The sequence below is a fragment of the Brachyhypopomus gauderio genome, chromosome 4, assembly GCF_052324685.1.
Source record: "Brachyhypopomus gauderio isolate BG-103 chromosome 4, BGAUD_0.2, whole genome shotgun sequence".
Classification (NCBI taxonomy): domain Eukaryota; kingdom Metazoa; phylum Chordata; class Actinopteri; order Gymnotiformes; family Hypopomidae; genus Brachyhypopomus; species Brachyhypopomus gauderio.
Window position 1 is genome coordinate 29,851,989 of NC_135214.1, and position 121,896 is coordinate 29,973,884.

The window sequence follows — 121,896 nt, forward strand, 5'->3', positions numbered from 1 at the left end:
CCATGCACACACCTTGGTGTCCTCTCTAGCCTCTGTGCCTTGAGCTTTTGGTTCATCTGGCCATCTCCCACCACATCTCTGCTGTGCACCAGCCTGCACAACGACAAAGTTTTACTGTAAGGTCGTGACGTGAATCCCAGACCCAAAGGGTGGAGGATTCCAGTATTTAACAACGGCTTTAATGTATAGCGCTATTGATTAAACTCAGGGTCAAATGTACTCAACAGGACTTTCTGCCATTAAACTCAATCAAGGTCAAGAATGCTTACCACATTTTATAGCTTGAATTCTCCAGCTGTCACCCCCCAACAGATCGTTTTACCCTTGCTGAAAGCTGTAAATGCCATTTGCCCAGTTCTGGCAATGTATCTTTCAAAATTCACAAGGAGATCCCTTTTTCTTCTCTTTTCTAATGGCCTTGAGTTCTACAGATGTACCATGTCATTAAAGAGAGCAGACAGCTGCCTTGTGTACTGAATGTTTCTGGACCTCGGTTATCCTCTGGGCATCTCCATTGGAGAAATCAGCCCATTATATGGCCTTCTGGACAGCCTCACAAATTCCGACAGCCACCACTCGCTTTGTCAGGTGCTTATTACCTACTCTTCCTGTAGCCTTGACACCAGCTTCCAAACAGGTGTCTCAACCCCGAACCCCATGTTATATGGCTGCAGCATTTTCATTATCCCAACCTGAGATAGAAAAGGCAGGAACAGAATGGGCTGTCCAACCTAGGCTCCCTGTTGTACTTCTGAAGAAAGCGTTCTGCACTAAATGGACAGATTTCCCCCCTTTTGTCTGATTTTTACAGAAACGGCCACTAAAACTGATGACCGATTACAAGAGATTGTGCACAGACTTGTAAGTGTAGAAAGTGGCCTGAAAATGGATCCAGGTTAAAAGCAGAAGTCCTGGATGTGCTGCTACTTATACGATTTGACATAGTTACAATGAGCAGCTGGCAAGCATGAAAGCTTTTGATGAGGTTTTTGATTAATTGATTTCGTGGGCCCTAATTGAAAGCACAGGGGTGCATCACAAAGTTGCCTTTTAAGTTCATTTGTCTTCTCTCTTTGAAGAGAAAGATAAATGAGAAGGATCTGAGCCTGCAGATTGCATTTCAGGCTGGGAAAATGGCATCCTCTCATCTCAGTCCGCCGTCTCTGACACAGGAGAGCTCTCCGCCATGGTCGGGGTGCCAGGTATTTCTGACAGGTCGAGACAGAGATAAAGATCCTGAATGACATCACAGAGAAGAGCTAAATCGTACCTAGGCAGGACAGGGTATATATTAAAGACCAGCTAGAAGACCTGCCGTGACCAGGCCGTAAATAATGCCTGGGACCCAATCTCTTATTGTGCCATTTCACTGCACTGTAAAGAGGATGTGTGAAAGCCACAACTGCTCATACCCTTAAGGTGTTTTCCACAGTGAAACTATGCCACCGAAATTTACATGCCTTTGATAACCTTGATGTTGTTTGATCAAGTCAAACAGACCTTTCGTTTTTCTGTGAGGTGAATTTTCATCTTAGATGGTGTATATTTCATTATGGGCTTCTGAAATCACACTTGTCAGAAATTATACTTTTGTCAGCAAAATTCGTTAACTTTGATGAGATTGTATTCACACTGGTTGAAATGGGGCACTGCACTCACGTCCCATGTGCAGACGACCCCAAAGGCCTTCGTGAAGTTCACCAGGGCTCCATGTGTTCCTGCCTCAGCAGGAACTGGGCCCACGCTGTTTGACTTTTGAAAGAGGGTGCGTCCCCTGCCCCTCTCTCTGCATCTCCCCTGGGATTACGGAGGCTAAGGGCTGATCTTTACAGCCCGTCGACTAAACCAACAGAATCTGCCTGTACATCAGACGCACGCGCCCAGACAAGATCGCTCACCAGAGAACATCAGTCACCCGGGAGATTACAAGCTTCTGCGGCCACAGCGCATTAAGACGAATACTTTTTACAGACTACATGAGTTAGTCTGGCACCATGGCAATGAATTACAGGGGGAGTGAGCCAAACCTACCTAAGTTCAAGATTCATTCTACTGTCTTAATAAACTTCTGCTGTGGTAAGAAAAAGCATTATGAATAAATGTCGATTTTTTTATATTTCAATGATGAAATTTAACTTAAAATCTAGGAAGACATATTCATATGGAAAGAGTTTTTTTCCTGTGATTTACATAATGTTGGGTGTATTTGCATGTCTATTGAAATTTTATTTTGGTACTTAATAGGCTACTTACCATCTCTATTTAAATATATAGCCTACCATAAAAACAGTTCACATGTTTTACACTTTTGAATCTCCCATTTTCTGCTCTCCTCTCCTTTCTCTAGCAGTATTATGTCCTGATTAGTATATTTTGGACATTGCTCTGTGTTTAACTGTGCGAGAATCTCTGGATCTCTTACACAGCGTGTATCGTGTGACACTATTAGGAGAGGCAGAGTGCTCGGACTCTGCTCAGATGCGGGTGATTGGTAATACAAGGCCAGCCGAGCTATACTGTGAAGACAAAGATACCTCACCCTGCTCCAGAGGCTTAACAACTGGACCCCCCTTCCTTTGATGACCTTGCGGGGACGACAATACCAAAAGAGGGAGACAAATTTCTCCATGCTCCACCAAACTCTTAGTGGAAATGGCCTTGGTGGAGCGCATGTCTGTGAAGAAGAGCTCCGCGCCCTGGATTCAGCCATCAGTATACAGGTTTGGGAAACTGAAATCCCCAATATTCCCATATTCTTGTTTTTCTTTTGTTATTTGTCATTGCCTGCACAGTTCTGCAGACATATCCAGCTCCGAAAATGAATGCTGGGTGATGGAGCGTCCCAGTCACAAACGCCGCGCCCCACCCAAGTGACGTCCCGTTCTCCTCTCCACCTTGATGTTGTCAGACATGCGGGCTTCGCAAGAATGAAAGCACGTCTTCCAAAGAAGAGCAGATAAAAGGGCTCCGGTTTCAATTTCGGCGCGGGGGAGCCTCGTGCCGCGAGGCTCGACAGCTCTCCAATTCCTCCTGACAGCCCAGGACTTTCGTCAGCTTTCATGTCACGATGGTGGAGTCAAACAGCTTTGGGGAAGAGACGGGTGATAATAGGAAAGAAAGGAGAGAGAGCCTCAAGTCTCGTTCCTAATGAGGGTTCGAATTTAATTACCACAGGCTGGAGTGTCATCGTCTGGCGAGGTGACGTCTAGGTGCTGAAGTGTAACTGGGCAGTCAAATGTATTCATTACATTATGAAACATGCTCATGTCTTTGATATTTATCTTTTCATTGCCAGATTGCCCAACTACATCATAAACAGAATCCCAGTGTTAGTTAATTTAATGCGTGAGCATGTGCACACATACACATACACAAACACACACACACACACACACACACATGCACAAACACGGGAATTTGTAAGTGCATAGCCAATGGATTGACATTACCATTACAGGCACAGACATGTAGTGCTTAATTCTGGTCCAGAGGTTTCCAATGGGCTCAAATGTGGCGGAATGCTGTTCCTGTTTATGGGAGTTTAAATTAGACTGCCATGTCAAGCAAAGATCATGATACTGGTAGCTCCCCAATAAAGAATCTGACATGCATGAAAACACACATTCATGCACAAGCACGCACAGCATAATCCCATACACACACGGTGGACGCGCACCCAACAAAACATATATATGCACACACGGCATGATAGAGGGGAGGGATGGAGAGATTAGGATAAAGAGAGAGAGAAGATGAATGGCTGGATAATTAGCCTCATCTCCCAGGACCTGACAGAAATATGCAGTCTAGATGGATGAGGCCCATAGAAAAGAACAGCCTTGTCCATCCCCCTCTCCACTTCTCACGTTCGCCCATCCCCCATCTTTTCGACAAGCCACGATTCAAACAGGATGAGAGGCTATATGAACAGAGAGAGAGGGAGAGAGAGAGAGAGTTTTCCCATTGGGTTCACTATCAAAACCCATTCTCTCACTTCTAAATTCCCTCATTCTGAATGCTGAGGGTGATGAAAAACTTACATTTGGAAAACCAGGAAACTGCAAAGTGAGCAAACAAATGTTAAAATAATGACCAATTTTCCAAAGTGCTATTTAGGAATGCAGTGTGTACCTTTCTTCTTTCTTTCTGCCTCTCTCTATCTCTGTCTGTCATGTGTTCTTTGATGTTGAAATGACTGCCCTACTTGTGGACAAGGCAGTTTTCAACAATTCTCTTTAACCAATGCTTTTAATGAATTTTTGAACAGGTCCAGGCTGAGGTGAAGCAATTGAATTAATTATATAATCGAAGCTAAGAGTCTTTGATAGAGTATAGAAATAGACTATATTACTTTTACACTTTCACTGCAATATCATCATTTTGTCCTTTTGAGAGCGTGACAGCTCGATACAGCCCAGACACCAGTATGGCCGCAGGTTTGACGTCGCTAACAGTCCTGCATTTGAAGAAAAAACAAACATTCTTGAAGGAAATGCCAAGCCCACTGCTAGTCCACTGCTGTGAAAGTTTATGCAGTCAGGTTTTGATTTATCAGGCAATTCTCTAAGGGCCTATTTGAATGTCAACCACCGAAACATTATCTAAGTGTATTCAGCTAAACCACAGCCTCACGGCTGATAAAGGCTGCCCTCTCTGAGGCCTTGCCAGGAGCCTCCTTCTGGGAAACAGGAACCGTTACAGGTGGGTCTCACTCACCATGTGTCATCGCCTTTTCCTGTTTCTCATCTGATATGGGAATTTTTTTCTTTTCTGTCCAGCAGTCATGAGCTGGAGTGAACATTACAGCGCTGGACTACCGTCGATCCCATAGTAAATACAATTAAACTAGCAAAAAAAATTAGGTGCTTAGTATTAAAGACACGTTTGTTCCAACTTTTCCTGGAAGTTAATTTAGCTAAGACAAATGCTAAAATAGCAATGATAGCTTGTACAATGAGGGATGTATGCAATTCATTCTGCCTCAGTCAGTTTGCAAAAGAATCTTGACAGCTTGACTAAAAGTGAATGCAAGCATAGATCATGGTGGTTCTGCCAAACCCTGGAGAGATCCACTCCTAGATGGCCTGGTGTTTTTGTATGTCCTTGGCCAAAACAAAGTAATGATGCAATGCAAAAAATAGCAGGAAGACTTCTGCAGATTACATCTGAAATGCCTAAGTGTACACTTGAAACCAACATAGGGGAAAAAAACCCCATCAGCTCAGTAATAGTCTTAAAAAGAACCCAAATTGCAAAATCTTTAAGAAATGTGAGAAGGAAAATACATCAGAAATGTTCTGGACCTTCGTCGTGTCTTTTACAACATGGATTCAGTCCACTAAAAGAGAAACCAACCAGGCATGTTGATAAAAACATTAACATAAATCATTAACTAGAAAATGACATATGCATGCTGAATCGCATCCTTATGGAGGAAGTGGGCGGGTGTGGCATGTTCCGTATCCGTGCTTGTGCATGCGTGTGTACCCATGCGTCACATCACAATGTGTGCTCGGAGGATATCCGATAGTGGCCGTGCCCAGCGGTGAGTCACCAGGCTACATCTCTACTAACATACACTGGTCTTCCTGCCTTTTTCCAGCAAGCCGAAAAAGAAAACCATTGCTGTGGACACTGGGCTGTAGCTACTGTCAAACTGCTGCTGAGAGACCACGAGTGCTAGTAACACTAGTGTGTTCACTAACAGGCTTAGTTGTAGGTGTCTAAATGTTTTTAAGTGCAGTGCAGGAATGAACTGCAGGAATTAACTCTTAATACATAAGATAAAAGTAACAAATCCAGGGATTAAATTAAGACATCACAGGAGAGAAAAATACTGTAAAAACATCCAGCTTGTTACAACAGATTATCTGCCTTCTTGTACAATACAGCTATGCCACTATGGTGGTCTGGGGAACCAAAGATGAGCTGGCTGCCTCCTCCTTGTCTTCCTGGCCGCAGGGTCTGAAAACAGCAGAGTGGTGTCATGTCTGAAAAGGCCTCTCCATAGACTACTGCAAAAGCATTGCCATTGTGCGCACCCACTCACCCTAACCGCAGTCTCCTTCAGCCACAAACCATGTACTCCTTTGAGGGTAAACTAAGCCAATGTAATGGTGGTCACAGTGGGTGGAAGACTCCCTCTGTGCGTTTGTGGCATTCGTGGCCAGCTGAATGGTCTTCCTAGAGTGAACGGGCCTGTGATTGACTGGCTGAAGGGCGAAGAGTCTGAGGATGGGCTGGGACGCCGGGTGACCTTCACACAAAGGCCCGAGCAGAGACACGAGGGTTGTTTTGAGTACAGGCAGTCCACCGATACCATCCCCCCCTTCACACTAGAAGGGATTGTGAAAATGCTGTGATGTGAACGCCACCTTTAATCCCTCCCCTGCTCACCCTGTCTGCTTGACCTGGACCGCAGGGGGGCCGAACTCCTGGAAATCCCAGGAATCTTTGGGTGCGCTTTTTTCTCATGCTCCTTCACGGAACCGAGAAGCACAAAAAGAGTTTATTCTCACCTGCAAGTGGGCTGAGGGACACCTTGCTCTCTGCCACTCACTCATCCGCTCAAGGGCTCGGTCATCGGCTGCTCCTCCTGCATTGTGATAAAGAAAAAAATCCCCTGAATGATGCTTTTAGAAAAGTGCTGCTTAAATGAGGCTTTGAGCATGTCTGAAAGGTACAATGGCATCGTTATGCCCCCTGTTGTACAATGACACCATATACAATCACACAGCATGCATTCATTTATCAGTTAACCATCATGTCTCTTCTTCTAATATTCCCCCAGGGAAGGAATTATATAGAGGTCACACCCCTCACTCTCCAGACCAAAATATCCTTGACTTGATCTATAATGGCTTATATAGCCTTTTAAAACATACACAAGAAACCACTAAAAAATAAACAAGGTCGAGACGTTCGATTTAGTATAATCTGGTTTATTGTACACTGTAAGACAATGCATGTTGATACTTTTATAAGCAGATCTTGCCCCTCTTAATGGGCAAGTTTTCCCATTTGGCTAATTTATTCTAAACTTTCATTGGTGTTCCCAGCTGAAATAGTGCTGTGGCTCCCAGAGCTGTATAATTCCCCAAGGAAATTAAGAAGACTGAGAGATTTCTAAAACAAAAAACAAAACAAACGTAACCAAGGTTCATAACACAAAGATAACCACTTGTTTTCCTGAGTATGTTTGAGCTTCGGGAAGCAAGTCTTTTCTAATTTCTATTTATGGTGATTCCATTTCAATATCAGCGCCAAGAAAACAGGACATCTGGATGCAGAACAACTCTACATAATCAGTGACAGATACACGCAAAACAGCAAGTGTATCGAATGAAACAGTTTGAAGCCTCGTTAGGAACCAACGATATGATAAAACAAACAAAACCTAAATTGTTCACAAACAAGAGGGCAATAGTAAGTTCTCTGGCAGACCATAAAGACCGCAGCATACTGAAGAATGCTCTCCATCGTGAAGAAATATTGATAAACAGATTGAGACCAAACAGGCAATATATATATATAATTTATATATATATATATAATATATATATATATATATATGTTGCCTGTTTGGTCTCAATCTGTATATATACTCAATCTGTATATTGGTCTCAATCTGTGTATATCTGACATATATATGTCTTTGCTGCTACAAAGCGAAGCGTACATCAGCTCGATCTCACGATGTTTCATTTTAATATGCTACTCAGCTGCGGCAGAAAGACTGGGTTGCAGTTTACTAAAGAGTAACTTCAAAAGACTACAGTTCTGGAATGAAAAGCCCGTCTCGGGATCCAAGACTTATAACATCACATCTGTGGAAGATGATGATGTGTGTCTGAAGTGTCGTAACTGCTCACATTCAACCAAACGCCTCATGACTCAGTGGGTCACCTTGCAACACAACAAGAGCCTGCTGAAACATGTTGTTACATATGCCCAGTAACGCCATGCTCTGGACCAAGACACCTGATCAGTTCCCCAGTTAGTCCTCTTACCAATTGCATGGTATTTATATTTAAATTGCTATATAAACATCACTCTGTTACAGGATTCTGACAGCTCACCCACTTTGATGACACCTTATGTCAAAAAGTAATAATTAAAAATTTCTCTCCAGCCCAAAAATGTAATGAATGTTAGAAACCTGACAATTTTTTGTTATTATTAAAATCTAGATTTTGAGTCATTTAGGATATATTCAGTAATTTTACGATAAACATCAATTAATAGGGCAAGTCTATTAACTGGAATCGATTCATGATTTCATTCAGGCACTTTCAGACTGCAATCGTCTCTGTTTCTCTGTCTCGTTACGCTGGCATGGACGTGGTTAACTCCTACACGGTTGGTTGGTTTTAACAGGGAGGTAACAGGAGTCACAGCGGTGCCTGTCCGAAGACTGAGGTACAGCAACGGCACCACCGACACCTGCAAGGATTTCACTGGATTCACACAGAGACGAGCGTTTGTCTCCGTGGCACTTACGGACTTGTTACAGTGCTTCAGAAATATGGAAACGTGATAGTTTTTGACAACTACGTCATTCGCAAGGCGGCAGTTTGATGAAAATTACTTTTACTGTGACGAGTGGAAACTTTGGTAACTCACAGTAAGCGCGAAAAAAACTAATTGAAGGTCAGCGTCAAATGGACATAAAGACATCGTCATTGATAGATTGTAAATGTTTTGTTTGCGGAGAAAATCTCTGTAATTTACGGATTGCTTTGAACAACGCCACGGAATGTGGCATCTAACGTACCCATCTACATCGGAGTTACCTGTAATAGGCTAGAGGTGAGTTATTTCTGTTAACTTGACAAGTTCAGAATCAGTAAAAAATTTTGGATGCCCGAAATTATATGATTGTATGCACTACATAAATGTTCTTTTTAGAATGCGCTATACTGAATTTAGAGAAGAAGCGCTCTATCTCTGTTGATTCTGAATGTGGTGACTGCGTAAGCTATTATTCGGGGTGCCAGGTGACTGCATTTTAAACCCACCGTGAACAGTGCTAACGTTCTTACTCTGCGTTATAAATTTCAACTTATTTACAGTCCCTGTCTTATTCAAAGACACTTGTATAAAGCCAAAGTATTGTCAGTGCGTAAAAAGCGCAGAGAGAGCGCCTCCGAAGCCAGCGTTTATAGAGATGACATAAACCTTTTGTTGTCCACCACAAAGGAGTCAGGAGTTCGTTCTACTTGCTGAATTCTAAGCTCTGAATTTTGGAAAGGCATTTAGGCCACTAGATAAAATCATTTACACTTTGAATCAACAACGTTGGATGTTATGTATAATGTAAAATTGAATGCATAAAGTGTTTGTTTTTCCTTTTTTCTTAATTTGCGTATGCTCATAGATCTTGGATGTTGGTTATAATTATTCCAAATATTCAAAATCTGATGAGGATAAATGTCTTTAACATTTGCATTCAGCGTGAGTTATTATGTACTTGAACTTGTAGAATGACCCTACATCCTCTAGCAGTTTTTTAACGTCCAAGACACATCTGAACCTAAAAGAGAAGTGAGGACATTTAGTGCATTTTATATATATTGCAAAGTAGTTCACAAGGTGCTTCAGAGATTCTAGAAAAGTACTTTGCACCACCTCAAAAAAGTGCAATACTCTTTTCTGTGCAGTATTATTGTGGACCCAGAACATGACTGATATTAGACAATCATTTATCTTAAGGTTGTTTTACATAGCACCATTCAAATGAATCATTCATAGTCCAAAGTCAAACAGCTTTTTAGTATGCAGAATTAAGAAAACAACAGCATAAAGCAAAAATATAAAAGGCGAAAGGCAGTTAAAAAAAAAACAAAAGGCACTAGTTATCTGTTGCACGCTTGCTAGATAATCATTCTAACACACCCTTTAAGCTGCACGTGGAGAGGAAACAGAAGTAGCCTGGTGATCAGGTCATCTAACCCATGGTAAGCTGGACAGAAGGGTAAATTGTTGAATGAGTAAATGACTGGACAGCGTAGATATTAAATAAGAGATGAACACAAAATATCTACATGTTGAACATGCACAATGTACTTCTGCATTTAGGGTCAAAGCTGATATTCCCTCAGCATCAGGATGGATGTCTTTTTTACTGTAAAAGGTTATCATGTACATGTCGAGATGATAATGACAGGTGATGAAAAGTGAATCATATTTTTGCATTAGTATAGTATATTTCCACCACCACATTTGCAGTAATCATAAAACCAGCCTTCAAGAATAGAAATTCATAGTTAGTGAAGAGTGATTCTGCCTCATCAATTATTGATACTGCTAAAGTCAAGCTTGAAGAATAAAGTGGGGTAAAAAATCAATACAGAGGCATTTTGCCCTCAGGGCATTTCACTGTCTGGTTAAGCTTACCAGTCCATGTCAGGGTATCGCTGACAAGCTTTGTGAAATATTTATCTTGACAATCAAGGGCAGCCTAAGCTAGACACTGTATGTCAAGATTTTTGTGTGATGTTAGTTAAGTTTGTAAGTTTAAGATTTCACGTTTCCTGTTGGTACTCTCCAGTAAATATGGACTGTTCCATCATGCTGTCTTTTCCTTTTTAGCAATTCATCTTAAGTGGTATTTTTAATATTTAAACCATATCTAATGTTGTCAACAGATGCTTCAGAATTAGCATTTGAGCATGTCTTGACTGACCTTGAATTCACAGCAGTACACAAATTGATTAAAACACAAACCCGTACATATGCTAAACCTACTTCTCTACCCACTGTTAGAAGAATTCCAAATATGCGTGTATTATATTTTATATTATTGTGAATATATATATATATATATATATATATATATATATATAATTTTTATATCTTAACATACAGTTACAGATTAAGTAACAACTGAAGTAACAATTTGTTGGCATACACAGTTCATCAATCTTCATATTGCCCATTCATTGCTGGTGAGTTTCTGACCACAGGACCACTGCTGACCGGAAATCATTTGGGTGGTGCACCAGTGTTAACACAGCAATGACACAGACATTGTGGTAGCTTGGTTGGGGGTGTTGAGCTGGTACAAGTTTATCAGACAGAGCAGTGTTGCTGGGGTTTTTACACGTCCCACCACTGCTGCTGGGTTCAGAGTGGCTCTGCTTCTCAGAAACACCAAGCCAACACTGAACGTTAATTCCTGGTGTATATGGTGGCTTTGGTCAAAGTTTATACAAGTAATTTTTTAGAAGCAAAAATACAATGGATTTTAATTGATTTTGACAGTTAAATAATTCAGTTTTATAAGCAGCATTTAAAGAAGGCTCATAAACATTCATCAGTTGTTCCTTTTTATCTGTAACATTCTTTACAGACATGATAAGGAATATTTATAGCTATGAAAACATGTTCACAAACTGTTCCAAGTTCACCTCAGAGACCACTTCATCATTTGGAGGTCCACTCTTAGCCTTTCTGATATCAACATCACATGCCTTCATTATCCAAAACACCTCCTTCTCATATATTTTTGACTCATTATGTAAAACTCTTGCTTTTTAAACTTTGCTTGACTTTTGCCGTCATCCTTTATCAGAGTCATGGCATGTTTGCTACTTTAGCTCTCTGCTGGAAATGAAATTTTCAAACGAATGTACCGCCAGTAGATATTTTAAGCTTTTCGTTTTGGGCAGGACCTTTAATGCTTTAATTCCACTTTCAGCCTGCTCCAAATTCACAGTGAGCTGGAGCTGGATGGATTTTCTTGCTCTGATATTCATTTAGATACTTGCCTGGGTTTTATTCATCATCACTTCACCCGTACTCCTGGCATCCTTTTTGTCATCAATGGCTCCACTTTCAGGCAGTTGCCAGGCCTGCCCTAGACACACACACACACACACACACACACACACACATTCACTCACACACAAGCACATGCACACACATATATACAGGCTTACTCATACGTAAACTCGTCGCTCCATACAAATCCACCAAGCCTCCCGAGACGGTTGTCATGACAGCTTCTGCTGCACTGGTGGGGGTCAGCTGGGGGCCGGGCTGGACTCCAGGGGTCAAGAGGAGGAGGAGAGGGGGCCACAAGTGATAATTTAGTGATATCGCTATGGAGATGGCAAGGTGCCACTTTTCTAATAAGTCTCGTCTCCCTGCAATTTCTCATCTCATCTGTCACCTTCAAGGGAATGAGTTTGGCTCCGCCCCCTGTTTTCACTCTATCACTAGAATCAGGCTGATTGTTCAGTCACCATTTTGCTTTGTCTTTTGATATTGCTCACCACGTGCTGCTTTTCATTCAGCCCCATTTCACATTAACTATTAATATGCAGATGTTTTGATATCAAACCCTGCAGTAGTTTTGTGGCCACTGATGTTTGAAGTGGTGGATTAATTGTAGCTTTTGACGTGGCCATTAAGAAAAGGAGGTCCATATAAGGGTAGCGAAGGCAATGCTAGGTTCCTCTTAGGAGTTCCTCAAGGGAAGGACAAAGTTCTCCTTGTGTTGATGGGTAGTTCCTTCACTACTAATCTCGATTACGTCAGTGAAATCCATCACCATAGCTGGTTACATACAGTGGTTTATAAATAACAAAGTCTTTATAAATACTCAAATGACAAGGCTTCGCTATGTTGTGTTTATCTCTGAAACCACAAAAACAGAATCACCTGACAGGACGCTAGAATGTTAACCTCATTCACCCTTACACGCCCCTCCTAATTCTGGTCCCACTTTTACAGGGAAAGGCACAATACAGGGACATCAATGACAGTGTGCAAGGGTGGCTAATCCCTGCAGCTGTCAGACCAGGGGGGTTTAAGCCTCCATTCAGAAGATTCTTGGGCCTTTGCCAAGCAAAGACCTACTGTAGTCTCTTTCAATGCCCATGGAAACCAGCAAGTCCACTCTTTTGACTCGGAGTGTTGAGAATGGGAAGAAAAATGAAGCCATCACACCAGGAAGTCAAATGAAAGCGAATATTAAAGGCACCCTATGTCTTCTGCAACAACCAGTCAAAGCTCGCCGAAGACTTGGACTAGTCAGTGCCAATCTTCCGATTGTTTTAAGTGAATGTTTATCAGATCTATTAACCCCATATTATAACACAGCTGAGATTTATGAGTTATGTACCCAGAAATCCCAATTTTTACTAGTTTTCGCAAAGGCAGAATGGAAATGACTGAAACCCAAAGGACCCGTGTTGTTCTTCCCGACGTTGGCGTCCATTGGCTGCAAGGAACAGACTCGTACTTATCGTGGCTCCTTTCATAATTCACTGCACTTAATCCTGGAAAATCCCAGCGCAAAATATGACATAAAAACTACGCTGCATCATAAAGTGCACTGATGTTCGGAAAACAGCTGCCAGCTATGAATAGTCTAACCTGTTGTCAGGGGGGTGGGTAATTGCAGAGGAACCCAGTGTTTATCGTGTAAATGAAAAGAGCAAGGCCCATCAAAACAGGTGCTGGAATGCGATGGAAGGCGTGTGAGCGGCTCTCCCTCCCCTGTGTAAAGTTCTCCTAATGCTCTTCAGTTCAGTTTGGAGCATTACAACACAACAGTGCCACTTTGAGGCATCATGCTCTTCTGGGGGGGGGGGGATTATAATCAGAGACAGACCAGACTGGAGGTGTGTGTGATATGAGGGAAATGTGGGATGGAGCACATTGGTGCCACATGACGCAAGCACTCCAGTTTTGCCGTGCTGGGAGGTGTGACCTGTCCCCTTGAAGACCAACGGACCTGCATTATTGGGTGGCCACTGTCATATTACCTGGCTGCAGTTCAAATTTGATTGAGTCTCTTGTAGTTGACAGACACAAGATAGTATATTGGGACCATATTGGTTTTGTTTGCATGATTGAAAAATTAGAGTGACTGAGAGGAGTGGGCTTCAATACATATCACACAAGAAACTTTGCACTTTGTAGCATTTGGAAGCAAATCCAAGTCTTTAAGGAGCAGAAATCTATCAAGAACTACACAGTTCATAAGGCTGTACCACTGTAAGAAGCCAACTGCAATCTTGGAGAAGTGCCACACTTTCTTCATCAGTTACATGCATGTAACAGTAGGGAGTGTACAAAATAATATTATAACAACATTTCAAACTTATTTTAGATGAACTGTTGAGAAGAGACTAGTAAAAGCAATCTTTTTGCAAGCTGTTATGAAAAAGAGGCCATTAGAGGCTGTTATTTTTAGCAGACTTCCAAGTGTAATGTCATCACAAAACAATGGATGTGTAATCAACTACATACATTTGATTTAACAGATGGAGACTTAAACCTAGCATGAAAAAGGATCATATCTGCATGTCCAAAACAAGAAAAGAAAGTGAAATTTGAAAGAGCCTCTGGGCCTTTTTGACTTTGTGCTGACAGATGGCTATAAGCCTGACATTCAGCTGACACACAATTCTTAGCATTAGTCATGTTCATTTTAGTCGCCATGTTTGTTTACAAATAGTTGGGATACTGGGAATTTACAACAGGTCCACAACAGATAAAATATGACAAGCATGACTATTCCTGTTAAACAAGAAGAGATTTTTTTCAAAATTTTCAAGGTTTAAACATTCGCCTCACTGAAACATGTTTAATACTAGTAAGAAGGTAAAGAGGAACATCGCATGTCTCATTTCGAGAGCTATCAACGAGGTTAAACTATTCATGATGATATATGATGAGAAGTAACAATTTATTTCAGGTATGGGTTGAAAATTAGGAAGCTTGTCTTTTAAGAGAGGTCTCATGTTCTCTTCAGCTTTGTGGGAGCTGTTTTCCAAATCAGGAACAACATATGATCCAGAGGTACTCTGAGGTAATGAGTGCTAACATTACGATAGACATTACTTAAGCTAACCTTGTCATATGGCGCGGTGAAAGCGCTAAGTGCTTCCACTACCTTGTCTACCAGAGGGGTGTAAGTGGCAGTCTTCAGGCTTGTACCCCCCTCTTTGACCCTTTCTTGCGTCGGTTGCTCAATTTTGCTGCGCTGAAAGGCAGTAGAAGTCAGTGCAGTCCATAATTTCTTATCGTTCTTTTCCACAACTACAATTTTGTGGTTCAAATCTGTTCCAGTGGAAAAGTGGAAGGGACGTAAAGAAGGTGGGAGTACCTAGTGCTCTCTCTCTCTCTCTCTCCCTGTCTCATCCCCCTCTCTCTCTCTTTCTCTCCCTCTCTTTCTCTTTCTCTCCCTCTCTTTCCCTCACATCCCCTTCTCTCACACACTCTCCCTCTCTCTTTATCCCTCTCTTACTCTCCCCCCCCTCTCTCTCTCTCCTGACTACAGAAAATTTTGAAAGCTGGATTTAGGAGGGATGTTCAAAGTTACAGATTCTAATCAAGAGCTGTCACTGCTGGAACGGCTGAACTGTCACCATTTACTGTGTATTGTATGATGTATGCAAGTGGATGTAATATTTTTTAAGACGAGCTGAACCCCCCTCATTTCCCCTAAGGCCAGAGCTGTAGATTGTAATGTCAGAATAGAAAATGGCATGCCAGTAACATCCTGTACACCTTAGATTTCTCCTCATGGACTGTTGCAGGTCCCCAGAGAGCAGGTGGCCTAGAAAGGCAGAACTAACTGCCCACTTACCAGCCACCAGGAGGGAGCTAACAGCCAGAGGACCTGTTCATCATACTCTCTCCTCAAGCCTGCAGTTTAATGGAAAGTCTTACACTCTAAGGTTTTTTTATGGCGAGTGAGTTAGAAAGGCAACTTTGAACAGTGACACAGAAATGTAAGCAATGCGCACGGCAAATCTGCAGATTCGGGAGGACAACGAGTGTGTGAGCTTTTTGTTTAAGAATTTTCCATTGGTTTCATTGTCTATGGGATGATTGTTGGAATTACTGTTTTTTGGTTTTGTGAATAATGCGTGGGTTAAAAAAATACTTTAGCAACTTAAAGGAAAATTCCAGTGTGTGCAACATTAATAGGGTTTTTGTTTTGTTGATTGGGCTGTGTGTGTGTGTGTGTGTGTGTGTGTGTGTGTGTGTGTGTGTGTGTGTGTGTGCGTGTGCGTGTGTGTGTTTCACACAGCCTGAGTTTCAGATTTGATCTTGTATAATCACAAACATAAGTTCAATTCATTCTTGCCCTTAGGGAACTGCAGAAACTGAATTTTTAATGTATTTTCCAGCTTTGCAAGCAGTCATTATTTACCTCAGTAGCTGGTATTCTGACCAAGTTAGCCTCACATACCTGTTTTTTTTTTCACCTGAAATGGTGGAGTAGTAATTAAGAGGTCCACAATGTGGACTTGAGCAATCTACAAATTATTTGCGTGCTGCACTTCCAGGAAATAATGATTTAAAAAATTGTGAGTCTGCATGCCACAACCTGAAGTATAAAAGTGCATCACTACCCAGAGCATTTCAATGAGGACAGACGATAAACAGTCAAGTAATAAGATGACATGTGTTCTGTTCATTATCGGCTCTTAACCTAATGTGGAAATAATAGCACAACTTACTGGCTGCAGTAACACTATATTTGATTTTAAGAAAGCAATGTTACTGCATCATGCTGTCCTTGCCCTGCTGATGAATTAAGTCTGGATATTCATGTGTGTTTTAAGGATATGGTCTACAGACTACCTCAGGACTGCCCTGACAATACTGTACTAACTTGATGACTATGTCATGGTTTGGTCTGTGCCAATAGTAAGAAAGTAGGCATTTTAAGTTTTTAATTAGAAATAAGCATTATGTACACTTTGATGTTTGGGGCAAATACCTAAAGGCTTGTTTTCTTACTATGGCTATCTCCAAGGATCTGCACTTACACATGGTTTGCCACTGGAGGTTTTGTAACTGCTTTAAAGCAATTCATCCAGAGTTTGCATTACTGAGACAGGTGGTTCTCATCTTAGTGACTGATTCTTGTGATAAAGGAACTAGGGTAACATTAAATGAGCTTTCTTTTAAAAAACGAGGACATGAAAAATGCTACTTGGCACTCTGTCATTGCTAGCTCTGTTCTTGGGTTCCAGTTGAGAGAACCTTTAGAGCGTTCTTTTGTCTGTGGCCTATTGAAGAGATCTCCTTGCATTCCTTATTGCAACACAGGTTTGCAGTAAATGACACACCCCTCAACTCCCCCAGCCCATTAAAGAACACCCCCCCCCCCCCATGCCCCAACCCTCAGACCCCCATCAGCTTTTTGGTGGCAAACAAGACATCTTTCTGAACTGACCCAGAAATACAGCCATCACCTCCGCAAACATGCTGTGTTTGTTCGCCACGGATGGGTGACTTGCATGTCCCTTTTCCAATTAGCGGTGCTTGGCAGAGGCCTGGGAGGGGAGATGAAGGGTCCAGGTCAGCAGGAAGTTTCTGCCTCTGCTCCAGAACACACCTGCCAACGCAGATGTGTTAGATATATAAGCCATTGGCCAAACAAACATTAGCCATTTTGATGTAGGTGACTATTGTGTTTTCATGTTTTAAAAAAATTAATGGATGTGTTCATTTTCAATCTCCTGTCTCTCTCTCTCTCACTCTCTCTCTTTCTTTGTCTGTCTATCCCTCTTTCTTTGTCTCTCTCCCTAGTCTCCTACTGTCTCTCTCTTTCTCTGTCTGTCAATGCAGGCTTTGTACAGCTGCTTAGAGTTACTTTGAGTGATTTAAATACTTTGAGTTAAGTTTGAGTTAGGTTTGTATTGGGGTTGAGTCAGGTTTTGGATTTTTTGCATGTTCTGTTTGGTTCTTCACCAAATTGTCCAAACAAAGGACCCTCCACCCCCACCCTTAAGGTGTCCTTGTGAAATAACTTGTGTCAAACATGTCTCCTGTATGTATCATTTTCTCTGTGTTTGCAGGTGTGGCTTCATTACACACACAAATATAATGACACACTCACCTATAATAAGTGTGCAGACATGTGCAGACTTTTAAAGATAGGTATTCAGTACGCAACCCAGCCCATACCTACCATTTCCAGTACAGGCAGCTAAGCATGGAGGACAGCTTTAAGTTTAGCCCACTGTTTTTATATTCGGCCGTAACCACAGTCACAGGAACCATATGGTATAAAGGGGTGTGGTACATAGGTCAAATAAAGGTACCACAGTATAGGAAGATCAAATCTGTATTCTGTACTCTGTCTATATTCTGTCACTCTGCTTTTGAATGACTGAATTTGGAAGTCATTGACAGCTGTTAACTGTATCTCATATTATTCTCTTTTAAGTTTTCATATGCTGATATGATAATAAGGTGTTTGGTGTAGACATGTAGAAAATATATGTACATATATAGAAGCGAGACTGTGTAAATGTTATTCTCCTGACGGTTAGCAAGATCAGAAGCACTATCATTGTGAGAGTAAGCTGATGACTTCTTATTTGTGCCAGATCGTAATCTTCAAAGCCCCCTTGAAACCAGCCGTTGCCTCCAGTACCTTTCAGATGCAACAGACAGTGAAGTATGCGGTTCCACAACTACACTATCTCACGCTCTAACTGTGTTGGGAGCATCTTCATCCCAACCTTAGAAATTAGGCTGTTTCCAAATAAACATATGGGTCTGCTCATTACAATTAAAGCCCCTGGTCACTGTGTCATCAACCTTCAGCACTGGTCACTGTGCTCTGTGGCTTTTGAGACTGGTGGCTTTACTGTGGCTTTACAGCCCGCGGCCTAGTACATGCTTGAAGTCTCTCGGTCTCCGTCCATGGCAAGCGGGGCTTTGTCCCACATTGTCAGTGCTGTATCCTGCAGAATAACCGTGGACGCTGCAGCACGTCACACCGTGTCCGTGGCGCACCGACAGTCGGGGGGCGACGCGTGTAAGATTTCAAGCGGGAGAGTGACGGGGACTTGCCTCCAGCCGGCAAGTTCTGGCAGCCGTGTTTAAGAAACTCTTGCTCTCTGAGTGCATACTTCGCTAATCTCCTTTAGTAGAGTGTCACTCTCTGAGAAAGGTCAGCTGCCTTCTTCCACTAAATCAGGCTTTATGTTAGTGCTCGTGCTGTGAACGCGGGCCCAAGGGTTGTGTTTGCTGAAGATTTAAACGAGAAAAAGAACAGCGCAGGGAAGATAAAGGAAGAGTAAACGGGACATGGAGCAAATGGCGGTAGCAGAGCGAGCCATGGTTCGGTAGCTGTTTTCAAAAGCCACATGCACTTTAGTGCTAAGCCCGTCTTCTCCCGCAGAGGGTCTCGTGCACCCTGTGCGCTGGAGGAGATAAATGTTGTTTTGTTTTGAGGAGAAACTCTCCAGCCCTCTGTGACATCCTGCGAGGACTTCAGCGTTTCAAGTGACAAAGAGCGAATGAGCTACTTTTAAGGCCATGCTTCCCTTTTGTTTTATGTTCACAGGCCTTTGCCAATCGCAGGAGGGAGAGTCCCACTTCAGAGGATCGCTGACCCATGCTTGGCCTGCGCTTTAGGTCCGTGCCTTTCGGAGGGTGTGTACGCCTCCCCGGCAAATCTCTAAGGACTGTACGCTTTACGAAACCCCTGTTGTTTTATGGTACCCGTTGATTTGTGGGAGCTCGTTCAAGTTAATTCTAGCAAACTGTTGCTTAATGTCCTTCTCATGAACTTTTAGGACCTCATTTTAGCTCCTGAACTTTCCTTGCAGGTCTCAGAAGGTTAACCGTGCTGTCATTGCCATGGAGACGACCCACGCCCTCCTCCCCTTTCTCCTCCTCTTCCTGAGTTTGTGTGTCTGCAGTTGTCATGGCAACCTCCGCCCGACCCCCAGAGTGTATCTATCTTACAAAGGTGAGCTGGTTTATATTTAACATTCTGTAAAGACAGAACAATTTCTCCTCCATTTCTCATTATTATTCTCACTTTAAATGCATCCACTCAACATAATTTTCCATTTGCGAAAAACAAACAAAATATGTGGGCTTGGCTTTGTAATGTAATGAAGCTGTCTCTTCAGAAGCTCAGACTCAATGTTATAGCAGTTACATAAAAAATCAGTTACACTGATTTGAACAAGAAAGGCAAGAGTCAGATTTCCTGGGTCGAATTTGCATTAATACAGTGAGCATTAAAATTTCAGTGAACGGCGTAGCAGTGGTACTGACACTTAAGAACACTCCTCTCCCCTGTTCTCAGCTGCAGTATGGGAGCTTCACCCTGTCTGTATTCGATACACAGTGCCATCTCTCTCCCTCGCCCCAACACTCTGCCAGAGAGTAGCACCAGCACGGCTCATCACCCAATTAATGCTCTAGAGAAGTCACTACCCATCATCCCCTGGCACACTGACATGTCACTGTTGGCCACAAAGAGCGTCATGCGGAGAGCAGGGTGTTTGATGTTACAAACTCAAACCTCTCATGACGCCATTAATGTTTACTCCACAGTGTACGTTTGTACACAGAGGTTTAAAATAATTCAGCATTTTTGTTGCTGAAAAGAACTGATTTATTCAGTGAAATGGCATGTGGTGTAGCTAAATGCAGACGCATTTTTTAAAAACTGCTTCTAGCCCTAAGCATGTGATGCAGGATTGGCAGCCAGCAGGTCAAATTCTGACATAAATATGCTCTTGGTTCTTAGAAACATATACACACACACATGCGTACTTGTGAATGCACACACACACACACACACATGCAAAAATACTCAGCTCTGTGGGTGTTTCTGTACTTCTCTGCTTTTTTTGTGTGTCTATTACAAAGACACACAAACCTGGCCAGACACACACTTACACACATACATACACACACATCCATGCACATACACGCTCGCTGTCCCTGCAGGGGATTTTAGTACGGGACCTGCTGGCTGTGTGCCAGGGCCCGACATGGCATTCTGCTCCCAGGATGCTGGCCTTTTAGCACAACGCCAGCCCAGGGGGTAGCAGAGCAGAGGCAGAGAGAGGAGGAGGGGGTTGGAGGAGGAGAAGTTAATGAGGGTGGTTTCTGCTGGTGAGAGGCAGTGTGAAGACATGAAATTCTGGAAAATAGAATATAGGACAGGGCTGAAGGAGAGAGAATAAATTGTATGGGTAGAGAAAGGGTCAGAGGTATGAGCCGATGGAGAGAGAGAGAGAGACAGAGACAGACAGACAGAGAGAGAAAGCCAGAGAGGGAGGGACAGGGAAAAGAAAAAAAAGATTAATATGGAAGAGAGGATAGTGGCAGGGAGCTGAAACAGAACTGATGAGCAGCCCAAAGGCAAGAGAGATAAAGGAGGTGGAGAGAAGGACAGCGAAGGTGTGTGTGTGTGTGTGTGTGGGGGGGGGGGGCTGCACAATTATATGTGTATAAAATATCCAGAAAGAGAGAAGACGGTGAAAGACGGAGAGTGTGTGAGTGTGTGTGCATGCTCTGTGCGCATGGGCGAGTTGAGTTATTGTGTGCGTAGGTGACAGTGGAACAGATCCCTGTTCGGGGAAAGGGGATAAGGCTATGCCTCTGCCAGGGTATTATTAGCCTGCATGGTTGCCATGTTTACCCCAGACACAGCACGGGGAAGCCCCCCAAGCATGCAGGGGCCCGGCGCCAGCAACCTGCTTCAATATGCCAGCCAGCCACGGGGCCTGCACAGGGCTTCAGCTGGTGTCACCCAGCCGCGGGCCCTCCCGAGCTCCAGCGCCAAGCCACACTGAAGAGCAGCTCCACTCGGACGGAGCTGGCAGCTTCTGTTGCCTCTAAATAAGTTCTGCGCCCCAACACGCGTGCCCCAGTCCTCAGCCCTAATGTTACACCCTCCTAAATCTCCCTGCCCTAAACACCTCTGCACTTGTAGCAGGTGTGCATGCGTGTGCGTGCGTCTGTGTCTGCGTGTACGCTAGTGACGCCAGGCACAGACATTTGTGCAGAAAAAAAAACAAAAAAACAAAAAACATTGTGGCTGATTATAAACATAACCTTTCCTTTTATAAATGAATGCTCTTAGTAGATATATGCCTATGTCCTCATACTAACAGACCTCAGTTAACCTTTAAGGTGACAGGGCGTAGTATATCTGGCCTGTTGCCCCAATTCTGGCTCTTTTCCCAGAATGCTTGACACTTCCATACACACTGACGCCTGACTGGAGATATGGGAAACTTCTTTGGAAACAATAAAGACATAAATATATGCAATAACCAGGAAAACGGACAGGATTTAATGCCAGAACTTCAGAAATAGCCTTATGGGAAGTCATGTTTCCTGTGATGAGTGTTCTGGTGTCAGAACCCAGGGGCTTCATGTGACTCTGGTTTAGCGGTCTGGACGGAAAAGTGGAGCTTGTGATGAAGCTAAATGATAGTCTTACAACTTAGGGGGCACTATTGAGCTGATTTAAACAGACACTGAAACTGCTGAAACTCCAGATCTCTTTTGTACAGCAAAAAGAAAAAAGTTGAGAAGACACAGCAGTAAAACTAAACCAAGACCACATATTTGTTTTACATCTGACCATAAGCGTCTCCCAATTTTATGTATTTATCATGCTTAATGAAATGCACTTGCACTGAGGTAATGGTGAAATTTACATCTTGCCTGATGCTGAAGTATTTACTGTAGATATTGTTACCAGTTATTAGCACTGACAGGTTGTTTCCATAATTGGGATCTTTAATGTGTGGAGCAGGAGAGATGGCAACAGTTGTGGTAGGTCAGTATATTTGGTCTGTTTTACATTCCTTCCCAAGAGAAAACTTGGAAGAATTCCACACTTCACCGCAGCCTTCATGTGAAACAGTCTCTGGGAAGAAGTTGCCTTTTAAAATTGACCCAGGACCAATAATCATGATACCAAGGCTTAGTCTTAGCCATTCAAACCCAAATGGCAAAACTGATCTCTAGTCAGTTTTGTAAATGCAAAGTTCTGCAGAAAACACAGCCATGCAAGGACTTCCATGGTATTTGAGGCCCTGTGTGAGTGGGTTCTGGTCTTTAGCCAACTCTGGCTAAGAGCCACTAATTCAGCCCAAAGTGCTTATGTTTGAAAATATGACTGCTTAGTATCACAAGGCTAATAGCACTGCACAAAGCCAGGCTCAGTTCTTATTGGGGCCAGTCACTTCTGAGCAATGTGTAGTCAAAGCCACCTACCACTTTTCAAGAATGTGCCTGAATCATCTTTCTCTGCTCAGCCTCTACCCTAACAAACCTGCAGCAATGATGCAAGATCAGAAGGATTGCTAATGGCTACCTTTCCTAACAGAGGTGGGCAGGTACTGGCTTAAGAAGGAAAAGAGCTGTAAGTGTAGACTGTCAGCTGGAGTTTAGACTAGCCTCAGCCTGGCAGTGCCCAAAGCAAATATACAGACATGGAAGGTTTTCTACACTCTTTAAACAGTCTGAATCTGCCTTCTGACCTTCTTGAACTGCTGACAAACCAACGACTGTGTTTGCCCCTTCCTGGTAGTGCAAACTGACCTGCTGCCTAATAGTTGCTTTGTAAAAATACAATGTCTAAATGAAAGATTTACAGACTATGTATAAGATAAGTGTGATGTGTATGTATAAGATATAATGTTGATCTTCAAGAAGCATAATCTGCTTAGTGATAGGCCTGCTTTTCATTAGGAACAATGATAAAAAGAAAGCAATAAATCCATGTCTCCACCATCATAGTCTGAAATATTTAGCTTCCTCTATCTCCCTGTTCCATTATGCTCTCTTATATATACTCATCAGAAGGGCTTTAAATAAGGTAAAATGTTCCCTGCACGCTGTTCATCTTATCTTCCATTATTAAAACGACATTTGTTCATGCCAAAGGGTCTTGCGATGGATAAACCACTAAAACTACATGCTCTGGGCTCAAGTGCCCTCTCCAGATGGAATTCTGGGGGCTTAATGAGCTATTAAACTTGGCAAGAACTCATAAACTCAGAGCAAAGATGTGTGGGAAGAGTGTGGACAGTGCTATCCTTTGCACTATTGTTGCTCAACCAGGGATGTTACTAGGATTTCATCTTTGGGTGGGCGTTTGGATTATCTGGATTTGTTATTTTTTGGCATTATTTGTGGGCAGTATAAATAGGCTATAATCACAGCATACAACATGTGTGTATGTGTGTGCATAAATTTATGTAGATGTTAAGTAAACAATGCTGAAAAATATTGCTCAAAGCATGAATTTCTAGGGGAAGATAGGAAACAATTCCAACAAATTCTGAAATGAATAGCAAAATCAGTTATAGCCTAGCGCAGACTTGCTAGCTTGCAAGAAAAATATGACCGCCCTGCAAGCTAGTAATGCACAACTTTCAAAACAGCAAACTCAACTGTGAAATAGTACAAGGCAACTAATAACTTGGAAGAAGCAGAGAGCAGAATGAGCAAGAATCTGAGGTTTTTATTGGATTGCTGCGAGCAGGTAGCTTTACACAGGTACTGCAGTTCACTGTACTGTCTGATGCACATGTGTACAGAAACATCCTGACTCATGGCTGGGTGTTGATCAGAGGCATGGCTCAGGTGATGATGTGAAGGGGGAATGCTGACTTAGCACCCACACCTTCAAAATGGCCAATAGGAAAGCATTTCTGATGACCAATCACAAAACTACAGACAACTACAAATACCGTATAGAAAAAATAGCCATAATGGTGAGTTTTCATTGGATGGGCTGATGACATGATGTTGTTCACAACTGTATTTCTTGTGTTGTCCATCTCATCATGTGGTGGTGTTTGTCCAAATTAAAAGATGTTTATGGCAATATAAAGCAATAAGACAAACCATGAATGTCATGAAGAGGGCAGTCATGGCCTGGTGGTTAAGGAACTGGTCTTGTGACCGGAGGGTCGTGGGTTCGATCCTCAGACCTGAGGCCATGAATGAGGTGCCCCTGAGCAAGGCCCTTAACCCTCAATTGCTCACTTGTATAAAAAATGAGATAAAAATGTAAGTCGCTCTGGATAAGGGCGTCTGCCAAATGCCATAAATGTAAATGTAAATGTAAAATGAAAAGTTATGAATTAAATCCACACTGTGAAAGTATGAATGTGCTATAAAAAGTTGTTTTTTCCATAAAACAGAGACATTTCACATTAAAATAAACTACAAGAAAACAAGTTTTGTGAAAGGACTTTTGGAGTGGTATCTTCATCTATGAGCCCATGGAAAATTCCCTCCACCTGGCTCCAGAGATGACTCAGATGAATCACCTCTAACTGGTTATTTCAGTTCCAGGTCAAAGACACTTCCTATGTGCAGAACCCAAATAGGATGTAGCCGTCGGTGGTACATATACGCTCCAAAGTTACAGGTAGTCAGCTTTATTATTTTGGTTTTAACCCTAATTACTGCTCCATTTAATAGTTTTTTTTTAGTATGAGCTGTGCTTCTCCCTGTGTTGAGGTGTGAGTTGTTTTCTTCGTCAGAGAGGCCTTGCTGTGTGAGGTCAGCCTGAACAGAGGATCTGGGAGGCAATGAGGGGAAAAAGTGACCGCTTTTGTTCTCCACAGAAGAATCCTATTACACCAGCTTTTGGCTGTGGCACTGACCCTGGCACAAGATGGTGACTCATAGTCACCAAACACAAGGCCAGTTGGCACATATTTCCTGAATCCAGTCTACAAATGGGGCTGCCTGCTCTGTTTCTACTCAATAAATGTTTGCTGCTAGATCTGTAATATATAATTAACAGCAACACTTTCTTTGCCTTGTCTATAGACAGGTAAACAGAGCCTGTTCCAGATTTTTTCTGACCAGTCCAGATTATTTCAGAACCTGGATTTCATCAGGCCCTGTTTTACTCCATATTGTTTCATCACATATGACTAGTTTTATTCCAACTCCGTCAATTGGATGGAAAGTTCCTTGCTGGCTGATGAACGGTCACGTCAGCAGAAAAGAGTATAACTTCTCTGTCATCTCTTCCCATGTGGTCACATGAGTCTTGAGCTAAGACACACACCCCCACATGTCCCACCAGTGCTGTAAATGACCAAACCAGACTCCCTTGGACTGAACGTAAATTCAGCATTTTGAGGACTGGGTGTCACAAATTTAGCGTTAATGTGATGACATTTTACGCGTTAATGTGATGACATTCTAAGGTGTTGTGTTAAGGTCACTGGGGTCATGGTTTAATGCAGTGGGGGGGTGGGGGGGGGGGGGGGGGGTGGGGGGGCGAAAGTAATTTGTTAAATTCATTAAAGGGCCGAGTCTAGCCCTGGTTCACACTGTTCCGCAGACATTTTAAACATCCAGAGCTTATGAAAACCGAACAGACATTAAAACGACAGGCTTAAAAAGGTTAATTTCTTCCAATTGCTTGCGCCCCATCTGCAATACCCATGCGCCCCACTAGTGGGGCGCGCCCCACACTTTGAGAAACGCTGGCTTAATGGGTGGCGTCACAAGTTGTAGTTGTGCAGACTATCTGACTACCTTTCCAGATCATTCAAAGGTTGGTGTACCTAGCTGTTGAGCATTTCAGAGGAACGATTAAAGGAATCAAATACATTCGTGTTATTGAGTAGTAACACGTATAGTAAATATGAAGATAATTGAAGTGGGATATGCATGTGTAATAGAAATAATTACTAGATCTGCAGAATTATCTGTTAAACTAGGATAAAATGCCTTGATTGTCAGCCTTCAGCAATGTCTTTGAAGTCATAAAAGCCATTAGCAGTTTGGCACAAACACCAGTCAGTCTACCAGAAGAGACATGTCCCACGTCCATCCCACGTCCATCCCACTTCTTCTGCAGCCCCGGTCAGGGCACGCTGGGTGCGTACGGATCCAGGCAGTCTGGCCGCCCTTTGCGGGCAGCCTGGCGCGTCCTCCTGCGGAGGCCTGACCTCGTGCCCCTCCCTTGCCCAAAGGTAGTGGATTTAGTGGTTAAAGCCTGTTGGACAGGGATGAGAGAAGAGCTGAGAATAGCAGCGCAGCCCTAGAACCCGGCGAGCGTCCTGGAATCCCAGGCTGACTCGGTGAGATTCTGAACATGGCTGGAGGATCACCCATACAGCTGCCAGAGGGCCACTGGGAGACACACACACACTCACACACACACACACACATGAAACACACCTCGCCACGTAGTTAGGGCACCAAGAAGAACACCAAACATACACCATATCAGCATCACCCCGTCATTTCAGACATTCACACACACACACACGCACACACACACACACACACACACACACACACGAGAGAGGTTTTAATAGCACTTACACTGTCTACTTCTACATGTTAATTTCTTCAAGGCCTGATATTAGTTATTTAATAGCCTGTTATTTAACAGAGTGTAATTTTATAAGGGCTATCTTTATTATAAAGTAATAAATAGAATATTACACACCCATTTGTAATCCCCTACATTATATAATTTAAAATAGGTAATAATTATTGGGTATTTTTAATTAGATTAATTATAGTATTAAAAACATAAACCTGAAACCTGCTCAGGAACAGAGGCACCTTATTTGAAAATTACCTTCTTTCCACTTCTATTAAGGTTATTTCTGTTTACTCAATCTTTGGCTGTAAGTTGAGGCTGGTTAGCACTTAGCTCTTCTCTGGGATGGGATTGTAGTGGTATGAGTCTAACAGTAAGTCATTTATAGGTTTGGTCTTTGTTACCCTGGACCTCCCTGTCATATGCTAAACCACTTGTTCTTTCAGAGGGCAATGATGTCAGCACATCCCCATAACCTCAGATTTATATCTAAAGTCAACCTGTTTCTACCCACCCCCAACACACACACCTTTCTTTCTCTCTCCCACTGTTGTTCACTCTCCATTCACATGATATCTATGACATGCGGTGTCCACCTGCCTTTTGTGATGTCGAGCTATGCGAATGCGCGTGGCAATGCGGTGAACCTTTGCTGTAAAGCGCCTCGCTGTGATTGACAGCATCGCTGAGGTGGACACGCCAGTGCTAAAACCCCCATGGGGGGGGGGCAGGGGAGGGTGGAGGGGGAGGGCGGGGTTGTCAGCGAGGGGCGTTCAGCACGCGGCCGGCCGGAGTGCGCAGACAGCTGAACCCATCTTTCATCTCCCCACCTGCTCCAATCCCCTGCAGAAGCACTGTGAGACGCACAGGCGCACCCGCACAATAGCTGGGAGATTACCGCCACCTGCTGTATGACGGAGTCAGAAACACGCACGGCCTGTGCATGTAAGATTAGGGCCTTTAATCTCAGACTAAACATGGTGGATGAAAAACAGGTTCTGCCGTTCTGCTGTTGAGTCTCACGCCAGGCGCACACACAGCCCCCAGATTATCATTCTCGTACTGATCTGCTATATGAATCTATGAATCTACATGACCCTGACGTGGCCCCCACTCTCGGTGTGCTGCACTGATGTCTAATGGTTTCTCAGTGAAACATCAACCAAACTTGATAATAGAAACATTACTGTAGTGGATGGACAACAAAGGATGACATCAAATAAAGTTCATTCAAAGTTTCCCCACTGACCCTGATGTTATGAGGTCATTCGGGTTATGGAGGCTAATGTCTCCTGTTCCACCGTCCCCACACAGAGCTGCTGGAGACGAGGACCAGCCGGCCGTTCAGCTTTTCGTTCAACACCAGCGACTACCGCATCCTCCACATGGACCAGGACCAGGGCCGCCTGTACCTGGGTAGCCGGGAGTACCTGGTCTCCCTGGACATGCAGAACATCAACAAGGAGCCGCTCATTGTAAGTCACACGATGGATTTTGCCCAACCGCGCGTTAACTTCTCAGTGGGTTGGTTAATGGCAGCTGCATTGTGTCTCCATAAATATAAGGACAAGCACTTATTTAACTCAATGTTTGATCGTAGATCCACTGGCCTGCGACTGCCCAGAGGAAAGGAGAGTGCAAAATGGCAGGAAAGGGAGGACAGGTGAGTTTCATTAGTCCCAGGTGAGTTTCATTAGTCCCAGGCCCTGCTTAGCTGCCCGTGTTCGTGAATGAGTAATGAAATCTCCATGTCTGTTGATGTGGATCGGATAACATCTCTGTGTGTGTTTGAGGGATGTAGGGAGTCCTCACGCATCTTCTCTCTCCCGCCGCAGGGAGAGTGCGCCAACTTCGTGAGACTGATCGAGCCGTGGAACAGGACCCATCTGTACACGTGTGGCACGGGAGCCTACAAACCCATCTGCACGTTCATCAACAGAGGCTGGAGGGCTGAGGTAGACCCCGACTCACACACACACACACACACACACACACACACACACACACGCATGCATACACACATACAACTACGTAAGAACACACCTGTGCTGAAAGGTACAGCAACCTTCAATTCTCCTTATACTTATGCTGCTTACTGCAGTCATATTCAATGCCTGTGTGTGTGTGTGTGTGTGTGTGTGTGTGTGTGTGTGTGTGTGTGTGTGTGTTCAGGAATATGTCTTCCGACTGGTCCCTGGCTATGTGGACTCAGGAAAGGGAAAGTGTCCATATGACCCGCAGCAGGAGAACGCAGCTGCTCTAATCAGTGTGTACTCACTCCTTCACTTGTACTCTTTGGAGCTCTGAGCTCCTACATCTGAATCATGCACCACCAACCCTGAATCTTCTGCCTCTCCACACCCTCCTCCTCCTCAACTAGGTGGCAACCTGTATGCTGGGGTGCACGTGGACTTCATGGGTACAGACCCAGCCATCTTCAGGACCCTGGGAGACAGGCCTGCTGTTCGAACAGAGCAGTACGACTCTCGATGGCTGAATGGTACGACTTCAACCCAAACACGGACGGCATATGCTGCATCGAGAGACGCGGGCGTTAAAGCGGAGTAGCGTGTTGGGTTTGCAATGCTGATGAAGCTGAATTCTAACCTGTTGTCTGTCTCTGCTGGTTTCTGTCTGTCCCACGTAGAGCCTGTGTTCATAAAAATTCAGAAAATTCCAGACAGCGCAGAAAAAAATGATGACAAGCTGTATTTCTTCTTTCGGGAGAAGAGTTTGGACGCAGCGGGGGGCAGCACCCCGAGTGTGCTAGCCAGAGTGGGCAGAGTGTGTCTGGTGAGAACTCAGACTCCACAGAAAAGACTGCTGGGACATTAATTAATGTATAACCCTAACCTAATATCATTAATTAATGTATAACCCTAACCTAATATCATTACTTAATGTATAACCCTAACCTAATATCATTACTTAATGTATAACCCTAACCTAATATCCATAACCTGATATGTAATCTTCATCTCCTGCACTTTTTAGTCTTGGGGTATGGGGTAAGGTTACGAGGAAACAAAGTCAAAGTCAAATTTATTTATATAGCGCTTTTCACAACACATGTTATCACAAAGCAGCTTTACAGGATTTACATGGTTAACAATACTATGGGTCCATATCCCTAATGAGCAAGCCAAAGGCGACAGTGGCGAGGAAAAACAAGAATAACTAGGATGAGGTTAAAAGTTCATTTAAGGTTTTCTCATTATTAAGGACTGAAAGACAGTACATACATTGTACCCCAGATCTTATATCAACATTTATGAATGTTTATATAAACATTCCAGCCTACAGTCCAGTACAGTTGCATTGCCTGTTCTTATTTACACAGTCTTTATTAAACATCCATAGGGCATTTATAAACAAGTATATATATCATATTATGATGTGAATATGTTTTAAAAAGATCAAGTAGTGCTCTCCATCTATACAGTATGTTAATCTACAGACATTTGTGTTATTTGAACATTCGAAAGAATTAAATGAGTAAAGTTTGTTTTTTTAATGGTAAATGACATTGGGTATGTGATGTGTGCTATAGACGTCTTAAACACGTTGTTGTTCGTTGTTGTTCTTGTTCTGTAAGACACGGCCCTTTCTTATCTGTGTTTCTTCTTCCTTAGAATGATGATGGGGGTCAAAGGTCACTAGTAAATAAATGGACAACTTTCTTGAAGGCTCGTCTGGTATGCTCTGTAATCGGTGCCGAGGGAGTTGAGACATATTTTGATGAACTAAGTGAGACACTATTTTTCTCTTCCTTTCATCACTATGTTCTCTCTTTCTGGTTCCATCCTCAGTGAAGTACTGACAGTGACTGACTGACTAATATGTTGATGTTTAGGGGATGTATTTATCCAGCGCACCCACGACGAACGCAACCCCGTGGTGTACGCCGTGTTCTCCACTGCTGGGTACGGTCCCTCAGGTTCATAAACTCTCCCTCTGGCTTCACACTGTTGAATGAGTAAACCCTTTTAAGTGGTGTTGAGTTTCACTGCGTTGTGTGGTGCGGCACAGTTAGATGACTGTGTTCCCTCTGAGAATGTCCGAATGTTCCTGTGTGTTTCATTCTCCCTTCATCTAGCTCTGTGTTCAAAGCTTCGGCAGTGTGTGTGTACTCTATGGCTGACATCAGGAATGTCTTCAATGGTCCTTTCTCTCACAAACACGGACACAACTACCAGTGGACTCCTTACACTGGCAAGATCCCGTACCCTCGCCCCGGGACGGTGAGTACTAGCAGTGCAGTCTGATTTCTACCATTGGACACTGTGCAAAGGAAATTACCTCAGTGGAAGCTGATAATATTTTTATCACATTGAACAGCAGCGGTGTAACGAGTGTCGATTGCTGTGTTTTGGTGGATTAATGGCATGGCGTTGTCTCCGTTTTCTCTCTGGACACTCTCAGTGCCCTGGAGGGACATTCACTCCAGGTCTCCACACCACCAAAGCCTTTTCTGATGAAGCTGTCAACTTTGTGCGTGCGCACCCTCTCATGTACCATCCGATATATCCGACCCACAAGCGCCCCCTGGTGGTCCGAACAGGTGTGGACTACCGCTTCACCACCATCGCTGTGGACATGGTGGATGCTGTAGATGGGAGATACGAGGTGCTCTTTCTGGGGACAGGTAATATATTTCTGCCCTTTAAATACAGTTTACAATGAACTTGTTTTGCTTGATTACTTACATATTTCCTTAATTGTGGGATTATTTTTCAAAGGATAAAGAAATGATTTTTATAATGAAAGAATAAATAATCATTACATTAATTAATAATATTAATGAATTTAATTAATTAATGTAAGGATTAAGGTCTGGCTGCAGTGCTGCAGTGCTCTGTTATATGTGGTTATGTTCATGGTTCATCATGATTAAACCGACGTGCTCTTTCTTAGACCGAGGAACAGTCCAAAAGGTGATCGTCTTGCCAAAGGACATGAGCACCACAGAAGAGCTTATTCTCGAGGAGGTGGAGGTTTTCAGGGTAATGCTGCCAGCTACTGCCTCCCACATAGGAATACAAGGGCTTCTTGTTCAGTGGCAGTGCTGCGATGTTGCGTGTGCCATCGCAAAGGTTGTGCCTCGCAATTTGACTGTCTGTCGTGGTTGTTTTTTTTTAGATGCCGGCGCCAGTTAAAAGTCTGAAAATGTCCTCCAAAAGGGTAAAAGCCTTTTTCAGTCAACATCCATATCCGTCAATATATAAACCAACTCAAATGCATGGAACATAAATATATAGCGCCCATTAAATTACTACATTTAACCTTTACTGAACAGTTCCTGTGCGGATGTGGTAATTTCTGTCTGACATGACCGGCTCCTTCTTCTCCACTCTGGGTTTACAGCAACAGCTGTATGTGTCCTCGGAACGGGGCCTTACCCAGGTGTCCCTGCACCGCTGCGGGGTGTACGGCAAGGCGTGCTCAGACTGCTGCCTGGCCCGAGACCCCTACTGCGCTTGGGACGGAGAGAGCTGCTCCGCCTTCACACCCGCTACCAAGAGGTCAGCACACCACCCTTTTACCTGCACATGGTGTTAGCAGTGACTAATACAGTACATCAGAAAAGATACCTCGACAGGCTTTTCCTTTATAAAAAGGAAATACTTTTTAACAGTAGGTTTTTAAGAGTCTTCTGTCTCTGTATCTGGGTAACATTTCAGGAGGAGCAGGAGACAGGATATCAAACACGGCGATCCGCTACGCCAATGCCGGGGTTTCAATTCTAAAGGTGAGTGTATGTGTGCGTGTGTGTGTGTGTGTGTGTGTGTGTGTGTGTGTGTGTGTTTGTCCAGAACTTCTGTCTGGTCACAAAACTCATGCATGTCGCGGTAACGGGCAGCGCGGTAACGGCAGCTGTGTGTCTCCCTCCCACAGTGGAGAAGCGGCTGCGAGAGACGGTGCAGTTCGGGGTGGAGGGAAGCAGCACGTTTCTGGAGTGCCAACCCCGGTCTCCCCAGGCAACTGTTAAATGGCTCTTTCAGAAGGATGGCAAGCGCAAAGTGGTAAGATGGCCGCCCTCAAATTCCTCAAACTGATCAGCACTTCTGCTCGCAATAAGGTCTTCATTCTTTAGCCTGTTCCTACAGTAAATGACGTGATGTATATGTAATCCCAATACAGCTCAGTCGGGATAAAGACATCCTAAAGACGGGACACGGCGTCCTACTGAAGTCTCTCGTCGAATCAGACGCCGGTGTCTACCACTGCCTGGCCACGGAGAACAACTTCAAGCACACGGTGGCGCGGGTGGCGTTGCGTATCCTGGACCGCGAGATTGTGGAGGCGTTGACTGCACCGGACGGCCCCTCTGACTCGGCCAATCATCAACAGCACGCCCACAAGCACCACCCACCTCCTCCGCCGCCCCCACCCCAGACCCCGCACGCAGCCACCCAGTTTCCCCCTCAGCCGGAAGTGCGTCTGATCAACCAGTACTGCCAATCCTACTGGCAGCAGCAACAGAGCCCTGCACAGCCACATAAACCCAAACGCACCAACCGCAGACACACAGAGGAACCCCAGGAACCCCAGGGGATGCGTACGCAGTGACCACCTTCCACAAAAACGTTCTGTACACTGCGTGACCAGGACAGGTAACGCCACTGATGTCTGGAGCGAAATCAAGTGTTCATACCCTGTGTCCATTTGTTATGTCAAAGCAGACAGATTCGAATCTCAAGATGAATTTTGATTTTCACATGGCATATTGAGCAAAGTCAATGAGGACACGGTGCTTTAATGGTGCTCTTCAGTTCAGTGGTATTTTGGCTTCTATTAGAGCTGTATTACCCATGTCACAAGTTTCCCGAATCACAACTGTAATATTTTTTTCTGAATGCTTCTTCAAACCTTAGGAAAACTGGTTTGTACCATATTACATATTATAACATGCACAAATTAATTTTTAAATGCTTTTTTTGCACTTCAGCTAAATGATCACCAGTCACACTTCAGCCAAGTGACCGCCGCACTGCCACTACTACTGCAGGTTCACAACAGTCAGTATTTCACAAACATTGTCCTCATAAAACTGGCACTTGACGTCGCTAGCATTTAAAGCTCGCTGCGATGGTTCAAATGCTTGATGATCCTCAGCCTGCGTAGCACAGCAGTGGAAAGATTGCTGTGGAGAATTTCTACATGATTCCACTCTGATCCGCGGCACTCTGTCGCCTGCATATCTTCAAACAGAAGCCTTTTCCCCTTCGAGGTTATAATTATGACATGATACATTCTGACATGATTTTGACCAACCTTTTATGGTACCAAGACCAAGGGTAATTTAATAATCAGGATAACAGTAAAGGCTTCTAGTATTTGTGATTTTTGAAAGTTTTTAAATATATGGTAAAGCTCCATTCTTGGTAAACATCTTCCTTTTTGTTCGTATTAATATTTTGAGAGGATTCTTGAGCTAGTCTGCATCAGACAAAGTACAGTAGCAAATATTTTAAAGTCTGGAACTCAAGTGTCATAACAATGAATATAGTGCACATTGTAATGCCCAATGTTCACAAAATCTTCTGCCGCACGTTGATCATTATCACCAAGTGATTTTTAAGTAGCTACTAAATGATTAAAGCGAATTTGGAATAGGAGGTAGTTGTAGGCTTGTTCAGATGATGTTATTTCTTTTCTGAACAAAAAGGCACATTTCTGCCAAAATAACAAAAATAATGGACCAAAATCCGCCACTCTCCTGTGTACCAGGGATTCACAGTTGAAAGAAAAATGTAAATATTGTAGTGCAGATTGAGATTAGCACTCTCTTCCTTTATATTAATAAAACAATCAAAGAGATATTTGGCTTATCTAAAAAACAGCGAGAACAAGTCAAGATGACATTACATGCCCATGTGTACAGAAGTGAATTAGATAGTGGTAGGCAACATTACATGCCCATGTGTACAGAAGTGAATTAGATAGTGGTAGGCAACATTACATGCCCATGTGTACAGAAGTGAATTAGATAGTGGTAGGCAACATTCTGTACTGAGAAAAGAGGAGAGGATTTTTGTCTCATCACAAACATCACTCACTTGGAGAGGACAGGTGCTGGATGTTTTAGTGCAGTTTCCCTTCTATTTTTGCTTCCCTTCTATCTCAGATTTCAAGAAACACCCAGCTGAACACAAAAGTAGTTCTTTTTGCATATGAGCAGTAGACATTTTCTATGGTTAACTGTGGTTATGTTTTGCTTGTGTATAAAGACCGTCTCTGTGCTGTGTATGATTATTACGGATGTACATAGAAACAGTAGGTGTTTACGTGGTCTCATCTGTCTTTAGTCAGGGTTCAGTTCTATCCTAAAATTCTATTCCTTTCTCTCTATCACTTCCTCTCTCCTTGATCCTATCTATCTATCTATCTATCTATCTATCTATCTATCTATCTATCTATCTATCTATCTATCTCTCTCTCTTTCTGTCAGTCTGTCTCTGTAAATCTCTCTCTCACTCTTGTTCTGCCTTTCTGTTTTGCTTTACCACATGTCGTATTTATTTTAAGAATGTATATACTCATGTGAGTTGTGACTTATGCTCCTTTTGAGGAGGAGGGGGACAGAATGTCAGTTATTATTGTATGTATTCACTAACAGGACCAGATTATAGAGACACATAGCATATGGAGAGATGCTTTTATAAAATGATGCCAGTTTCTGGGAATTTCTGAACATAACTAATGTTACCATGCAGGAAGCATGTTTATTCTTGGCAATAAGATGAGGAAGATGTGAGGAATAAATGCAGATAAAAAACAACATCCTAGAAGTGACAATTGGCTTAAAGCAGTGAAATTACAGTGGACATACCACCTATTTTATAAAAAAATCTATGGACATCAGCAATATTCATGCAGTGAAAAGATTGAGGACTGTAGTTCTATATAAGCTATGTTTCTGAAGAGCACATTTGTGAGAATGTCCTGCCAATAATTATAAAAACAGTCTCAAGAGAATATTTGAGGTTGGGGCCTAAATGCCCATCCTTAGAGACCAAGCTGTGGCACAAAAACACAGAAAGGAAAGGAACTGCACTGTTTTCAGGCCATAGAAGGTAGCCACCAGGAACAGAAGTACGAACCCTAATGTTTCCCAGTGCATTGAAATGTTGGCTAAAGGAGAATGTGTTCTTTCGTATCGTTGCTATAGTGTTTCTCAAACTAAACAGAAAAATGGCTGCATCTTACACTATTTCTTCTATGTATTCACAGTATTTGTGTTAGTGTAAATGAATGTGGTTGTTTGTAATTAATATAATTTTATGATGATATTGTGAGGTTGGGGAGTCTCAGATGTTTTGTAATCATAACAATAAACTGCTGTATTTGTTCTTATTTAACTTATTGTTATTGACCTTTAAAGCATTTATACGACTCTTATAAAATCTTAGAAACTGAGCACTGAAAAGAATCCGTACAATTTATTTTTCCCCACTTCAGGAGGATAAAGCCATTTGTACATTACATTGTTGTATTATTGTGTAAACCTTTGCAATACCATCTCAACCCTGTAGAGGGAGTGTGGCTCCTTTGCCTTGTCACACCCAATCCACATGTTTTGGTTCCATTTCCAGATATGTGTAAAGTTGGGGTTGGTGTCATTACTGTGTGTTTGCCAAGATCACATAAGGAACATGTTAAGTAGAGGAGGTGGGCCTTTCAGAAAGGAAATGCTTACACATGAAGGGCTAAACCACTTCATGTTTTACCCATAGGTGCTTGGCTGAGATCTCATCTTTTACACCCTCAGTGACTGGGCTCATGTACAAAAATTGACCAAGGACAGCAAAATGCTGAACTTTGCTTTATTAAATGTTTTTAAATACACCTAAAAGTAGATTATGCATTTCTTGTAAGACTCTTCACAACCTGTTCCATTAAAGCCTTGCAAAAATAATAATTACATACAATCCTAGATTTGATCTACTGCATTCTTTGTTTTAATTACCCATAATGTGCCCACCTTGCCACGCACTGTTCCTAAACTAAAGAGTCTGTGTTTATTTGTGTGTGTGTGTGTGCTGAACATGAACATTGCGATTATTCGTCCCACTCATCATCGTCGTCATCATCGCCCCCATCAACTTCTTCATCTTCTAAGGAAAGAGCCATTGACACACAACACTCATGGGATTAGTATTCTGGGGGAAATCCATCATCTATGAGCTCCGAGAGCAACATCTGCACCCATGCAGTCTTCCATTTAAAACCTTACCTGAGGAGTGAATGACTTTGCTTCTTTTCTGCATCACCATTATCAGAGCTCCCACGATGCCCTCTCCACCCTGGTCCTGTGGTGCAGACTGAGGATCGGTACTTTCTGTGACCTGAGAACATCCAACAGCATCAAACAACATTCGTACCTGTTAAAGCCTGAACTCAATAAAACATGGTATATTTTTATATCAGGGCGGATAGAGGAAAAAGATTGTTTTCCTTTAAAAGCCACTTAAAAAAAAAGAATTGGTCCTATATATGTCTATATTAGCTTCAGTGATAATAGGAGACACTGTCAGTTATAGTGTCCTGACTAACTATATTAATGAACACTCTGTCGTCCACAAAATATTGATTAATAATTTGCTTAATGATAATATTGTGGACGCGTGCTCATGTGTGACAGAAAGAGAGAGAGAGAGAGCTGTCGTGTTTAATAATGGCGCTTAATCTTACAGTCTTTAGTTTGGTTCCCAGTCGTATCTGGTCCAGTAAAGCTCCTCTTCCTCCTGCTGAAGGCGCAGGTGAAGAAGGACTGACAGGGGCTGAAGAAGGGCTCCTATTGCTCATAGCTGGGGGAGGTGGGGGAGGAGGAGGAGGGGGTGGGGGTGTTGGGGTACATGCTGGTTGGGGAGGTGGAGGGCCAACCCTTGTGGTAGGAGGAGGTGGTGGGAGTGCACCACGTTGCGGAGTTCTCTGGTTACGGCATGGCGGAGTTGGTGGGGGTTGGCCAGGGATAGGTGGGAGACCCCTGTCCCCTCGAGAAGGAGGAGGAACAGGGGCCCCTGGGACTGGAGGCAGACTCCGAGAGGGAGGACTCATGGCGTCTGTGTGGACAGCAGAATCATCAATGTTGTGAACGACAAGTTCAAAACTCAGTTAACGTGAAATAAAGGTAACAGTATCAAACAATGATGATCACATCTGGTTGAGGGGAAAAGGTATAATGGGTACATCAGCATTTTATATAGGGTAAATTGTAATGGATGTAAAAGATTTGAAGCCTTTATAATGGTTTTTAATGATTCCTATAGTCTCTAAGTCTCACCCTGTCTTCTCATCTCCTCTTTAACAGCATCCAGCCCCCCCGACTGCTCAATGAAGTCATAGATAAGTTTGGAAGTCTCTTTGTCTGTCAACTGGTCTTCACTGATACCGGCACATGAGAACAGCTTCTTCAGGTCTGGGTCTAAATTGGTGGTCTACAACATAGGAGAATACCATTTGTTTTTTTACAAACATTGCGTGTGTGTGTGTGTGGGGGTGTGTGTGTGCGTGTGTGTGTGTGTGTGTCAGCCAAATTGAAATGCTTTTACATCTTACATCAAAGCCACTGTTAGGATCCCACCCGACGTGTGTGACATGCCTGACGGTCAAAGAAATGTCAAAGTGAGATGGGTGCAGATAACGAGCATGCCAGCCACTAGTCTTGCTGTGAAGACAGCCTGCTTACTTGAACCCGCTGGGAGCCCCAATGTCAGCCTTCGTGAGCCGCGGCCCCTTCTTCTTGCCCTTCTTGTCTTTCTTCCCCTTGCCCATCAAGGACGGAGAGGGCAGGGGGACCGTGGGAGGGCGGGTAGCGTGAAGGCAGGATGTCTGGGTTCTGGATGTCCACGGTAGCCATGTTACTGGGCTGCACCACTGGACCTGGGTCGGACCAGAGACAAATATCCATGCTAAACAACCAGCGTCACCGAAGCCACAATTTTTGTTGTGGCAAAATCAACAACATCCAAGGTGAGTTCAGGGTGAGTCTAGGGTGAGTTCAGGGTGAGTTCAGGATGAGTTCAGGGTGAGTTCAGGGTGAGTGCAAACATACAAGAACATTTACTAAACGATGGAATGCTCAGTACCCAAATTACTGCGAAACAAGGCCTGGACCACACAAAAATGATACACTATCAAGGCATCCAGCAGTAGGAGATTCATACGAAACATGCGTCAGCCCAGGTGGCAAAGTTTTTACAGTGCTTTGACAAAGGAAGCATCTGTGACAGTTGCAGGGTACTTTATGCCCGTAATGTGTGCTAACTTAGTACTCACCATTTGATGGCGGGGGTGGAGGTGGCAGTGCCCGTTTTTCTGACAGTGGAAAAAAATGGTTAGTTTATCCAGCACAAGAAATGACATTGAAAGGTGCAGAACATCCCTAGCACATGCGTACCTTCACCTGGAGCATGGTGCCTCTTTTCTAATGGAACAGAAACACAGATGGATACTGGTGAGGGGGCTGGTGAGAGTGTGGGATGCAGAGGAGTGTTTGGCTGTGATGTGTGATAGTGTTGGGGAGTCACCATTGCGGTTTACTCTTTGGCTAATCTTTTCCTCGATCGCGTTTCTGAAGGACTCTGATTCCTGCTCGTCCGCAAAGTTCAGACCCACTTGGCAATCCTGAAACATACAGACTATGTCAATTGAGAATAAAACTCGAAATATTTTACTATCAACATCTGTATTTTTATTGTTCAAGAACAATATTCATCTATTAAGCTATTTACCTGTTACTACAGTGTGATGGTCACATATCAATTTTACTTGTGCTTGTGACATAAAAGCTTATGCACTGCAGAATCAGCAGTTCTACTGAATGCTTGAGGGTATCATATATATGAGCCATTGTTTTTTAATGAGCTGAGAGTTTTAACCACAATAACCATGAGCTTTAACCACTGTCAGTATGTAGGTACCAGCTGATCCTTGACCTCATTATACAGTGATGGGAGAATTATATACTCACATCAGCAGAGAAAGTGTGGAAATAATGCCTTGGGCTGGAGAATATCATCTGATTATACAACTCCTGTTCCCAGATTATTTTTCCCTCCTAAAATGTATCAAATCCACACACATACACTTACTGCACATACAAACATATGCATGCCCTCATAGGACGAATAGTATTCACAGCAAAATAGGCGGCGATGTGGAGGAAATCATAGAAGAGTGTTTGTAGGAGAGACCTTGATATCAAAGAGGCGTATGAAGTATGAGCGGCGGGGATTGTCCTTCACGAAACACACCACTCCTGTGTGCTGGAGACTCCAGTGTGCCGGACTGTGGGGCAGAGCCATGTAGAGCTGCACCACAGAGGTAGCCAGACTCTGTGGTCTCACACACACACACACACACACACACACAAATGAACACATATGTATATAAACGCAAGGAGACAGAGAGACACTTTGAGGAAAACGTCATTTAAATTTTTTTATTTTCATTTTGAAGTCCTGAAGAGAAAGATGCATGTGCATGTAAATATCCTCTCTACCACAACAGGAAGTTGCCTGTAACATACTTCCTGTAGATGTACCTTTTATGGTACATGTATGCCGCTTTTAACACACTCAACAAGTCTCAACATTTCTTGAAGATGATCTTGTCAAAGCATGTATATGTCAAAGCATGTAATGATCCGTGCAACTACCCATCATGTTTATCTTTTTTTTCCAGAATTACACATTGAACACATTAAAAAGATATACTCGTGTAGATATGTGAAAATTGTCAGATTATGTTCTCAAATTAAAATAAATATAAAATGCAGCCAATCAAATCTGCAAGGTCTTTGCATCAGGTAAACAATGGAGATTAAAATGAAGCCATGACATCAATCAATGACACTAGGGGCTGGAGTGATAACTATCAGCAGTAACAAGCTCCATCTCTCTGCCTTTGACAAAACATCACTCTTGAAAACCAACACGCCATTGTCCCGCTACCAGCTTCTCAACTTGTTCGTATAAGTTATAGCTGCAGTTCACATATAACACCTCCCTCCCTCCCCCAGTCAGATTGAGTTGACAGTAAGACCGCCATTCTTACCACACATCTCCGGCCTAAGAGCTCCACAACACGTTCATTCTCGTGGATGCTGAGGAGAGAGCTGGGCACGTTGTCCTGCCCCTTTGACTTTCCCTTGCTCATCTCTCCTCGCTGGGGGTGGAGACGATTCGCAGACCCTTGGACCGAGTGTCCTTGGGCCCCAACTTTACACTTTGGTTTGCTGTGCTTAGATCCGTTAAAGATGGGAGAGAGGTTGAGGGAACTGGGACTTCCGTGTTCTCTGGTATGATGTCAGTGTGTTAGCCTAAGAGAACAGGAAGAGCAACCACAGAGCATATCTGTTCAGCGAGGGCCTAGGATAGGCCATGGTCTGACTCTAACGAGGAAGTAGTCACTTTGGTTTAAGCCTGTTTGCTGAGTGGGGAGTTTGTTTGGGTTTCATGTAAATCTCCTGTGGTGTTTTTCATAAACGCCGCAATGTCATAATTCACAGGCAGAGCTTTTGAAAAGATTTGCATATGCAGCCAAAGCAAGTTTGATATAAAAGATAAGCCAACTCTTGATATAAAAGATAAGCCAACTCACTGACTGAATCTTCTTGTAATATTCTGACTTTTCCATTTATTGCAAGGATCAATATTTTGCGAGGATTTGTTTTCAGTCTCCTTCTGATTGTCTTTGACAGATGGTGAGAAATCTCTTTTTGTGCTATTGTCTTGAACACCACCAAATGGGCAAATCTATTTACATATTTAAGTATATTTTGATTACCAAGCATGCCAATTGCAAAGGCAGCCTTTTGTGCATAAAATATAACATGTGTGTGTTTGTTTTGCAGTGGATACCATCTCATTAGCCCATTGTCTTATTTGGATTCTTTTTGGTTTTGATGTTGAAAGGATTTACATTACATTTATAATTCTACATTTAAAGAATATTTTGTTTAAATGTATTTAAATCTGGAGCCTGTCCATGGTTGTACTTTTAAGGGGTTTTCTTCACAGCTCTGGGACTGCCCAAAGGGGAATTCATCCCATGCAGTTATTAGCTACAAACTAAATAGAACAATTACCAGCTCAGTTCATGTATGGACCTCTGCTATGTGAATTCAGCTTATTTTAGAAATGCATGGACATGCACCAATGAGTTTTCAGACAATAAAAAAATCTTGAAATAGTAATGTGCTATTATATAGGATGCTTACGTTCCCACTAAAACCATTGTAAAGGTTAACAGAAAACCAATGGTTGACCAGGGAGCAATTTCTACGAACCTGGCCACAAATTACATTTTACACTTTCACTTCACTATATCCCACTGCAGTCATGCTATCTGTCTGAATCATCAGGAAATCTAAGCTAACGTATTCTCTGATTTGGAGAAGTGTCCAAGTGAATGGAAAGGTGGACAAAAGTCAAATGTTTGACAGTGAGGATTGCTGCTCTGTTTCAGAAAGTCTGAAAACCTTTATCAGCTACAAATTTAGTTTTACAGTTTTTCTCAGTCGATTTGGTTCATTTTTCAGATCAGAATTGAAATTATCAAAACTGTTCATTTAATCTCCACATCTCCTTGTCACTTGTGTACATCATAATTGCATTTCTCATTGTGTTTAACATTTTGCAAATGGACATGGACAATTGTCTGTTGTTTTTTGCATTATCAATTGCTTATGTCATGTTTATCAAAATATGTTGTACGGATTGTCTGTTGAATTGTCTTACCCCCCAAAACATTTAGTCTTTAGGTCATTGCCTAGGTTATTACATGCAAAAGTGCTGAACATGTCATAATCTCTAAGGAGTCATTTTACATTTAATTATTAATTTAGTTTTTTTGTTACATTTTAGTAATTTATCCTAATTTGATTAAATATTTTTCAGGTGAACATTCAGTTACAGTAACAAAGAGAATTTGTGAAGGTTTAGATCAACCAATGGTCTCAAACATAGGTCAGATGTGCGTCTCATGAACCTTTACTGTAATTGGCAAACATTTATAGACACTAAACACTGCAGTATCATAAAGTCTCATAATGGAAAGACGAGGCCATGTATAGGGTGAATAGCCAAGAAGAGGAGTAAGACTGTGGTGTAGAGGGGTAAGACTGTGGTGTAGAGGGGTAAGACTGTGTGGTGTAGAGGAGTAAGACTGTGTGGTGTAGAGGGGTAAGACTATGTGGTGTAGAGGAGTAAGACTATGTGGTGTAGAGGGGTAAGACTGTGGGATAAGGCTGAGGGGACAAAACAGTGAAATAAGGGCAACAATTCTGGACCATGTAAATGTACATGTAAATCATGCTCTTACAATGGCTGAAGCTGGTCACTGGGTGCAGCCGAATATTGGAAGAACAACCGTATCTTCAATCATTACAGTAAACATTTCATAGAGAAAACATAGATGTACTGTAATTCAGAAATGTGCTTCCTGCTGTAATGCTGCACATTGACATAAATTCTGACGTTACTGTATTACTGTACATTTTTTGTTTTGCATTTTTATAACATATAGGGCATCAAGACTAGCTCATAGGGGGGGCAGATGTTCCATTTTCACAATTCAGCAAGAGGAGGCTGTATGTGCTCAGGTTGTTTTGAATGTGTAGAGTAAGTTTCTAATTTTACAGTTTTCCCAGTCAGTTGTCGGTCTTTTCTGAATATCAATCAGATTTGTTTTTGTCAACAAATTGCAGTGTGAACAATACAGTCAAACAATATTGATGTACAAATTTGATTCCAGTCCAATTTCTTGCTATCAGTCTCCCACATACAGTCATGTGTAACTTTGTGTTCTGTGTAAGTTTGTATTTTGTGTGTAGCATGTTTCATTTGATATACCACAGAATGAGCAGTATTCTTGAAATCAAAAGCTTAGCTAGTTTCCATCAGAATATACTGTCTGCACTGACTGTGACTTATAGTTGCACTGAATTTAAGCTAAGATAGGATATTTCATCTGCTAATGCATTCATGGTTTCCTGATAAACAGGAAATAACACATACAGCTGGGCCCCAACCTACCAGATATGGCGCTTTATCTGTGCTTATGCTGTTTCTTCTGAAAATGGTCCTTCAGCGTAAATACTATTACTTCATGTGAACCAGCCTTGTAGGAACACCATTAAATACAAAATGTGGAGAACGACGGCTGGCGTTTCATGTGACCTCTGCCACCATCGAATCTTGGATATCCCTAACAGCTACGAGGTCCTACAAACTCAAGTTTGACACAGATCACAGAGGAAGCAGAACAAAGTGAATCGCAACAAAACATGTGTCGCACCTTCACCTAGCAAAACCTGCACATCAGACACCCTCTCTACACTCTCTCTACAGCAAGACTACTGAAAATTTCAACTCCTGCAATTACATGGTTGATACCAGCAAATGCTAGATGCTCTCGGTATTCCGAGGAAAACAAAGACAGACATACCACACATTAATACTTACAATTAATTTTTATTGAGAACGGCAAGCACCAAATCAGGAGCCAGTTCAGTAAACCAAAATAAAGCTGGAGTTGCTTCATCAAGTATCTTTGGTGTCACTGGATGTCACAATAAAGTTGCAAGTGTCTCTTCATGAAACATTGGCACTTTTTTTAAACTGACTTAAAATGAGTAGAGCTGAGAAGAGAAATTATACCAAGATTACTACACATAATAATTAGCAATATTTAAGCATAGCAGGATTGCCAGGGGAAAGCAAATAATTGTCATGGGTCCTTTTGGGGGTTAGAAGGAGGAAAAAAAGAGAGCAAAGTTAGAGTGCACAAATTTGAACACTTGTTTCACAAGTTAAAGAGAATCGCTCAGGCGTGGTTTCTGGGCTGAGCGAGTGTAATCCACGAGGCATTTAGGCATTTGGCACAAAAAAAAAAGAAAAACACAAAAAAAAAAAAAAAACAACAGAACTGGTATAGTCTGCACGTTTAAGATAAACTCCACCAATCATCAAGTGCTGAGGTACTGACATATAAAGATAACATGACCACGCCAGAGATGCCTCGCGTGCATCAGCAACGCTGTTAGATGAAGAAGAAAGGCCGCCTCGGCTTGGAGCGATTCATAGAAATAACTTCAATTGCGCATCAGTGGGGTGGACTACAGGAGCACTAATGCAGATATAGTTTACACGGCTTATAACAGAGAGTAAAAGATTGCTTAGGGGGCTTATTTGGCAAATAGTGAAAAGGGGAGACTAAATAAGAGTTATTTTACAGCCTTTAAGAAGAGCAGTCAGGCCATGTTTGTGTTTGTACCATCTTCTTAATGCTGATTTTTGTTAGTGAGGATATTCATTAAACAAGCTTTCAGATTTGTCTTAGTTGATTCATCATAATAATGGCAAAGATTAGTCACTGGACCGCTCCTGCTCCTGAAATTGTATGCTACAATGAACCATTTCCTTCACAGTTTTCTGTAGACCATGAGGAAAAGCAATTGACTGCCATTCCTTTTGTTTTTAAAACCTGGACTGCTTTATATTCCCATAAGAACAATATAAGAAGGAAAGAAACATTATTTTTGTTTTCTATTCTTTCTTCTTTCTGTTTTCCTAAAGCATTTTCTTAGATATTGATTCAGGTTTTATCTGTGGCTCAGAAATGTCAGCATGAATACACTGGGGAAGTGATGGATGATGCATAAACATACATTACTGAGCTTTAGTCATTCACTGTACATCAGTTACAACTGAATCAGATGGATTGGTGATAGTGAGATCCTTCTGGAAAGCATGGTTATAAATAAACACCTTAAAACATAACAAATGAACTTCTTTTGAGAGAGTCATCCTGAAATTCACTTGTGAAGTATCAGTTCAACACTGAATTCCATTACTACAACAAGTTGTACTTTCTCGTACCTCTGACTTGTTATGCAAATGAAATGTAATCTTAAATACACAGACAAGCAAAAAAGGTGTGTTGAAATGTCTAAAACTAATTCTTTGGTTTAGAATTTGTCCAGTAAGTTTAAAACCCAAAATCAGGGGTTTCAGAACAGTTGTTTCAGTACTGAATCATAAGAGAGGTTTTTTGATAGTATTTTGCACCCTGAAAAAAAAATCTGTAAAATGTATAGCCAAAGCTCAGAACGCAGCAATACTTTAAAAGGCACAAGATTTGCCAGTGTTATTGTCTGGTGTACATGGCACTCTGAATGCTATCGAAGGAGTTATTCTCAAACATTAGCAGCTTTAACAGCCTGTAATTGATGCAAACAGAGATAATTAGAAATCTCTGATTGTAGCTTTAAGTTTGATCATATATATTCATATATATATATATATATATATATATATATATATATATATATATATATATATATATATATATATATATATATATATATATATTCTTTGGTTTTGCTTTGGTTGCGTTTTTTTTTTTCCCTTGCATGGTTTTGATACTCAAATCTTGCACTTTGTGACTTACTTCAAAGACTTCATTCAAGTCCTAAGCCATTATCAAACCAATTTTTAGACCATTTAGTAATGGGTCCTCATTACATTGTAGTGTATTAGATCTGACTGAAACAAAAGAAACTGCGGTGCTTTTCTATGCCACCGTGTCTTTAACTTTGAGCCAAAACTGGACAGGATCAACAAAAGTTGTGTAATTTTTGTAAAGCAGGAGAACACAGAACATGTTTTTTTCCATTTTTTCCAGAAGGGCTAAAATTTATCTATCCACTTTCTTTTCTAAATAATCTCCTTTTCTTACAGCTGTTGTTCAACCTGTTGTTCTTACAGCTGTTGTGGATTTGTACAATCTGTATCTATTTTCCAACAGAAACATAACTGCCATTTGTCTACTAGGATTGTCAAAGCAAGTGACTGCATGCAGGGTCTTCATCTGAAGTAGCTGCCACAGAGATATGTGACATCATCATATTCTGCAAGATCCTCCACCACAGAACGTTTCTGTTTTAATTTTAACGGTGGGATGGGCAGGTTCTACCCACTCTCACTGGGGTAAGAGACTAGAGATAAGATGGGTCCAGCCTATCAGGGTTGTTTTTTACTTTGGCGGTTCTCTCCAATTCCAATCCAGGTTTGTCAGGAGAGGACAGCTGGATGGCGTTCTGCTGAGCAGGCATGTTGGACCCTGGTGTGTTCGTGGCTGGGAAATCAATGTCCCCCTCCACTGCGACTTTCGCCATTGATCCAGTCCAGGGCTATGAAGGTTAAGCTCATGGACATAAAGATGAAACCCAGTGCAGTGAAGCAGGCAGCCTGGAAAGAGATCAAGAAGGAATATGAACACGAGGTTTGTCATCGAGTTCCATTCAGACAAAAAATTCATTCATTCATTCATTCATTCAAGCAATGGTTCGATGCACACCTGGATCTTTGGTCTTGAGAATGTTGGTTCCTGCTCTTTTGGAACAATGCGGATGTAGAAAAGTCCTGGGAGAATGAAGATCAGGCTTGGTGCTGAGGTGGCCCCTGAAGACACAGATCACAAGATAAAAAAAAACACATTTACAATTCAGTACATAACCAAAGACCTTTTCACACAAGCGTATTAATAGGCTCATCCAAATGTTCCTCGGCTTATCGCATTCACTTTTACTTAAGGTCTACCTATAGGACTTACCAATGATGCCAAAGATGTCCCGGATGTTAGGCACAAAGATCACAAGAAGGTTGACAAAAATCAAGAGGCACACGGCGATGGAGATGTGCCGACACCAGTGGAAAGGCTTTTCAGGGAACAGCAGTTGAGTCAGGGCCCGACGAATCTGAATGAAAGGAACACTAGTCATGTTCACACCATCCATCATGTTCTGGGAGTTGTTCATTCATCTTATTTTAAGAGTGGAATGAATATGTTAGTATAATATGTTAGTATAATATTTTAGTATGTATGTATAAGCGGTTCTTGCAGGAGAGCCAGAATTTAATTTTTTTGGCTCATTTGGATGGCAGGGTTAGTACAGAATTTGGACTAACAATATAGGCAGTTCACAACATTTTTAGCAACCGCTGAACCAGATCCCGTCATGAGTGTCTACAGACGTATATTATTATGCTCTATTAATACCAAAAACAAACAAGCAACATTTCCACCTATGACAAGTCCAACAGGAAGGGTTCTGTTACCGGGAAGAGCACGACGGGCACTGTCAACGTGACAGCGACCAGCACGGCCAGTCTCACACACAGGATCAGGATGTCAAGTGAGTCCACCTTACTGTAGGTGTGCAGCAGCTCTGCTTCTGTACTTGCTGTGTGCATGAAACAGAGAGAAAAGGCTCACTTTAAATGTCCTTAAGTGAACCGAAAACAAGAAGTGGGTAATGGGACTGTTTTGAGGCCTATGACGTAAGAGTTTGTTGACTAAAGCGAGTGAGGTTTATGCGAATAATTCACACAGTGACACTTAATACAGATGATGTTATTGTATGTATCAGGCAGCACTGGCTTACCATAGAAGGTGAGGTATCCAAAGATGGCCGTGAGCAGGTACATTACAAACATGCCCAGGATGGACACGTTGGCAATGGCCTGCATGCGACGCTTAGTCGGGCTTTTAAGAGACAAGTACAGTATTGAATACAGTTTCCAGACTGCCAAAATTTCCATAAGTAACAGATAAGCACCCACGTAATATGCAGTGTGAGTGCAGCACAAGTACTTCCCTAGAATTACTTAACATGCACCTTTGATACTACTTGTAATTTCAATGCAATTGAAATTGTAATTCCTATATGCAGTGTAATTGCAAATGCATTCTGCATTTGTGTAATTGCAAATGAACATACTTGCGGAGCTCAGTGTAGATAGGCAGCACCTCAGGGTGGCACACAAACGCAAAGGCCAGGATGGGTACTGTGTAGGCCGTCTGCAAGCCAATTCAAGCACAACTAAAATTAGGCCGAATAATCCCGAGGTGTCATTCATCCCAAAGCACGATGCGCACGGAGGCTTCCTGGACGGCTTCCATACTGTCACTAAATAATCAGGCCACCACTTGCTTGGAAACATGATGCCCCGAGCGTTTGCTAAGCTGGGTATTTTCTATAAATACTGTAAGTAGCCTTCAACCAAACCCAGATGAGTCATACTTATGTAGAGAAAATTGTTCTTTTGCTGACCTGCTGGTTGATTGTGATGTATTGAGCCTCACATTGTCCATCTATAGAAGTGTTGGTTGCTGTGTAATTGCTGAAGCCCTCCAGGGGGCAGGGGATGTTGAACTTCTTGTAGATGACCTAGAGAAGAGAGATGGTGAGGGGGTGAGAGGGCAGATTTCATAAGCCATAACATCTTAACATAGACTTGATCTGCTTGATCTAAACACTTGATTCTTCTAATCCAATATTCTGAATTACTGTTTTCTTTAATGCTCATAACTGTGCCATTTCTACATACAGAATTACATTATTGCAAGACCATACAAGGCTGAAATTTAGTTCAGTCCCATAACATACAATGTTCCCACATCTTCAAGCAGATCACTTTCATTCTATAATAAGGAACTGTTTTATGTTGACCTATGCAGCTCAAAATTGAAATGGCAGATATCTTAATCCTTTCTCTTATCCTTTTTTTAATGCATTAGTCATTGAAAATAAATCATTGCAAACCTCAGAATCTTTGCACTTAGTTTTTCTCAGTCGATTTGGTTCATTTCTCAGATCAGAATTGAAATTCTCAAAACTGTTCATTCAATCTCCACATCTTCTTGTCACTTGTGCACATCATAATTGCATTTCTCATTGTGTTTCACATTTTGCAAATGCTTTTGTACATTTTGCAAATGGACATGGACAATTGTCTGTTGCTTTTGACATTATCAGTTGCTTATGTCATGTTTATCAAAATGTGTTGTACGGATTGTCTGTTGAATTCATCACCTAGGTCATTATATGCAAAAGTGCTGAACATGTTGTCATAATCTCTAAGGCATCGTTTTACATTTATTTATTTAGTTTACTTTTTTTGTTACATTTTGGTAATTTATCCTAATTTGATTAAATTGTTTGCTGCAAGTGAACATTGAGTTACAGTAAGAAAGGGAATTGGTGAAGGTTTAGATCAACCACTGGTCTCAACCATAGGTCAGAGCTGCGTCTCATGAACCTTTACAGTAATTGGCAAACATTTATAGACGAGGGCAACAATTGTGGACCATGTTTTACATGTAAATCTTAGTCTCCAAATGGCTGAAGCTGGTCGCTGGGTGCAGCTGAATATTGGAAGAACAACTGTGTCTTCAGTCGTTCAAATATTTCATAGAGAAAACATGTATGTCATTCAGAAATGTGCTCTCTGCTGTAATGCTGTATGTTGACATTAATTCTGACATGTTACTGTATTTCATTTTTTGTTTTGCATTTTTGCAATCTTGTACCATATAGGATATCAAGAGTAGCTCATAGGGGGGCAGAGGTTCCATTTTCACACAGCAAGAGGAGGCTGTATGTCAGGGGTGCTCACAGTTTTCAGCTTGCGAGCTACTTATAAGATGACCAAGTCAGAAAGATCTACCGGGGTGGCGGCGAACGTAATTTGTTGAGCGGGGGGGGGGGGGGGGGGGGGGGGGGCGAACGTAATTTGTTGAGCGGGGGGGGGGGGGGGGGGGGGGGTGGCGATCGTAATTTGTTGAGTGGATTGCAGATTGGCTACCGCGAATGTCAATCAAAATACAACCGTCAGAGCAGATGTGCGATTCATCTACTACTATTTTATGTGACGCGATCTACGCACATTCCTTCGCGATCGACCGACACTTCCTTCGCGATCGACCGGTCGATCGCGATCGACGTAATGAGCACCCCTGCTGTATGTGCTCAGGTTGTTTTGAATGTGTAGAGTAAGTTTCTAATTTTACAGTTTTTACAGTCAATTGTCTGTCTTTTCTGAATTTCAATGACATTTGTTTTTGTCAACAAATTGCAGTGTGAACAATATTGCTGTACAAATTTGATTCCAGTCCAATTTCTTTCTATCAGTCTCCCACATACAGTCATGTGTAACTTTGTGTTCCATGTAACTTTGTATGTGTGTAACATATATTTGATATACCACAGAATGTGCAGCGTTCTTGACATCAAAAGTCTGCACTTGACTGTGACAAAGTTGCACTGACAACATGACTAAGCATTTTGACTGCCTTGTTCATAGGCAATGGCACACAGACTAGATACTCTGATGACACTGACAAACTGACTGACCTAAATATTTGCTTTTGGGGCAAAAACAAAGAATTTTGAGTGAAGTATCTGCTTTTGCAGGTATTTCATTGAGTTTTGCTGTTTGCACTAACTGTTTTGAGAAATGCACTTGTGATCCCAATGTAAATCATGATGTGAGAAATGAACTAAATTGACTGAGAAAAACTGTAAAAACAATAATAAAATGAATGATCATCATGATTCCCTGAGAGATATTTCTCATGTTACTCACCGAGATGAGGAAGAAAACCATGCATGTCAGAGAAAAACCGCTAGTATATCCCAGATATCCTATAAGCACACGTCATGACTCAACATTAATTGTGGTCCAACAATATGCTTTTCATGAACAAGAAAGAATATATAGATATTTGTGTTCAGGTGAAAGACCTGTGGCGTGATCTTATGCCTTGATTAAGAGCTTCTTGTGTAATTCTATTGCTTTGTCATCATATCTGAGCTTTCCTGAAAAATGATCAAGCATCTAGAAGGTGTGGCCAGGACAATAATAGGCTACTGTTGTATTTTTCTAGTATGCGCCCAGCATCTTTATAATAGACACATCATCACAGAATTTAAAAATATCATATTCATTTGTGATTGTTTATTTTCTACAGTACTCTACATTACATTACTCTACATTACGCTGTTAGTCTACATTACGTTACTCTACTGTACATTTCTCTATATTACTCCAGGTTATGTATGTTTTGCCACCTAGGGACTAGCTTCATCACAGATAATATTACTAATTACACAAAAGATCGTTCAGACCCTAAGAACACTGCACACATAAAACACACATGTACACAAAACCATAACCTCTTTAAAGCATGAATTTCTGAAATATCTTTTTTGGATTGTGTTATTTTTAGATTATAATTTATAACATTATAGAGAACATAAAACAATATAGTAAAAAAAACAAAAACTTACCAAGCTGCCTCATTAAGGCTAGTGGCAGAATAATACAGATGGATACAATGATGATCAGATAGTTGCCATTCAGAAACCACTGCCTAAAAATAGAAATATGTCAAATTATGCCCATGCAGTTAAGGGCTCAGTTTTGGAACTTTAAAAAAGACCTGGTAACAGGTCCTGTTGTTAACAGTGCACCCAACAAATGACAAACACAAATGCACCCAGCATTATGTGTGTCATCGGAGTCTGTCTGCTCTTTTACATTTGCTTCATTTTGGAGTGATTTAAATTATGTTTTTCTAGAGTATGAGCAACATTTCCTCTCTTGCTTGACTTACCCAGTGCTGTGATGAAGGCCCAGAAAGGCCTGAATGACCAAAGGTAACTCGTATTTTACAATAAAGAGGTAGCTGGACATTGCTGAGAGAGAGAGAGAGAGAGCGAGAGAGAGAGAGAGAGAGATAGATAGATAGATAGATAGATAGATAGATAGATAGATAGATAGATAGATAGATAGATAGATAGATAGATAGATAGATAGATAGATAGATTATTCAGATAGGCCTACTACAAATACATAAATCAATCTAAATGCCATCATGTATTGTGTAATTTAACCTACACAATAAACAATTGTCAGTGGTGTTCTAATGTTTAGGAGATGAATATCACAGAAAGCAGAGGTTCCATTGCCAAGGAAAGGATATTATGTAAGATGACTATGCAAACTTCTCATGTGAGAACCAGTGAGTGCCAATGTCAGTTCTGCAGATGTGTCCAGTAGGAGTTCTGCTTCCAGAGAAGTAGCCCGAATGAAGGTATGGCAGCTAATCTAACAAGGAATGTGTCTGACATAGCGTCATCACAACAATATGTGCAGTACTGTACAACATTTAACCTATAACAGACACATAACATATTAGTCAGGCATCTGCAAAAATATCAAATCTGGCTCAGCAACTCACCTCCGATGTTGTGCATCGTTATGACAAGAGCAGCCATTATTTTTCCGGTGTGTCCCAGTGCTCGCTTGCCGAGCTGCTCGTAAGCACGGATACCTGCGCGTAGAAACAACTCTTAACAACTCGCGGGCACGAGGCCCTTTCTGAGCTAGGGATGTCCCGATCCAGCTTTTTGAACTTCCGATCCGATACCGATACCGGCCGTGCTGTATTTTTTTAAAGTGGCAGTTTGACACGCTTCACAAATGTTTCTGCCAGTGTTAGTTGTGTAGGACCTTTCTTTTTGTCTTTGGTTTTCTTTAGAAACGCTTCATGTTGTTTATGGTGGTATTTCGCTAAATGCTTGATTAGACTGGTTGTATTAAAAGTTCTTACAGCTTTACCACCACACTTGACTTTACTGTGGCATATGTTACACTCTACCTCTCCGTCTTTGTCGTCCTTTAAGGTAAAATAATCCCACACAACTGACATTTTTACCAATAACTTCAAATATGGCCGTCTTAATTGTTAGGAGATGCCACGGAGCTAAATTGGGGAGATGCTATGCTAGTGTGCTGAAGGTGTGCTGGAAAATGAGGGTGTTTTACTCTCACTGGCGATAACACAGCAAAAACTGGAATGGATTATCTAAATGGGTGCGCTGGAAAACCCGAATCGGACTTTAAAAAAAAAACTGGATCGGGAGTCTGGATCGGCATTTTCTCGTGCCTGCCGATCCGATACCGATACGCATTTTTTGCAAATATCGGCGGCCAATCCGATCCAAATATCGGATCGGGACAAGCCTAGAGGGTATGTCTGCACGTTGATGCCAGGGTCTTGCCTTACCAACAACCCCCGCACTCCTCAGCAGGAGGTGTATGGAATAAGATGAAAGAACAGCGATGCACGTCAACAAGATCCTGTAAAACAAACCCCACAAAGAAAAAAGCTTACTGAGGTGGAGGGAAAGCTAACATCTGTCATATTAGCTGTGATGTCAGTTTAGCAAGTTTGAGGTATCTGGAAACACTTGTAAGCTAAAAATTTTCATTATAATTCTTTTATAACAGGGCTTCAAAAAATTCTCACTGGTCATCTGATCTTCATACTTCGCAGTCTTTCCCAGTTTATTTAACAACTCACGTCTGATGTGAAAGACTATGCATTGTAACTGCAATGAGTAATTCCATGTACTGTAATGCATGTTTGTTGATTAAAAATAATGTGCACACTATAAACTCTGACTGAAAACCTGCACAGCAGCAACTATAAGCCTAAACTGAATGTGTAGTAACAAATGAAACTTTCTTGAATAAACATCTTACATTTTATAGCATATGCCACAACATATGTCAGAGAGTACAGTTTGAATATAACTCATACAGTATATATGAATACTGCTTCCTGGAACTGTTTAAGGAAAGTGTAGGGCGCTATGTGTGTGAGCAAGCACTTCGACCAGCCCTCTGAAAATCAAAATAATCAGAGACATTATGCTGTAGTATTTTGTGATCTTGTGTTAAACAAGAATGAACTGGAGATGCAGTGTGAATTACTCACGGGAAAAGAATGATGCCAGTGTTGGACAAGGCGTAGGACAATCCCAGGATTCCACTACCCATGATAGCATTGCTAAGGTTAAACACAGACATTCCAAACGAGGTCTTCCCTTCGAACTACAAGATATGCACAAATAACCTCAGGAATAATGGAAGCATACAGTATTAAATGAAAATATGATGGGATTCGAAAATGTACAGCGTTGCACTTACATCTGTAAACTGAGATAGTTTCTTCCCATTGCTTTTATGTGGTAAAAATTCCTCTTGCTCTGGCAATGATCTGAATATTTCCAAAAATAAAGAATAAAGTAAATTATTAGCATCAACTGGTCATCAAGTCATTTAATTAGGTCACCTATTTGACTGTCTGGTTGCTAGCCTACTCACAAACCCATTCTGAGAATTCTGCAATCACCATGGACTACAATGACTGTCTTTTTCATCCAACCTCCTACCAATGTCCTACCAATTCAAGTCACAACAAGAGTGAGTCTTGAGTGTTTGTCTCCTATGAACCTATGAATGTTTTTGGCATTAAAACATGCCCTTGCATTAATTTCCCTGAGTCTTGAGTCATCACATTATAGATTGGCAACTCACTGAGTGTAATTATCCTTTCTGAGTGGATATTTCTTTGCCTCATCCTTTCTCCCATATTTAGACTTCTTCTTCTTCTAATTTTGAATTAAATTCAAGACAAATATTTGTTCATTTGATATAAATGTACGTGTAAAAAATCTAAAAATGGATTTGAAAAATATAAAAATGTAAAAAAAAAGAATGCATAAATCTAAAGCTAACAGAGCATTGTGTGTAATCTTTGTACTGATGTAAATTGAGTTTGTGGTCTAATGGAACCTATGGTGTAGGATGTTGTCCATTTATAATAAAATGTAATTGTACTTCCATTGCAAAAAATAGATTAATTTTATTATGTTTATTATTTGTCTTGTATAATCTGATGTTTAAATGTTTCAGAAACAAATTTTATGACTGACAGAACTTACAACACTTTATTAATACAACACGTATTGTATAATTATAATAACATTTTTGTACAGTTAGTGAAATGTGGTAATGTGAAGAGACTCTGGTAGGTGTGACTACCTGAAGTGTGACTAACACATTCCAAGACCTGAGCTATATGTGAAAAAACCTTCCCTGTTTCTAATGACCATTCACACATCCAAGTTAAACAAAGAGAACTCATACCCATCTTCCATATGCTGAAAGTCATTGTGGTGTCCATTTGAAAGTTTTTGAATTTCCATCTTTTGTCCTTCTTTGGTTCTTTCCTTTGTTCTTTTATCCAATGAAAGAAAAGTTGTGTCGATTATGGTTTCAAAAGGCTCTCTGAAGGAGAAAACACAGTATAACATAGCTCATTACTTATTTTTTAGATGCCTGGTCAATAGTGCATTTTAAAGGGATGCTATGTGTAATGAACTGAGTGTTCCAAGAATTTGTTAAGCATAACATTACGATACCAACTGAAGATATTCAGTTTTTTTTTTACTTTTTCGGAATTTGAGGGTAAATTAACCCTGAGATGTTGAGGTGGAGTCAGTTGGGCAGAAAATGTGAGCAGAAGTCTATGTCTTTATTCTTACTCTCTACAATGAGAGACACCATGTAATGCCATTATAAATACAGAAAGCTCCAGCCGAACTCAATAACAACACTCCACAGGCTACATGTGCAATAAAAAATGTGGGACTTTAGGGCTCCTTCACAACAATATAAAAATCTAATAACATGTAATCTATTTGTCCAGAGACAAAATAAGTTTGACAGCAACCCTTCAGGTGTTACCACACCTTTGGAAACGAACGTTGGTAAATGGCTGGATTACAAACGTTTTCCTCTAAGGCTCTGGTAGTAGGCCTATGCTTGTTCATGTAGTTGCTATGACTTAGTCCTGAGGGAAGAACACTAACCTCAATCTAATGGAGCTGCTAAATGTCAAATTGCTATGGTTAGCAGGTACCATCTTTGTATGAGAACTACATTAGTACAATTTTTTAAGTACCGATTAAGACTTTTGTAAAAGACCATGGAAATGTACACTGGTCACGCCTGAGTTATCATGTTATTTATTAACTCGATGGCCCCAAAACGAATGCCTACAGCTGTTCCTGTGTGAGAAGACAAGCCAAAAATGGCTCCGTTGTGTATGTGATTTATTTTTTATGTCCTCAAAAGTTTGAAAAAGGTGTCAACAAGATTCCCTCACCCAGCATCCATTCATAAAACAAACAAATCGCCCCCTCTAAAGTTATTTTCTGACCGAAAATACAAACAAGTATCAGATCTTGTGGTGGTTAAGAAATCGAGAAAAGCTGTGGGAAAACTCAACACAGCACATCACGGTTTGATATGAAATTCACACTCACGCAGTCCAGCATTTTTTCCGGGTACTCGAGTTGGATACGTGGCTCGCGAGCCCGGAGAGGCTGGAGCCCAGCCAACACTGCCTGCCAGCTGCAACTCCCACACCACTCTCTCATCTCAGCCTTGCAGAATGACGTCCAGTACGTTTGATAAATTTGCTTTAGTGGCATACTGTCAACACAAGGCCCTTCACATGCATGTCTTTCCATACACACAAATAAATGTGAGTGTGTGTGCTCCACGTACTACCGAAGCATTGTCGAAAATGCAGCGACAACAGCAAAATGTGAAAGTCTTCGGCTTTTTATAAATGAGCATATTAAGGAAAAAAGAATTATAATGTTATTTAGCAACAAGGGTGTTACAAATAACGAACATTCCTCATGGGTTCTAAGTCTAGCAAGTTTTATTAATCTAAAAATATCACAGGATTACACTTCACATAAGGAAGGTATCAGTTTCAGCTATTTAAAAAAGAAAAAAAAAAGATTTGTGACTTACACTTAATAAAATGTGTGCTATGGTATCAGTAAACACATTTGAAAAGTAATATTGCAGTGCAATGCAGCTGTTCTGGGAACTATGAACTTCATATTTCATCCTAGCTGAATAACTGGGACAGGGATGTCTTTAGCACGCAACTGTAATGGTAGGTAAATGTTAAATAGTACAATGTAGGATTCCTACTGTATTCTATAATGTCATATATTATACACGTTTACAAGAATATTATCACTTTAAACACTTTGGTGTACTCAAACTCTGTTTTAGTATATCCTGTTGACTTATCAGAATAAACAATGAAAGCAAAATGAAAGCATTATATATGCTATCAAATTGTGCTCAAAATAATACATATGTGAATCTGATCTTCTGACAAAAATGCATTCTGCATTACTTAAAATGTAAGTCATTGCACAGTGTCATTGTGTGGGCTACGTACTCCAACATACTGGTTAATCTGTAAAATCATCTTAATGTTTGCATCTGACATCAACAGACACTAGAATCCATTCTAGGTGGCGCTCTGCCAGCCCCATAATTATCTTCTGTTCCCGGTTGTTTTGAGGAGCTTTAGTTTCAGCCTTCTCTTCAGTATGTGAAACTCACACTCATTCCAGTGTGTTTGGTCCTGAGAAAGTCTAGAATTGCTTTAGTATGTATATTTAAGGTCATTATCCTGCTGTAAAGTGAGGTGCCATCCACAGAGTACTGAGGCATTTGTTTGGATCTGAACAGTTTAGATTTTTCTATACACTTGGAATTTTATGATGTGCTATTGCCTTGCTTATCATTAATAATTGATAAAATTGATAATTTCCTAGTTCATCTTTAATAAAGACAGCAATAAATTGAGACAACCGTAATGACAGCCATACAGCCCTTTGGCACCATATTTCAAACATGTAGTCCTTCATGTTGATAATAATAATAATAAATTTTATTTAAAAGCGCCTTTCAAGTGACCCAAGGACACTGTACAATAGATAATAATAAAATAAAAAAGGTAAGTGCACATACAACTTAAAATGACCATAGGGACAGATACATAGTATCATCCATAAGCTAGTTTAAAAAGATTAGTTTTCTCATTTATACTGAGGATCAACAGTAAAACAGCAGTAAAATGCAAGAATCACATTTTGATTCAATTCCAGACACATTTTAGCTCCCTCTCTGTTTAAGGAACTAATGATACAACAAATACAACAAATGATCAAGAAACAACTGAGAAGCCACTTGTCCAATTACTACCCTCAAAAGTGACGTGTAAACGGCTCATGTATGTACCATAAACCACTCCAACTCAAGAAACATATCATAAATCTTTGTTTATGCTAGCCACAAACTGCTGCTCTTCCATTCACCAAGAATTCATCCCAAGAGGTGTGAAGTGAAAGGAAATTTTTATGATGCAACACCATTCTTGTTCTCTTGCCACACCTCCCAGTGACAAACGGATTTAAGTCAAGAAACCAGTCTATACCTGCAATCACCCGAAGGCATATTACTAGAATCATATTCACAGCATGGATGATTATTTAAAATTTTGTAAATGGCAATTAGCAGGGCCAACTGACAAGCCAAACAGTTGGACACACCGTGTGCTATTTGCTTAACCTTCTTAGCACCCAGTTGAAACATTTAGTGAGACAGAAGCAGCACTGAAAGGTTAGAATAGAGGGGGAGGGGACGGGAGGGGGATGGGAGGGGACGGGGGAGGGGCAGTAATGTCCCTTAACTTTATACTTCCACAGGGATAAAATTCCTCACTGTTGGGTCGAGCACTAACTGTACCACTATTGTATTTACAGCACAGGATCCAAACGAGAATGAAGCAGAAAGCTTATGTTGAGCTTGATAGATAAGCAGACATTATGGTTCTCTACACACAGAGCTTTTCAGGGGAGGAGCTGGTCTCACAAACGGTACTGCTATCACTCGGCGCACTCAACACCAACCCGCTGCTCAAGTTGAACAACTATGTGAGCTCTCCACCCATTTTGCCAACACTCCTCATGATTACACTAGCTGACTTGGATACACACAAACACAAAAAGCAAGCTCTACTAAAATGGTTAAACAGCCCAAACTAGAGACATTTTACCTTGAGAATTGCTTCTACAGCAGAGTGAACAGTGGACTTGGCATGCCTGTGCTTGTGTTTCTCCATTACTCACAGGACAGTACAGTTTCTCCCTTGGCTAAAACACTGGGCCCCTGACGTGGCTATGAGCACATGCCTCAGCTAACCGACAAACATACCCTCTACAATTTGTACTTGAGCATGTTACCATAAAACCAAAATGAATGGCTAGCTGTGCATCAGTTAAAAGAAATTGAAATTGCCTTTTGGTTTTAACCGTATTCACATGTAGGATCACATGACTGAACAACTGTAGTTCTGATACTAGCATCTGAGGCATTGTTGCACACTACACAATACCTTATCTGTCCTCATATTGGTTGTTCAGCCTCTGAGCTTCCATGTTCATAACAGAGGAGGTTCAATATGACCAGGACATCCGCACTGACTAGCATAGGAAGCCACTTGGTGCAAATCAATTGTGTAGGTAACAATTTCGCTGTGGCCATTCCACTAGGAGTTCCAGGAAAAACAAACCACCTGCATTCTATTGGGTATCCTCTGATACCCAAGTGAATGTCACATGTTTTATTATATCAAATGCAGTGCTGTAGTTCATTTACCACAATTCTTAAAACGATGTGATAATGACCCAATTAAAAACCAAACAAGAGATTGTAAATATTATGCAATTAAGTCACTATTTCATGCAAGTACTAGCCAATATTTCCACCTATGCATGATTTACTACTGCAACATGAGGCTACTGCCCACATGAACCCTACACATGAACCCTACACATGAACATTTCCTGCATGTGACCGTACCACGCTACTCATTGTAGATAAATTTACACTCTAAACAAACACTAATTAAGATACTGGTACCACAGTAATGCCATAGTGCAAAATGTAGTTTTTTCTGCCACAAAAGCTTTACAACATCTCATGGTTATTGTTTTATTTGTTTGCTTGTTTTGTTTTTGTTTTGGCTGTTATCTTGTAGTAATGTGAGATGATCCAACTATGCACAAATGGATGTCAATAAACCAACGAGGTTATCACGTTCATCCATTTACTCTTGCGATGAATGAGAAGAGGGAAATGCCAAAGAAAGGGACTAGCTGTGTGTACAGGCATAAGTGTACGTTATGTAACCGATTTTGAGCCTTTTAATAGTTTCTTTTGGAAACACAAGACATTGCTTTTACTTGGCACTGTCCTAATTTAGTTTGAGCAGACAGTCTGGACAAACAGTAAAAAAGCACAGCCAGACTATTTTCTTATTTAAGGGCTAAAAATATGCTTGTGTAAAATAATGTTTAGAACTCAAGAAAACTCAAACAAAACTAATGTGATGTTATTAAATATATACTCAAAAGTTATTTTTGTTAAAAGTGTATCTGTTTGCTTACATTAAAATATTGAATATACAAAACAACTTCAGGACAGGAAGCATGAATTTTGTCAGACATTTTTGAAGAGTTAGACTACCAGTAACCACCAGAGAATGCCTGAAGGTCCAGAGAAGGAGATGGAAAAGAAAAGAAGAAAAGAGTGTGGTAGCATTCTTTAGCTTTCTTTTCACTTGCATAAAAGTTCCTATTATTCAAGCCAACATAAACAAATGCCTTTCAGAACCTAGGATGCCACGCATAAAAGAAAACAAAAATACAATAGAAAGGTAGTGGAAGCTAGAGAAATTATCTTTATCCCATATGAATATTTTTAATACTTTTTTATTTATATGTATATAGTACTTTAGTAAATATATAAAAGTCAAAATGATGCTGATTAATTCAACTCCAATTAAATTAAACCAATTAAATCCACTCTCTCTGAAAGGGACTTCTGAAAATGTTGTCTACCCCACCCCCAAAAAGCATAATTTTCATTCTTTTAAAAAGCTCCCCTCAGTCAGATATCTGGAGCAAATAGCCATACTACTTGCTTAATTCCCCTTAATATACAAACTCATTTACACAGATTACAATGTAAATATAGATTGGTGATTATAAATATCATCTTAAACACAAGGATGAACAATAATATTTCAAGTAAGCAAACTTCTGTCAAGAACAGTAGTTGGTTTAATGACCCATGTGCCTTAGTAAAAATTGGAGCTCTAAAAACAAAGGAAGCTCTCACCTTTTAAAGCTGCAATTGAGGCTTTCTCAGAGGCAGAAGAGATAAAGCATTCTCTGAGAAGTTTTCTTGCTTGAGATGTTAAGATGTTGCTTTTTTTAGTTGGTTTTTTGTGTGTGTTGTTGTTTTATCCCAACTGAGAAAAGACCTAAAGTAGAGCCAGGGGAGAGAGGACACTGTGAAGGGATCCAGTGAAGGGAGCAAGAGAGCAGGGGGGGAAGCACATGTGTTGAGGAAAAAGACTGAAAGGGAGGGCTGTTCACAACGGCTGTCTCAAGTTTCTTGTGATGTCACACATACTAGTGAAGTCACTCCCAGACCAAGCTAAAACAGGACAGAGTGTCTTTTTGTCTTAGCCAAGTTAAAATGATGATTATGGTTACGGACTTTCTTTTTGTTTAATGGTTAACATAGCTCATTTGAAAGATCTTGATTTCTGTGATTTATTATTGCAAGCTGATGTATGAATGCATGGATATGTTGTCACATAAAGATGAAACTCTTTGGATTTGTTTGGCTGGAGGAGGCATAAGTTCAAGGGAAACATTTTCTATACGTCGTTAACGGTCTATTGCTGGTCTTTGAGGGAGTCTTACAGACAATCTGCAACTTTAATATATAAACAATGTTACCTTTGTGTGATTCTGTTTACTTCCTGAAAATGAGGCCAGTTTGCCATGAGGTAAAACAAATAAACAGAAACACAAACAATCCAACGAACAATGTTAAGCATTAAAATAGTCAGCTGATATCCCCTCAGGTTTTAAGACAATGTGTGAGAGTAATGATCATCTGAGAATGGAATCTCGGCTGCTTGTCAGTGCTGGATTTCCTATCGTGTCCCTAATGTACTAAGTAAATTATAGTGCCACGTGGAGGAAACCTGTAACAATTCAGAAAAAGAACACCATGATATACAGACTTTTAAACATTAAAATACAGACTGTCACAGTGACCAAGATTCCACTTTGGTACAGGGGGTGATGAAATGTGAACTGTTTCATAAGGATACTTTATTTAGAATAAAATATACCTTATATTTTGGTGTAACTTGGTTAATGTTTGAGCTTTGGTTCAACTTTCCTTTGAATAAACCATAATTCCTAAATTTCCAGATAATTATAAATAAATGATACTTTAACTTCTTACTCTTAACTATATATAGGCCTACTTTACATTGCATTGTTTTGCACTTAAGCCAAAAAATAAAAACACATTTAAAAGGAAGTTTTTGAGGATTCCCTGGATAAACAATAGAAATATTAGAAATTAGAAATATTATTATATTATTATATATTTAATATAATATATATATATTATTATATAGTATTATATTAGAATAATAGAAATGTATGCATTAATATGAACATGAACATATTTCAAATGTTCATAATAATAGCTGTTAAGTGAGGGTTAAATTGTTTTTAATGCACAAATTCTTTCACGGTATGACAAATATTAACTTGTAGCTATACTGCCTTCCACAAACTTTTAACAGACAATACATAGTGCTTGATTCGTTGTCAGAGAGCAGATAATATCACTCCCACAGAAAACCTGTCAGCTGACCATTTAAATATAATTTACAAATTTACATTTACACAATTTACATAACTGACAAAGCTATAAAGATTTAGGACAAATCTATAAAGGCACAGATAAAGCGAAATACTACGTAGACATCGAAGTTTATTAAACTTTCTCTGTTCTATTACGTTCTGCTTTATTACCTTTTAATTATCCTAAACGTTTGCGTTCTTGCCTAACTGTAAGCTTTTGCGCTACAAAATCGGACGTTAAAAAAAAAATCCGTGCGCACGTGTTAAACGTCATTCTTAGTCATAGGACTTGAATACAAGGTGCTTGTGGGAAACACAGTTTTCTTGGCGGGTTTTTAAATAATGACTACAGCTACTGCGGTATCACAAAACTATATATCCCATCGTGCGTTGCGGTGGACACTCCTAGCACATGACTTCCTTTTCACTTTTACTAGAATATTTAGACTAGACGCAAAAGGCTTGCATTTTTGTAGTGTCATATGGTCTAACAGTGTAGCAAAGAGCCTTGCGCGTCGCTGGGAGCACTATTTCGATATCCACATGGAAATTCGTTGATCGAATTTGTAGTTCGCTTTCGCCAGTTGTTTACCTTGACGTCTTAGTTAGCAACCCCACACTACCTTAGAATATAGGCAATGCTAATGCCTGCTCAGCTATAGCTGTGTGCAAATAGCCATATGATATTCATTTGGTTGCCCGTGATCTGGGCTCTTGAAACGTTAGGTTTTGTCTTTAAATATAATCTCTTTCAGAAATGGAAGAAGTTGATAGGATTTTAATCCATTCTCTAAGACAAACTGGCACGTAAGTTGCAAAGGGTTTAACTTCACGCTTTTTTATGTTTTCCAAATTCCTCTGACACGAGTGATCAGCAAGTTGCATCCGTTTAAGTGTCATACGATTTAGTTGTTTTGGTTTCGGTTTTCTTTATTGTTTCATACAAGGAACTATATATATATACATGTTTTTGTTGTGGATTAATTGCATGCATAGTGGAGTAAACCAAAAAACTTTCAGCCTACTTACTGTGTGTGTCAGTGTGTATTTTTGCATCCACCTATTATTGCCTCTGTGTGTGTGTGTGTGTATGTGTATGAGTATATATAATTTCAGGTGTTTCTTGTTAATCCAGTGTATTATATCCCCTATTGCTCACAGAGACATAGATGATGATGTGCAGAGTATCAAGCAGTTCTCCAGTGAGTTGATCGTGGAGGCAGTTGTGCGATGCCTGCGTGTGATCGAGCCAGCGCTGGGTAGCGGTCTCTCCCCCTCACTGCCTCCGGGCATGTCCGCTCGCTTCAGGTTGGGAATGAGCCTGGCACAAGCCTGCCAGGTGAGAGATGGGAACATAGGCTCCATTGTGTGCTGCTTGGATTCATAGGTTGCAGTTACATTGCTTCAATGTAGCATGTCATGGCTCAAACACTGCACAGAGGTCTTTAGTTTTAAGTATGTAAGGTTTGTGCAGAATTCCCAAGTTCCTGAATTTATCTAAATCTGGCTTGTACTGTGTTTAATGCACAAGTCCACTGATGGACTTGTGCATCATTCCTTTTTAGTCTAATGAAAAGGAAAAGGCAAGCAAAAAACATATAAAATTTCAAAATGTTGAACCAGGAAATTTCTGAAATGCATGTAGAATGTCAAATACAGAGGGTTTGTATTTTTCAACCACACAAGGTGCTTGCATGTACATATTGTAGTTGTTGAAGCCTTTGGCCTTGCTCATAAGCAGCACATGAGGGGAAAAAGCTATGGTGCCTGTGAGACACAGTGGAAAAATGCATCTCCTCTGTGCAAGCACTGGTCAAGTTCTCCACTAAATGTTGCAGTTCTTTAATATTGCATAAGCCTAAAGGACATGATTCAGTCTGCATTTACATCAAGTGTAAATGAGCTTCTTAAGTGTTAAGTTCAGCTTTCACTTTAATGTAAAATGTTTTTTCAGCACATAAATCAAGGGCAACAGGCACAGACTAGATTTCTCTCTCTTGATACACTCTCTCTTTCAGTATTGTGGGTTGACCAGAATGTGCTGCTCTCATCATGCAGTGGCTTGAAACATTTCTTTACTCTTTTAAACAATGTAAAAGAGTTTCAGTACACACATCTTTGAAAATGTGTTTTCCTATATGATATCATAATAATTCAATTATTTCAACTGGTTTTAAAACATCATACTCCTAATATGCTCTGTGTAGGACTTGGGGTATAAAGGAGAGATTGGCTACCAGACATTTCTGTACAGTAACGAGCCTGAGATCCGCTCGCTCCTCATGTTCCTCGTGGAGAAGCTGCCTAGAGAGAGTGCTGAGGCCTCCGACCAGCCAGCAGGTATTCCATACTAACAGCGTCCCAAAGGAAGGTTCTGTTTGTTCTGTAGAATGGGCTGATGGGTTTCCCTTTGAACCCATGGAGGACTCCACATTCAGCTGCAGTTTAGGCAGAATAGTGATGATGGTATGCAGCTTTGACATAAATAGACTTTTTGATACTTTTTTCTATATGAAATGTATTGTTTTTCTTTTTGGAAAATGGCCAAAACTAACTCCTTTCATGACTGAAATAACATTCTTGTGTAACTGTGGCTTTGATGGGGGTTTTTTTTGTTCATTGTTTTTGAGTCAGACGACATTGTTTTGAGTCACACCAAAAGGGAAGATTTCATTTTTAGCCAGCCTGGTTTATTTGTGCTTTTCAAAGCTATAGCTTCGTAGCTATAAAAGTCAAAGTCACTGTGGGCTGCCTGATGTTTCCTGATTACAGGAGCATTTCATACATGTTACTTCTTGATATTAGGAAGTCTGGCATGTCTGGAATGGCTAAAAAGAAACTTCCAGGTTTACAGTGAGCTTTGTGCTTTCTCATGGCCTTTGCTTCCTGACCCATTTCTCCCCTCCCAGGGAAGTCTGCTCTCCTTCAGAAAGCCATCGCAGCCCAGATTAAAGCCCAGCTGACCTTGTCCTGGTTGCCCCCGTCCTGCAGACTGCCTCTCCATCGTAAAACACAGGTACGACCCCGATGTGCACACTCAGGGGAGGGCTGCACTGGCAGCTTTGAAAAAATCCACTGCAGTTGTTTAAGCAAGTTTAAGATAAAGCGCTCCCTTCATGATTTTTTAAAATATATACCATTTGTGTATATTGATGGTAGTCATATTCTAACACCTGTCCTTTTAATCACAATTGTATTTTTAATTTTCATTTTTTGTTTATGTGTATATTCATTCAGTTAGCCATAGTATTAATGTATGTTTGTCTCCAGGGTCCAGGTCCATGTCATGGTTTCCATGCCCAGCCGCTGAGTCTGCCATACTCTCTGAAGGCGTCCACCAAGAAACAGACTAAGGGTAGGTGTAACTGCACGTGATACGCATGCTCTTGCTGTCCTGCTTGAGGCCTTCAAAGAAAAAGGCAGCTCAGTAACGCCATTCTAAATTCCTCTCAGAGGTGAAGGAGTACTGGAGGGAGTATCTGCTGCCTGTGACGTCCCAGCCTTCCCAGCATGCCTCAGTGGCTGCCTCGCTATTGGAAAACCATATGTCTGAACTCAGCGCAGCTCAAGAGTGGGAGAGCGAGTGGAACAGTCAAGGCCTTCTGTCCAGACTCACTCCTGAGGTTGGCTTCGTCCCTAACCTGCCCCACCAGGGCAGGAGATTAACAGCTGCGAGTTACTCATTCTCATGATGACACCTCCCAAGACACTCGTCGTAAATTTTAATTGGTTTAGCCACAAGTTTCCCATCATGCAGTTTTTGCTATTGTGAATCTTTTGTTGGAACAATCTCAGGTTTAACCCTTTTCTTCCTTCCCAATCACAGTTAGTTTTAAAGACAGAGACAGAAACGTGTTAAGTGAGATACACAGTCATGTCCATCATGCTAATGTGACATTCGGCATGTAGGTTTGCCTTGGCTGGCCTGCTGCTTCTCTGTGCTGACATTTCACACCTCACCTTAGTATTCACTGCATGTTAAGTCTACACGCTGGCCAGTTGACTGAACTGTAGAAGCTATTCCTGTGCCCCAAAGTCAACAAGCACTAGCTGACATTTTTGTCTTTAGCCTGTATGTCAACAGTGTGTGGGGGGATATATCGAGGAGTGTAGGATTAAACAACCAACGTCCCAAGCTGCTAGGAATCCATCTGTGGTGACGGAAAACACTGCAGAGCTTAAGGAAATGTTGCTAATTTTAAAATGAAAGTTCTGAAGGACAAATCCACATCTCTGCAACAGGAGTACCGCTCTAGGAAAAGAGTGCGACTGCAGAAACGGATCGAGGAGCAGCTGAGGGCAGCTGCCCAGCCCCGGCCTGACACACACTGCGCTACTCGCTCGACCTCTGACCTCGCTGACTTGCTGAACTCCTTTGCTGGGACCACCACGGGGGGAGACGTCCTGACCAAAGGCACTCGTTTCACCCACTCTGAGAAATTCACCTTTACGCAGGTATGCACCGACACGGACCATGCTGGTGTGCTAAAAGATTTACGGCAGTCCCTGGAGTCAGCTCTCTTCCTCCTACGGTTACAGGCAGTAAAAATTGACTTGAGGTGTTCCTGTGGTTTTGAGACACAGCTTAAAGACATTTTCCAAGGTTGCTGCTTTTTCTCAGTGGTACACCAGCACACTCGAAACATCTTTACTTTCCAGGAGCCTGAGAAAGCCGCCCAACAGATGGCAGCAACGTCAAACATACTTCCCAGCACTCACCAATCGGAGGAGGACCTGAAGGCCAAACAGGAGGCGGAGATCTCCGCCCTCCAGCAACAGCTGCAGCAGCTGTCGGTTCACATGGAGGAGGTGGGCGGAGACATCAGGCAGCTTACAGTGTCCATTCATCAGGTAATGGCTGTAAAGGCAGTGGCGTGCCACCGTAATGCTGTGTTCTAGACCACATGCATTCCTCAGCTGTGTCGTGCAGTCCTTCAGCATTGGCAGGCTTTGGTTTTGTAACCTTAGTTGTGTTTTCCGATCTTCTAATCCTTAATAAACAATAGTCAATATATTAACATATTATATTAACATCTTGAAAATGGAATGTGGTTTTAGGGAAGTCGGTGTAACAAATTGCCACTGACCCTAGTCTGTTGGGCAAGAGACATCTTTTAAATCAAGGGAAATGTCAAATGCATTCAGAGTACGGAGCATTTGAAATGAACAGCGAAATCCTGATGCTACAATGGCACGTTGCTGCCAAAGCAAAGGGTGTGTGAAAGCACGTGAAACGAGTAAAACAAGACAAGCAAGGGGGGTACTGCAGTTCTCAGGAGGGGGAACTGCACGTACAATGACCACATGTGCACCAAAAGCTAGAAATAAGCTAACGAGATCAATGGTGAAATTTGGGCCAGGAAAAAATAGCTAAAAGTGCAAACTGGTTGTATGGATGTAATGTGGGAAAAGTAATGTGGGAGAGGCCTTTGTAATGTATGCAGCACTATTGTATACTGTACAGTGTTGATCACTGAGATGAAGTTAAAGCAGAAAGGAATCATTGTGTTTACTGAGTCATGTGGGAAGAAAGCATTTTTTGAGTTTTTTGATGTTTCAGTGGGAAGAGGGGACAACAGGGCGTGAGAGTTATCCATGATTATGGCCTCTGCCCTCATCTAACATTAAGTGTCATAAATGTGTTGCAGTTGAGAGATGTCTACCATATTTTTTGAGGCAGTCCAGGCAGGGTTTTTTGTTTTGTTTTGTTTTTTTGTTTGATTTTTGTAGGAATTTGACATCCTGGGATTGTCACAATACCTCTAGATGACACATTGTCGGTGGTGCATTGTTAAAAGTTTACTGCAGTTATGCTCACATTGAAGCTCATTGGTGTCCTCATGAACAGTCGTCATCGTGCTTTTTTCGAGAATGCTGCTGGAGTGTAGGAATGAAGAGGAGCAGTCTAATCTAAAGCTTCTGACGTTTTAGAGATGAAGGTTATTGATGGTGATGGCTGTCATTTCCTGAAGTGTACCATTGAGCTTCTCAATCTTTGTATCACTAAGGGCAAGAATGTTGTTCGCTTGGTTTTCAACGGTGAACCTTGATCTCAGTTTGCAAGGAGAGTGTCTGTTTTGATCTAGTAACCTCAGACGGAGAATCACTGAAAGAGGAAGCAACTTGAATTTCCTGTATTTTTTCTGTTTGGATCAGAAACAGTTGACCGTTCCATCCAGAGGGCTCAACTGATTGTCTTACTATCTGTATGTCACAGACTGAAAGACCCTGACACCAATATGTGGTTATACAACATGTTCATTTTGTGTGCACATGCATGCGTTCTGCTAGGTATCAGATGAGCTGAAACAAAGAGAGTTGAGCAATTCAGAGAAGGAGGACACAGTCAGGGTGAAGAAACAGACTATTGACCTTCTACCTGATGCAGAGAACAACCTGGTCAAACTACAGGTATGGGAGCCATGTTCATAGTGCACAGGCTCAAACAAGCTTGTCTGTGTGCTTTGCTACATTCTCAGTGGGTCTGTTTCAGAACCTGGTGGAAACCAGCGCTAAACGAATTGTTCACTTGGCCTCGCAATGGGAGAAACACAGGGCACCACTTATTGATGAACACCGCCGCCTCAAAGAGCTATGTAGTAATAGAGAGGTACGACCACTGTGTTATACTTTGGAGTTCTTTTATGGCGCATTGACGGCAGCGTTTAATAGTGACATGTAAAATTCATGTTTGTCATTGCTTAAAACAAAAATGTTCTCAAGATGTGTGTATATGGATTGGTTTGTGCATGGGTGTATGAGTATGAAATAAAAAGCTGTTGCTGAATTCTTTCACTAGATGGAGTCCTCCAGGAAGTTATGTGAAATCAAAGACCTCCACGATAAAATCCGGCAATCTGCCGAGGAGGCGAAAAAAAAGGAGAGCCTGTATAAACAGCTGGTAGGGAAAAGGAGGCTTAGTTTACATTTTTCATTGGTTCCAGTCATTGAGGAGAAGCACATTGTTGTGTGGGCACTCTGGCATGGGACCTGCCTGCCATGAGTGTTTGTGTTGAATGCCCTTAAACCTTCTTGGCCCTGTTCTCCTGGTGCAGATAACTGAGTACGATACTTTGCCTAAAGATGTGTCCCGTTCCGCCTACACCATGAGGATCCTTGAGATCGTCAGCAACATTAAGAAACAGAAAGAGGAAATTACAAAGGTGCATTTCCTAACCACCTAAAGCTGGTGTGATTTGATCAACTTAATACCTCAGTGTGGTGCATCACCGTATTTGGTTTAGCTACACAAACTTTGCTTGTCTGTGGCAGATCTTGTCAGATACTAAGGAGCTGCAGAAGGAGATCAATGGACTTACAGGAAAGCTTGATAGGACATTTGCTGTAACAGATGAACTGGTTTTTAAGGTAATTTGCCAGTAAAGTGTACCTGAATCCATTAAAGTGGAGAAATTAAGTAAATCAAATGTTTATTCTGCATCTTTGTTTTTGTCTACATTTTTTGTGCCATGCAGGACGCTAAGAAAGATGAGTCTGTTCGTAAATCTTATAAGTACCTGGCTGCCTTACATGAGGTAAAGGCACACAGTGGTAGTTTGTCCCCTCACCTGCTCACAAACAGAACATGTCTATAAATCAGCAACCACTAAATTTTGTCCTTGCATGACATGGAGGATTTTGGTATTTGACTGTAATCCTGTCATAATACTGAGGTGGAGTTTCGCAGAAGCTGTGTTTAACAAAACCAAACCATTGTCTAGTAATGATATGAGGACACAGATCTTAAGAGCTGGTTTCTATGGCTTCCTCACAGTTTGATCAATCTTCTCTCTTCTCAGAACTGCACCCAGCTTATTCAGACCATTGAGGATACGGGCAGCATCATGAGGGAGATCAGAGATTTAGAGGAACAGGTGTGAACTTCACTTGTATAACAGCAAGTGTGCTTGTTTCATGTTACACTCGTGTTCAGTTCACTGTAAATTGTTGCAATTGTCAGACACCATTAGCTCTGGATCGGATTATTTTTCCATGGATCTGAGTAGCGAAAATGTCGTTTTTCATTTTGGCTAGAAATGGGAAATGAATACAGAGCAATTGCCCAACAATACATATTCAGTAGCATTAATATTAATACACAAAGGACATTTTCTTGCCATGAACTGTATTACCAGTTGTTTCTTTTCTCTTCTCTGTAGATTGAGACCGAGAATGGTAAAAAGACGGTTAGTAACCTGGAGAAAATTCTGGAAGACTTTAAGGCCATTCGACAGGAAAACTGTGCCCTTGCTGCCAAGATCAGAGATGGCCAAGTCTAACATTGAGGTGTTCTCTGGTACTTCAGACACTATGACTAGCTGTCTTGTTATAGCTAGTGTCATTCCATCTGCAAGGTTATAAGCCTTCCATCATCTAATAACGTCCTGATTCCACGTATCTACAACACTGCTTGTTTGCTGGAGATGTGGACACAGCACTTTTTTGCATCAAAATGACAGATTTAGTATGTTGTGAAAATGTTAGCTGATACTAACCCTTGTCATCTGAACGAGATGCTTGGTTTTTTCATTCAGCCATGACTGCAGTGGTTCAAGCAGGACCGGTAGTTGAGCTTTTCTTTGTAAAAACATCAGGTTTTGCAAAACATATTAAAGTTTTGTTTAGATACAAGTGTATTAACTGTGACAGCTAATTTTATACCAATCACACCTGTTTATGAGAACTTTGGAAAACTTTGAATTTGTCAGATTTTTAATGAACACTCTTGGACATGATTTTGGATGTTGCAAGTAAATGACCCCTAAACAGTTTCTGTAGCTGTGATGGATCACAGACCTTTACAGTAGGTTAAATTGTGATGAATCTATCATGTCTTCAGCTGTCAAACTGAAAACGATTGTTTATCCTTGCAACTTAAGCATCCCAGAGGAAGTGAAATGCAAGGTTACTATTACTTTCCCAAATGAACTGCATCCCAAAGCACGTTTTGAGATGAAGCAATGACTGTGTTGTTTTTAGAGAATACACTAAAACAAAAGAAATATTGTTCCCATGTCTTATGTCCATTTAACTTGTCCAGATATTTTCATTTTGTTACTATATGATGTGCACTGTAGTAGAAAGACTTGGTGGGTGTGAAATTGTTGAGACTTTTGGCTAATGTACAGAAACTGAGGTAATGGATATGAGTTAGAAACATCACACCATTTCTTTTATACTGTGATCCAATAATTGTCTCTCATTTGATTAAAGAAAATGCAGTTGGGAGTATAAAAGTGTTGGCAAAATATAGTTCAAATGTTTAGTACTTTTACATATGGATATAGATATATTATTTGTCTCCTGAAAAACTGCTTAAGGTAGTATGTGTATGTGTGAAATGACAAGGGCATTATTGAGGTCTTAATTTTAAAGAAACGTTGTCTTTTCACACTATAATTAAAGGAAAAGGGCAAAGGGCTCTGCAACAATTTAATTTGTGTCACTGCAAGTCCTAGTGTAGTATTGAGGATCGTGTGTTTACTCGCTCGGAGGGGAGAGGACATTCATCAGGGCTATTTCCTATCTCAGTATCCGGACGAGGCGGTCTACGCATTCAACAAACCAGCTCGCATGATCTGTTTAGATAAAGCATATCGGGGATTATCACAAAACGCAGGAAACGTAAAGTTCGGTTTGCACAAGTTTTTATCAATTTCAGATACCCAAACTGCTTCTACCTTCTTAGGTAATAAGTCGATATTTTTATATTCGGCCTTTTAGAATAACCACGTTGCTCCACGATTTAAAAGTTTCTCAAAAGGGAGGCTCCCCTTGCTACGTACAAAAAAAATAGGAACAGCTAAACGTCAATGCCCAAGGACAAAACGTTACAGCAAGCAGTCACAGATGTAGTTTAGTCACGTAGTACATGCAGGCGTTGCCGCTTGCCAATCATGTGGAAGGTTAGCCAATAGTATTACAATAAATGTGCCCCGAGCCACAATCTGAGCCAGGGATTGGCTGAACTGGCACGTAAACACATTTTCCTCCCAGAAACAAACGCCTTACTCATCGAAAACACACTCTGCAGCTTATTGGTGAATTCAAATGCCAATCACTCTTACACGAAAACATGATTGGCCAGTCATATTAGTTAGCCCCACCCTTATCTTTTCTGATGAAGTTTGCTGCATGAATGTTCCTAGTGTTCGTGGGGGAAGGGACAAAGCTGGGCGCTTCATAAACAAGTAGGCAGTAGTTGAGCAGGACAACAACAGAATGTCCCGAAAAAGGTTAGGCAACTTGGGCCATGCTCTGTGGCAGAAAAGCTGCAACACGTCGTTACGTGCAGGACAAAAGATTCCTGCTTTTGCTTGTGGCAGCTTCGCGTCAACTCAGAACGACCAGAAATGCTGCAAAGAGAGACACAATAACAGATCTCCAACAAACGTGGCAGCTAATTCCCATTCGGTTCCACCCGCTGCAACATCGCATAGGCACCAAGTCGCAGGAAAACTGCGAGGGGAAGAGTCTCTTGCAAAATCCGGGAGGGCATTTTCTTCGACTGCCCCTCAAATTGACCACAAAACTTATTTGTGGGGAAGATACGCCGAAATAAAACGACTCGTGCACGGTAAGATGAAGTTTGTCTTTTGTTTTGCTTGACGTTTATATGGTTTGGATTGCTGGTAATATTCGCACCAGCTATGCTATTCATTTTGACGCGGGGATGGTGGCATTCTTCACATTTATCTCTGATTTGCCTAAAACGTGTGTAATATTATTGCCAGTCCAATATGTCTTGTAAAGCGGCTCGTGATCATTTAGATAAATGTTTTAGCCTAATAATGCGCATCCTCTCAGATTTGATTCCCCCTGGAGTGTGCAATCTGCTCAATCCTTCCACCATCTACGCCAACAATGAAGTGAACTTGGAAGAGGTGGACATCTATGGATTTGATTATGATTACACTCTTGCGCTTTACTCCGACTCTCTGAATGAGATGATCTACAACAAAGCACGACAGTTCCTGATAGAACACTACAAGGTCAGTTTATCTTTATGTACACTGTGTGGAAATATCAATATTATATTGATATTACAGTGCAAAAAAAGCAGTCTGACGTGCTGCGACTGTTTTGCATTGCGATAACTTCATAGGGTAGTATATTAGGTATTGTAGGAATTAATTAGAGGTATTAGGGTACGGTATTCACTTTTCCTTGTATGATAACATTTTGACCAAGACGTGATGATTATGGTATGTCTAATATGTGAGAATCGTGATGAAAGGGTTCTTTCTTGGTTCTTTCATAGTATCCTCAGGGTATCAAAAAGTACAACTACATCCCCAACTTTGCAGCTCGGGGTCTTCATTATGATATCCAGAAGGTATATTCTGAGAACACTGTGAATGATAAAATTTTTAAGTAATGCCCTCATTCTCGTTTTTAGAAATTATTTGATGCCTGTTGTGGCGGTGTGCCATTGAGTGATTAGTATTGTCTGTGTGATTTAGGGCCTTCTGATGAAAATTGATGCATTCCATTACATTCAGATGGGTACAGTGTACAGGTAAGTTGTCCTGTACTTTAGCAGCGTATCACGATTTGTTGGGCTAATATGTATTAAGAAATAAGGGATGTAACACCTTTTATTAATGCACAGATTGGAATCCCTGCCATTTCAACTGCCTCTGCCCTCCGATAACAATATCATAGTGCTTACTCTCAAAGGACTCAAAATGGCCCAGATTATGCCTTTTTAAAAATCCGTGTCATATTCTGGGACTCGACATTTTGATGTCATTTCTGTGTATGCACATCTTTTGTCCTGCATGTCCTAAAATCAGTCCGAGCTGAAGAGAAAAGGCAAAAGATGTGCTCCCAAACATGAAGGCAAATATCATTAATTGCAGATTTTGCCTTCCAGAAATTTTAACTTTAATTGGATTGGTCCGCAAAACCTAAATCCATTAGACTCAAAACAACAGTTTAGTCCTAATTGGGTTAAGATGATGCTTCAGACCCCTAATTTGAGATATTTTCTCCAAAAGGGGTCTGAAGCCTGTTCCAGATGAGGAGGTCATGCACTTGTATGGAGGTTCCAACCACGTCCCTCTTCACCAAGTCAGCGGCTTCTATGGCAAGGTTACTGTTCCTTCTCGTCTCTTATTTATGTTAAAAAGTTAGTTTTCCAGCAGTAATGTGATGTTTCATGAGATGTTTATATGCTTACAGTCTGTTCCTTCATTACCAAAATGTGTGCAGAAGTATTGCCACACTCAGCACAGTTTCCGTCTTTGTGTTTGGTCTGCTCACAAAAAATGTTGTCAAAGATTTAATGTACTTCTCTATGCCATATTGGTTTACTTACTACACTAAAGCTGATCAATTGTTTATAGAAATTATAGCAGTTCTTTTGATTTTGTTGTTTTAGTTTGTCATTGCATGGAATAAAATTTCTGTTTGCATTGTCTTTACTTAAGAAGTTTGATGTGTGTGCTCTCTCACTCCAAATGGATCAAACAAGATTAGCAATACTCCCCTCAATTTTTTTAAAGGCCAGAAAAGTGTGTGGACAATTGTAGCATTTTTTGTTTGTGTCTGTCCTACAGGGGCCCAAAATGAAGCAGTTCATGGATATTTTCTCCATCCCAGAGATGACACTTTTGGCTGCTGCTAACGACTACTTCATCTCCAGTGATATCGAATATGACCCTGTGCACCTCTACAAAGATGTGTCTGTAAGTGTGTGCTGTCAGGAATTTACAGTTTACACTTAAGCCAATAATTATAAACATAGGAATACATTCAGAATGTAGCAGTACAATTATGGGCACAGAATGCTTGCTGTGAAAACATAAACATAATACAGCAATTGTTACACCAGTCTCTGGTAGTCTAGTTGTCTAAAATAGGTAGAGGCATTTCTTAGAACTTGTACCTGTGCTAACCGTACCTCGTACATTTTCCACTGAATCGTGGAAGTATCTTGTTTTATCTGAACAGGGGGGGGGGGGGGGGGGGGGGCTCTGGGCTATATATATATATATATATATATATATATATATATATATATATAATATATTTTGACGCACTGTAGGCCTACCATTTGCTTGAGTACAGACTGTACCGTCTACGCCTAAATGCCTCTGAAAAGGAGAGAAAAAACCTGGCATTCCATCTGAAGCTCTTTTTTTTTTTCTTTTGAGAGGTTTTTCTCTATGTACACAGGGCGTAGCTATTATTGCTTAGCATTTTCCAGTTTTGTGTGCAGTATTCTGTTCTAACAAAGTGAAATAATAAATGAAGGAATAAAGGCCGTGTTTCTCAGATTGCTACACTCATAATTATACCATGCTAATTCTCTAAAGACCGATTCCTTCACTGTTTCTCTGTAGGATGCTATTGGAATGGTGCACATCAAGGGATACATGTACAAGTGGATAATGCAAGACCTCGGTAGGAATCTAGTGTTGCACTTGCCAGTGACATTACCATGTGTACAGAACTAATATTAAGCAGGGTTTCTGGGAAAGGTTTGTCAAAATGAATACTTCTGTATGTGTGTTGTCGGGTTGGGTCGGGTCTGTATTGTCTTTTTTTTTTTCTTTGTTATATTCCTCTATGATAAAAACACACAAAAAAACTTTATTTGCTTGCAAATTTTTCCTCACTGATAACAAGCTAAATAGTTTAACTTATTAGGACAGAGTGTTCTCCCATTACGTTTTGGAATTTCATGAAACAAATCTGTTCTGTATAACTCAAGGGAACATTTCAGGGACTTTCATAAGAACAATGAATCCATATATATATGGTCAGTTTAACACCAGATGACCATGCTTTGATTCAAGTTTGGGTGACTGTATTGCAGTATGTACTGAAATCAGTCAGTCTGTACAAAGTTCAAGTTATGTAACGCCTCTCATAAGAGAGCCTAGTTTCTAAGCATGTCCCTTGGTTAACCACATGTGACGTAGCTTTCCCCTCCTTTGATTTTAAGATTTACAACTATAAACACTGACGCGCTAAAGAAATGTTTTGCAATCACATACCCTAAAGGCTATTTGTTTCATGTGTATACCCTGACTGGAATTAAATTGTGCAGTGGTGCTCCTAAACCAACAGTTTTCCCTCTGTCTCCTCCTGCAGAGAAGTATATCCTCCGTGGAGAGGAGACTTACGCAGTGTTGCATCGGCTGGCCAGCAACGGGAAGAAACTCTTCCTGATTACCAACAGCCCCTTCAGCTTTGTGTGAGTTTCATATGCATCAGGGAAACTTGCACAGACTGCTTTAAGTGTGTAGCCACATGTGCAGACGAGTTGGGGCTCCTTTAAGCAGTAGCCCGGGGCAAGGGTGTGCCCTTGTTGCCATTTCCGGTGTATGAACACTTTGTTTGTTTTTCTTGAACCTCTGCAGGGACAAAGGGATGAAGTACATGGTTGGAAAAGACTGGAGGGACTTCTTTAATGTCGTCATTGTTCAAGCTGACAAGCCACATTTCTTTAATGACTGTATGAAGTAAGTCCCTCAACTTGGTTCTTCTTACTTTTCCAAATATTTCCACAAAACATGGTAATCATGTTCTGGGGGGATGATTTTATAAAGTCCTAATGTTGCTCTCAACATCTGTAAGGCCTTTTAGACGTTTGGACAGTAATGGTGACCTCCAGTGGGACAAGATAATGACTTTGGACAAAGGGCAGATCTACAAACAGGTAATTGTTCATTGGATGTTTTTTTGGTTATATCTTTGAAGTTGTTTTTGTGGAAAGTAAGCAGCAGTTATTTACTGAAAATATTGGTCCTCATATGTGGAGTTGTACTCACTTTGCAGCTATCCCCACCACCATCATGTCCAGCTGCCTTATGTTGTAGCAACAATTTTACACAAACTTTCATGTCATTTGGCTCAGTTATCTGTGACAGTAGTTAAAATCTGGGATTGTTCATATTCGTCTAATGAGTTCTGAAGCCATTTACTTGTAGGTGATTTTTTTTTTTTGTTTGGTCTTTTTTTTGTGGGATACAAAAATGAAGAATGTTCGTGTTTTCTTGAGAAATTGATTTACTGAGAATTTTTTTAAAGTGATGTATAGAGTGTTCCGAGCATTGATTCTGTGTGAACTGCAGATTGATTCTTGTCCCTGACCTGAGTTTTTCATTGTGAAGAAGAGTCAGACACACAACACGTTCTCAGCAGAGTCCATTGTGCTCAAACTGTCAATAGGGGAGTAGGGGCGGGTGACATCTCAACCTTTACCTCTTGATTCCTTTGTTTTTGGGGGGTGTGTTTTGTTCTTTTTGCACTTTGAGAATAGCTTCTCTTTGCTCCCCCGTGGAGACACCATGGCTTTGTTGCTCTGAACTGCCATGTCTCGGTAGTTACTTTACCAAATAATTACTCAGCTAAGGAACTGAATTTTCTTCCAACTTCCAAAGGCAAGTTAGGTGGCTTTTGTGAACTACTACCTCATTCGTCACCTCTCCTTTAAACTCCTTGTAGAGTGTTCCAAATTCCTTTGTGGGTGGGGGCTACCAAGCACAGCAGAAAATAGCCCACAGTAGTCTTTGAACAGCAATCTTTTATGGGACTGATTAGTCACGGCCGTTGTACCGTTTCTTGCAATGTCTTCAGAAGAGCGGTCTGGTAGGCTAGTTATCACCCCAACTCCAAATCCTAATAAACTGAAGCCATGAATAATCTTTTGTCAGACTCTGTATCATCATTAGCAGTCCAGATTGCACTTACACAGATGTGTTTCTTGTGTCTTATTTCAGGGAAATCTGGTTGATTTTCTGAAGCTAACCAGTTGGCGTGGCTCCAAGGTTCTCTATTTCGGGGACCATTTGTACAGTGACTTGGCAGTGAGTTCTCCTAATATTTGCTCTCTTTATTCTGCCATGTCAGCACGTAGGCTGGGATCTGTGGCCAGTTTTATTCTGCATGTAAACCTTTTTTTTGTTTTGTTTTGGCATTGATTTTTGCTTCATCAAAGACTATAAGGATTAACATCATAAACATTCTTCACAGAAAAATATATATATATAAATAACACTAATTGTAATGCACAGGACCTGATGCTGCGTCATGGGTGGAGGACGGGTGCGATCGTCCCTGAGCTGGAGGTGGAGACGAAGGTGGTGAACACGGAGCAGTATGCTCAGAGTCTCACGTGGCTCCAGGCTCTCACTGGTCTTCTGGAGCGCATGCAGGTACATGCTGCATCTAAATCATTACACCCTCCCAGAGTCTCCACCCACTTCTGTTCAGTTCCTGACCTCACAGAAACAAACAGTCATGACGCAAAGCAGACTGACACAAACCAGACTGGCCATGTAATGTTTTTGGTTTGAGGAGTTTTAATCAACAGTATTGTTGCGTGGCAACTTGATTTAATTAATAAACTTAATATATTTACTGTCAAGTAATCTTAAGCTTCATATTGATCTTGGTTAGCAGCTCTGTGTATTCTTGCAGCTATTTTGAAGTCACATGCTTCAGATTCCCATGGATGTGTTGGGCTATTTCACATAGAACCATAAGTACGGGAGTTCTTTGAAACTTTGTGAATAATGTCACTATTTCGGTCTCAGATGTACCGAGATCCTGAGTCCAAGAAAGTGCTCCAGGACTGGGTGAAGGAGAGAGAAGAACTCCGGTGAGTGGCATAAAACGCATGCAAAGGATCAGACAGAAGCAAGTTTAACTGTGATTAATAGTATTATGATTTCATAACAATGCAGTGCAGCTACGGTTTTTTCCGTATTCCTATCCTCAGACGGTTGCAAACAGTTGTGTAACAGCACTGGCGTATTTGTCAGAGTTGCATGGCATGAGTCTGTACTAAAACACAGCAGTAAAACAGTATTGCTGATATTGCAAAAAAAAAAAAAAAAAAAACTCTTTCTTATTATAGTTAAGAGTTGAGGGTTTGGGCTCCTAAGAAGTTAAATAACACTTTCACATCGGAGGGCGTTTTTGGAATGCTGTTATACACGTACTGGGCCATTTCTGGATCATTCCAGAAAGACCAATTCTCTTTTATGCTGAGCATTTGTGAGCAGCTCAGACAAAAGCCCATTCCCTTCCTTCAAGGTCTATTTTTGTATTCATTACACCAGTCTTTTGTTTGTTTTTGCCTTTTGTTTGTTTTGACATTTTTGCTCACCGTCCTGTTATTCAGAACACGAGTATTAACTATCCATATTACATTCTCTCACTTTTTAGCTAGCAAGTGGGGGGGGTGGGGGGGGGTACTTGGGGACATTTGATGATACCCATCTGTATATTTATTTGCAAGTTTCCAATGGATGAATTTGTACTGGCTATCCTTGTATATGGATGCTATGTCATATTTTTCATGTGATTTATGCAATGATTGGTTTTCATTTGACATGTTATGAACACATACAACCCTACTGAGATTTTTAAGATTGCCTTAGATATTACCACCACTGACATCTGTCATTCATTTTTCATCCCTTGATCAGCTGTATTCTTTTCTACACTATAATTTCACATTCTAGAGTCCACATGTTAAAGACTTAAAAACTCTAAGGAACTCTATTAGGCAGTGTCACATGAAATGTAATAGAAACATTTTATGACTTCTAGTGTTAAAGATATATCATTACATGTATTCCTATATAATAGACTGCCTTCCAGTTGAAGTGTGGAGGACGTGGTAAATGCAACGTAACCAATGGAAGGCTGGCAAATCTAGACTTGTATAGGTTTTTTTTTCCCCACTGGTTATTTGGTAGCAAATGTTTTCCAAAAGGTAGCTCTGCTCTGTAATGCTTACTGAGGCAACTCTGAAAGGAGTCTTGTCAAACCTGCAGTTTGAGCACTGAAAGTATTTGTTGTTTTCAATTACATTAGAAATTAGTATTAAAATAAATATAGAAAACGTTTATATAAAATGTTTTTCATTACCAAAACAAGATTTTTCTGTTGACTTTAGTTCGCTATGATTTAACTTTGGCTTTAAATTAAACAAACTTCACCTAGGCAAACAAAGCTTTGTATGAGTAAACTATAACTGAACCAACAATAACTGTAGCTATCAGTGACCACCTTCGTTTTTTCTTTGCACAGGGCTATCACCAAGAACCTGTTTAACCCCCAGTTTGGCAGTATCTTCCGTACGTGCCACAATCCCACATATTTCTCCCGCCGCCTTTGCCGCTTTTCGGATCTCTACATGGCTTCCATCAGTTGCCTACTGAACTATGACCTATCCTACACCTTCTACCCACGGCGCACACCCCTGCAACACGAGGCACCACTCTGGATGGACCAGCTGTGTACAGGCTGCATGAAGACGCCTTTCCTAGAAGATATGGCTCACATACGCTAAATAAACACTCAAACAAACAACCCTGCCACCATTTAAACTAACTACGAATGCTGTCGAATACCGCACATCTTCAACGCTGTCGAATACCGCACAAGATACAAAATGTTACAGAAAAGGGAAAGTTGTCCTGGACGTTATACGAGTGGCGTGAGAATCAGGGTCACACCACTTTTTCAAGCAAGAAATGTAAAAACAAAAGTGGGTCGGAAGTTAGTTCTGCAGTCAGTCCCTATTAGGAATGACCTTGTAGTTCATGGTAATGTGAAGATGACTGGGAAAGGTAACGGGGCTTTTCGAGTCAGTGTGCTGGACATAACTGCGCCATCTGCTGGAACTTCTGTTACGTTGCATTTTCAGTGTTTACAAGTATTTTACAGATGGCTGCACGAGCTCGAGCCCGCGAGAGGGCGGCTGCACTTCTCGCAATGGCGTCGCGTGGCGCTTTAGCTGGCCGGAGAGCTTGGGTCTTGATTTGTGTAGATACCTGTTTTATTATCTTGTCATGTACCTCTGTAAAACATTTGTCTTTTATAAGAGCATGAGTTACAGTGGGTTTAGTTAAGCTAAGAGGTGTGGACATTTTTTTAAACAAAATGCAGGTAGTGAGTTGACGAAACGCCATATGCTACACATTAATGAACGTGAACAAGCCTAATGAAAAAGTTTTGCTTCGTCGAAAGCCAAACATTGTTTGCTGAATATGATTTTTTTTTGCATTTTGATAATTCCTGCAAAACCTATCCATTGGGTTGTCAGCAACGTTAAATAAAAACAATTAAAATATCCGGTCTGCAATCTTTTAATTTTCTCCCAGATGTGTTGAAAAAAATCTTTAGCTACGCAGTTCGCTTGTTAGCTAATATAATTACGTGGTTTACAACGAAAGTTAGTACGATAGACATTTGTAACGTAATAAAAAGCAAAGCTTTAAAAAAAGAACACAAAGGGTACTAACTAGTGCTATACTTGTGCGGGGTGAGGACAGCTTCCCAATAGCTCGCCGTGATCGTATAGTGGTTAGTACTCTGCGTTGTGGCCGCAGCAACCCCGGTTCGAATCCGGGTCACGGCATGGTGAAAAGGGACGGCAACGTTTTTGTTTTGTTGTGACATGTATTCCAGAAATACGTTGCGATTATAGTGCACCAAATGTCGGCTCCGAATTCTTAGATGAGGTTGTATAGAACAAACCAATTTTTATTTTATGGTAACTGTTAATAAATGGTTATGTTTTAAAATACTTTCGTTGTTTAGAAAACATTCAAGTAGGTAAACCTGAATATTTTTCAATACTAAATGCAATAGTAAGTAGCCGATCACTCCCTATACCCTTTTCCATGCAACGAAAATAACTGCTTCGAAACAGCATCTAATCATTTCACGACTGGAGCTCAAATGATGTAATGGATGTTACGTCATATCCTGTTCCGTGAGGCGACGTACTGCGCGCGCCTGGAGGATGGAGCCGCTCTGACTCCCGCTTGACGACAAAAGCTGTCAGGAGGGAGCAAACGTCCAGAAATGTCATTTAAACTAGGTATTTTGGGGGAAAAAAGTATAATCGATAAATATGATTGGTGTTCCTGTCACACGGTCAAATAATTTATTTTACACTTGCAGTTTTAGCGTCTTCTAGTTTTGGGATTTTTTGTCGAATATATAGTTAATACACATTAAGATTATCAAGCCCTAGTTATGGTGCACCATCTTTTATTTTGAAGCCTGCCAACGGGAAACTGGTCGTCTTACTTCGCTCTTTCGGGATTTTCACCGATTGTGTCAAGCCTCAGCTAGACAGGGGACATGAGTACTGCCAATAAGGTTGTTTAGAAGCATTTTCAGCTTCAGCTTCGTCGATGAAGGCAGAGAATTCGTGAAAAAGAATTTCACAGTGGACTACCCACCATGTCGGTCGAGGAGGAGACGGGGGTAGTTCGTGTCAAAGTCAAGGTGAGGAACTGTGGGGAAGCAGTGAAAGCTCAGCAGCCTGGGATCCTCAAGCGGACCCAGAGCCAGGTAGCTAGCAGAACAATAACAACGTTTCCCGACTGGGTAGCCGACTAGCTAGCTGGACACGTAAGTTTGTCTGAAGCCAATTAATCCAGTTTAGCTCGTCGTTGCCACCTACTCTGTAAATATATGAAATATCACCACCCTGTCCCCGCAATGAATTTGCTAGGTACCAAATTTGTGATGTCTGTCTATCTAGGTAAATGTAATTTCAAACCGAGCTAGCAAGGTAACTAACTACGTGTGTAGTTTTGTGTCTCTACCCTAGCTAGCTTTTCCCTTATAACTGTCAGGTTTGGTGAACATTTGGCCCACCTCTTTTTACCCATTCTTTCAATTAATTAACTAGTTAGACTAGCTCATTAGAAATGAAAACAAAGCCAACCGGCCCCTGGAGTGGCACTGGCTACAGATGAGCTAATCAGCTTATTTCTGAAAACGCACATCTAAAAGAATGTATTAATGGAAGAATCTAATAAGCGAAAAATTTAACTGAGAATTGAAAATGTGGAAGGATGGTCAATACTGGAACTAAAAGATCAGTTTATTGTGTACGATACCTCAAAACCTCGTTCTTCTGTAATTTTGCTACAGTTCCCATATCCTATATATGGTTATTTGCAACGAAACTATGAAGTATCAGTATCTCTAGCAAAGCTTAGACAATGTGTTGTGTCTGACTTAAATAATGTGTCTGACTTCATTCATTAGTTACAGTGTGTAGCTAATGTTATGGCACTGATTATGGTTGCTTACTGTTGATCTTTGCATTGATGTTACACTTACAAGTAGATTCTATACAAGTAGAATGTGTGCGTATACAATTCAGGCTCAATTCAGTCTTTGCTCCCATAGAAGTGTGAGGGAATGCTGCCTGTGGAGTTCCGCTCCTTTGCAGTTGATCCACAGATAACATCACTGGAAGTGTTGCAGCACATCCTAATACGAGCTTTTGAGCTCAATGGGTGAGTGTACATAACTGTGGAAGTATTGACTACTACATCACCTAAAAAGTATGTAGGCCTACACATGACTGGAATTGATTAAATAAATTAGTGATAATTAACTGCAAAGTTAAGTAAGAAAATGTTAATGGGTTAAGGTAATTATTTGTTTAAAATATTTTTACTGAGCTCACCCACTGCATAGACTTTGGGACACTGTTTACATATTTAGGCTGACAAGACTTGGGAATTAGATTTAGAATGTGTATATTTGTTTCCTGTGTATCAGTTTTAATCATATAAAATGCCATAATTTAAACATGTTAAGATCCTTGCTTTTTTTCTGTTGGTAACTTTCATATACAGTTTTCTAATTCAGAGATGCAGAAATTACAGCTACATTTCTGTGTTGCAGACGGCGCAATTTTGGTATTAGTTACCTGTCCCGTGACCGTGTAGGTGTGGAGGTCTATCTCTCCCTCCTCTCAGACTGGGATTTAGATGCAGCATTTGTCAGTTCAGCTAAGCCCTATCTTCAGCTAAAGATGGACATCAAACCGTCAGAAGACAGTGAGTCAATTGTCATTGCTCCACACAGGTCATGGAAATGGTATCAGAATCCAAACCTGGTCTTTTGTTGACAATGGTATTGTGAAACACTGAAAATTGAGCAACTCTTTGAAGAAACAGAAAACCTGCAGATAAAAAAAAAAACATTACTGGTTATTTCCCTAATGAAAGGGAGACTGTAAAGTAAGGATGTTTCGATGTAAGTGTATACAGTTGTTTGATTTAATTTAACTACTAGCTTATGCAGTCTGGTTTTAAATCTGAAGCATATTATTAAGCTTTGAAACTTTTTTGTTTTTACTTCCTAACCACCTACCTGCAGACTTCAGTAGTGATTATAAATGAACATTTGTTTTCAGCAGTTAATTTTGTGTGCTGTCCTGAACCCTAGGTCCAGTGCTTGAGGACTGGGACATTATCAGTCCAAAAGATGTGATTGGTTCAGATCAAATCCAAGGGGAGAAGAGGTCACTGACATCCACTGCTCTTCCCTTCACCCAGTCACTGCTGTCCCAGGTTACTGATGACGTTCTTCACCCTGTCAGCCAGCTGTTTTACCAGCCAGTCTCTGCTGCATTCAGTCAGGTTCCTCATCTCCTAATGCAATCATACTGTAACTGAAGGCAGTTTCCCAACATGTTGTGAAGATTTTAAATTACCAGGCACAGCGTATAATAGAGGCTTGTTACACTTGTTTTGGGAAACAGCATGATGCCTGCTTTTAATTTCAGTGAACTGAATAAAGCATCTTTAAGTAGTTTTTTTTCTTTCTCTCCATCTTGTGCACTCTGTCTCGCTGTCTTGTGCTCTCTCTGCCCACCCCCCACCTCCTGTCCCCCATTGACATGTTCAGATGGGTCGGACTTTGTCTAGGGTGCAGCAGGCATTGAGTTGGTCCTATGGTGAGGAGGTTAAGCCATTCAAACCTCCACTAAGTGATGCAGAATTCCACAATTACCTGAATAGCCAGGGTCAGCTGACACGCCCAGAGGACCTGCGACTACGTATCTATCATGGTGGGGTTGAGCCTTCCCTGCGCAAGGTGCGTTACAGATGGAATGACTTTCTATCAGAAACATTAGCGGGTAATCTTCTAATCAGATAATATTTGAATAACTCTAAAAACAAGAGCAACTGTTTAGTATTTTAATTTCAGGCATACATAGAAGTCTAATAGAATGGGATGTTTTAAAACCCATAATGTACCTTTAAAAAATAGTCAAATGCTATAATTTAAACAAGTAGGAAAAAAATGAGTGCTACTTTTTATTGTTTGCCAGTTTACCTTTTGACCCTAATTGCATGTGTTTCCAATGACAGGTTGTGTGGAGGTACCTTTTAAACGTGTACCCAGATGGTCTAACAGGGCAGGAGAGGATGGACTACATGAAGAGAAAGACGAGAGAATATGACCAGTTGAAGCGCGAGTGGTCATCCAGGGCCAGCTCAGAGGATTTAGAGTTCATTAGAGGCAACGTGCTGAAGGACGTCCTCCGAACAGACCGAGCCCACCCTTATTACGCCGGCTCTGAAGACAGCCCCCACCTAACTGCCCTGACTGACCTTCTAACCACCTTTGCTATCACACATCCACAGGTGGGCTTTCGTTCCTTATGTTTTCCGAGGGGTTGTTTTATAGTAAAGTTAAAATAAAAACACAAGTCTTAGGCACATAAGCAAGTCAAATGACTATTTGGAAATGAAATGTTCACATGCAAAAAATTATATAAACCACAAACAAAAGCTGCTATGACCAACATTAAAACAGATTATCAACAATAGTACAATAAAGGGAAACTGCAGGTAGACGGTGCATCCTGAAATGCATTTCTGTCTGCAGGGAGGTGATCAGAAAATCAAAGGATGCAGCTTAGGAGAAATTACCATGGTGCAGCAATTTTGTTAAAGCAATCAAATCCTTCCCTGACAAATTATATTGAATGCAAATTACTTGGGTGACATGTGCACAGCACAGTAGTTTTTTAAAAAACAAAATGTTAATCACTTTTTAATACTGCTTAAGAGCAAAGTGGCAAAATGGACATAATGTTTAAATGTTTTAAAGCTTTGATTTGGCGTATTGCCATGCCTCATGTTTCTCCACTCTATCCTGCTAGTGAAACTGGTTGTTGTACAGATACCATTTTATTATTGTTGTTACATAATTACTAACATAAGCCTCAGTATATATGCAGCTATATTTAACCCAGTAGTTTAACCGAAAATTACATTGATCCAGTTTGTCATTTACCACTAGTCAATTAACTGAGACATGTTTTGTAACATGTATTTGATACTAATGGGTACTATATCAGAATTTCAGACACTTGCACTGCTTTCAGTACTGAAGTTATTTCACAAGGGCTTGCTGATGTGCTTTAGGACACTATGACCTACAGTTGTTAAGGGAACCAAGTTACACCCTGTAACCGAACATTGCAAAAGTATTGTGAAGCCATCTTGGATAACTGCAGTTGCTTTTTCCTTTGAATGTGCGAATGTACCATAAAGCTGTAACTCACAAAGATGATGTAGTTTGAATTGGGGATTATATTTAAGGACTGTCAATTCTACCTTACACAATAGTTTTATTATTTATTTAAATTATAATGTTTAAAACAAATAAATATAGATTTGAGTGTGTTTTCATCAGAGGTGAAATAACTTCCAGTACCAATATTGTAGTTCGGGTGCATAACTAAAATATTTGACACCAAACATTTTTGGCTGTTGTAATACATTTGGTGTAAGTGGAATATCTTCTCCGGAGGTCTATGACTGACTGTTTTCAGCATTGTTGTCTCAAAAAACATTTTTCTTTCATAGGTGTCTTATTGTCAAGGCATGAGTGACATTGCCTCTCCCATTCTTGCTGTCATGGACAACGAAGCACATGCTTTCATCTGCTTCTGTGGCATCATGAAGCGCCTTGAAGGCAACTTTCGCCCTGACGGACAGCTCATGTCTGTCAAGTTTCAGCACCTCAAGTTGCTCTTGCAGTACTCTGACCCCGAGTTTTATGCCTACCTGGTATCCAAAGGAGCAGATGATCTCTTCTTTTGCTACCGCTGGCTGCTCCTGGAGCTGAAGAGGGAGTTCGCCTTCGAAGACGCCCTGAGAATGCTGGAGGTGACCTGGAGCTCTCTGCCTCCGGACCCACCCGAGACGGAGGTCGAGCTTCTTGGGCCTCCGGTGGAAGCCGAGCAGCCCATGAGCCTCGGCTGTGCCTGTCGGAACCTAGCGAACAACGTAGCGGACAAAGCGCAGACGGAGAGCCAGCGGAGACGGCACATGCTGAGGCCATCTCGAGAGGAGGCGGACGGCGGACGTGACCTCAGCTTGGATGTGGAGAGGAGAGACGAGAAGGGCTGTAGGAGGGAAGGGGAAGGGGAGAATGGTGTGGATTCTGTCGGGAAGAGCTGCGCCTCTGTGCCTGCCCCTCCTTTTGAGAAGCAGTCCAGTTTCGGAGAGTTTAAGTACTACAGTGCACGAAATGAAGACAGTTTCGAGATGAATGAAAATGATTCCGCCGATCTCTTGTCATCTCCCGACGAGTTTCAGTCCACGCATTCAATGTTGCCTCTCTCGGTCCGTCAATCTACCGAGGACAGTGAGGATGATCCTGGAGAGAGGCAGCCACTCATAAACAGTAATGACAAAATTTCATCTCCTGACAGTGAAGAGCGAAGTTGCCCCAATGGACAGACAGCCTCCTCTCTCCCTCCATGTCAATCAAATTGGAAAAATGGTTCCTCTCAGTCTTCTGTGACATCTCCTTCAATGTCCAGTTGGAGAACAGCATCCCCTGATGTTCCAGCATCGAAATCTGCCTCCTCTTCATTTATGGGGGGAAGCAGTTTGTCTCCTGATAAAGCATTAGGTAGATTGGCCTCCTCGACCACTGTGTCATATGGAAGTGGGGCACACTCTCCATCCACCCCGACAGGGAAGACGGGAGTTTCCTCTCCATCGCTAGGCTACAATCGCTCCCTGCTCTCTTCCCCTGTTTCATCCTTTGGCAAATCCCCATCTCTAGCTAAACCATTCTCTAGCAACCTTCCGTCACCGTGCAAACCTCCAGGTACTGTTATGAACTCTCCAAACGCATCCAAACCGGAGGGGGGCGGCATTAAACCCTGCTCTCTTCCTCCTCCTCAAGAGTTTGGAAAGGGAAATCCCTTTATGCTGTTCCTGTGCCTGTCCGTCCTGCTGGAGCACCGTGACCATATCATTAAGAACAGCTTGGACTACAATGAGCTGGCCATGCATTTTGACCGCCTGGTCCGCCGGCACAACCTCAGCCGTATCCTGCAGCGCGCCAAGGCACTGTTTGCCGACTACCTGCAGAGTGAGGTGTGGGACTCGGAAGAAGGGGACGAGGTCAGCTTAGACTCCCCGACCACGGCCGCGGGTTCGCCGCACACTCCCTCCAGGGGCGCCTTCTCCAACCTACAGCCCATAGCAGCCACCTCCCCAAACTCTACCTACAACCTGGCCTCCACCATCCCCTCCCCCGTCACCCCACCCTCCCTTTCCGCCTCATCCTCGTGATTCTTTTCAGCCACATCTCCGACGGCCATCGCTGCCATGTAAGAATGCGGACGGTGGAAAAGTGAAGGAAAGTTCTCGCCCGCCTTTGTGTCCTTCATGTGCTTTACCAGTTCTGTGGCAAACCAAAGCTGAGTGAGAGGTTTTCCTCTATGGCTTTAAGCTTTTCTGCATAGTATGTTTTTCTTTCAACGATGAAGTTTTGTTTTTTCTTTTCTTTTTTTTTTTTTTGCTACACATGTCATTCATTGTACTGTATGTAGTTTCATTTATCTTGCACTTTATAATTTTGTCCGTTTAGAGGGCATAGCCAGTTTACATCTTATTGAGTTATGTAAATAAAGACTCACAAAACAATCCCACTGGAACTTGACCAGCTGGAGGAACTTTTATCAGCAAGAATAATGCTGGACTGACAAAAATGAGCTGCTATCTGGGCAGTCAGAATCTCTGGAGACTATTGTCCTATACATTTTTGCCTCCTTTAGTGTTTGTTCAAGACCACAATCAGTGTGTTTAGCTCTGAATTACAAGTAAATTAACCTTCATCACTGAAAGTGTGAAAGTTGAGTGTATGTACACCATGTATTCAGTTTGCCTAGTCTCTGTCTGAAATCAAAGGACTAAGGTATCTATGTATTTGCTGTTTACAGGGGTGCAAATAATATTGTCTCTTTTGACATAAGCCAGCATTCTTTGTATCTTCAGTTTTTATTTTGTTTTCATTGAGCAGTACTCTTTCTTATGACTGGAATTTGTAAATGATCATGTTTAAATTATTGCACACATTGAAGATACCAAATCATTGACAGTTTTTCAAGCAAATAACTGACCACATCTGAAGCATTTGTCTGTGGTTATACACCTATTTCAGAAAAGCATTGGCAAATGTCACAAATGAAAAAAAATACACCACCATTATAGTCAATACTGCTGTATTCAATGTACAAATATATGGTAGCATAATTTAAAATGGTGGTTGAACCAATTTTGCCCATTAGCTTTTGTGAAGAAGCATCTCTATCTCCCTTTTTTAAAATTGTATTATTTATTGACCTCACAATCTTCCACCAAAGGTCCCCCCAAAGGTGTCCCCCCCCCCCCCCCCCCCCCCCCGTTACAAGCATGTTTTACAACATTGGGGACATCTACATAATGCAATAGTTTCTGATTAACTGTAATTTTAAATTAGTGTAGATTAGTTCCATTCAACACATTTCATTTACACAAAATGTTCACTTCCTAGTGCATTTCTCATTGAACTTTTTCACAGCAAGTGGTATTTTCTTTCCTTTTCACTTAGAAGTGCTAAAATCCTTTATATGTCCTGCAAAGGACCAAAGGAATTTTCCTTAAAAAATGCAACCATTCTGAGCCTTGTGCTTCTGTATGTTCTTTAAAATGATTTTTGAGTGTTTGTTTTATTTTTTCGGTTCACTTTGCTCCTGTACATAGAGTTCTTCAGAACATTAAATTATTCCCATTAAGAGATTTGCTGGAGTGAATGCTAGCAATACCCATATTTATACAATATGTTCATTTCAGACTGTCATTTGTTACACTGTTCCTAATATGTTATCTGATTTAAGATTGAAAAATAAAAAAAGAATTAAGCAAATGGAAAATTACAATACAAAATAAACTTTTCTGTAATGAATGTTTGTATCAGTGATTCATACAATGATAATCATATCCCACCTCATAATCTAATAATCTTTAGATAATCTTTACTCATCTTTAAAGCAATATTAATTAATCTTTAAAGCAAAACCTGGTGTTCATATTTATTTCCATTAAATCTGTTACAGTTTATATTACAGTTATATTAGAGACTTTGGAGGACCATACTCAAAAGCCAAACAAATCCTTTGGATGACACTGGGTGGCAGTGTTCAAACAAACGGGTGCTGATAAACTGACAGAAATGCAAAGTATCTAAATTATGAAATCTTGTATATTATGGTATTACATTTAGTATGACCTTTATAAAAGTCTGTGTTATCCATGTGGGTGTTGTATGCTAATACATGATGAATATTGATTTTGTGAATTATATTGTCAGGTTAGGTGGATCAAACTAGTGAAGAAATTCTGATGTGCTGACATCATAATCTCTAAGGTAACAAGCCACAACATTATCATGTATAAATACATGATCAGGTAACATGTATTTAAAGAGGAAAAATCGATATTGCACGAAAAGTGTTTCCGCCCGGTTTCGAACCGGGGACCTTTCGCGTGTGAGGCGAACGTGATAACCACTACACTACGGAAACATGCTTCTTCATAAAAATGGGTTCAATTTCATCCTAAAAACATGGATAGCATTCCATGATATGTGAAAAATTTTTTGTACGATCAGTGCTTTACCGCAACATTAAAATAATACGATATTTTTCTTGATTCTTACATTTTTCCTTAAAATGTTTTCTTTCTGTTGTGCTATTTTGCAAAGCAGGGAGGACCTGTACTTTAAGGTGGACCTATACCTCAGGAACACCTATACCAGAGATGTCAATCTTCTGCTGTTTAACATTAGACAAAAACATAACGCCAACAAACTAGATCATGTCATTTTTAGACCAGTCACGTTATGGCTCCTATGAGGTTCCAAAGTTTTAAGACAGCTAGCTCCCTGCAGCCGGGTTTCCATCCAACATTTCGCAAATGTTATGTACGTTTACGAAATATCACATTTAAAATGCGAATAAAGTAGTGTTTCCATCCATTACAGTTATGCGAAGAAACCACAGATGACGTAGGCTGCCGCGATTAGGGGCGGGGCATCGAAATAAACGAAACAGACTTAACTCGTCATTGAAACGTCATTATTTATTGAACAACCCTTTTCCGTCACGTTTTTTAACATTTCGGATTTAGTGATGACGTTTCCACCTCATCCTATCGATTTTTGGGTGTAGATGAAAAACTCACTTGTGTCTCCAAAACGTCTCCTGCGGCTCATGTGTATCGTATATAGTGAGTAGCTGAATTTTTTTTAAAGCTGCATAACTAACTGAACAGTTATCTAACTAGGGTAACGTAAATGAAACCACTCCCTGACCAAAACAACAGCTAATACAGCTAGTATGTATATGTACACAACGTTAGACAACAAGATAGAGATAATCTAAAAAATCGTGATATTCAACACTGTGCTGAAAATGATACAAAATATATTATACAAAATCTTTGTTTTTTTTTAACATGGCACTGTACAGAATAGGCATGGTATGAATGTTGAGGTGGCAACAGTCAGTTTTGTTTGACAATCTATGTTGACAAATTTAGTTTATTTAGGGTTTAGGAACTTTTCTCCTTTTACTTCCATTCAATCAGTTGAACATCTGATCTGCCTGCTTGCACCCCTTTATGCATTTTAGACAGAGGGCTGCCATGCACGGACGTAGTTTTGGGGGGGGACGGGGGGGACATGTCCCCCCCACTTTTTCAAAAGCCGGTTTTGGTCCCCCCCAGTTTTTACAGTTAAAACCAAATATTTAAGTAGCGACGAAGTCATGTCCCCCCCACTTTTTAACGGTTAAAAAAACAATATCCAAATAGCGACAAATCTAGCACTAGGATCATGCAGCTCCGAGCTCCCCCCCCCCGCTCAACAATTTTTGTTCACAGCGCTCAACAATTTTCATTCAACCCCCCCCCCCCCGCTCAACAGTTCGCCACCCCAGGTTGTGTCCCCCCCACTTATGAAATCAAAACTACGTCCATGCTGCCATGGGACAGGAGGGAGTCTCTGACCTTCTTGTGTGTATGTGCAGTACACCAATGATGTTCACATACACCGTTAGTTGCAAGCTGCAAGTTTCAGTGGTCTCCACAGGACAGCAGAGCATGAGCTAGAATATCTGATGACACATGTACCCACCAACAGATGTTAATAACATGCTATTAAATATTTAGTGTGTGGGTATTATACTTATAGGTAAAATTTTATTGTTTAATCTTCGAAGAAATAACCTCACGGCATCAACCCCACAGCCTCAATAGCCCAGTGTTTAAAATCATTTATCAACAATATTTTAACAATATTTTAAAATTATATGTTATGTTTAAACAGTGTTTAGCATTGTTTAACATTATTTAAGGGGTCAGCTACAATAAAACAGCCTTTTATCTGTTTATTAGTTGCTTTATCAAGTCAATATAAAGACAAATAGCCCCACAACTACAATGTACCCAACACTTAAATAATTTCTTTACCCTCACAGCTAAATGCCATATCTATGGTGTGATTTTTGTTTCAATAGTTCCACAAAAGCAAAAGTAAATCCAAGAGCAGAAAGTATATGTTATGAATGCAAAACAGAAAAAAATATATCAAAAGTATATTTTTAATATAATTGGTTATTTGAAACTTATTTTCGTTTGCATTTTGACAAGTTTTTGGTTCCATTGTTTTTGTTTTTTTGGATATTTCCCAGTAAGTTATTTTGCTTCTGGAATCTCTCTTTGCTTCTGCTTCGTTTTTTGCTTCTGACTTTTGGAACACATTTCACGTGTGGGAGGGTCTTAGATGAAGGCGTTCCTCTGCAATCTCCATTGGTCACTGATTCTGGACTGACACAGAGCTCTGAGACCGCCTCTGGGACCAAGACACGCCCACCCCACCAGCTTCCCAGCGTTTTCAAACATAGCGGAACGCGGGGTTCTGTTTCACAGTAGCATGTAAACTGAGTTTTACCATTAAAGTTTATACAAAGGTTTTAGTTAATTGCTAAATGGTCTGTAGATATTGCAAATGTACACTGTATAATAACTACATTAAGCATGGCGGTTAATATTTAGCACACTTCACCAGCGCGAGCTTTTTAAAATTTTAGTGAACTGGATGCAGGCATGAAAATCTGTCACCTTGCGGCGAAATTCGCCGTTTTGAAGTTTTCATATTTTGCGGTAAAACAAACTCTTATGAAAAATAGGTAGATAGTTAACGGTAAAATAAGAAACAATATTTTTTTTGTAGTTCTAAATGGTGAACCCTGGTATTTTTACACTCATTTTCGCCGCTATTGTTATTTATTGGTTCATTAAGATGTAATGGTTTTGACTGAGCCATCTGGAATGGCGAAAGCGGCTTCTCGCGTTTAAGGATCTGGCTCCATATATTGACAAGACAGGTCAATATTTTTCAGCGCGATATTATCATGAGAGGAGACGACAGGGAAGAGCGTGTTTAAAGCTAGCCTTTAAATTATTTTTAATTTAATCGCTGCTGTGGCTTCTGTCACCGTTTTGCTACATTCACAATAGTAGCGACTAGTTACTCGCTCCTCCAGTAACGTTCGCTCGCGTCCCCGCAGGTCTAAAGTGAGAAGGAAACTAATCCGCACTCTGCATTTCAATGGACTACTCTTCTTACTCCCACCCCTCCAAGTTAAAATCTTTTTTTTTTTTTATCTCTGTGTCTGAATGTCATGTCTGACATGTATTATGTTTAGTATCGCTATGTTCAATGGTTCAATGAATATTGTTTACTTCTTAATAAAATATGGACAGCACAAGATGCATCTGATGTGTGTTTGTGTTTGGCATCTGCAGAACACTGAAAAACAGTGTGAGTGAACAAAGCTGGTTGTATATAGGGTGGCCACTTTTCAGTATTGCTTTAATTTTGGTATTTTTTACTAGTATGTATTTTACTATATTTGTAAATTTACTATATATCCTACACCTGTCCCCATACCAGATATTGCAAATACTCATATTTCTTCCACACATCAATGTTCTCTCCATCCAGTTCACTAAAATTTTAAAAAGCTTGCGCTGGTGAGCATGCTTAATGTAGTTATTATGTACATTTGCAATATCTACAGACCATTTAGCAATTAACTAAAACCTTTGTATAAACTTTAATGGTAAAACTCAGTTTACATGCTACTGTGAAACAGAACCCCCGTTCCGCCATGTTTGAAAACACTGGGAAGCTGGTGGGGTGGGCGTGTCTTGGTCCCAGAGGCGGTCTCAGAGCTCTGTGTCAGTCCGGAATCAGTGACCAATGGAGATTGCAGAGGAACGCCTTCATCTAAGACCCTCCCACACGTGAAATGTGTTCCAAAAGTCAGAAGCAAAAAACGAAGCAGAAGCAAAGAGAGATTCCAGAAGCAAAAGACCTTACTGGGAAAATCCAAAAAAACAAAAACAATGGAACCAAAAACTTGTCAAAATGCAAACGAAAATAAGTTTCAAATAACCAATTATATTAAAAAAATATACTTTTGATATATTTTTTTCTGTTTTGCATTCATAACATATACTTTCTGCTCTTGGATTTACTTTTGCTTTTGTGGAACTATTGAAACAAAAATCACTCCATACATATCTACCACAACTGCTAAATAAGCCAACAATAACTACTCCGTTTTGTGAAAACATTAGTGTAACATAAGATAAGACAGCCTTTTATTATCCCTCTTGGGGGAAATTTGTATTGCTACAGTAAATAGATAAACAATAACTGCATTGCTACAGTAAATAGATGATAAGTGCAAGTATTACAGAAGGTGAAAGTTAGAAATAGCGCTAAATATTAAATGACCTGCAAAAAATGAAAGATTAACATGTACCTTCAAACATAAAGTAAAGTAAAACTTAGCTAAATTATACATATTTGCAAATGTTATTGCACAATTTTAGGTATTGCACAAAGAAAATACTTTGCAGATGTTGCGGACATACAGATATTGTGTAAGCATTGCACAAGAACCATTATGCAGCATCTATATAAATAATGATACTGGCAGTCTGTGGGTGATGAGGTACAATGGCCAATTGTGCATTTAAATTTGTTGCACTGAATGAGGGTCCTTTCTGTGTTATGTATAATGATGGTAGATCATCATCATAAATAATATCAAAGGCGTTGGGAGCTAGGTGTCAGTCATTGGAGGAATTGGATGGAAGGTGCAGATAAAAGAGTTGTCAGAATCCAATTCTTGTTTGGAATAAAAGCACTCTATTAGTCTAGGAAGAAGAATACCATGTTATTTAGACAAGGGCTGCAGATGCGTCCTGTAGTCTAATGATCAAGCACTATCTGTTCCTCTTCTGCCCTGGAGCAGTGATCCTTGTTGTTGTCACAAGAACATATAACTGCTGTGTCAGCAGTTATCTGCCGCCCCCCGCCCCCCCAAAAAAAACACACACACACACACCACTTCCCTCCACCTCACACCCACATCAAACTGCAAAAATGTGGGGTACTTTGTACAAAGAATAGTTCTGCACTGAAAATAAGTAAAATAACAGAATGCCTTGACAAGGTCAATATATTAAGAAATCGGAAAACATAATGTTGACTTACAACATTGTAATATGTGAAGTCGACATAATAATACTTATCATTTGTCCCTCGACTAAAAAGCTTGCAATTTGTTCTTCTACATTAGCCATGGTTACGCCATCCGTTTGCTTTTGCGCTGCATTATTAGCTTGATTAGCAACTAAACATTTGGTGAATAGTGCAGATGCCAGTGTAGCAGTGCAATAGTGTTACTGGGATAATTTATGTTATCCAAAACCTTTTATTCTGGTGTGAGTAAGAGCAAAACTGACTGGAGCTGGTTATAGTGGGACGGAGAAGGTCAACTATTGTGAACTACGATTGCCAATGCGCCTCACACTTTCTCTATAAAAACGCCAGAGCGGGAAAAGGTGTGTACTGACATGTTTTCTTCTCTGTGTGTATATGATATATGTCATGTTAAATACGTTCAGATAGTCAGACAACTATTATGAGTTGTTGTTGTTCCCTTTTTGTAACCAATTTTCTTGTTATATATCATATCCTATATATTAAATTATGTTCTCAACACTGGCTAGCGCATGTAAGCAAATCTAAAGTCTAAGTGAATGTTAACTTGAATGCTAATCGCGGGCCAAGAGGAACGTAGCTAGTTCATGTAGCTTCCTAAATGTAAGGCGATCTTGGAGTACGAGTACTTTTATATAGCTGTGGTTCGGTTTATTAGTATTGCTGTGTGTAATGGGACGACACGACACTGAGAGGAACGTATGTTGGACTCCGTTACATATGCACGTCTACGTGTCATGTTGTAAGTAGCGAATAATGTACGTGTGTACATTTGTTTATTTACTTAAACTTTATTGTCATTGGCATTTAGTACATCTGTTGTCTTCCTTTGTTTTCTCTCTGCAAAAACACCAGAGCGGGGAAAGGCACGAATGAGAGGGAGGCCTGTTAAATCAGTACTCATGTCTTCTCTGTGTGCAGAACTAGAGACGAGAGGGAGAAGAGTGCGAGTGGAGTCGCAGTGTCAGACAAAATAACTAAATACTCATTTGAAATATTCTGGTGTGTGGATGTCACCACTCCTGGTCCTTAGGAGTATTGGAGTAATATCGGAGTAATAGGAGTAACATTACTCCGAGTAACAGGAGTAACATTCAAACCACACCACAGACCTGTTACACCAACATGCTCGATTAGCGGTGAGTTTATGGTGCTATTAAACACGTGTTTTTGTTTGTTTTCATGTTGGTTTAATAAACAATCTCATCATAAAATATGCAGCAAATAAAGCTCATGACAGCATAGTGAAATCAATTGGCTAAACTACCCTAATTCCATATAGCAGACATAACTAGCTAGTGTTTTCCAGTGTGTGTTACATGTACATATATGTCAACGGCTCTGGGCAAGAACGTCTCGTAAATGCTATAAATACAAATGACTCGACCATAGACAAAAGTAAGGTTAAATGGATTGTAAACTTTAAAATGCCGAAACCCGGGATCGAACCAGGGACCTTTAGATCTTCAGTCTAACGCTCTCCCAACTGAGCTATTTCGGCTTGCGGCACGGTTTTCTTAACGTCTTACATAATGGCGCAGTGTAGTTTCGATTCCGACCGACTAGTGGAAAAAAATGCTAACAAGAAGCCATTACTTTAACAGGCCATATCAAATAAAATTATTCATTATACTAATGGAGGACTAGTTTTGCTTAACAACTATATATCAAAAATGCGTTGTATCTAATACAAAGTTATGACTGACAAAGTAGTAAGTAATTGGAACTCTGAAGTGAATTTACTATAGCCTGTTTTACACTACTAGCATGTGTAAGCATGACAAAATATACAGATTAGGGTGGCAAAATACACATAACCACCCACCTAATACTGTGGAGGTCCCAAACCCCAATGCTTAGCAATCTTTAAAGGGTTTAAAAAAGAAGGGAATACTTAACCATCACAGCATAACACCAAGTCAGGTACATTTCAGGGATATCAGTCTGTTCATTTAGCTGAATCAATTCCAGCACTGTGGATGGAGCTCAAGTGGTATTCACCAGAAAACCCCAGAATTGGCAGGTTTGCTGTCATTTCCCTGTCCTGTTCACAGATGAGAGCATATTCAAACTGAGCACATGTGACAGATGCGAAGGAGTCAAGTAGCACTACCATATGGTGCCACAAATGATCCAGGAGCTCACTGATGCTTTGATCCAGGTCTGGGAGGAAATCCCCCTGGACACCATCCACCATCAGGATCATACACATACAACACTGGCCAGCCTCACTTCTTCAGCTGCTCCCTTTTGGTCCTCCTCAGCAGACTAACGTCGCCTGCATCCCACTCAAATATACATGCCGAGAAGCCTGACATAAAAGTGAGATAAAGATGATGGGCATCGGTCACATAAAATGCCAGATGTCTAGACGCACACAATGACATCTCGCCATCTGTCTCATCCCACTTCTTTACAACAGCCACAGTCCACATAAAAGGCAACAGGGGATCAACACCAGCCTTCCAGTACCGGTTTACTAGACCTGCTATCATGAGGTCCAACCCAGCACCTTTATTTGTGTTAAGGACACTCTTCAGCACCTGGTTGCTGGGCACTGTGGCAGGTTCTGGGGGCTCCTGAAAACGTGGTGGAAGCACACCTGCGTTTGCCATGAAGGCAGCACACTCTGATATATATCGTACGGTCCTCTGGAGCCATTGTTCACTGTGATTCTCCTTCAGCTGGTCGATGATCCGGACAGGGCCGTTTCCCAGTCCAATAGGCTGAAGTACCTATCAATGTCAAGGACCTGCCAAACCCTCCTGTGCAGACCACCTCCACTCAGCTGAAGTTTACAGACAGGATTGGTACAGTGAAGCCGCACCTTCCACAACCTGTAAGGTATCCACAGCAACAGAGACTGCGAGAAAAAATGATCAGGAGTGGGAGACTACGAAAGAGCTGGAGTTGGCATGTAATACCAGAGTTGCAGGTTGTCACGTAGCTCCAGCTTTCCCTTGAGTCCAACTCTGAAGAGATCTTCAGACACCAATTTGCGGTCGTGCTGTGCCAATGTCTGTGGCCACAATAGTGGGAGCTCTACGGTATTTTCTGGGTGATGGATTGGCTATGATGGAAAAAAATAGGGTTGCCTGTCCCTTCAGGTGCTGGGGACATTTTTCTATATGCAAAAAAATATATCCACATTCAGGCAGGATGTCTTCTCTATTATAATTGTAATTTTCTGCAATTCTTACCTGTCCTTCACAACTCCAATTAGAACTGTTTAAGGAGTCAGGCATTTCTTCACATGTTGCACAAGAATCTAAGACCTGCTGAAAATTCAATTTCTAACTCTTGTAACTACCTTTCATATTATTGTCAGGGTAGTTACTTATTAATATTTAGTAGCAGAGTAACATATATACAGAATGGAATTACACGGTATACACAACCTGCCTTCCATAGTAGTCAGCCTGGTTTTAATGACCAGCTAAATAAATATGCAATAATAAGGATTAAGAATAAGGAAAATGAGAGTAATCATATTATTTTACCTTATGAAGAGGTTGTGCCACCTTTTCTGCCTGGGAGCAGGTGATATATGGAGATTTGTTTCAGCAGTGGTTTCAGCATTTTATTCATCATATGGAAGGCTCCATATTTTTTTCCCTGTGCTTGCTCAATAAAAGTAACATTTACTTTGTTTCCACAATGTTTTTTTTTTCTTTTAGTGTTTCTGAAAGCCAACAAGTTGCACTTTGGCAACTTATTGTTGTATCATGTTTTTGATCTGAGTTTGTTCTACAGAATAAAATGTCTGAATGTGTGCTCATCCCAGACTGGTGATTCCATACTTTTTGCCAGGGGTTGTACTCATCTCTAACAAGCATCGCGTGAAACACATTAGACTAACGCAGCGTTTCTCAAAGTGTGGGGCGGGGCGCATGGGTATTGCAGGTGTGGTGCAAGCGATTGGAAGAAATGAACCTTTCTAAAGCCTGGTTTATACTTTCGCGAGTGACCATAGCGCGTGACTCCGCCCACCTCGCGCGACCCTTGTGCGAACAGTGTAGGCGTTTATACTTTCCGCGTGCCGTGTTCTCTGAAACGATATGTGGTAGTATAAAGAAACACCCCTCAAAAACAGGGGAAGGAACATTTACTTGATGAATTTTAATGTTGCTTTGTGTTTCAGGTTTGAAAGTGCTGGAATTTAGGCTAAAGTACTTGAAAATGCTTGAAATTGTAACTACTTCGTTTCACAACAAATAGCTGTCTCACTGAACCGTTCTCTTGCATTACGTTAACAAATACGAGTTGCCAGCAGGGAAAATCCTCCCAGGGCCACAGGCGCTGCTGTAGGCGGACCTCCTCCTGTCCTCGGAGTGGACCCTCCTCCACATGCAACGCTACTCTGCCCTCTGCTCACTTGTGCGCGCAGGCAGTCCCTCTGGGGGAGCCACTAGAGGGGACCTCACCCCCCTTCAACGGTTGCTCCGCGGGTCTATTCCAATGTCCTAGTTCCACAGCCTCCATTTCTTCCTCCGAGGCGCCTTGCCACCTCCGGGGTGTGGCACCGGGAGCAGTCCATGCTGCTCCCCTCGGAGAGAGGAAGAGGAATGCCCTCAGTTTGAAGTTTCCTCCCCCTTGACCTCACGGTTCCCCCGGAGTGCTCCGATGGAGGTGGGCTCTCCACTTCCCCCTCAGTGCAGGATTCGCCCTCCGAGTACTCCAACGGAGGTGGACTGCCCTCTTCTCCCTCACACTCTGTGAGGTCCGAGCACACGGATGGAGGAGGGCTTAGTTCATCTCCGCAATACTTGGTGGAGGTCGAGCACACGGATGGAGGGGGTGCTTTCCTTCTCTTCAGACTCCTCCCCCTCAAACTCGCATTCGGAGGGTTTGGGAGTCATCTCTGTAGTGGGGAACTCCAATGTGCCAGCTGTCAGGGGAGAGGAGTCCCTCATCGGGGGGAGCGGAGTGCCTCTCTCCATACCCTCTGGGCAGCTTGGCAGTAATTCTCCGCTACCGACTGCTCCTTGGCCTCCCGTGCGAACCGCAGCAGGCTTGTGCACACTGGGTCCTTCTGCAGCCCCGCGCAGCTCCACGCTTTATACACATCTCTAACAAGCACCACGTGAAACACATTAGACTAACGACGGGTGAACACACAAACACACACCAGCCACACCCCCTAATGTACATACACGGACACGGACTACGCCCCAAAGGGAGGGGTCCGGGGCTGTAGTGTGACAGATGCTATGTAAGTAATATGTCAATCATATTATAATTTGAGGAAAAAATCTAATGTTTTTCTGGTAGCCATGTATCCTGTTTGAGGTAAAAAAAAATTCTATTTCAATATGACTTAGTCCTGCCTCCTTTTTTCCCCTGTACTACTGAATCATCTGCTGCTAGTTTTGTCTTTTCCCCCCATTTCTTTTGTCCCTCCTAATATGAGGTGCATGTTTCTACACTGTGGTGTGCTGGGGAGGGAGCATCAAGAAGAGGGACGAAATGCGATTGGACAAGCTGGTCAGGCGTGCAGGGTCTGTAGTTGGTGTGGAGCTGGACTCTGTGGTTACGGTGGCGGAGAGGAGATCAATGCGCAAACTGCTCTCCATCATGGAGGATGATGGTCACCCACTGCACACCATCATTATGGACCATAGGAGCAAGTTCAGTGGCAGGTTCCTGTCACAGAGCAGCTCCACAGACAGACTCAGAAAATCATTTGTCCCGAGAGCCATTAGACTCTTCAACTCCTCCCAGTGGAGTCGGAAGAGGGAGGGGGACAGATGACACTCCATCATGGTCACTTCGACACTTTTACACTTTTATACTTCGACACTTTGACACTTTTTAAGCACATGCCATTCATTTGCACTACTGGTCATTGCACATTATTTCCAGTTTTACCAATCTTGGTCGGGATACTGGGTAATTGTACACTTGTATTGTATAGTCTTTGTATTGTTTGTGAATGTCATATATGTTTTGTGAAATTGCTGTGTGTGTCCTTAACTGTTTGGTGTAACTGCTACTGGCTGCTAAATTTCCTTCGGGATCAATAAAGTATGTATGTATCTATCTATCTATGTTTAGTGTTACTTTAAAAAACAATAAAGTGTTCCTCATAAAACTAATAATCCTCCATCAGTAGGCTTATATTTTATGTTTAGACATTGGAGAATTGGGAAAAATCATTTGTAATGTTTATTTGTGGCATCTTGCATTACAAAATTAATTTGCGTTTGCTGTACAGCCCAATGAAGCAGTGGACGAAGCAACATTATTAAAACAATTTGAATAGAGCTTCAAATCTGGCAGTCACTTGATTAGAGAAAATTGCCCTAGCACTTAGGAACATTTAAACATGCTCGAGTCTGTTTTGTTTCTTCTGTTTGTGAGCAGACGATATCTGGTGTCCCTGCGAAAAGTTCAATATTCTGATCACTGTGGGAGAGAAAGGAAGCATAAATGTAAGAGTCATCACAATTCTGCTTTCAGCATAAGACACTGAATTTCTCAAGTTCCTGTTGCTAGTTTTGGATTTCATAACTTGTAACTGAGACCCTAACCATCGAAGAAAAATATGTGTAAACAGTTTAAGTGTATACATACTCGTGCTTTATGAACACAATATGTCTATTGATTGTGTCTACCAAAAACATTTCACTGGTGTAAGAAAAAATCAAATTTTTTATTTTAAAATGTACAACTGTTTTCTCTACCTGTACTTTGACAGGTCAGGTGTACACGTCTTCTCTCTTGTCTGTTTGGCCGTTTCTTCACAATTAGGCTCACAATAACTCCATTTGCTCCATTCTGACCAAAAGGCTTTCACTATCTGTTCGGAAGGACCCGCTATTCAGAAAGGAAGCAGAGTAAGCATGTTTGCAATATGTTTGTTTGAAGTAGTATGAAGTACTATACATACAATAGTCAGTACAGTAAAATAAAACAAATACCCAAGCAAATCATACACAGTCTCCACTTTTTTGAATCATTGTTTCATTCTCTCTGTTGTTAGTACAGAGATATGCAACAAAATGATTTCTCATGATAATATACTACAGATGCAGTAGATAGATATTAACTTGAATATTCCAGGAATATTCCTTTAATTTCTATGCACAGATATACTAGTTTCATTAGCTATATTCTATCTTTCTGTACTTCAACCAGCAAACGGAACCACATGTAGGTTGTTTATGGTTTCTGAGAATTCAGGTCACAAGATGATCTAGTTTTGATTTCTTTTGGCACAGTAGATGTGTATAATAGTGCATCATTATCAAAGCTGAGCTTCCTTAACTGATGACATGACCTTTTGCTAATGTAGGAGTTTGCTAATGTATATGGTCTCAAAGGTAGATCCAAGAAAACAGGCTGAAACGTTGTAATGTGGTGTATTCTCAAAACAGAACTATAATGTTTACAGGTATCATTCAGATAAGTAATAGGTCCCGGTGGTATTCCTTTTACTATTCCTTTTCACAAAAGCTACCTAAATGTGGATCTTAAGGTAGGGAACAACATATACTCATTGTGCCTTAAATAATACTGCAGAAGTGTCAACCGTTGTGAATGTGGTTTAAGTAAACATTTTTTATACAAGCACCAAGCTGTATCTAGTGAGTGTGATACATTTAGCAAGGTACTCACATTTACAGTTATCTATGTCATAGCAAATGCTAAACTCCACAGGATCCTCTTCTACAGGACAGGGCTTTCCTCCATAGTCCCTGCCTAAACAGTCCCGTTCTCTCTTCCGTCTTCCCATTCTGTTCTTGCAGGTAATAGCTCTTTGGTTGACTGGCTTACAAAATGTCCATTCACCCCACTCACTCCAGTGACCATCCGCTGAAAGGGGCAGAAAAAGTATGACTTTATATTTTCCATTTTTTTCATGTTGATAGATTTGTCGCTTGCACATTATTACAGTCTACTTTAAAAACATAAAGCATATTGTTTATACAGTAAGTTGCCACTTAATTGGGATAATTTACTTGCTTTCTTTAACAGGGAAAGAGATGTAGGAGATGTTGTGCGTGTGCGTGTGTGAAAACCAGGCCATTCATGAAAAGTGGGCAATAAATGTTGAGACAGGACATGTAAATATATACCAGACTGAACAGATCACAAGTCTCTGGATCAAGTGACTCTGAATTACAACTTGCCATCAACTGTAATGTGTAATAACAGCCTATTGGGTACAGCTGCAGAATCTAATCAAGGAAACATTCACTATAGTTGTAGTTAGAAAGACAATTGTTATAATTGTAGAGATTACGACACTAATTAAAAACAAAAGGCTGTCCAGTGTCAGTCACCTGGACAGTGCACAGGGATAGTGCACAGAACACGCTTTGTGTCCTCTCCATGGCAGGCTTGGCCACCATGTTTGGGTGGCGGATTATCACATGTTCGTCGATGCACCTGTCTTCCCACTCCACATGTCACAGAGCAGTCCGAGGGCTTTGACCAAGAACCCCAGTTTCCATCCACTAAGGAAGAGTATTTACTTAGTTAAAAAAGAGAGAGAGACATTTCCTCTCCAGACTCAGCTCTTGTGGAATATTGTTCTCAATTTACCTGGACAAAAAGGTATTCCGTTGCAGAACTGAGTGTCAATCCTAGCACCTGGGCAGTCATTGCCACGTGGTACTGTAGACGGTGGAGGGTTTGTACAAGTTCTTTGCCGTTGCTGTTCAGGGGCCAGGAAGCCCTCTGGATGACATGTTCCTGAACAGGGGCCCCAGTTTCCCCATGAGGACCATCCTCCATGAGCTAGAAGTGGAACATAATTGAGTATGTAAATTAAATGGGTATGTAAATGATAGAATCTGTTCGCCATGCTGTGCTGGTGAATGGAAATTTATACATATCTCTTTACTTTTTATTTTTATTGCTGACCTAATGTTACTTTTGTATCTTTCAATGATGTTTCTTATTTTAATGTTACTTATTCTATCTTAGTTATGTTTTTATATTCATGTTGCACTTAATTTTAAATATTTTTAAGTGAGCATTTTGAGATATCTATACGGAAGGTGCTACACAAATAACGTAAATATTATGTAAAACACTTTTTAGTTACACTATTAGTGAAGTAAATGTGGTGTGGAGTAAATGTTAAGCAGTTGTCTCTGAGAAAACATTTCTATACTTGGACAGACAATCCCAGTGCTGCAGGCCTCAGATTCTTCACTGTCGCCGACGCAGAAGCCCCCACATTTGGGAGCGGGTTCTGTGCAGGTTCTCTTCCTTATTTGGACTCCACGTTGACATGTAACTGAGCATGCTGACCACTCACTCCACTCTGACCACCCCCCATTTTCTAAAAGAGAAATAAATCATTAAAGAGATCAAGTAAAGCTGTCGTACGTACACTTGATAAAAAGGCCAGGGTACTGCCCTGTACAGTATACTTTTGTCTGCTGTATCTTTGTTCTTTACCTGGACAGCAGCTCTTGTCTACACAAGGTTCAGTTTGATGATTCCCTATTTTGTACTTGTCTTGGCACTTTCCAATCCCATAACAAGCACGTCGTCTCTGCCTCACTCCTTCCGTACAGGTCACTGAGCAGGCACCCCACGAGGACCACTCAGTCCATGAAGCATATCTGGAGATGAATATATGCCGTTAGTGATTAGAAGTACAGCATTTCTAGAATACTAGTGCTGTGATCTCCACAATTATGGTCTGTATTTCACTGGTTTTCCCAAAATTACATGTATTTAAATAGCATGTATGTTCTGACTTCTTTTGCAAAGCCTTGGCAATCCGTGATTTTCTGAGTATTTGCCCAATACTTAGCTTTAGAAATTCTAAAATGTGCCTTCAGAGATGGTTTTCTTTTGAAATTGCTTTTGTTGTGACAGAATGCACTATATCGGTGCTTGTTTATAAATGGAAAAACCCTGAAACGAGAATCTTTTGTTCCTGTCACCGATTTTAAATTTAAATAAAAACATTTTGTATGCATGAATATGAAACTTGTTCTGTTATAAAAGTAGAAGGCCTTTAATTAACACACAAAAGGAAGCAATTGAAATCTATCTGGAACTAAGCAGTTATTTCTAAGAGTTATTTCCTGAGTGCCAAATAATGAAGTCAGAATGAGTCCCTAGAAGTGATACCACTCAGTCATAGTATTTATGGATGAAATTATTACATGTAACTTTAAACAATATTAAGTATTTCTTGTTAAAATAGCCTTTGTAATTTTAAAAAGCTTTTCACATTTAAAGACATTGAAATTCATATTCCTGTTCTTGACCAAAGATTTATAGAAACATTTGTCAGCCAATGAGTCACTCATGTATAGAGCACAACAACTTGTAGATTAAACTAAAACTTACCTACAGGAACGGCAGGGTTGGCCTTGTTCCTGATAACCATAATTAGGGTTCATACAGCAATCATCACGTGGCACCTCACCCAAAACATCTCCGCATGTCCCATGTTGCAGAGAAAAACTAGAATAGCAGAGCACTGTCTGGGGAACTGAAAAAACTCCTTTGTTAATCAGTGTTCATTTGAGTAAGAAACTAAAACATGCCATATAAAAATTTTAATAAGTAATATCTACCTGTTGGCTGAATATATAGTAGAAAGAGTGCTATCATAAACAACATTTTGCCTTCTTTGTTGCTTGACCATGCAGTTACAGTGTCCTGATAATCCAGCATCTGAAGGAAAAACCCTAATCCAAAAAACACACTTCAGAATGTTTGTAAATACACATGGTGGAAGTTATCAAGCTATTGATTTGTGAAGTTACTGGATTACAGCAATAAATAAAATAATCCATCTATTTCATTACTGTACTTGCTCATATATCTTTTCATTTAATAACTTAACCTAGTGTAAATGTTGTAAAAACCAATCAAAACTTCAGAACAGTGAATAGTTCCTTATTTGGGGTTATTTTTGTAAAGGGTTACAAAACCCAAAAACCATCAGTCTTCTCGTAACTGAGGCCAAATTATTGATTGGTTAGTCTTGAGCCAGCATCAAAGGTAAACAGATGTTTGTTTTAGCTTAAGATTGAAACCTGTTTGCAAAGTTGAATTGAAAAGCAAAAAACCTGTTTTAAATGCTGGAGTTGGTACTCATAATGTTCTCCAGTGACTTTTCACCAGGGGTGGAAAGTAACAAATTACATTTACTCAAGTTACTGTAATTGTAATTTGTAATTTTCTGAGTAGTTTTTGAAATGTGTAATTTTTACTTTTACTCTATTAAATTTTGACCTAAGTAGTTTTACTTCACTACATTTGAACCCCCTCATGTTACTGAGTAAAAAATATTAATGGTGAAAAATTAAATGTGGGCAGAAATGTAAAATTCTGAGTCCCGGAACTGAAAGTCAATTGCGTTGTCAAGGCTGGCTCGGCTGCCGCTCCTCCTAACAACACTAGAGGCCCCCGAGTCAGTCCTAGACTCTCCAGGCGCAATCAGCAGTGATCCGTTTTAGCTGTCTTTATGACTTTTTAAGTAAGCTTAGTGAAACGGATCACTGCTGAATCGTTTTGGCTTGCCTTCACGTCCTCAGCCCTTTCTCTGTGATCTTTGGTTGCGTTTCTTGTGTTTAGGTGTCTCGCCACCTAATGCTCTCTGTTATCTCTGTTATCTCTCTTGCTTTTCTACTACTTATTCCAGTAACTATCTCCTGCACTGCTTACTAGCCTACCTCAAGTTTTCCCCCTGCTTTATCTCTTCATATCCGTTCTTCGTTTGTTTTGGGAAGGGTTTTTGTTTCGTCGCGGCGTTCTGCCTGCTGCCAGTTACTTCCCCTGGGGTCCTAAGTTTCGTTTTCTCCCGTGTGTTTGCAGTCGAGTTTATTTTCTTGCGTTGAGTTTTCTCCGCGTCTCGTGTGATTGGTTTTGCTGTTTATGTGTGTGTGTGTGTGTGTGTGGACGCACGCACACATTTTGCTCTTTGCGTTTTGTTGGCACTTGGGTCTACTACTCTGGTTTTGCTGTTTGTATGTGTGTGTGTGTGTGTGTGTGTGTGTGTGTGTGTGTGTGTGTGTGTGTGTGTGTGTGTGTGTGTGGACGCACGCACACATTTTGCTCTTTGCGTTTTGTTGGCACTTGGGTCTACTACTCTCTTGGTTTTGACACGGTGTGTACTTGTTGGTACACCCAACGTTACATGCGTGGCACTTTATGGTACAGATTGTGATCGTCCTTGTGCTGTGACGAAGTATGTTCCTGAGCCCAGCTGATCTTTTACAAGTGTGGATGTGCACTTAAATACACTTTGAAATCGATTAAAACAACTTGTTCTGAATTTGATTAATGACATCCATTTTTGCATTAATAACTAAGTAACTTGTACTCAAATTACATTTTAAATGAAGTAATTTTGTACTTTTACTCGAGTAAATTTTCAGATGGGTAATTTCTGAGTAGAATTTAGGCAAAGTGAAGATACTTTTACTCAATTACAATTTTTCAGTACTCTTTCCACCTCTGCTTTTCACTATTATCAAATGGGCATCAGCTTTCCAAAATGTACAGAGCTTAAACCACCCAACTCACTGTAAAAACACTTATCACTTCAACTCTTCCATTGTGACATTATAAACTGCCTTATTTAAAGAAAAGGGGAAGATAACTTCCTCATAATTTCATGCTGATCTGCATAAACTTGTAGAATGTTAAACTTGTTATAATTTATGTTAATTAAACTTGATCTAAAGGAAATTTAGATTTAAAAAACACTCAACATAATGACTTCATAAACAAATACAACAAAATCCAATATTGCTTATGCAGCCCTGTAGAGATCTTGACAAATATATGGATGTTTGTCCACTTCTAGTTGGCACCCAGACTAAGTCACTGAGAAAGGGAAGACAACAACTTATTCTAGGATTCTTGAGAAAGAACATCCATAGGTGACCTTTGAGAGCTCTTGTTGCTCATGATGCACGAGTTCAAGAAATGGCACCACAGGACTCAGGGAATTACAATTTTCAACAGATCCCAGTCAGCCCCATAAGAGGTGCTTTGTTTATGCCAATTCAAATGGCCCTATCATTCAAATGGCCACCTAACTCACTGTTTAGACAACACTGACAACACTAGTAAAAATGTTATAATAGAGAAAAGTGATAACTTACTCAGGAACTACATAATACAAATGATCTTGTCTTCCGAAACAGCCTGTTTAGAAAAAAATGAATGAAATAAGAAGTACCCGGATGACTCCAGTCTATAGGAATCATTAAACGCACTGCACACACACCCCACCAGGAAATTCATTTTCTTATATATATATGAAACCTTTGGGGAGGAGTAAAAACTCCCTTCCTTTTGTGACGCTGGGCGACGACAGACGGACGAGACACAGAATCCGTTCTTTCCTTCTCAAACGTCACAATTTATTGTGGACTGTTGCGCAATAGCGCACGTTAAACAACAACATACACAGCCACGTGCAGACTTAGACAACGACGAGCACAGGACACTGCGCGAGCGCACATTAAATAGACAAACCACATTAGCCCCACGTGATTACGAGACGATTCACAGGTGAGACTTATAAATCACACGACATAACCAGAACCACGAATATCCACTGACGCAGACAAAGCACGTAGACAACGTTGACACACGCCCAAAGGGGAGGGGCCGGGGTCCTCAACGTGACAGACGCCCCCTCCAAGGGCACTACCCGTCCCGGGGTGCCAACAGGACCGAGTGCCCCGAACCCACGACGATGGGCGGATCCGACGCGCTCAGTCCTGCCTCTGGGAGGTGACTGCCCTTGGCGTCGCACGTCCGGTGGACGCGTCTGGTGCATCGCCTGGGAGTCCCCCGTCGGTCTCCATGGGTTCCTCACCCTCTAGGATCCCTTCCATGGACTCCACCGGACTCTCACCCCGGGAATAGTCTATGGGGCTTGCCCTGGAGGGTGTGGAAGATGCGTTCTCACCAGGTGTCCGTCGCCCCTTTACGGTTCCCACAGAGGAAGGAAGGCTCTCCTCTTCGTCCTCCGTGTAGGAACCCTCCTCCTCCGTGCAGAGATCGCAGTCCGTTTGCTCGGACACTCCCGAGCACACGGACGGGGGATAGTCCTCCTGCTCCTCCTCACCGTAGTCTACGGTGGGCGCGTCATACTCGGACGGGGAATAATCCGCCTGCTCCTCTTCACCGTAGTATACGGTGGGCGCGTCATACACGGATGGGGGATAGTCCTCCTGCTCCTCCTCACCGTAGTATACGGTGGACGCGTCATACTCAGACGAGGGATAGTCTGCCTGCTCCTCTTCGCCGTAGTATACGGTGGACGCATCGTATTCAGACGGTGGGCAAGCTCCCTCGTCGCCCCCTCCATAATCCACCGTGGGGGCGTGACAGACCGAGGGAGCCGGGTCCTCCGCCTCCTCCTCACCGAGGTCCACGGCTGTGGAGGGGCCCATGGCCGGAGGGAGGTAATCCTCCTCCTCGGACTCCCCCTCATCGAACTCGTTCTCTGGGGTGGATGCCGTGGTATCGATCACGCAGACACCCACCCCCAGAGGCGAGAGGTCTTGGGAAGGAGTGGAGTGGCGCTCCCTCCAAATCCTGACCGCGCCCTGGCGGAAGAGCTCCGCCAGCTCGGGGTCCCCTTCCTCGACCTTCCGGGCTGAGGCCAGCTGAAGGGCGCATACCGGGTCCTCCTCCATTTGCGACAGCGTCGGCGGGTCTCTGCGGCGCGGGTGAGAGGAGGAAGGATGGTGGTGCCGCTTACTGGGCTTCTTGCCCTTCTTAGGCTTGCCCTTGTAGCCCGGCATTTTAGTGTCTCTTCGAGGCTCGTCGTTCTGTGACGCTGGGCGACGACAGACGGACGAGACACAGAATCCGTTCTTTCCTTCTCAAACGTCACAATTTATTGTGGACTGTTGCGCAATAGCGCACGTTAAACAACAACATACACAGCCACGTGCAGACTTAGACAACGACGAGCACAGGACACTGCGCGAGCGCACATTAAATAGACAAAACCACATTAGCCCCACGTGATTACGAGACGATTCACAGGTGAGACTTATAAATCACACGACATAACCAGAACCACGAATATCCACTGACGCAGACAAAGCACGTAGACAACGTTGACACACGCCCAAAAGGGAGGGGCCGGGGTCCTCAACGTGACACCTTTAATACACACCCCTGTCTCATTTTTATCTTTTTTTAAAGGGACTTGAACTATATTTTTGCACTGGTGACTATTAAAAACATAATATTAATCTTTATTTGTATAGCACCTTTCATACATATATGGAACTCAAAGTCCTTTACAGAATTTATAGATATAAATATATCTATAATTATCTCAAATACATTTCCCTATATGTATTTATTTCCCTTCTCTATTCTTTGGAGCCCATGAAGGAAATTGATGTGTTTTTATTATTATTATTATTATTATTTAGAACAAGGACACACATTGTAGCACACACCATTGTTTTGTGGAGAATTTCACGAGTGAAATTACCAATAATAATAATAAGGGCTTTGCAACAAAAAATATGACTGCCAGGTTAGTCCGTATATGTTTTTGTCATTGGATTTTCATTTAGAAATAGAAAAAATTGAAAAGAAATTCACTTATAGATATGAAATCAAATAACTTCCCTTTGTTGTTTGCTGTTATTTGCCGTTTCTTGTGCATTGTAAACGTTCATCTTTATTAACTCCTGGGCCCTGGTCCCATCTAACAAACCCTACTGGAAAATCTACTTACTGTGCAACATAACTTTCAATAAAGCTTTGATGTTGTTTGGACATTGTGATTGGGGAGACCATGGAAGGCATAACTCTTCACCCTGGTCTTAAACCACTCTGGAATTGAAATGTGTTGTGTGTGCAGGAACATTATCATCAAGGAAAATGTGAACCCATTGATTCAACAGTATGTGCAGTTATGTAAAATGGAATCTATACCCATTATTAATCCACTATTTTAACAGTTGTCAAAATGCATCAGACTTAAAAAAAATATTTCTCAGGTATTAAATGATTGTCCTGAGAAATGTATGAAATTAATGTATGAAATTCTGAAAGCTAGTGTCACATCAGCAGTTGGCAAGAATGTTTTAACATGTTGCAATATATTGCATATCACAATACCTATATACCTATAACTTTATTATTGCAGTAATGTTGGTTATTGTGCAGCTCTAATTCTACATGTCTGTTTTTCATTGCTGGAGTTATAAAGACCTCAGTGTGGAGAGTGTTTAGCTAGCCAAATGCTGACTGTACAAGCAACACAATATTTATTGCAAACACCTAAAACATTACAATGTGACTTTGACCCAATATATAGACACAGCCCTAGCACAACTGCCTGCAAAAGATGCCAAGTATCAGAAATGTAGTCCTTATAGTTTACCAACATTTCCCGAAAATCTATTTCATATTTACAACATTATTTCCTGGGCTATGGCACCATCTGCTGCCTATGGTTTTTGTTTCTTTGTTCGTTTATTTCTATTACTGTTATTACTTATTTTAATCTAGACAAATAAGTAAATAAACGTTTAAGTCTTTTGAGAATTAACCAGTTAGCCCAAACACTAATTTAATAACCTATCATTGTGCTTTCTCCTAGTGATGGTAGTGATTCAGGTATCATACCCCATGAATTACATTTAGAATAACCAACAGGAAAATGTATTGATTTCTTATTTACAAAGAATAAATCCGTTGTCTCCAGTCTTGTCGACTTTCCTTTGATCATGTGCAAGTTACCTGAGCACAGGGCTGGACTGGGACAAAAAATTGGCCCTGGCATTTTTGGTTTTGACCGGCCCCTCATAATTAGTGGAGCACAACCAACTTGTAATTTATGTATGTGGGGTACGATGTAGAAAAATAATTAAAAAATTACTGGTTTAAGTCATTGGATTCAATCTTAGCATTATTATATCACAATCACTTTTATGGTAACGGCCGTTTACATACCTCCCGGTGCTAACGCTAAAATAGCACTAGGCTACCTGCACAGCGCTATCACTCATTTACAAAATAGCTACCCTGAAGCAGCCTACATAGTGGCTGGTGATTTTAATCATGCTGACTTAAAATCTGTACTTCCAAAATTCTACCAGCACATCAAATGTGCTACCAGGGGGAAGAACACATTGGATAAAGTATACACAAACATAAAGGACAGTTATAAAACCACACTACTGCCCCATCTGGGACAATCAGACCACTGTTCTATATTTTTAACCCCAGCATACACCCCCATCAAAAGGAAATCCCAACCCATCACAAAAACTGTCCAGACATGGCCTGAAGGAGCTTCCATACAGCTGCAGGACTGCTTCGAAAGGACAAACTTTGACATATTTGAGGACCAGGACCTGGAACAGTACACATCTACTGTACTCTGCTACATACAGAACTGTGTGGACATTGTAACAGTGGATAAAAACATCAGGATTTATCCGAACCAAAAACCCTGGGTTACAAAAGAGGTCCGAGTCCTCCTCAAAGAACGTGACACTGCCTTCAGGTCAGGAGACAGTGTCTCGTACAGCGTGGCAAGATCCAACCTGAGGAGAGGCATCAAGGAGGCCAAGACTGCCTTCAAGAGGAAAATTGAGGACCATTTCACTAACAATGAACCACGACAGGTGTGGCAGGGCATCCAGCACATCACAAACCACAAGTCCAGGAACTCCGTGATGAATGAGGGCGACGCCTCACTGGCTGAGGAACTCAACTGTTTCTTTGCTCGCTTTGAGGTGGATATAGTGGAGACAACAACAAAATCTCAACCTATTTCCAACAACCACACCCTCACGGTGCAGGAACATGAGGTGAGACGGGTGCTTCGAGCAGTGAACCCCAGGAAGGCTGCGGGCCCTGATGGCGTGACGGGTAGAGTGCTGAAAATGTGTGCAGATCAACTCTGTGGTATCTTCACAAAAATATTCAACCTGTCCCTGTCCCAATCCATCATTCCACCATGTTTGAAGTCTACAACAATCATCCCGCTGCCAAAAAAGAACACTATCAGCGACCTTAACAGCTATCGCCCTGTAGCTCTCACACCAATAGTAATGAAGTGTTTTGAAAGACTGGTTCTAAAGCACATCAGAGCCATCTTTCCACCCACCTTCGACCCACATCAGTTTGCCTACAAAGCAAATAGATCGACTGAGGATGCCATTTCCACTGCTCTTCACACAGCACTCGTACATCTGGAACACCAGGGGAGCTATGTGAGGATGCTATTCAATGACTACAGCTCCGCATTTAACACGGTCATCCCCAGCAGACTGGTGGCCAAACTCACAGACCTGGGACTTTCCCAACCCACCTGCACCTGGATCATGGACTTTCAAACGAATCGCACACAGTCTGTCAGATTAGGACACTATCATTCTTCCAGCGTAACACTCAACACTGGAGCTCCACAGGGCTGCGTGTTGAGTCCTTTTCTCTATGCGCTTTACACTCACGACTGCACCCCCACTCACCCCAGCAACACCATCATCAAGTTTGCGGACGACACAACTGTGGTAGGACTCATTTCCGGAGGAGACGAGACCGCTTACAGGGACGAAGCCCAAAGACTGGCCATATGGTGTGCAGAAAACAATCTGTCCCTGAACTCCTCCAAAACAAAGGAGCTCATTATAGACTTCCGGAGGAAAAGGTCAGAACACACACCACTCTCCATAAATGGGGACTGTGTAGAAAGTGTACCATCCTTCAGATTCCTGGGCACTCACATCTCGGAGGATCTCTCCTGGACCACAAACACCATGGCTGCTGTAAAGAAGGCACAGCAAAGACTTTTTTTCCTGAGATTTCTCAGGAAAAATAACATCCAAGAGAAGATCCTGGTGTCCTACTACCGCAGTGCCATTGAGAGCGTGCTAATGTAACGGTGTTAAATTGTTAAATCCTGCATAAATGGGTTGAGACTTTTATTTTGTAATTGGTCTATACCGTTTTGCATTGTGGGATTTATGCAGCGGGAAGAGAATTACATTGCTGCAGGTAGGTGGGATAATCGTGGGTCTGAGATAAGTTATTAAAATCCATATTTGCACTATTTTGTATGTCTTAGATTTAACATTAATTTAACCTAATATGTAAGGTGATCTATAAATTGGATTTGTGTGATGTTTTCTCGTTTTGTATTTTTTTTTTTGTTGGCCTTAATGTATTCGTATTGGAAAGTCCAAATTATAATACGGCATTTGTTTTGTTTAGGCAGACTCCACATTTTATCCCACCCTAAATATCATTTTATCAACCCATGTGCAGGTAATTTATTACATTTGTATTTTAAGTTGTTTGCATTTTGTATGTTCTATGTGCACCTCGTGGTCCCGCTAGCATGTGCGATCCAAAGCGTGACTAGCCTGGAACTTTATGGCTGCATTCCACGTGCAGTACCGGTGGTGACCACTGAGTGTACTTTTTGTTCATGTATATACATTTAAAAAATGGATGAAGAAATGTTGTGTGTGAGATGCAGCGGGAAGAGAATTACATTGCTGCAGGCAGACTCCACATTTTATCCCACCCTAAATATCATTTTATCAACCCATGTGCAGGGAATAAATGACTTCATCCGATTGAGCGTCCTCATCATTTTCAACACAACGCAGAACAGTTACATTGGTGCCGTGATTCCCGTGACCTTCAGTTGGTCGACGATCAACGCCTCTTCGGACCGGTGGGCCTGTCGTCATCTTACAGCTGAATTTATTTATGGGTCATTGTAGTTGCAGTTTGTGGATGTTTGCATTGTGTAAGATTGTAGTGTATGTAGTATAGTGTAGTATATCGTATATAAGTGCTCTTTATTTTTTTCTGCTTTCCTTTACCTTTGCTCTTTCTCTTCTATCTTTTTATTTTTATACTAATGGATAACTCACAGCCTAGTGGGTTTCAGGGCTTCCAAACTCCAGTTAGTGTAGGTCGGGGTAGAGGCTTACTTGGGGTGTCTATTCCTTTTCCTGATATAACCACTACTGTAGGTAGAGGTCTTGGGATGGTAACAACCAGTCCTGTCAGTAGCAACACACACACACCTCACACACAGTATGATGGCCCCTCTGCAGGTCTGGCCCCATGCACATCCACTCCCAATGCAGCGCATGACATTACTGGTCAGTTGGGTAGTATTGTGCAACACATAGGTCAACAGCTAGCTGATAGTCTCCTCACACACTTGAGTAGGTCTGTTCCAGTGTCAGCAGCATCTGCATCTAGTGCACAAAGTGACAGTCACAATCCAACTCAGAATTATATGTCAAATTCATCTCAACTTCAAGTAGTGAATCAGAGAAAAGTGAAAGATCCTCCTACGTTCAGAAGTGACTCGTCTGATACTGTCACACTTGAGGAATGGATTGAGCTCATGCGAACCTTCATTAGGAAGGGTGGCCTGGCTACTGAAGCTCAGGGAGAAGAGATTCTCATACATCTAAGAGGCAAAGCCAAAGATGTTGTCAAAGCGGGTGTGAAGTCTAGTGGGGTTGATATTAGAAGTAACCCAGATTCCATATACAGCCTTTTGAGAAATTACTTTATTTGCAAGCAGTTTTCACCTCTTCCTCTTCAAGATTTCTATACAACTCTCCCTGAGTCTCAGGAAGACCCTTATGACTACTGGCTGCATCTTCATCGCGCTGCTGATGTTGCTTCAGAGCGTCTCAAGGAACAGGGTAAGCAGCAGGATGACCTATCCACTGAGGTCACACGTATGTTCATTAGGAACTGCCCAAACTCAGGCCTGGCTCTTACCTTTCGCTCTAAGACTATCGACAAGTGGTCAGCTGCTGAGGTACAGGAAGTTTTGAATGAGTTCCACTCTGAGAAGGTTGTCAAAGCAGTGGGCAAGAGGAATGATCTGGAGGACTTCTCTGTGAGCAGAATGGAGGTCAACACTAGTTTAGCACCCCTGAATAACAACCAGCCTTCAACTCAGTCCACCTCCACTGACCACTCTACTCTGGAGAGGATGATTAGTATGTTGGAGAAAGTTCTCATGAGCAATGCTCAGTCTGGGAAAGTGGGTAGGAAGACTACTGGCTTACCTCGAATTCAGGGTCTTAGTGACACTCCATGTTTAGTTTGTACAGATGTCTCTCACTCTGCTTTGTCACACTGCAAGGATAACAAGTTGTGTTTCCAGTGCTTTTCACCTGGTCATGCAAGGAACAGATGTCCACACAGAGGGAGGAGCGAAGCTCAGGTTAATCAACCGTCAAACTGACTGATCTGCGTGTAGGGGAGGACCACGTAGATCTTGAGAGTAATCCTCCCACTTCTAACTTTGGAGCATTTTCAGATTATGAGTCTTTAAGCCAGCTGCACTGTAGTGACATTTGTTCAGACAAAACAGTTATTTTTCAGAATTTACAGTCAGTTCCTAGATCTGACAGTTTATTTTACACATCAGTTTCAATTGAGAATGGACCCACCTTTAAGGCTCTTATTGATAGTGGCTCTATGGCGTGTACTCTTAGTGAGTCTGCTGAAGCGAGTTTGTTGAGGTGTATTCCAAGCATCACTAAGCAGTCAGCTCAAGACATTGTCATTGTTGGCTGTGGAGGTCATCGTGTCACACCAACAGCAATCTATGACCTTTGCATCACAGTATATGGCTGTTCCATGTCTGTGCCTACTTTAGTGGTACCGGGTCAAACTGAGGAGATGATCCTGGGCACAAATTCTATCAAAAGGCTCTTGATGCAACTGAGAGAGACGAGAGGTTACTGGAGACTTGTGTCCACACCCAGCCATAACCAGAGTGATGAGTGCTGTGAGTTTTTGTCCCTTTTCTCCAATACTGAGAGATGGAGAGGTGAGATGATCCCTGAGAAGGTAGGCACGGTAAAACTCCAGAGAAGTGTGACACTAGAACAGGGGTGCTCATTACGTCGATCGCGATCGACCGGTCGATCGCGAAGGAAGTGTCGGTCGATCGCGAAGGAATGTGCGTAGATCGCGTCACATAAAATAGTAGTAGATGAATCGCACATCTGCACTGACGGTTGTATTTTGATTGACATTCACGGTAGCCAATCTGCAATCCACTCAACAAATTACGTTCGCCCCCCCCCCCCCCCCCCCCCACAAATTACCTTCGCCGCCACCCCGGTAGATCTTTCTGACTTGGTCACCTTATAAGTAGCTCGCAAGCTGAAAACTGTGGGCACCCCTGCACTAGAACCACAAACAGAGCACCTGGTTTGGGGAAAGCTGCCTGTGTCTTCAGTCCTGTCTGTGGGCAGTACAGTCATTGTTGAACCAACGAAGTCGAGGTCAAGGCCAAAGCAGATAATGGTTGGAAGGGTGATCACACCGCTTTGGGGGGGATGGGTCGATTCCACTTAAAGTCATCAATCCAACTAACAACAGGGTTGTATTGAAAAGGAACACCAAGATAGCGGATGTGTCACCCTGCATTGCTGTGGAAGACCTGCAGCAACATACACAGATCAAATCAAATGTGCTGTGTACTGAGGATAGCCCACCTTCACCACACAGATCCAGTGATGAGAGGAGGCAAGCGCTGTGCAACTTGAACCTCTCCGACATTGACTTAGAGTCTTGTGAGGTGTCTGCCCACTGGAAAGACAGACTGCTACAGATAATTGAGAGCCATGAGTCAATCTTCTCAAGAGACAAGATGGACTGTGGAGAAGCAAAAGGTTTTGTCCACCGAATTAATCTGACTGACAACAGACCCTTTCGTTTACCATACAGGCGAATACCACCGAGTCAGTATGATAAACTAAGGACGGCGCTAAACGACATGGAGGAAAAAGGAATCATTCGTAAGTCGCACAGTGATTATGCATCACCCCTTGTGTTGGTCTGGAAAAGGAACGGTGACTTACGGATCTGTACAGATTTCAGGTGGCTGAATGCACGGACCGTCAGAGACGCCTATCCACTGCCACACCAGTCAGATGTGTTAGCTGCTCTGGGGGGAAATATCTTTTTCTCCACTATGGACCTGACGTCGGGCTACTATAATGTGCCTCTACAAGAAGAACACAAGAAGTTCACAGCCTTCTCCTCTCCGTTTGGCCTGCATGAATACAACAGACTTCCTCAGGGCCTCTCCAATAGTCCAGCAACATTCATGAGGATGATGATGTCCATCTTTGGAGATGAGAACTTCACTAGTGTGCTGTGCTACCTGGATGACCTGATGGTGTTTGCTCCATCTGAATCTCTGGCTCTTCAGCGCCTTGAAATGGTCTTCTCACGCCTGTCCAGTAACAACCTGAAGCTGGCCCCTAAGAAGTGCTTTTTCTTAAGACGGTCTGTTAAGTTTCTCGGTCATATCATCTGCGAGGAAGGCATTAATACAGACCCGGAGAAAGTTGAGGCCATTAGTGCAGTCCAGCGTGTTGATTTGATGGAGGCAGATGGACAAACACCATGCCCAAAGAAGATAAGATCGTTCCTTGGTATGGTGCTGTATTATCAACATTTCATCGAAGGATGTTCCGCTAAGGCCAAGCCACTCTTCCAGTTAACATCAGGACCCAGCAGGACGACACCTATGAAAAAGGGAAGGAAGACTAGACGGAAAGTCTGCTATGCTAAGCTCACTGCCACTGATTGGACACCTGCGTGTCAAAATTCATTTGAGCTACTGAAATCAGATCTACTACAAAGTGTGACTTTAGCTCATCCATTCTTTGATCAGCCTTTCATATTGGCTGTCGATGCATCCTTTGATGGGGTTGGGGCAGTGCTCTCTCAAATTCCACCTGGAGAAGAGATAGCAAGACCTGTAGCCTTTGCCAGTAGAACACTCTCGCGGGCGCAGATGAACTACCCTGCTCACAGACTGGAGTTCTTTGCACTGAAGTGGGCTGTCTGCAAAAAGTTCAGCCATTGGCTTAAAGGACGTCACTTTACAGCCTGGACCGACAACAATCCTTTGACATACATCTTGACAAAACCCAGACTGGACGCGTGTGAGCAGCGCTGGGTAGCTAAACTCGCATCGTACAGCTTTGATTTGAAGTATGTGCCAGGCCCAAAAAATGTTGTTGCTGATGCCTTGAGCAGAGAGCCCTTTGTCCAGTCTTGTGTAAGTCATCGCATTGTCACAGAGCCATATGTGTCACTTCTGAAAAACGTCAGTGATGTTGGTGATGAAACTGTCCAGCATGCTTTCAAGTACAGCAACAACCATCAGATGGTCCTTAGATCGTGCAGAGATCCACAAACGATGCCCAGCAGTGGGAGTGGTTCAGTTGAGGCTCTGGAGGTTTCGGCTGTTTTCAGTGCACACTCCACTGGTGGCCTGAGCGAAGTCATGTGTGCGGGTCCAGCTGTTCCTGAATTGCAGCAGACCACTTCTCCCATCCCTCACAGTAGCCTGGTGAGTCAGCAAGGACAAGATATGTCCATCAGTCGAGTGCTCTACTATATTGAAAGACATCGGAAACCATCCAAAAGTGAGAGAGCGGATGAACCCGCCAGTGTACGTCGGCTCCTAAGACACTGGGACAAGCTCATTATCCGTGATGGTGTGCTGTGCAAGGTGAGGAGAGATAATAACATGAACAGACGACTTTTTCTATTTGTGGTGCCAGATTCCCTAAAAGGACAAGTTCTGAAGGGAATTCATGATGCGGCCGGTCACCAGGGTAGAAGCCGAACACTGGCGCTGGCGAAACAGAGGTTTTTCTGGGTTGGCATGAAGCGCGACATCGACGATCATGTGAAGACCTGTCATCGCTGTGTTGTGGGGAAGACACCAGAACCCAATGCCTGTGCCCCATTGGAGAACATT

The 121,896-nt window shown here is 41.4% G+C and overlaps 7 protein-coding genes, 1 long non-coding RNA gene and 3 other non-coding genes across 17 annotated transcripts; 6 read left to right on the forward strand and 5 right to left on the reverse strand.

The window, feature by feature from the left end:
* Positions 1-8,332: 8,332 nt before the first annotated feature.
* Positions 8,333-36,471, forward strand: sema3gb (sema domain, immunoglobulin domain (Ig), short basic domain, secreted, (semaphorin) 3Gb). 3 transcript variants are annotated; one of them, XR_013130538.1, is made up of 20 exons: positions 8,333-8,808; positions 19,328-19,416; positions 19,593-19,735; positions 28,424-28,584; positions 28,710-28,772; positions 28,945-29,064; positions 29,282-29,375; positions 29,490-29,609; positions 29,757-29,902; positions 30,742-30,856; positions 30,963-31,032; positions 31,206-31,350; positions 31,532-31,754; positions 32,024-32,112; positions 32,249-32,290; positions 32,474-32,631; positions 32,791-32,858; positions 33,005-33,132; positions 33,251-35,015; positions 35,063-36,471. XR_013130538.1 is itself a non-coding variant. In XM_077003690.1 (19 exons), exons 2-19 carry the CDS (start codon positions 19,379-19,381, stop codon positions 33,677-33,679), a joined length of 2,352 nt encoding a protein of 783 aa, XP_076859805.1. In that variant the 5' UTR covers positions 8,333-8,808; positions 19,328-19,378; the 3' UTR covers positions 33,680-36,471. The 3 variants fall into 3 exon arrangements, 2 of the variants coding, with proteins under 2 accessions (XP_076859805.1, XP_076859806.1); XM_077003690.1 differs by having other exon boundaries at positions 33,251-36,471; XM_077003691.1 differs by having other exon boundaries at positions 19,328-19,398; positions 33,251-36,471.
* A 451-nt stretch (positions 36,472-36,922) lies between these two features.
* On the reverse strand, positions 36,923-41,479 carry wasb (WASP actin nucleation promoting factor b). Its single transcript, XM_077003703.1, is given in 13 exon segments — positions 36,923-37,227; positions 37,347-37,458; positions 37,805-38,175; positions 38,397-38,550; positions 38,672-38,714; positions 38,802-38,881; positions 38,883-38,995; positions 39,392-39,430; positions 39,513-39,539; positions 39,643-39,739; positions 40,086-40,172; positions 40,309-40,449; positions 41,171-41,479. Coding segments are annotated over 13 exon segments (1,422 nt in total). The 5' UTR covers positions 41,273-41,479; the 3' UTR covers positions 36,923-37,171.
* A 4,978-nt stretch (positions 41,480-46,457) lies between these two features.
* On the reverse strand, positions 46,458-62,105 carry slc38a5b (solute carrier family 38 member 5b). The gene is made up of 16 exons (XM_077003704.1): positions 61,873-62,105; positions 55,960-56,100; positions 54,958-55,027; positions 54,746-54,861; positions 54,032-54,105; positions 53,204-53,296; positions 52,577-52,658; positions 52,251-52,333; positions 51,547-51,605; positions 49,233-49,349; positions 48,900-48,979; positions 48,564-48,664; positions 48,238-48,362; positions 47,732-47,876; positions 47,477-47,580; positions 46,458-47,367 (listed from the first exon to the last, which is right to left on the reverse strand). Exons 2-16 carry the CDS (start codon positions 56,016-56,018, stop codon positions 47,263-47,265), a joined length of 1,413 nt encoding a protein of 470 aa, XP_076859819.1. The 5' UTR covers positions 56,019-56,100; positions 61,873-62,105; the 3' UTR covers positions 46,458-47,262.
* Positions 59,604-72,848, forward strand: ccdc22 (CCC complex scaffolding subunit CCDC22). 2 transcript variants are annotated; one of them, XM_077003700.1, is made up of 16 exons: positions 59,604-59,624; positions 64,590-64,767; positions 65,636-65,768; positions 66,338-66,444; positions 66,699-66,783; positions 66,882-67,051; positions 67,671-67,883; positions 68,088-68,279; positions 69,720-69,839; positions 69,922-70,038; positions 70,228-70,329; positions 70,484-70,591; positions 70,701-70,796; positions 70,904-70,963; positions 71,228-71,302; positions 71,588-72,848. In XM_077003700.1, the coding sequence occupies exons 2-16, from the start codon at positions 64,720-64,722 to the stop codon at positions 71,705-71,707; spliced, it is 1,746 nt and encodes a 581-aa protein (XP_076859815.1). In that variant the 5' UTR covers positions 59,604-59,624; positions 64,590-64,719; the 3' UTR covers positions 71,708-72,848. The 2 variants fall into 2 exon arrangements, with proteins under 2 accessions (XP_076859815.1, XP_076859814.1); XM_077003699.1 differs by lacking the exon at positions 59,604-59,624 and adding an exon at positions 63,823-64,235.
* Positions 72,849-73,562: 714 nt separating this feature from the next.
* On the forward strand, positions 73,563-82,524 carry nt5dc2 (5'-nucleotidase domain containing 2). Its single transcript, XM_077003701.1, has 14 exons — positions 73,563-74,004; positions 74,235-74,419; positions 74,689-74,763; positions 74,891-74,946; positions 75,428-75,521; positions 75,989-76,117; positions 76,775-76,835; positions 77,529-77,631; positions 77,798-77,899; positions 78,015-78,096; positions 79,160-79,246; positions 79,454-79,594; positions 79,976-80,040; positions 81,480-82,524. Exons 1-14 carry the CDS (start codon positions 73,650-73,652, stop codon positions 81,739-81,741), a joined length of 1,797 nt encoding a protein of 598 aa, XP_076859816.1. The 5' UTR covers positions 73,563-73,649; the 3' UTR covers positions 81,742-82,524.
* A 216-nt stretch (positions 82,525-82,740) lies between these two features.
* trnah-gug (transfer RNA histidin (anticodon GUG)) lies at positions 82,741-82,812 on the forward strand. The gene has a single exon. It is a non-coding gene; the product is annotated as a tRNA-His (tRNA).
* Positions 82,813-83,174: 362 nt separating this feature from the next.
* tbc1d25 (TBC1 domain family, member 25) lies at positions 83,175-91,432 on the forward strand. 3 transcript variants are annotated; one of them, XM_077003686.1, is made up of 7 exons: positions 83,175-83,277; positions 84,606-84,715; positions 85,110-85,264; positions 85,656-85,849; positions 86,118-86,306; positions 86,585-86,860; positions 88,091-91,432. In XM_077003686.1, the coding sequence occupies exons 2-7, from the start codon at positions 84,618-84,620 to the stop codon at positions 89,813-89,815; spliced, it is 2,637 nt and encodes an 878-aa protein (XP_076859801.1). In that variant the 5' UTR covers positions 83,175-83,277; positions 84,606-84,617; the 3' UTR covers positions 89,816-91,432. The 3 variants fall into 3 exon arrangements, with proteins under 3 accessions (XP_076859801.1, XP_076859800.1, XP_076859802.1); XM_077003685.1 differs by having other exon boundaries at positions 83,181-83,690; XM_077003687.1 differs by having other exon boundaries at positions 83,181-83,690; positions 85,656-85,780.
* A 583-nt stretch (positions 91,433-92,015) lies between these two features.
* trnav-cac (transfer RNA valine (anticodon CAC)) lies at positions 92,016-92,088 on the reverse strand. Its single transcript has one exon. It is a non-coding gene; the product is annotated as a tRNA-Val (tRNA).
* Positions 92,089-96,153: 4,065 nt separating this feature from the next.
* On the forward strand, positions 96,154-105,597 carry LOC143512912 (uncharacterized). 2 transcript variants are annotated; one of them, XR_013130545.1, is made up of 4 exons: positions 96,154-97,483; positions 97,801-97,884; positions 97,998-104,975; positions 105,120-105,597. It is a non-coding gene; the product is annotated as an uncharacterized LOC143512912 (long non-coding RNA). The 2 variants fall into 2 exon arrangements; XR_013130544.1 differs by having other exon boundaries at positions 96,154-97,884.
* Positions 98,571-98,643, reverse strand: trnaf-gaa (transfer RNA phenylalanine (anticodon GAA)). Its single transcript has one exon. It is a non-coding gene; the product is annotated as a tRNA-Phe (tRNA).
* Positions 103,290-110,376, reverse strand: LOC143512903 (properdin-like). The gene is made up of 10 exons (XM_077003705.1): positions 110,231-110,376; positions 107,690-107,803; positions 107,460-107,604; positions 106,554-106,720; positions 106,264-106,434; positions 105,690-105,884; positions 105,428-105,601; positions 104,760-104,957; positions 103,826-103,958; positions 103,290-103,547 (listed from the first exon to the last, which is right to left on the reverse strand). The coding sequence occupies exons 2-10, from the start codon at positions 107,787-107,789 to the stop codon at positions 103,445-103,447; spliced, it is 1,386 nt and encodes a 461-aa protein (XP_076859820.1). The 5' UTR covers positions 107,790-107,803; positions 110,231-110,376; the 3' UTR covers positions 103,290-103,444.
* Positions 110,377-121,896: the final 11,520 nt, after the last annotated feature.

Excerpts from the sequence above, each read along its gene's own strand:
- slc38a5b (XM_077003704.1), bottom strand. The coding sequence starts at position 56,018 with ATGGAAATTCAAAAACTTTCAAATGGACACCACAATGACTTTCAGCAT. Across the intron at positions 55,028-55,959 it reads TTTCAGCATATGGAAGATGG|ATCATTGCCAGAGCAAGAGG; the intron begins GTATGAGTTCTC and ends GGAAATATTCAG. Across the intron at positions 52,659-53,203 it reads AACGATGCACAACATCGGAG|CAATGTCCAGCTACCTCTTT; the intron begins GTGAGTTGCTGA and ends TCTCTCTCTCAG.
- ccdc22 (XM_077003699.1), top strand. The coding sequence starts at position 64,186 with ATGGAAGAAGTTGATAGGATTTTAATCCATTCTCTAAGACAAACTGGC. Across the intron at positions 69,840-69,921 it reads ACAACCTGGTCAAACTACAG|AACCTGGTGGAAACCAGCGC; the intron begins GTATGGGAGCCA and ends GGTCTGTTTCAG. Across the intron at positions 70,039-70,227 it reads AGCTATGTAGTAATAGAGAG|ATGGAGTCCTCCAGGAAGTT; the intron begins GTACGACCACTG and ends TTCTTTCACTAG.
- LOC143512903 (XM_077003705.1), bottom strand. The coding sequence starts at position 107,789 with ATGCTGGATTATCAGGACACTGTAACTGCATGGTCAAGCAACAAAGAA. Across the intron at positions 105,602-105,689 it reads CGGAATACCTTTTTGTCCAG|TGGATGGAAACTGGGGTTCT; the intron begins GTAAATTGAGAA and ends ACTCTTCCTTAG. Across the intron at positions 103,548-103,825 it reads CCTGACCTGTCAAAGTACAG|TGATCAGAATATTGAACTTT; the intron begins GTAGAGAAAACA and ends TCTCTCCCACAG.
- nt5dc2 (XM_077003701.1), top strand. The coding sequence starts at position 73,650 with ATGTCCCGAAAAAGGTTAGGCAACTTGGGCCATGCTCTGTGGCAGAAA. Across the intron at positions 74,764-74,890 it reads TTCATTATGATATCCAGAAG|GGCCTTCTGATGAAAATTGA; the intron begins GTATATTCTGAG and ends TGTGTGATTTAG. Across the intron at positions 79,595-79,975 it reads GTCTTCTGGAGCGCATGCAG|ATGTACCGAGATCCTGAGTC; the intron begins GTACATGCTGCA and ends TTTCGGTCTCAG.
- tbc1d25 (XM_077003685.1), top strand. The coding sequence starts at position 83,646 with ATGTCGGTCGAGGAGGAGACGGGGGTAGTTCGTGTCAAAGTCAAG. Across the intron at positions 83,691-84,605 it reads TAGTTCGTGTCAAAGTCAAG|AAGTGTGAGGGAATGCTGCC; the intron begins GTGAGGAACTGT and ends TTGCTCCCATAG. Across the intron at positions 84,716-85,109 it reads CGAGCTTTTGAGCTCAATGG|ACGGCGCAATTTTGGTATTA; the intron begins GTGAGTGTACAT and ends TCTGTGTTGCAG.
- sema3gb (XM_077003690.1), top strand. The coding sequence starts at position 19,379 with ATGCTTGGCCTGCGCTTTAGGTCCGTGCCTTTCGGAGG. Across the intron at positions 19,736-28,423 it reads AGTGTATCTATCTTACAAAG|AGCTGCTGGAGACGAGGACC; the intron begins GTGAGCTGGTTT and ends GTCCCCACACAG. Across the intron at positions 28,773-28,944 it reads TGGCAGGAAAGGGAGGACAG|GGAGAGTGCGCCAACTTCGT; the intron begins GTGAGTTTCATT and ends CTCCCGCCGCAG.